Source organism: Leishmania infantum, chromosome 20 (genome assembly GCF_000002875.2).
Source record: "Leishmania infantum JPCM5 genome chromosome 20".
Classification (NCBI taxonomy): Eukaryota; Euglenozoa; class Kinetoplastea; order Trypanosomatida; family Trypanosomatidae; genus Leishmania; species Leishmania infantum.
Genome location: NC_009404.2, coordinates 299,880 through 418,865, shown reverse-complemented (window position 1 = coordinate 418,865; position 118,986 = coordinate 299,880). Strand labels below are relative to the sequence as shown.

The 118,986-nt window shown below is 60.6% G+C and overlaps 27 protein-coding genes and 1 non-coding gene across 28 annotated transcripts; all 28 read right to left on the bottom strand.

The window, feature by feature from the left end:
* Positions 1–1,573: 1,573 nt before the first annotated feature.
* Positions 1,574–2,584, bottom strand: LINJ_20_1040 (conserved hypothetical protein; the record flags this gene model as incomplete). The annotated part of the gene is made up of 1 exon (XM_001465198.1): positions 1,574–2,584. The coding sequence occupies one exon, from the start codon at positions 2,582–2,584 to the stop codon at positions 1,574–1,576; it is 1,011 nt and encodes a 336-aa protein (XP_001465235.1).
* Positions 2,585–9,768: 7,184 nt separating this feature from the next.
* LINJ_20_1030 (hypothetical protein, unknown function) lies at positions 9,769–12,468 on the bottom strand (the record flags this gene model as incomplete). The annotated part of the gene is made up of 1 exon (XM_001465197.1): positions 9,769–12,468. The coding sequence occupies one exon, from the start codon at positions 12,466–12,468 to the stop codon at positions 9,769–9,771; it is 2,700 nt and encodes an 899-aa protein (XP_001465234.1).
* A 1,860-nt stretch (positions 12,469–14,328) lies between these two features.
* On the bottom strand, positions 14,329–14,652 carry LINJ_20_1020 (putative glutaredoxin; the record flags this gene model as incomplete). Its single annotated transcript, XM_001465196.1, has 1 exon — positions 14,329–14,652. One exon carries the CDS (start codon positions 14,650–14,652, stop codon positions 14,329–14,331), a length of 324 nt encoding a protein of 107 aa, XP_001465233.1.
* Positions 14,653–15,616: 964 nt separating this feature from the next.
* On the bottom strand, positions 15,617–17,773 carry LINJ_20_1010 (conserved hypothetical protein; the record flags this gene model as incomplete). Its single annotated transcript, XM_001465195.1, has 1 exon — positions 15,617–17,773. One exon carries the CDS (start codon positions 17,771–17,773, stop codon positions 15,617–15,619), a length of 2,157 nt encoding a protein of 718 aa, XP_001465232.1.
* Positions 17,774–20,184: 2,411 nt separating this feature from the next.
* LINJ_20_1000 (hypothetical protein, unknown function) lies at positions 20,185–21,711 on the bottom strand (the record flags this gene model as incomplete). The annotated part of the gene is made up of 1 exon (XM_003392394.1): positions 20,185–21,711. The coding sequence occupies one exon, from the start codon at positions 21,709–21,711 to the stop codon at positions 20,185–20,187; it is 1,527 nt and encodes a 508-aa protein (XP_003392442.1).
* Positions 21,712–22,774: 1,063 nt separating this feature from the next.
* Positions 22,775–24,853, bottom strand: LINJ_20_0990 (conserved hypothetical protein; the record flags this gene model as incomplete). The annotated part of the gene is made up of 1 exon (XM_001465194.1): positions 22,775–24,853. The coding sequence occupies one exon, from the start codon at positions 24,851–24,853 to the stop codon at positions 22,775–22,777; it is 2,079 nt and encodes a 692-aa protein (XP_001465231.1).
* Positions 24,854–26,192: 1,339 nt separating this feature from the next.
* On the bottom strand, positions 26,193–27,227 carry LINJ_20_0980 (putative 1,2-Dihydroxy-3-keto-5-methylthiopentene dioxygenase; the record flags this gene model as incomplete). The annotated part of the gene is made up of 1 exon (XM_001465193.1): positions 26,193–27,227. The coding sequence occupies one exon, from the start codon at positions 27,225–27,227 to the stop codon at positions 26,193–26,195; it is 1,035 nt and encodes a 344-aa protein (XP_001465230.1).
* Positions 27,228–29,857: 2,630 nt separating this feature from the next.
* LINJ_20_0970 (putative protein kinase) lies at positions 29,858–39,685 on the bottom strand (the record flags this gene model as incomplete). The annotated part of the gene is made up of 1 exon (XM_001465192.1): positions 29,858–39,685. One exon carries the CDS (start codon positions 39,683–39,685, stop codon positions 29,858–29,860), a length of 9,828 nt encoding a protein of 3,275 aa, XP_001465229.1.
* A 6,067-nt stretch (positions 39,686–45,752) lies between these two features.
* On the bottom strand, positions 45,753–47,852 carry LINJ_20_0960 (conserved hypothetical protein; the record flags this gene model as incomplete). Its single annotated transcript, XM_001465191.1, has 1 exon — positions 45,753–47,852. One exon carries the CDS (start codon positions 47,850–47,852, stop codon positions 45,753–45,755), a length of 2,100 nt encoding a protein of 699 aa, XP_001465228.1.
* A 1,296-nt stretch (positions 47,853–49,148) lies between these two features.
* CYP15 (putative cyclophilin 15) lies at positions 49,149–50,534 on the bottom strand (the record flags this gene model as incomplete). The annotated part of the gene is made up of 1 exon (XM_001465190.1): positions 49,149–50,534. The coding sequence occupies one exon, from the start codon at positions 50,532–50,534 to the stop codon at positions 49,149–49,151; it is 1,386 nt and encodes a 461-aa protein (XP_001465227.1).
* A 481-nt stretch (positions 50,535–51,015) lies between these two features.
* LINJ_20_0940 (conserved hypothetical protein) lies at positions 51,016–57,279 on the bottom strand (the record flags this gene model as incomplete). The annotated part of the gene is made up of 1 exon (XM_001465189.1): positions 51,016–57,279. The coding sequence occupies one exon, from the start codon at positions 57,277–57,279 to the stop codon at positions 51,016–51,018; it is 6,264 nt and encodes a 2,087-aa protein (XP_001465226.1).
* A 1,130-nt stretch (positions 57,280–58,409) lies between these two features.
* LINJ_20_0930 (conserved hypothetical protein) lies at positions 58,410–60,515 on the bottom strand (the record flags this gene model as incomplete). The annotated part of the gene is made up of 1 exon (XM_001465188.1): positions 58,410–60,515. One exon carries the CDS (start codon positions 60,513–60,515, stop codon positions 58,410–58,412), a length of 2,106 nt encoding a protein of 701 aa, XP_001465225.1.
* A 688-nt stretch (positions 60,516–61,203) lies between these two features.
* Positions 61,204–62,058, bottom strand: LINJ_20_0920 (conserved hypothetical protein; the record flags this gene model as incomplete). The annotated part of the gene is made up of 1 exon (XM_001465187.1): positions 61,204–62,058. One exon carries the CDS (start codon positions 62,056–62,058, stop codon positions 61,204–61,206), a length of 855 nt encoding a protein of 284 aa, XP_001465224.1.
* Positions 62,059–63,020: 962 nt separating this feature from the next.
* LINJ_20_0910 (putative RNA editing complex protein MP90) lies at positions 63,021–65,693 on the bottom strand (the record flags this gene model as incomplete). The annotated part of the gene is made up of 1 exon (XM_001465186.1): positions 63,021–65,693. The coding sequence occupies one exon, from the start codon at positions 65,691–65,693 to the stop codon at positions 63,021–63,023; it is 2,673 nt and encodes an 890-aa protein (XP_001465223.1).
* Positions 65,694–66,987: 1,294 nt separating this feature from the next.
* Positions 66,988–67,866, bottom strand: LINJ_20_0900 (conserved hypothetical protein; the record flags this gene model as incomplete). Its single annotated transcript, XM_001465185.1, has 1 exon — positions 66,988–67,866. One exon carries the CDS (start codon positions 67,864–67,866, stop codon positions 66,988–66,990), a length of 879 nt encoding a protein of 292 aa, XP_001465222.1.
* Positions 67,867–68,842: 976 nt separating this feature from the next.
* LINJ_20_0890 (conserved hypothetical protein) lies at positions 68,843–69,505 on the bottom strand (the record flags this gene model as incomplete). The annotated part of the gene is made up of 1 exon (XM_001465184.1): positions 68,843–69,505. One exon carries the CDS (start codon positions 69,503–69,505, stop codon positions 68,843–68,845), a length of 663 nt encoding a protein of 220 aa, XP_001465221.1.
* Positions 69,506–70,485: 980 nt separating this feature from the next.
* LINJ_20_0880 (putative ATP-dependent RNA helicase) lies at positions 70,486–72,792 on the bottom strand (the record flags this gene model as incomplete). The annotated part of the gene is made up of 1 exon (XM_001465183.1): positions 70,486–72,792. The coding sequence occupies one exon, from the start codon at positions 72,790–72,792 to the stop codon at positions 70,486–70,488; it is 2,307 nt and encodes a 768-aa protein (XP_001465220.1).
* A 1,032-nt stretch (positions 72,793–73,824) lies between these two features.
* Positions 73,825–74,865, bottom strand: LINJ_20_0870 (conserved hypothetical protein; the record flags this gene model as incomplete). Its single annotated transcript, XM_001465182.1, has 1 exon — positions 73,825–74,865. The coding sequence occupies one exon, from the start codon at positions 74,863–74,865 to the stop codon at positions 73,825–73,827; it is 1,041 nt and encodes a 346-aa protein (XP_001465219.1).
* Positions 74,866–76,171: 1,306 nt separating this feature from the next.
* LINJ_20_0860 (conserved hypothetical protein) lies at positions 76,172–80,896 on the bottom strand (the record flags this gene model as incomplete). The annotated part of the gene is made up of 1 exon (XM_001465181.1): positions 76,172–80,896. The coding sequence occupies one exon, from the start codon at positions 80,894–80,896 to the stop codon at positions 76,172–76,174; it is 4,725 nt and encodes a 1,574-aa protein (XP_001465218.1).
* A 708-nt stretch (positions 80,897–81,604) lies between these two features.
* LINJ_20_0850 (cytochrome c oxidase assembly factor-like protein) lies at positions 81,605–82,300 on the bottom strand (the record flags this gene model as incomplete). The annotated part of the gene is made up of 1 exon (XM_001465180.1): positions 81,605–82,300. The coding sequence occupies one exon, from the start codon at positions 82,298–82,300 to the stop codon at positions 81,605–81,607; it is 696 nt and encodes a 231-aa protein (XP_001465217.1).
* Positions 82,301–82,865: 565 nt separating this feature from the next.
* LINJ_20_0840 (phosphopantetheinyl transferase-like protein) lies at positions 82,866–83,687 on the bottom strand (the record flags this gene model as incomplete). The annotated part of the gene is made up of 1 exon (XM_001465179.1): positions 82,866–83,687. One exon carries the CDS (start codon positions 83,685–83,687, stop codon positions 82,866–82,868), a length of 822 nt encoding a protein of 273 aa, XP_001465216.1.
* Positions 83,688–84,540: 853 nt separating this feature from the next.
* On the bottom strand, positions 84,541–85,542 carry LINJ_20_0830 (conserved hypothetical protein; the record flags this gene model as incomplete). The annotated part of the gene is made up of 1 exon (XM_001465178.1): positions 84,541–85,542. One exon carries the CDS (start codon positions 85,540–85,542, stop codon positions 84,541–84,543), a length of 1,002 nt encoding a protein of 333 aa, XP_001465215.1.
* Positions 85,543–86,711: 1,169 nt separating this feature from the next.
* Positions 86,712–88,928, bottom strand: LINJ_20_0820 (putative N-ethylmaleimide-sensitive factor; the record flags this gene model as incomplete). The annotated part of the gene is made up of 1 exon (XM_001465177.1): positions 86,712–88,928. The coding sequence occupies one exon, from the start codon at positions 88,926–88,928 to the stop codon at positions 86,712–86,714; it is 2,217 nt and encodes a 738-aa protein (XP_001465214.1).
* Positions 88,929–90,370: 1,442 nt separating this feature from the next.
* Positions 90,371–90,400, bottom strand: LINJ_20_snoRNA2. Its single transcript, XR_001203158.1, has one exon. It is a non-coding gene (small nucleolar RNA).
* Positions 90,401–92,235: 1,835 nt separating this feature from the next.
* Positions 92,236–93,312, bottom strand: LINJ_20_0810 (hypothetical protein, unknown function; the record flags this gene model as incomplete). The annotated part of the gene is made up of 1 exon (XM_001465142.1): positions 92,236–93,312. The coding sequence occupies one exon, from the start codon at positions 93,310–93,312 to the stop codon at positions 92,236–92,238; it is 1,077 nt and encodes a 358-aa protein (XP_001465179.1).
* A 572-nt stretch (positions 93,313–93,884) lies between these two features.
* Positions 93,885–96,062, bottom strand: LINJ_20_0800 (putative tubulin-tyrosine ligase; the record flags this gene model as incomplete). The annotated part of the gene is made up of 1 exon (XM_001465143.1): positions 93,885–96,062. The coding sequence occupies one exon, from the start codon at positions 96,060–96,062 to the stop codon at positions 93,885–93,887; it is 2,178 nt and encodes a 725-aa protein (XP_001465180.1).
* A 769-nt stretch (positions 96,063–96,831) lies between these two features.
* On the bottom strand, positions 96,832–98,919 carry LINJ_20_0790 (conserved hypothetical protein; the record flags this gene model as incomplete). Its single annotated transcript, XM_001465144.1, has 1 exon — positions 96,832–98,919. One exon carries the CDS (start codon positions 98,917–98,919, stop codon positions 96,832–96,834), a length of 2,088 nt encoding a protein of 695 aa, XP_001465181.1.
* A 1,341-nt stretch (positions 98,920–100,260) lies between these two features.
* LINJ_20_0780 (putative protein kinase) lies at positions 100,261–112,131 on the bottom strand (the record flags this gene model as incomplete). The annotated part of the gene is made up of 1 exon (XM_001465145.1): positions 100,261–112,131. One exon carries the CDS (start codon positions 112,129–112,131, stop codon positions 100,261–100,263), a length of 11,871 nt encoding a protein of 3,956 aa, XP_001465182.1.
* Between the last annotated feature and the right edge of the window lie 6,855 nt (positions 112,132–118,986).

The following is a 118,986-nucleotide window of genomic DNA, read 5'->3' as shown; positions in this document are numbered from 1 at the left end:
GAAGATCTGTAAATTCCCCTCTCCCTTCAGTGAAAAAACCGACACGCATGAGCACATGCTCGCCCACACACCAACGACTTCTCGCGACGTTGAGAGACACAACGGGAGGGAGTGAGGAGCAGAAGAAAACAAGCGAACCCAAAGCAAGGCCGCATCGAGACTTCAGGGATAAGGGCTACCAGGGAAGAGGTGTACATATATATGTTTGTGTGTGGTAATCAGGAGGGAGAGGGGGAGGACGAGAGGGATGGGAGGAGTCGGGAACAAGCGCGAAACGAATGCGAAGCACAAGCTGAATAAAAAATTGTGGAAAATGAGACGGACAATACAAACACGCACACACACGCAGACCACAAGAATAAAGAAATCAGAGCAGACGGTGATGGGCGCACAGGGAACTTCTTCCCCTTCAAAAACAAAAAACGAAAACAGAGGACGAAGGTATCCGTGTGCACATACTCCGAAAAGAAGAGATAAACCCAAGGGCACCGATACACAGACCAATGAAGAGGGGGAGGGGGAGACGTAGGACGCCGCCATAACGCAGAGAAAGAATAGCAGAGAACATGGATCCCCATCAAGTCAAACAACAGCAGCACACACACATACATACACACATATATATATGCAAATGCGTCTTTTAGTGAGAAGACACGCAGCGAGTGTAAAACAAACAGAGAAGGTACGAGCAGTGCACCCAAGAGAGGGGTGCAGGAGAGACACTGACGCGCCCCTCTCTGTTTCTGTTTGAGTCTATCTGTCTGCGTGCGTGTGCGCCCCCTTCCCCTTCTTCCCCTCCCCTCTCCAGAGGGGACGCGCCTCGGCTTGACTGCACAGGAGCCAACATACAGTGGACCAAAAGAAAGCCTTGAAAAAGACAACAACAATCAAGGCCCGTGTACTTGCAAAAAAAAAACAAAACAAAACAGACGGCCTGCTACAGTGAAGAAAACAAAAAGGGGTGGGGGAGGGGGCACACGCATACGCTCGGTGTACATCAATGAGCCCCATGCGTGCATGCGTGTGTGTGCCGCGCCAGCAGCACGTAGAAGACAAACAGAGATGGCGAGGAAAAGGATTCTGAAATGATGAGGATCAATTTGAGTAAAGGCCGGCAGAGAGCATAAACGGCATGAGCCAGTGACAGAACAACAGGTGAGTAGATGAGAAGCGCGGGCATGGGGAGGGATGAAGGGAGAGGGGGGGGGAGGCGGCGCGCCGGTTCGCGAGAGCAAAGAGCTCTACCAGCGAAAAAAAAAAGGCAGGAAACGAACACCAAAGAGGATGCAGGGATAAACTCCTCCTGCGGCTGTAAGGGGAGGGGGGAAGACGAGAGGCGAAGAGAGACAGATCGATGTACACATAAATACACACACATTGGGGGAGGGGAGGGCTACTATACATGGGCGCTCTACTCGCTTACGTGACTTCCCTCCCGTTCACCTCATTCCCAGAGGATCTGCTTGGTTGCTGTTGTCTTCCATGACCGCCGTTCAGTTTCTCCTCTTTTTTCTCCCTTAACTCTGAGTCTCCCCCTCGCTCTCCCCTCTTCCGCACACATAAACATTCCTTATCATCGGAACAGGTTGCGAAGTGCCTCAAGAAGCAAGCTCGTCTTGCCCATGTTGCTACGAGTCTTGCGTCCCCTATTCTTGTTAGAATTGTTCTTGGTCTTTGGCCGACGCTTATATGGGCCCTCGTGGTCGAGTTTGTGCAACGGTCCTTTCGGTGAGTCTACCCAGGTCGAGTAGGTCAGCCCCTTCATCCACGAGTTGTCGTTGCCTACGGTTGTCTTGATTTCCTTCCCCAAGTTGGCGCCGCGCCTCTGCTGCTGGAGCTGCGCCTTGCGTATCTTCATGGCGCTCTTCGTCGGACCGGTGAAAGCGTAGTGCTCGGGCTTCGCCTCTGCAACCTGCGGCCGCTGTTTATCTGTCTTGATCTTCTTGCCGTTCGCCAATCGTGTCGGCTCTACTGAGCTTGGCTGTGGGCCACGCGCCACGGACATGACACGCTGACTCTGTAGGAGTTGCGAGGACGGAAGGCGCGTGTTTCCGGGCTCTGAGCTGCCACATATGGCGATCTGCTTTACGGGCCCGTTCGTCCGAAGAGATTTTTTGAGGCTCACCGGAGGCTGCGGCCCACAGCTGTGCATGGACGGTGGAGCCGGCCTAGAGCTCGCAGAGCTGTTGAACGCCGGCGGTGGCAAGGGCGGCCTCATTATCGGCGGGCCGCCGTTGCCGCTGCCGTTAAACCCCCCAATCATGTGCGGGGGTGCGTTGTACAAATCGTTGACGCTCATTAGAGGCGTCCTTTGCTCACTGATCATGGGTCGGCCACCGCTGCAGGGGTGCAGGTTCGTATACAGCGATGATGGCATCCCACGCCACTCGCCGTTGGTGGGTGGCTGCAATCTAGGCAGCGGATGGGCATTCGACTTCGACAAGTTTTTTGTGGAGTAGCTTATGTGTTGCTGTGAATCACCGTTGCCATCAAAGCCGGATACAGGGGCGTCGCTGCCTCCGACTCCGCCGGTTCGACGAGCAGCGACGAGCGGTTCCAGGAGAGCTGCCTCAGAGGCGTTCATTGGCACACACTAATAAGGAAGAGAGCTCGAAGACACACTAGGAAAAGGCGGGCGATGACCTCAGTGTGTGTGCATGTGGAGGGCAAACTAGAAGCACAGGCTAGGCGGAAACCAGCACGAGCGAGTCCACAGACACACCCTCCCAGCTCACGCCTACACACGGAAGCGATGACGAAGCGTGGTGGTTGGGGGAGTGATGGGTGGCGTCGCCCTGGGGACTCTGGTGACGGCGGGCGCCTGCAGCTCCACGAGGCAACAACCCCTTTTCTCGCCACCCGCCCACAAAGGCAGGATGATAATGGCACGAGAGAGAGCGGAACAGCGGTGAGAAAGAAAAGACCGAGCTGAAAGGATCGAACCGAGATGAGGACGGGGGGAGGGAGACACACGAAACAACCCGAAAAACAAACAAGCGGAGGTGAAAAGATGGAACAAGGAAGAGGCAGCGGGAGGATGCGCAGCGTACAGAACCGAGGGAGACCGAAGGGCGGACCGTGCACTGCGCCAACGACCTGCCAAGCCACGACGAAACCAAATATCACAGGATATACAAAGTCGAATGAGGGGAGAAAGAGAAGGGTGGTGATGTTGGTAGGGGCAGGGCAGCGAGTAGAGGCGTCAACGATCGCGAACACAAACGACCAAAGAGGAGGAAAACCGCACAGCCACCAACACCAGATAGCACCTATTGTCACGCGCGCGCGCACACACACAGCGGCAGGGTAGCACCGCTCCTTTTTCTTTTTTTTTCCGTTGCAGTTCGACTCCCTGCTCGTTTCGTACGCGCTGTTTTCTGTAAGTGGTGGCGCCAACGTCAGCCGTACATGCGAAGGAGCGGAATCATGCTCGGGAAAAGCTCTTCCAGTTTCACCACAGTTGCCCTGCGCTCTCAGATTGCCTTTGAGCCGCAGTCGGTGACGTGCGCCCTTCGGTGCGCAAAGCAGAAATGTGTTCTCGAGGGAAAACAAAATGCAGCGACCTCTGGAATCCGGCGGAGACGGCGACAGCGAAACGGCAGGGGGAAGACGAGAAAGGAAAGGCGAGACGTTTCTTAACGAGCGAAGTAGTAAAGGGGGCGGAGGGCACCAACAGAGGTTAAGCTACCGAGAGAGGGAGGGTGAGCCAGTGAGATGGTGCGATGATGAGGCACCCAGCAATACAAAAGAAGTGATCACACAAACACACACGAAACCCTACGTCGCCGAAGATGCCACAGCTGCGAAAAAAAAAGAGCCGGGAATCAGGAACAATCAGCGCTTGCTCGGTCTGTGCGTAAATATCTCCTTCTGCTACCCGTGCGCATACAGCGGTGTGCGTGCGTGTGCGTGTGCGTGTGTGGATGTCCTTTTCCCCGTTCTCAGTGTAATTTTGCTGCCCTCCTCTTCAGCAGCAGCTCCTTTTGTTTCTCGAATAAGCCCCTTGTGTAGTGCTGATGCGCGGCGAGGTCCAGCGTGAAGGGCGGTGCTGCTGGTGGTGATCGTAGTGTTGTGTGCGTGTGTTTGTGTGGGGCGGGCGCAAACAGGCGGAGGAGGAGCAAGAGGAGGAAACAAAAACGAGCGGGAGCAAGCGGAGATGTGGGAGGCGAAAACGAAACGAACTGAGAATCCGCAACGGGCGCGTGCGCGAGTCTTAGCAAGTTTTTTTTTTCGTGTTATGATGATGCGCACAAAACGGAGAGAGCAAGGCGACGAAGAAGCGAAAAAAAAAACAAGGAAAGCGATGCAGAAGTGACATGACGAGAGCTGAGTGTCATCCGCCATCGAACTCGCGCGCATGGAAAGTCCATCGTCTTCGGCTTTCTGGGGCCTTGTCACACGAGGGCGAATCACCACCACTACCAGAATAACCAGACGACGGCGTTCGCCTTTCGTCACCCGGGAAGACACCTACCCTCCTTTCAGCAGGCATTTCTTTTCCCTTTTTTGTGTTATTTCCTCAAGCGCGCGCACACGCGTTCAGCACAGCGCCTGAAAAAGGCAGCCAGACAGGCAAACCGAGCGGCAAGAGAATACGAGCAGGCCAAGCGAAGGAAGAGAAGCTTGACGGAGACACCACAGCAAGCAAAGCAAAAAAAAATTACAGTACCAGCGACACCAGTGCACACATACATACACATGCATGCCTTACGTATGAAACCATAAGTGCGCCGACCCAAACCGATCCATACGGAAAATTTAGAGTTGGGGAGAGAGGCAGAGCGTTAAAGAGACATCGCCTCCCCCTGCCCCTTCCCTCCTCCGTCCACATCACTCGTCTGACCAGTACCACCAGCGCATACAAACACTTCTACCCACCCCGCGCATCGGTGAGCACGCATTGAGCTACATCAGGAGTGAAAGCGTAGACAAGCAAGAGAGGGGAGGGAGAGCCTCGGCAACTGTGTGTCGCCTCTGACGGAGCTCAAGAGAGAAATGAGGGAAGAGAACCGCGCCTGCACAAGCTGCGCTGAGATGAAGTCGAGCCGAACTGGTGAGAGCGATGAGAAGATAAGAGTCAAGCACGATTCGGCATTTAAGTGGTGATGAGGGAGGGAAGGGGAAGATCACTTCTCGCTACACGCGGTGCGCTGAGCACGAGCACCGCGCCAAAAAAGCCTCTCGTTCGGGAGGGGAGAAGGGGGGCATGACTGTGGGCTTTCACCCCCCTGCCTCCCGCATGGCCTCTTGTCGCCACTGAGCCAGGCATGCAGTTCCGTCGCCACGCACGACGCACAAGCGATGTGGACGTAAGAGCCTGGTCATGCACGGTTTGGCCGCTGCCCCACAAGTACACTATCGACGGATTGGGGCTCAGGGCCGTTCGCAGCCGAAGGCGCCGTGATTGCTTGCGCCGCCGCCTGCGCTGCATCCATCCGCTCGGCCGTCGATGCCACTAGCAGAATGAGCCGGCACACGCTGTTTCCGCCCTGCGGCGACGTCTTGCGTGCATTCCACAGGCCGAGCACGGAGGAGGGGAGACGTAAGAGCGGCCGCGGATCCTCCTCCGTGGGTGTGTCGGTCCGCGATGGAGCTCCTCAGAGACGGCGTCATCCATATCCTCCCAGACCCGCCGCCACTCGTCCCACTGCCCCACCCGCTTCGTCTCCCGGCAGCGGGCGCGGGCGGCTGTCCATGAATAGGCTGACAGCCGCCTCGAGGCGACGGATGCACTCCTCCGACACCCGCACACCCTCCCGCAGTTCCATGATGATTGAACCATCCGTAACCAGCCCCATCGGAACTCAACGGAAGTGGGGCCCTCCCGGCACCATTAAGACCACAGCCGCATGCAGACTACACTTCTGTCCAGCATAGTTCCTATGTCGTGAGAGAGGGATCGAAGCGGAGTGAGTTGGGTGGGTGGGTGAGGGTCAATGGAATGTGGCCATGAGGGGCTTGTGCGTATCCAAATCTTCCCGCAGGAGTCGGAGCACACTCACCCGCCGGCTTAGGACACAGAGGAGGAGGAGGGGCAGAAGAGAGAAGGGAGAGTGTCAGTCGTCGGAATTCAGGGTCCAAGGCACACCTTCCTCCTTGCATGTGTCGGATTTTTCTGTTTCTTGTTGCTGCTGTGCCATGTCGTGCATGCGCGCCCTCCCCCCTCCCCACGGCTTTGCCGCCGGAAGACGAGTGAGGTGGAAAGAGGGAGGGAGACAAGGGGCCGCGCGTAGGAGGGCAACGGGAAGTGACCGTCACAAGTAGACAAAGCAAAACACAACGGAAAACACAACAGACAAACAAAAAAGACCACAAGCGGGCCAGGCAGCGAAGGGGAATAACAACAATAAAAAGAGGGCGGATGGGTGGCGGATGATAGATGGTGAGACAGAAATAGATGAAGATAGGAGGAAGAGGAGGAGCAGGGAGACGCTCCACGCAAACAAGACGGAGAGGTGCTGTCAAGCATATACACACGAAAAAAAAATGCACACGCACGGAAACGAACACACGCACACACACTCACAAAAAGAAAGCAAAGCATTTGTTGGCTGGTTGGTCTTTTTTTTCGGCGTTCACAACCTTGTCACCACGAAACGAAGCACGTGCTATATATATATATTGTTGTAAGAGGAAGTGAAGGGGGAGGGGGAGGAACGAAGGCAGCCGTGCGTGCGCAGTTCGACCGCCCCCTCCTTCCCTCACCTCATGAAGCGTTGCGCCCCCCTTTTCTTTCCCGACCACCACCATTATTACCACGCCTCTAGTGGTGCTTCCCTTGGGGGCTCCTGTCCCTTGATTTCTATGTGGGAGCCCAAAGACTCATGAAGAGATGAAGGGGCAGATGTGGAGAAGGGCGGTGGAAGGAGAAGCGGTGAGAGAGCTTAGCGTGGGCCTCCCTGTGCTCGCGTGCATGGGGACCGAAAAAGAAAGCAGAAAAGGGTGATGCGCTAGCAACATGACGACGTCTGCGATGGTGGCCATACGACCAAGACATCACACGCACATACCCACAGAGCAAACAAACGGGCAGAGACACTGAATCGTGCAAGACAGAAAGGAAGAAGAGAGCGAGCCGGAATGACGGGGACAGAGCACAAACACACATACATACATGGACAAGAGAGTGAGCCCACATGTCGCTCAGCGAAGTGATAGCGCGAGATGGGTTGGCGAGTGGGTGGAGGGAGTCTGAGAGGCGGCAGAAACAAAAAAGATGGGGGACGGACTTCTCAACGAAAAACAACCCCGAAGGCAGCAAGGGCCATAGCAGCAGCGAATCCAAACATCGGGTGCTCTCCATCGAACAAACGCCAAAAGACTGTCTGCTTGGCAGTTCATCACAACACAACGAGAGAGAGATCAGCAATGAGCTCCATGGTGGAGGGTGCAAGCAGTTGGTTGCTGGGAACCCCCTTTGCCACTGCTCAGGACACGGATCAACTACGGAGCTCTTTCAGTTCCATTTTTTTTGTTTGTTCTAGTTCTTGTCGTTCCCCATCAAGTCTTTGGATCTATTCCAGCGATGTGCGCCTTCGCATCCGCAACGGAGAAGCGTCAAAAACAAAGGAAAACAACAACAAAAGAGCAGAAAAACTACCACAACTGCCCATGCTGAACAAATTGTGTGTGTGTGCACGCGCAGTGTGCGCTCTGTGTCAGCGAGGGGTTTGGCGTGGGTGGCGGCTCGTGCGAGAAAGGGAAAAGGCAGCGGCGGAGGGGAAGCGAGTGTGGGTGTGCGCGTGATCCTTTCACCATACTTCATAGGAGTGCCATCGCCGCTCACCCCCCCCTCTCCCCCGACTGGCAACAGGAAAGAAGAAAAAAAAACAGAAGCGGTCGAAAGATTGCATGGCCTCGTATGGAAAAGGAGAGTGTTTGTATACGTACGTATGTGCGGGTTTTACCTGTGTGTGCATGGGGGTGGGTGGGTGTGATGGGGTACAGAGAGTGCAGCAGCATGAACACCCCAATCACTACCACCAGCACTAGCAGCAGCGGTAGCAACGAAAAGAAAAAGGAAAGGCAGAAAAGCACACACAATCACAATCCACTGCGCTCCTATGACGTCTACAAAGAGAGAGGAAAAGGGCGGCGGCGTGGGGCGAAGAAAGAACGTAGAGCATATGGGAAGAGCTGAACATCACATCACAACACACACACACACATGCATACGCACCCGTATGCATGTGTGTGTCTCAAATAAATATATACATCCAATAAGAAACCCTAGCCCAGCAACAAAAAAGTGAACCAGTGACAATCTTACCCTGGCCACAGACGCCGTCACAGTACATCTGGGAGCCTTGGTGTACCCACCCTTTCCCCACTGCAGAAAAAAAAAGAGAAACCCTCCTCAGCCACATCCATCCATTCATACTCACATGCATGCGCGAGGACATGTGTGGACGATAAACACGCTCGCTGGCCGCTAAAGGCGGTGTTCAGCATCGTAAAAATATGCGAAGGGAACACTTTAGAGAATGGAAAAACAGAAAAAAAAACGAAGAGGAGAGCAATATATGCATTGGGCTACGGTGCGCCACATTCACTAACGAGTAAAGGGCAGCGAACAAATAAGAAATCCACAAGATGGAGACAGACGGACACTCCCTGGACGTACACTCACACAATGCACGTTGCACGGACGGCATCCATTCTCTCTGTGTGTCTGTCTGTGCTGCGATCAGCACACACACACACACACACACGAGGTTTGTATGGAGAAGAGGGTGTACGCTGCCGTGCGCATACAGCGCTTCAAGCGACGGTTCCTCCCCTCTCTCTCAGCATCCCCATTCCACTACGCACCGACTGTTCACCGCGATCAACGGCGCTACGGACAGCTGCTTGAGCTGCCGGAAGGATTCGTGCTGCGTCGATGAAGCTGGCTGGATCGGTGTTCCTGCTGCTGCTGCTGACGTTTCTATGGGCTCGCTGACCGAGCTCAGCGGAAGCAGAGAGCCGTCGAGCCGCAGAATGACCACGGTGCGCTGCTTTGCCGCGGCGCCGGGTCGACAGAGATTGCCTTGCCGCTGGGGCGACTTAGCGCGGAATAACTGCTGCGGCACATCTTGCCAGAAAGCCTTTCTGTCAGAGAGGGGATAGCACCCAGGTCCGCAACGGCGATGCATCGCTGGAGCCGCAACACGCACTTTTTTGTGACTTGCGCCTCTCCGCAGAGTCATGGAGGTACAGCGTCGCCTCGCTGGAGAGCGGCGACGTGACTGCGCTTGTACTCATCGGCAGCGAGGGCCGGCCTCGCGTCCACCCAAAGCCGTGCGCCTTAGCGGCGGCATTGCTCCGCTGATGTCTTGCCGTCCCGGCTGGCTCGGGAGACGCTGCGTTCTCAAAAGCAAATCACAAGATTAAAATGCACGGGGACAGTGTCTGATGCGACGAGCTGCTACTGTTGTTCCGAGCTCTCTCCAGCGGGGGTACCGTGGTCGCGGATTACACTAAGCTGATGCGCAGCTGCGCTCGCGACTGCCCAGTCGACGCCACGGCTTTCGCGCTTCCGCTGACTGTGGCCCCGAGTGCTGCTTCCGAGTTTGCCGCGCTCGCGCCTCATGCATATGCCGGAACAGTTCGGGGAGGCTGAATGCGTTCCTGAAGAGGCGCTTCGATCGTTGGTAGTGTTGCCTAGATAGAAGGATGACTGGTGGTTCTCGAGAAATGAGCGGAAAGAGTCGACCAAAGGTATGCACGCTCCGAAGCACATGCCACTGTTTATGTGACGCATTCTGGCCTCGTGGCCGGGGCGGCGCATCAGGGAGGTGATGGAGTGCGACCTCTAGCCTGCGGTGTTTGTGAAAGAGATGTTGTGCCTAGCGTGGAGGAGCGCGGCAGCTGCAGGCCTGTCCACAGCTCCCCGCGGCTACTGTTACTCGCTAGCACGCTGGCGGCACTGCTTTCCCTTAGAAATCCAGCCACCGACTCCTCGCGGTTTCCACGCTGGCGGGAACGGCTCTTGTGAGCCGCCTTGAGCCTCTCCGCTTTACTGGACACGCTACTGGTCGCCGTCGCACCCGCCGACTGCGGCGGCAGCGTTGCGGAGACGTGTGACTCAGTTCCTTGAGCCCTGCCCTGACCACAAGGACCCCCATCCACCGCCGCTTCTTCCTTCGGCACAGCTGTCCACCCCTCCCCCGTCTCTGCGGAGGAGCCGATCGATGAGTGGGCGGAGAGCAGATGGAAATCGCATCTGCGATCCGCGCCCCTTTGGAGCACGCTGTAGAACCGAAACACCGCCCTCTGCGAGCCCTGCAGCGGCGTCGTCACTGGCAAGGACGTCGGGGACGGCGTTGGGCTGATGCCCGCAGCCGGCACGACGGCCTCCTCGATGACCACCGCATCATCGTCGCTTTGGTGGCCCGGCGCTGCGGCGACCTCGGATTTCGGCGACATCGCAGTGCTCTTGCCGGCATCCCTGGCTTGCCTTTCCCACTTAAGAGAGGAGCGGAACGGCTGCTGAGGTGACCGGCTGGCGGTCGCTGCCACCTTTGGTGGCACACCGGCGACCATCAGCGGGCTTGATACGCCGACGAATGCGACCTTAGCGGTGCCAGCAACATCGCTGATTCGGCAAGCAGCTCTGTCGCGCTCGTCGTCGGTGGTACCGCTGCTTGACTTGGTGTTGCTGCAGAACGGCTGCTGCGGCTTGAATGGCATGGGTGCTAGCTGTGCCGACAGATTGTACAGGGAGGCCGAGCACACCGAGAAGCCCGCATCCAACGTTGCTGCCACTGCCTCGACACCGCCTTTTGGCACCACGGATGTTGACAGAGCGGCATCTGCGGCTTCTTTCGAGCACCCCGGGGCCTCCTTACATCGTCGCTCGTGGGTTCCCGGTGAAGGCGCCGCCGGCGTCGACGCAGCGACGACGGCGGCCTTGACGGCCGCCTGGTCGACAGATGTTCGCGCAACTGGAAGGGCACGGAGCACGTGAAGCTCGGTCGATGCGCGTACATCGGCATACGCACTACCACTGAACAGCGCACACACATTGGCCTCTAGAGGCCGTGCAGAGGTGTTCTCGAGCTGAGCGTCCGTGGCTGGTTCACCAATAGGAGACAGAGCCGGGCCAGCACAACCCGCCGATGCCGCCGATGCGGGCCTGGCTGTCACCCCTACACCGAAGAGCGTTGCTGTCACGCTTGAATTCACACCCTGCGAAGAGTTGCCAGCGGGGCTGCTCGCTGGGTTGTGAAGGTCGCTCACCGGTGGCGGCGATCGCCACCCTTTCGAGAGTGCGCGCAGTGTCGGTGAGAGGAGGCCTTGCGTTAGCGGCTGTGGTGGAGGCAACACCCCCTCCACGGCGCCAGGGACCGCCAGCCCGACAACCGGGGACAAGCTTGTGGTGAAAGCGCTGGTGACATTTAGGCCACTGTTGCGCCTTCCACTGACACACGTGCTGCGTGCAGAGGAGATGGCGACGGCGTCGTGCACCTCCGCCGGATGCGAGGATGACAACATTGGGCTCGATGTCGACGGAGCGTGCGTATTGGTGGCGCACGTGCACGACGAAGGTGGAAACGGTTCTAGGGGAGGCGAGAGGAGTGGCAAGCAGCGGCGACCTATAGAGGCAGCGCTGGAAAGGCGCTGCCCTGCTGAGGCAGGCAGCCCCGGATCGGGTCGCGGCGTCAGCGGTTGCAACTCGCTGGGGACGGCGCGCGTGCCCATACCGCTTGCGAGGGTCGCAGCGCTAGAGGCGGGAGCGACTGCCGCAACGTCACAGCCCTCCAAGGAGCTGGCGCTGTTGTGCTGCAGCAGTCGCTGCGGCTTCTGCTGAAGATGTAAGGGGTTGGTAAAGCGTTGAGAGCTGTGTTTTGGTGCAAGCGACCCGGGGCTGCAGGGGTCGCTCGGCGGTGCAGCCGCTGGAGGGGCTGGAAACACCCGTTCTCGTTCTGCCGCAGCTATGGAGAAGGAAAGGGCAATTTGCGTTGGGCGGAAAGATGGCAGATCGAACAGCTGCCTCGAAAACTGCTGGGAGGCCAGCCCAACGTCGCCGCCTTCCATGCTGGTGCGCTTGCCTCCGAGAGGTGGCGGGCATGGGATGGTGAGCACATCTTCTGTCCTCGGTTCCGGCGGTGACACGCTCCAGCCGGAGGCGTGACACTCAGCGACTGCCGCGGCAGCTTCGACTTCCCCGAGCAACAATGTAGTTGCCGCTGGCGGTGACGCAGTACTCGCTGTTTGCTGCTGAGGTCGCTGTTGCGGTGCGCTGGAGAGCCGTGAAGGATGTGGCGCCGCGGGGATGCGATGGTCAACCGCCTCGCCGCCGCTGCCGCTGTTGCTGCCCTGACGGTGCCAAAATGCACAGCATGAAAAACGGTACTCGCCGCCGCGGCGCAGATTAGTGCGCAGCTTATCGGCTCGGATGACCTCGCCGTAGGCGGTCGTGCTGAGCTCCAGGTCGTCACACTCTTCGTCAATTGTGGCACTCAGCACTGCAGTGGTGGCCGTCATAACAAGCGGTGTCTCTAGCGACTCTGCAACAGAGGCGTAGGACGGAGAACACTGGAAAGCGCTCCTGCGAGTCGATAGCAGAGTCTCTGAGGAGGAGTGCACCTCCAGCACAACGCTGGGGTCTAACCAGGGAAGTGTCGGCTGCCGTGATCGACTCGCACGGGCGGTAATGGTGGAGGTTACAGATGACATCCGCACGCCGGTGCTGTCGCCGTTAAAGGGAGTGTCCATGCTCGTGGAGGGTCGCATGGCCACGCCGGACGGCCGCGCTCGGTGTATGTATCCTTCCTCTGAATGCGCGATCTGCGAGTTTCCGTGCGCGCGTGTACAGCTGAGCACCGTAGCACAGACACTTCCGGCAGCGAAAGAGGGAGTGGAGAGAATTACGCTTTTCCTGTGATAATGGTGAAAATGACGAAAAAGCAAAGTAGCCGCCCCCCTCCCCCCACACACACACAACACTCAACTGCGCAGGCCGAAGACGGCGGAAGGCGCGCCGAGGAGAGAGGGAAGTGCAAACCGTGCACCGACACACTGATCTATACATGAAAAGCGAACAAGGCAACAGCAACAACAACAAAAAAAGACAGAAGAAGAAAGAGAGACAGAAGGGAAAGAGAAGGGTGTGAAGGGGGATGGAGAGGAGCGTCAAACAAACACACACACACACACACAAGCACGCAATCAGTGTAGTACAACAACAGGGATGGAGTCAAAGAAGTACAAAGACGGAAAACCCGAAACAGAGAACAACAACAGGAAAGAAGAAGAGGGGTGAGGGCGGCCAGTGAGCACTTCCGAGAGAGGAGGTCGTGGTGGCAGGGAAGACAAGCGCTAGTCGAAAAGGGATGAGAAATGATTTTGGCAGTTGTGCGAGTGGCAGCGTTCAAGGGGAAGCGTACTTGTCTGCGCGCGCAGGGACCGAAAGCTGACGAAAGCTTCAATAGACACCTTTTATTTACCGGTTTCTGGTAGCTTTCAGAGAAGAGGTGCTGGCGAACACGATCGGTTGTGCTCTTCTTTGGGCTATGTGATTTTTTCTCGTTGCGTTCTCCCTCGCTCTAGACCCCTTCGTGAGCGGCTAGGGTGTGACGAGGCGGCAAGGGTAACAGAGAGAGAGAGGAGCGTAGCAGTAACTAATGGTGGCCGGAGAGTTCGTGCATGCGGAGATGCGGGGCATGAGGGATGCGATATAGACATACATGTACATTGAGGGAAGCAGCCGGAGGAGGTGGCGACGCGTGCACGTAGGCACAGCGAAGCCTCTTCTTAAAGCGAAGCGCTTAGGGGCGGAAACCAGTTCTTAACTTCAGCGGCAAACAGCGCGATATGCCATGGCGCCCGTACGTGCGTTGTGTGGAAGGTTTTGTACCGGTGAAGAGCAACGCAGACAAAACAAACAGTCCAACGGCGACTGACAGACACCCAGACTCGGCCCCTCCTTCTTCCTCAGAGGAATGTAGTGCACATTCATGCCAGCCAACAATGCTCTGGAGAGGCGCACAGCGATGCTGTTCAGCGGAGCTTCGAGCGATCAGCGAGGTCCCGCACGTACGCGCACACACCCAGCGTGCCAATCGAAGCGAAGGGGAGGAACAGACAAAAGAAAGAAAACAGTGCCGGAGAGGGGGAGGAGGCGAAGAGAGAGAGAGAGATGCGGGACAAGACACCCCATCGACCCGTCCTTGAACGCGGGAGGAGCGCTGCGGAGCAGCGGGGCACATCCTCGACAAAAAAAAAGGCAAGCCCGGATCCAAAACCGGCAAGCTGAAGTGGCGGTGTTGCGTTCCTCTCCTGCTCAACTCACCATGCCGCATTATTCTATCACAGCCTCGCACTCTCCCACAGTCTTGCGTTAGCTCACCGCTTCTCCAGAGTCTCGGAGAGCTCTCTCTTGTGGTAGAGCGCGATGAGGTCGTCGTATCCGCCAAGGTACTTACCGTTGAGGAACACCTGCGGCACTGTGTGCACGCCGGTGCGGGCTACCACCTCCTGAAAAACCTCTCGCCCGTTGGGAATGATGTCGATCTCCAGCGAGACAAAGCGGTGCTTCAGCTCAATCAGCAACATCTTCAGCTTGGTGGAGAACTGGCAGTAGGTGGCGGAGATGAGCACGATGCGGTTGCGGCGCAGCATCGAGTCCAGGAACTGCGGCGCACGTGCAGGGTCTAGGGCTTGATTCATGGTTGGAGAGATGTAACGGAGTATGCCCGTGTGTACGTCTGTGTGTGATAGACGTTTTCGGCTTGCCCTCTGCTGTTCGAGAGCCTGCTTCCTCTCAGAAGTAAGTCGGTCAATGAGAGCAGATAGAGAGAGAGAGGAAGGGGTCAAGAAAAGGGGTTGAGGATAGCGATGATTGGCGGTGGATGCGTGAGAGGTAAGACGAGCGTGTGCAAGCGCGGTGCCCCACCCCACTGCTGGGCATACATATCGATACATGTAGATGTATGCATATGATGGAGAAAAGGGGGAAAGAACAGTAACGCGCGGCGAGGCACACACGCGCAAAGTGGAGAGTCGCGTTGCAGTGCGTGGCGGAGGCCAAAAGCCAGCGATCATGCTTTCCATGGTGACGCGCAGGAACCGTTTATGTCGCCCTTTCCCTGCCTCGCGTGGGTCCTACAAGCCCTCCTCAGCACTGTGGCTGTCACGAAGATCGTCGCTGCATCATGCGCGGTGGCAGGAGCGACCGAGGGAGGAATTGGCGACGATACACTCGGTGCCCTTCAGCTGTGTCGTCGCCAAGGTGCGATCGAAACACTGAGTAAGCGCACGCACCCAAAACCCGTCACAAAAACGTTCCGGTACAGATGTGCATCATTATCATGGCCACCTTTAAAAAATGTTTTTTTTTTCTTCGTTTCGCTGCCGTACAAACCAGCTTCTTGTTGCTGGTCGGAAGGCAGACCTCTGCTCGCGATCAACGCGCAGACGGGGAGAATCAGCGACACGAAGGAGGAGGGCGAGCACGCCATGGACTCCACGGGCGATAGGGCAAAGGCATCCATGCGAAAGAAGGCACTGCTAGCCGCTGCAGAAGTGCCCACAGCCACCGCTCTTCTCGACCCCCTCCCCCCAAACAGGCCACACGGTGACGCGCTGCCTCTCTGCCACGGCGCCTGTCCCCTCCTCTTCCCCACCTTCAGTGCTACTCTTCCAAATCGTACAGATACTCCGAGGCCGCCGACGACGACTCTGTCTCTGACACATCCAGGCTGAACTCTTCTGCCAGCGTGCTGTGCACCTGTGTGAAGCCCAGCGCGGGGCTGTCGGATGGAAAGAAGCCGCCGCCGCCGCTGCCTCCGCTCATCATACTCTCATGCAATCCCCTCGATCCGGCAGCGCCACCGCCGATACCACCCCACTGAGACTGGCGCTGCAGCAGCGGAGACAGTAGAGGCCCCAGGAGACTGCTGGTGCTCGCCGATCGATCCGCGCCGACCTGCGATTGGGTTGAAGGAGAGTTGAGCGCTGAGTGGCTGCCGTGCTGCTGCTGTTGCATTATGTCACGGGCAGTGGGAGCCGCGACGTCGCTGCTGCGGTTGCTGTAGAGGATGTTCGGGGTGGTTTCCTGCGGAGCGGAGGCCGGCGATCGCTTCGCAGGGGGGTTTTCTTCTTCCTGTTGCTGCTGCTGCGGCGGCGCCTGCCGTGGAGGAGGATGAGCAAGAGAAGCCGTGTTCGTGCCCGCGTGGTTTGGCGTCTTCTTACCATGTGGACGGGTGATTTGCCGCCCGCCCGGCACAGGGCGATGAGAAAGCGGGGAAAGAGGCGGTGCTGGAATCTTCGATAAAGTGGCCGTGTCGGCTGCATCCGATGCTGCTGCGGCGAACGCTGCTGAGGTGGCAGTGCTGGACTTGCGTGACTTGCATGCAGGTGATGCCGGCATTGGGGCACTTTCGGTGTCGCTGCCGGTGAGTGCCGACGGCAGAGGTAGGGTGGTATCCCTTAGATTGGCAGATGATGCAGGCGCGGAAGCCTCGTCCTCGTCTTGCCTCAGGCCCATCTTCCTCCGCGCCGCCTTGCTCTTTTCCGGCGTCGGAAGCGGCGACGTCTCTGGGAAAGACGACGTCAGAGGCTTGACCTGAGTGCTCGGGTACCGCACGGAGGGTAGTGCCGGCGGATCCTCGGCAGTGACTTCATCGCTGCGGCGCCGCTTTCCACGATGTTGCGGCTGCTTCGGGGGCTGAGATGCATCGGCGACCAGCTGCTCCACAAGAGGCGTGCCGCCTACAACTTCGACATTGAGGTCGTTGCCGCCACCTGTACGGCTGCTGTCGCGTGTCTTTTTTGCGCTCACGCAGCATCCCGCCGCATCAGCCTCGCTGCCTTTGCAGTCCTCGGCGACGGCGTCGACGTGCACACGCGAAGTCTTCTTGCGTCTCTCCCACTGCTTTTCCTGCTGCTGCAGTGAGGGTGGCGTCTCTTCACACGTGACGAGGACGTCGGTTGCCACCTTGGCTGCTTGCCGCGCGGAGAGAGGAGTGCCCAGGAGCTGCTCTCCTAGCGCCTCCTCAACATCGCCGACTACGTCCACAGCATGCATGGACGCCCTCTGCTGCTGCTCTTGCGTTGGTGACGCTTCCGCGAGAGAGCCCGGATCGGAGAATGTGGTGGTGATCAGCGGGAGTTTCTCCATGCCCTCTTCCACAGCCTTCAGGCGTCTCGTGCACTTTCGCTTCGTCGAAACTACCTTCTGCTTTCTTGCCGCACCAGCACGCGCCGCACCATCTGCAGGTGCCAGAGCTGAGGGCGACTCTGCCGTCGCCGCCATCGCACCCGCCGCTTCTGCAGGGGCACTAGCAGCAGTACCTTGGTCTTGTGCTCTCCTCGCCAACACGTCTTCTTCCACCTTCGAGGGCTCCGCTGTCGATGCGGTTGCTGCTAAAGGCATCGGTGACGAGGCCAGGGTGGCTTGCGTGTTCCAAAGTGATGCGGAAGGATGGGTTGGTGCTGCCGCGGTTGAGATGGCTGCCCTGAGTTCCCCCTTCATGTGCATGACCCAGTAGTGTCGATCTGCCTTCACGTAATAGCATCCGTCGGGCAGCCCTTCAGAGGAGCAGACGCGGTAGACACTCTCGCGCTTCTCCTCGGAATCAGCACTCACTTCGACGCCGTTGCTGACTGCCGCGTCTCCCCGGGTGCCATGGCGGCTGCTATGGTGCAGCTTTGCCTTTCGCTTCTCTGCCAGGCAGTACTGCCCGTCGCCACCAAGGAGCACGCGCAGGTTCACGACACCGGTCGTCAGGGCGGGTCGCCCACAAAACAGGATGCGCACCGCTGCGGTTTGGAGAGGATGCAGTTCCATGCGTGCCTCTGGTCGTCTGGCGTGGGCCAGCGGCAATGGGGAGGGGGAGAGAGAAGGCACTTCAGTGCGTTCGTGGGTGGGTGGGATAGGGGGTGGGGGGGCGGTGGTGAAGACTGTCTGGACCGCAACCAGAGGATGTTGGACTGAACTACCGACCAGCCAGGAAGAAAGTAAGTGAAGGGAAAGTAGAAGCGAGGGGCAGCGCTGAGCGTCTGTGCCACGTTGCCGTTTTCTGGAGAGAGGAGTTGCCCTTCTTTGGGGGATGCACTGAAGTTTGCTGATCAGGTTGAATGCACTCGGGATTGCGAGGATGGCAGCTGATCGTGAGCGGGAGGCGGAGAGACGATGGTTGCATACCGCACAAGCGGTGCCGCTACGATCGCAGCGAGCGTGTGCGCGCACATCTTCGCTCGCCTTTGCAATGACCTGGCTCCCTCTCTCTGATGTCAACATGCGCACGCCGCAAAGGGGGATGGGGTTGGGCGGGGACCGGTGAACAGAGAGAGGGAGAACGGTGGCGCTGAGAAGCCCTGGCAAAAAGCGAGAAATGCCAGGCACACAGAGTCACTTGCACATCGGGAGCTCATGTACTCAGGAGATCCCCTGCGTGCGTTGCGGTGGTTCGTCGAGACAGTACATCTGCTTTTCTTTTTTTTTGTGGCTCTTGCTTGGATAAGTCTCCGTCGCCACCCTGTGCGACCTCGAGCGTCTGGCAGCAGGAGACGGAAACAGGGTGTTGTTAGGGAGGACAGGTGCGGACGGGCGGGTGGGGGCCGGGATAGATTGCACCTGCTGCTTTATCCCTTGGTTCCCTCCATGACACACAGGCGCATAATTTTGCACACACACACGCACACACTTGCGAAGGAAGACGTCAGAGCATAGCAGAACCGAAAATATGCATCTCCTTTTCTTCCTCTCTTGAGAAAGAAGAGCGTCTTCAGTCGTTTTGTTAGGAATTCGTATTTTCACGTTGTACGTCATCATGTCGTCCCCACCTCCGCGTGTGTGTGTGTGTGTGCAAACCAGCACTCAGACGCACATCGCCTTCCTTTCTAGTGGCGCCACTGGGCCATTGCGTTGCAACTCGTTCCGCACCGGGGAAGAAGTCCATCGGGAGTGCCGCAGGTTTCTAGGCGAGTCCCACAAGAAAGCACCTGCTTGAGGGTTTTCTTTACTTTCCAACTTTGATCTCCAACGACTCGATTTGCGTCACCTACTCATCCCACCCCACGCATGCAGGTGCACACACACACACACACACGCACATACACTGAGCAATCGATGTAGGACGCGGCCGGCCCACAGCGGGTCGGGGCGAGATTCCAGGGCCAAGGGATATAGAGAAAGTAAAGAAGAGGTGCAGACGTTGGTGGCGGTCGGAATGGGGAGAAAGAGCGTCGAGCAATCTTGCATCCGCATCATCGCCTCAGAACTGCACCGACGACGCGCGAGAGAGAGAGATGTGTGAACGGAAGCCAGTTTTCGCACGTGCCTCGCTCAATGTCGGGCGACGGCGCTGCTCTCGCCGTATCCTTCGCCTTATGAATCATCGAGAGATTGCGGGGCGTTCGAGGGGTATCTGGCTGCCGGCATTTGAGCTGCCGTTTCCGAAGTAATTCGCACTGTGCGCCCGTCCTCCTCCCCCTCTCTTTCTTTCTCTTCCTTCTTTGCTTCGTCCTTTTAATTTTGCCTTCGTGGCCAGCGGTAGAGCGGTGAACTCTCCGTCGTTGTTATCACACACACACACACACACACACACACACATACATACCCGGCACAAGGATGAGAATGGACGTGCTCTCGACGTGTGTGGGTGTGCGCGCGCGCATGCGTCGGCGTGGCTCGCCCTCTCTTGCTGTGTCTGCGTCCGCTTTGCCTCTCACCTCGCCTGCGGTGAGGAGCAGGAGGAGGAGGGGGTGGGCGGGTCAGTGGTGGCGCTGAAGACACACCGACAGACACATACACTTCTACGTCGAGACCGAGACGGGCGCATAGGCACACACAGACACAGAGCACCCGCCGTTGCGGAAGAGCCGGCTTCATTGTTTTGTTAGTGCATGCGTTAATGCTGCTGTATTAGGAGTGAGTCGAGGCTGTGCACTCTGGCGGAACCGCGCTTCCTCTCTCCCGGCTGCACATCAAGACTCAGCCGGCAGCCTCTCTACACACGCGTCCAACCATCGCAAAGAGAAAAGGCAACACACGCGCACAGACACAACCACCTCCACCACATCCCACCGCCTCCCCCAACTCACTGTGCAATGGCAAGCGCCGCTGATGGGGCCCAAAGGGCTGCTCTAATGCGCAACGGGGTCGGAGGGGAGTGCGGCAGAGAGAACACGCTCCCCCCTGCTTACCGTGGAGGTGTGTCCCCGCATCTTTGTACGTTTGCGAGCAGGCTGCTTACGTCAGCTGCGGTGCCGTGGCTCACACGCTGCCATGGCGGAGAGCTTCTTGTATGTTTGCATGACCTCTCTGTCTGCCGCCGGCTCCACCGTGGCGGTGGCCAGTTGAGAAGAGGAGGAGGATGGCGTCGCTGCGGAAAAGAGGTTGCTGCGTGAAGACCCAATGTACAGCATCGCTGCCACACACAACACCAGCAGCGTTGCCCGGTGCATTTTTTCTGAGGATGGGCCCACAGCCGCCGCAGAGCCAGGTGCTTTGGTGGAGACCCCCTTCCTTGGCCGTGGAGAGCCAGTAGATGATGCGCTTGTGCTTATACTGGGGGCCCTTGGGCTAGCGCCAAATCCCTTCTCGGCTGCCGCCGCGGCCTTCGCCGCCGCCGCTCTCTCCGCTGCCGCGCGCTGCTGCTGCTGGAAGACATCCAATATCATCGCGAAGCTCTTCAGTACGTACGGCACCGCCACCGTCAGCGTGTAGTGCAGCGAGCGTCTCATGCCGAACGTGCCGCCTTCCGCGCCATAAACCCTGCGCAGCAGATCGCGGAACATCTGCCCGATAAGCTGCGCATCTGTGAAGTTCGACTGCGCGGAAAGCAGCGCCACGTACAGCACCGACGTTAGTCGCTTCGCCGTGTGCGCCCAGAACTCGCGCTTTGCGGGGGGCAGCGACAATGCCGCTGCCGGTTCTGCGGAAGATGTCGGTGGCGCTTGCAGAGGTTTCGAGATGAGGGCCACGACGTTGCCGATGTAGTGGCAGGTGGACTCGGCGTGCGGCACCATGGCCGCCGCCGTCGCAGCTGTGCCGACTTCCTTCGCTGCCACGGCGGCGAGGTACACCTGCGAGATCTGGTGACCGGCAAGCAGTGCCAGCGTAGCCTCTAGCGTAAGTTCCAGGTCGCGCTCGGCGCTCAGAGTGTCTGCAAGATCGGCCGCCGTCCCACCTGTGACCTGACCCGCGCCATCACGTACAGAGGCGCTGCTAACGCTGCTTTGAAAGGCCTTGTGCGCGAGGTACTGCACAGAGGCTTGCAAGGACTCGGATCGGATGTGGGCGGACTCGACATCGGCATAGAGCACCGCCGCCGCGCTTGGCTTCCCCGGTGCGTTGAAGCGCTTGTAGATGTGCATGGCGAGTGCACCAAGGTAGCGGTGTACAAGTTCTGTAAAGCTGGTGCTGCTCGTCTTGCTGTCTTGTGTCGCCGCTGCGGCTTCATGCAGCTGCAGGGCTGCTACACAGAGCACCAGCGACTTCCCCGAGAGCGCAAGCGTCGATGAGCCTGCGGCGCTGCTGGCCCATGCCTGGAGTTCGGCTTCCGCCTCCGCCGCCGTCGGAAGGCGTCGAGCTGCAGGAGCGGCATATCCAGCGCTAGGTGCCGCTGCCACCGCGTGCCAGCGTCGACTGCACAAGAGAGCGACCACGGCCGTACGGGACGCGACGCTCGGACGCCCCGACAGCGCACGGCGCGGAGAGGCCTCGATGGAGGCGAGCACTAGCCCACAGCTGCGGATCATGGGGAACTGAACGGACCTCATGGTCGCGACGGCGAACGCTTCGAGCACGTTGATGGCTGTCTACGGTCAGGGGTGCGGTTCGCTTTCTTTGCGTTCCAGCGTACACTCATGCACACATGCACACAAGCCACACGTAGTCTATGCACAAGTGAAACACAACAGCGCCCCATGCAAGAGGACGGCGAAGGCGCGGTGATGGAGATGGGGAGAGCCAGGCGGAGGTAGATGCTGCGGCCCCTTTTCCAGGGCACTCTCTGATTTAGTGTGTCTCTCACACGTTGCGCTGGCGCACACCTACTACATGCATGTGCGCGTGTGCGTAGGGAAGGACATGGAAGAGAAAGGAAGTGGGGTGGGGCAGCGAGAGAGGAAGTACCGCGAGCGTAAGAGCGGACAGGAACATCATCGCAATGCCGCTGCCGCAAGCGCAAAAAAAAAATCACGGACATGTCGCGAGCAACTGCGGTGCTGTGCGACGATGGACGCCCATTCTCACGGTGACGCTTCGTGACTCTAAAGCCTCCTTCACCCCGCTCCTTATCCACCACCTCCTCTGCACTGCCAAGCGGCGCACCGCCTGAGGCGAGCGAGGCATAGGGCTGCAGGAGACGTCGAATCCACTGCACCTCACCCTTTTCAGGACCGCTTTGACTTGACCTTCTCGCTGATGCCCCGGTTGGGGCTGCACATCCTTTCAAGAGAGACACCTCCCCGGACACAAGCAGCGAAAAGAAAAGCGGCAGAACATAGGCCAGGCGCATCTGGATGTGGCTAACGCGCTGCATGGCTGTTAACCGACTTCCCTTCGCGCATGGATTGCTTTTGTTAGGTTTTGCTCTGTTAGGGAGTCAGTGGCACGTGTGTGTTCCTTCCGGGCTCTCGCGATTTAGAACTCGAGCAGCGCGCACAGACAGATATGCAGGCTCACACAAGCGAGGCAAAACACCAATGTGCGAGGATGTGATGGGTAAGACACCACAAGGAGATGCAGAAGACGACGGATGATTCCATCAGAGGCGTGCGGCTTCCGGGGGTGGGGTGACGGCAGCTTTGGGGCTTGCTACTTTCGCCAGCCCCACACACCTTACCGTGGCACGTAGGCGGGCGATATCCACGCATTCGCTGCCTGCCGGTGGAGCCGTGCCTCCTCTTCTTCCCGCTGCAGCTGCTGCAGCGACCATGCAGACAGGCTTGACGGTATCCCCATCGCTTCCAGAGACACATAAAGATCGCGAAGCCGATCCTCCTCTGGCGCTGCAGGCGTCGCCAAGGATGCAGTTCGCGACGACTCGTTTAGCGTTGTCTTTGCGTCACCACTCCCCCTTCTTGTTGCCGGTGCTGCTACCACGCTTTCGCGATCCAGCGCCATCACGGCAGCCAAGAGATCGCGCGCTATTTCCGCCGGCGGCGATGGCATCTCTTCCTCGCGCAGCTGCTCCATCATGGCTCCCGAGAGAGAGGTCAGGCTGCACCGCTCGTCGTCAACGGCTGCGCTATCCCCCGCTGCCGGTGCACATCGTTCTCCCGTGCCGCGATACGGCGCACCCACAGCCGCTGCTGGAGAGATGGAGAGGTTTGAGGACCCGGCGTAGGCGTCGTAGTCCGCCACTGATGAGGCGAGTTTCTGCAGGTGCCGCATGGCACGGTTGACAGCCTCGTCGCTGCCGCTTCCGTCATCCCCTGCCGCTGCGCCACTGAACCCATCCGCTGCAAGCAGCTCACGCAGCAGCGGTCCCGCTACCGCGTACGCCGGATCGCGCCGAGTGCGGCGATACGTGACGCGCAGCAGCGCCTCCTGCTCCTCTGCGCTGAAAGCTGTTCTGGGAAGCGCGGCCAGCATCCCTGTGCGCTCGTTGCGTCGGATGCGCATCAGCACAAATAGAACGTCCGCCATAGTGCAGCCGGCCTCCTCGTTGTCCAACATGAAGGCAATCATCTCCTTCGCCGTGCGAGGCCCCCAGCGGACGCCCTTCTCCCTACAGAAGAGCGACATAGCAAGCTGCATGGTGCGGGAGCAGATCACCTCGAGCGGTGACTCCGCGGCGGACGCAGCAGCTGGCGTGGAGGAGGCAGGAGCCACAAGACCGCTTCTGCTCCTCGCTCGCCGTTGCCGCCGATTGAACAGCTCCGCAGCTCCACGCAGCACCTCCCACTTGCGCGTGTGCCGGAGAGTCAGGATGTGGTAAACGAACATGGCGTGCACCGCCACTGACATCGTGCCGTGGTGCTGGCTCATGTCTTGGCAGAGGCGCCGCTGCAGCACGACGCCCTTCGATGTCTGCGGCGCCTGCTGCAGGTGCTGCTGAGCCGGTGTGAGAGATGGGTGCATCAAGCGGGCAAAAACGTCCGCGTCAAACGGGATGCGGTTCGCCTCCATGTAGGCGGCGTAGGCGAGCGCCTCTTCCAGCTTGCCCGCCGCCGTGCAGATATACACCCACGCACTGTGCACGGCCGCACTCATGTGCTGCTCCTGCTCCACCTTGCGAAAGAGTGTGGAGGCGGAGGTGAAGTAGAAGCGATCCAGCGTGCAGTGGTAGGCCGCCCAGCAGAGCAGATCCCGCAACACGGGCTCGGGAAGCGCGAACTGCTCCTCCGGCGGCTGCTGACGCGAGGAGAACGTAAGACACTTCATGAAGTCCTCGTAGATGATGTGTGGCATCGGCGCCTCGGCGTTGCACATGACATCGGCAAAGAGAAAGCGGTAGTCGTGCTCCATGATAATCTTCAACGCGTCGTGGTACGGGGAGTGCAGCACAATCTCACGCAGCGCCTCGTACGGCGGGCTCCGCCAGAAGTCCTCTTTGTTGGGGAGGTAGCGCTCCACCAGGATCGAGCCGGCATTGGGGCCGGCGCTATTGGTGCTGCTGCTGACCTGGCGTGGAAGGTCTTGCAGCCACCGCTTCTGGAGGCCGCCGCTTCGCTCCGCGGCGAAAACGGTGGAGTCTCTCTCCGGGAAGCCGTAGGGGATGTCCGGTAGAGCAGCAGACCACTCCGCTGCCGCGCCAGACGCTGCGCAAGGGAACACCGGCGTCTCCGGGGAGGAGGTGGACGAGGCTCGCCGTACCTTGCTGGCCAATGTGGGCGCGCGCGCCGCAGCGACCGCGCCGCTAAGGCGAGACGCCAACGAGCGGCGGCAGCACAAGACCGGCACCCGGGCGATCATATGTGGAAGACCGTAGTGCCTCTACGCGGAGCACCACACAAGAAGAACGACAGAGAATGCCCCCCCCCCCCCCCACACACACACACACGAGAAGCCAAGACGATGCGCGTGCAGGTTTTCGTAGTGGGCGAGAGAGAGAAAGAGCGAAAAGAAGACATGAAAACCCGATGAGTGAAAGAGTAGCGGTGCGATGCCGATGAGGGAATGGCCTTTACCGTGCTTTAAGCAGTGCACGTGTCTTTGCAGTCCGTCTTTCGTTTTCATTTTGTTGTTGCTCGCTTGCGCCCGCACGCTAGTAGCCTATCATCGAGACATATGGAATGGCGCGGGTGCGCGTTTTCGTTCGCTACGCATTTCCATGCATGCGCCTCCTCATCATCCCCCTTCTTCTCACCATCTCCTTGTCGTTCGCGCTCTCTTTGATCGTTGGACGTGCGCCCTTCGCCTCAGATCCAATATCGAGCCTCGCCCGAGCAGAGCGCCACGTGCAGAGGAGGGTGAGCGGCGAAAACGCTTCCTCTCCGTGTTCACGGTCATTGCCTCCCTAACCACGTCAACTCACGCCACCCACTCCGCGAGCATCGCAATGATGAGGCGCGAGGAAAGACAAGGGAATCAGCGAGGGAGTTTTGTTGCTGTTCTGTGGAGAGGGAGGCGACCAAGGGGGGCTTTGAGGCGCGGGCGGCACACAGACCCCCCCCCCCCCCACACACACACAAACACCACCCCGTGATGGGGAGACGGGTAAAGACGCAGGTGGCGGTGTCACTCGAAGACGGTTACCTCGCCTTCATAGTAACGTGTCATCACTTTGACATACAAAACAAAAAAAGCAAAAGACGCACCCCCCCCCCAACACACACCACACTCGCACAGACAGGAGGGTTTGAGGGGGTGGCGGATGGTGGCGGTCGTGGTGGCAACGTCCACGGCAGAAACGTCGATGATCGGAGCGCAGCAAGCACCCACCCTCTAACACACCCACACACACACACACAGGAGAGGAGATCAAATACTTTTACTCGCAAGGCGCACGGCGCGACGTGCATCCGAGAAGGCAACGGAGACGTGGGGAGAAGGCCGCACGATGGAGGAGTGGAGGGGGCTCGCTAAGAAAACTGCGACACGGTAGAAGGAGAAACAGACAAGATTGCGCCATACAAAGACGTTACAACGGCAAGGGCGCCCCCGCACGGACGGAGCGTGCACGGCCCATGAGGGGCGACGCATGATACACCCACCACCGGTGCGCGGTCTCTGTCTCGCTCTCTAGTATGTAGTCGAGTTGGCCCTCTCTCCCTACTTCATGTTCTTCGCACATCACCCTCTGGCGCCAGTGCTACTCAAGGCTCAGCACATCTGCCTTGTCAGCATCGCAGGTACGCACCTTGACGTCGAGCAGGTCGTGCCACTGCACGTCGCCTTTCTCCTTGGCGTCCTTGGCCGGCGTCAACACGAGCAGCGTCGGCACACTAGCCAGCTGCAGGGTCGGGTGCGTGCGATAGGGGAAATTCGGGTTGCCCAGGTAGCTGGCGCGCTCGACCGGGAGCTGCAGGAAGATGGCGCGCTCCTCACCGTACTTGCCTCGGAGCTCTGCAAAGCGCGTCGCGACGTGCGGCTTCGCCAGAACGCAGTCCGGGCACCAGGACTCGCCGGTGGTTGGGTCGGTGGAGCCGGTCAGATAAATCGCGAGGGCAAGCGGTCGCTTGCTGTGCTGCTCCAGCAGTCGCTTCGTAATGGCGGTGAGCTCCACGTCCAGCTTCAGCGGGTAGCGCAGAGAGAAGATCGTGCGGCCGTTGGCGGCACCGACAGCCGTTTCGGCAGGGGCGTGCAGGCGGGCGAGGTATTCCTTGCGCGCCGGCTTCTCCTCCGCCTCCGGGCCGCGGTTCAGCGCGATCCACCGCGGAGCCTCCTTGAAGATGCGCAGCGTCTTGATGTCCTTGCTCTGATCCGTCGTGAAGCGGTGATACATGCCGGCTGGTACAACGATGCAGTCGCCAGGCTTCGACAGCAATCGAATCCACTTGTCGTTGATATCGCGCACGTCAAAGTAGCCCTGACCTTCGAGAATCAACCGCACCTCATCGTCTTCGTGAATGTGCTCCATGAAATGCTGCTCCGCCAGAGTCTCGAACTTCTCTGCGCCGAGGTTGGCCGGGCTGAGGTTCACGACGTCGTAACTCTGGTAGTTGAGCTTCTTGAGAAGCGGCTGGATGAAACCCTCGATGTCATCGCTTACCTCCTTCGGGTCGAAGTGACGGTAGAAGATCCCTACTTCACCAAGCACCTCGTAGCTGGCGGGCACGTTTGGCGAAAGACGATTCTCATCGCGGCGATCCGCGACCGCCTCTGGTATGTACCAGCAGTCGGTCATAGCTGGGGATGGGGCAGCGTGACTGTGTGGACGGGAGTGAGGGGGCGCGAGTGCGTCGAAGGTGTCGCGGCAGGGCTGGATTTGGGCGAGGTGAGGAGGCAACGATACAGAACAGAATACGTCCAGCGTGTGCAGCACACAGAGCTTACCAGGACACACACACACACACACACAGCAAGGAACGAAAGAAAAGCGAAGAGGCAAGAGAGAGAGTTGTACGAGTGTTTGCTCGGAAGAAGTGCCTGATGATACGTGCTCCTGATGAACATGCACATGGAGGGGAGATGGAGACAGGAGAGACGGGCGCGTGCGCGCGCGCGGGTGTGTGGCCATATATGTATATATATATAGAGAGAGAATGAGGGGCACAGATGCGTTATGAGAAGGGAAAAGCGGTGTGGCAACGAATGAGGGTGCATGCTGTGAGGCCCACGCAAAGAAAGGTGTCGCGGACGTCGAGCACAAATTTGTTGCGCAGTCCATAACTCGATTTTGTGGGCAAGGGCTGCGGGAAAGCGCTCAGCCGGAGGTCAGCGCATCCTAGCACGCATGATTCTAACAAATCTGTACACTGCATCATCAGCCACACACACACACACACACATGGGTACGCGGCGCTTTTTGGGGGGGGGAGCAACGAGAGAGAGACGCCCCCCTCCCAGGCTTCTCCATCAGTGGCAGCGTTTGACTGACCCAGCAGACATCTTCTCGAGGTCGCACTTTCTTTTCATGCTTCATTTTGCGTTATGAAATGGGCAACACTGTCGTGTGCGTAGCATGCTGAATCCAAAGGATGACGCAAGAAGAAAAACAAAGTGAGCACACACGACAAGTGCTGCTTGTGCTGCTCTGGCTGCTGCGAATGTATATGTGTATCCATATAAGACATACGCATATATGTATGTACACCGAGGCAGCGTAAACCAAAGGCACAAAAAGAAACGCTAGACGAGAACAAGCCCAGACAACTCCCCCTCCCCCCCGAAAAAAAAAACGCAAATTCCGACCTCAGTGCGCGTGTGCGTGGGCGTTTGGACCGCGGTCGCCTTGACCCGTATCATAGGTGTGCCTACATCCCTCTGCTTTCGTTTGAGCCCCTTTTCTAGCTCCCAACCTCGGCATCCCACACACACGCACACACACACACACACACACCGGTCGTCTACGTGTGTGGACATATAGATGCCTGTGAGCATATCTGCGTTCACGTATGCGTGTATGTGCCCATGCGTCCGCATAGGCGCGCATGCGTCGTGTGAGATGGCTGCAGGCGGTATAGGCGAGCACCTCACACACACACACGCGGAGAACAACAACAAAAAAACAGGTTGACTACGAAGTAAGTCGACAACAGTCGCAGGCACGCAACAGAAAAGCGTGGAAGAGACGCGCATAAGCGTGTGAGCGGAGAAGAAGGGGGGGGGGAGGGGGCGAGGCTCGCACATGAAAACGGCATACGACAGCATATCTGGGACTTGCATGTGCGCCCCCGCAAGCGGCTATAAATCTGCTTGCCTCTGTGTGTATGAGTCTCGGCCAGGCTCTACCGCGCGAACACGAGACGAGCCGCTGTAGCGAATTGGAAAACAACAAAGAAAAACATAAGCTTACACCATGAAACAGCCTGGAGGCTGTGGCGAGAGAGGGAGGGAGGGAGGGAGAGAGGGAGAGAGGACGGAGCGGATATCATGCGCGTCCCTCGACTGGCACAGTTAGACGGACGAAACCCACGACATCCGCTGATCAGCAGGTACACAAAAACCGCAGCACGTATACCGCGTTTTACCTGAAATAGAGCACGGCCGATGAAAGGAAAGCAGAAAATACGCAGAAGCCTAAAACGAAGAGAGGAAATGTGAGAGGGAGGGGGGATGGGCGCGGCGGCTTGCCTCCATGCAAGCACATAAACGCAGGCATACAGACAACGAAACAGACCCAACAAGAGAGAAGACACCGGGAGGAGGAAAAACGGGGAGGGGGCGCGCGAGAGAGAGAGTATCCATTTAAGAAGGGCCGACCACATGGCACCCACATCCGTACACACACCCACACAGGCACACACCGACAAGAAGGAAGACAACACGGAAAGATGGTATTTGGCGATAATAGGGAGAGAGAAAGGAGAGAGGGAGGGCGAGGATACCGTATGGGTGTCACAACAGCGGCGGCCTACCAGGAACATGATGCGGAGCGTGCGCGCTCCGACCATGAGCAGAGAGACAACGCAAAGAAAAAAGGCATCACTCATACGTGCGTAAAATCGAGGAGGAAGAAGCCCGAGAGAGGGGACACCGACACCGACGCACAACACGGCCCAGGCCACGGGCATGCACATGAAAGGGATCACGGGAAAAGAAAAGGAAGAAAGGCGCTGTGTTTGGGCATGGAGCGGGTGTTCGCTGTACGCGGAGGGGTACACGAGAGAGGGGAAGGACAGGGCGAAGGCCCAGCAACAGCAGCCACGAAAAAGTGGTATAGAGCGAGGGAAAGAGAGGCGAAGCTACAAAGGGAAAGCTCGCGGCACACGCAGACACGCACACACCAACAGAAGACGCCCGCATGCTTTTTCTCTACAGTCGCGGAGGGCGGAATGTACGGAGGAATCCGAGAGCATTGCTCTTCATGCGAGCTCAGTCGTCAGATGCCTCGTCCTTGCTGCCCCTGCCGCCGCTGCCGCTAGAGCTGCTGCTTAGCGACAAGTCGAGTACATAGTTGTTCGCGGCTGACAGAATGTTGGCACCACTGCCTGTCCCGGCCGCGCCGAGAACGCGTTGACCTCCACTGCCGCCGGTCATCCACGCCAGCTCACCGGAGCCGGGTTGGATAGGGAAGTGCGCGAAGTTGCCCGCCGTCATTGACGGTGTAGCGACGCCCGTTCCAGCACCTTCCTCCCCACGCGGCAGTCGCCCTCCACCTGCCTGCCCTGCTAAATGGAACCGGCTCGCCCCTCCTGCTGCGCCTTGCGCACCCGCGCTTCTCTGCTCAATGAGGCACGAAACCTCGTAGATCTCCTGCATCATGCGCGCCATCCATTCCACATCCCATGAGACTTGATGGTCCAACACCTCGGCCGCTGTCATGCGCTTCGCAGGATCGCGGTGAAACAGTCGATTAAAAAGGTCCACGAGCGAGGCGGGCAGCAGCACGAAGAATTCGCCCAGCACGACGATATCGGATGTCGTGATGCACAAGATACTGCGGCGACTGTTTTGAGTGTCGGCTTCGGAGGTGGCAGTCCCGGTGCCATCTGGCTCCGTGGCGTGCCGCGATTCCCGCTCGCTCGTCATTGATGCCGTGTCTGTGCAGAGCGACGCGTCACTGCCGATGGAGGTAGTCTGCTGGCTGCTGCTCTGCATCTCTTTGTCTTCGACGGTGCTATTCGCGTCCACAGAGTTGTGCGAGTTCGGCGAAGCAGCAAGCTGACGCTCCGCCATGTCAATCTCGATGGCATGCTTGAGCGCCTTCAGCACGCGGCTCGTCGTCTCTTCCGTGAAGTGATGCCCAAAGCGCGAGGACAGGCGGTTGGTAAAGGTGAGCGGCAGCGATCCGGTCTTGGGGATGGCGCGGTACAGCTCGTTGAGCGCCGGCATGTGGAGCCCGTTCAGGTGGCCCAGATTGATGCCCATGATACGTGCGATGAGGCACCCAAAGGACCACAGGTCGCAGGACTCGGTGTACGGCTCGCCAAGCACCATCTCGGGTGCCATGTAGCTCACCGTCCCCTTCATGTTGCGCAGCTGCCGAGACTCCGTCATCTTCACGGCCGACCCGAAGTCGCCGAGTTTTGCCATGCCGTTCGCGAAGAGCACGTTGGCTGGCTTGATGTCCCGGTGGATGATGCCGCGGCGATGCAGGTAGATCAGCGCGCTGGCGATGTCGTGCACGATCATGACGGCGTCCTGTGGACGTTTGAGCTCCGGCGTCATTATCGAGGCCCCGTGGGCGCCGGGAAATTCGGTTCTGCCGCCCTCGCGCGCTGCTGCTTGCAGCATACCCGCCACGTCGACGCCGTTGCCGCTGACGGAGTTGCTGCTGTTGTTCATGGCGTTATCTGGGTATCCGGCCATCAGGCCGGCGCTGCGGTATTGCTGCCGCTGGGCTGCGCCCGGAATTGCCACGGACGGCTCCAGCAGATGATTCGCCAGCGTCGCGTCGCAGAGTTCCATGAATATGGCGTACGCGTTGTCCTCCAGCCGTGTGTGCGAGAAAGACACGATATTAGGGTGCTCAAGAGAGCGCATGATGCTGACCTCGCGGTTGATGATCTCCAGCTGTCGCAGCTTCATGCTCTTCAAAAAGATGCGCTTCATCGCCAGTCTGCCCCGAGACACGTACATCATTACCTCGAAGACGTCGCCAAAGGCGCCGCTCCCGATGTGGCTCACAATCTGGTACGACTGCTCCTTCCTCACACCTACCATCGAGCGCAGAAGCCGGCGGCGACGGATCAGCTGCTGCACCTCCTCCAGTACATTCCGCGAGAGCAGCCCTTCCAGCAGGTTGTCGGCGTACATGACCACCGTCGCGTCCGTCATGATGTTATCGACGTTCATCGTCGGTGTGCGCACGCCAGGCCTTGTCGAGATGAAGAAGGCCACGACCGTCTCCTCGACGGCATGTTTGGCGAGCGTGTCGTGCATTTCCCCGCTAATAAGAGACTCCACCCACTCCACGATCACGACGTCGAAGAGCTGCAGCCCTGAGCGGGCGTACCGTAGCATCTTCGTCGCACTCGTGACGAAGGTTGTGCAGTGCCCGTAGATGCCTAGGACCTCTTCTACTTCTGCGTAGGCGCGGGTCGTGTAGACAAGCACATGCAGGTTGTTGCGCGTTGTTTGATCAGCCGCGTCCTCCGCAACGGCACGCATGGCGGCGTTTTCGTAGGGAGTGGCACCCTTCTCTGCTGTTGCGGCGATGTTGCTGAGGCCTGCGATACGCCTCAGCTTACTGCTCTCGCTGCTGCGCACACCTTCATCGACGCGGCTCTCGCTGGGTGAGGAGACGAAGGCGGTTAATGGCCGAATAGGCTGCGCGGCAACCGCGGCACCCCAACCGCGATTCCCCGTAGAGGAGCTTGACGTGTTCCCCTGCACTGCCGCCGCTGCTGCCACCGCATTGGTGGTGGCGCCAGAGGACATGGAGCTGCTGCCAGTCGACAAGAAACCATGATCGCAAACGCTTCGTACATGCATGCTGACGCAGCGTCGCAGATCTGCCAGCTGCTGTGGGCGGTTGACGAGACCGAAAATATCCATGAAGCTATCGGCAAACGAGTCGTTCGCCTCGTCGGGCATGTTGGCGTTGCCGCCGCCCGCAGGAGCACGCCGATCATCCGACGCCCCCGCCCCTCCGTTCCCCGTAGCCACGGGTGCGACGAGATTGCCCAGATTGCCGCTGCTTTTGTGCTCTCCATTGTCAGCGGACACCCCGGACAGCTTCACCTCCATCGTCGATGTCATCGCATCGCCTTCCTCAGCCGTCGTCGACTGCGCCGCAGCCGTGCCAGTGAGAGTAGCGAATGAGATGCTCGGCAAGGCGGCGTGCGCCGATATGTCAGCGACAATCACCGACTCGGGTGCTTGCCCCGAGAGCGACGCCGGATTCGCGTACTGCTGAGTGTGGCGCTTGGTCTCGGGAGCCCCGACGGCGAGGGGCTCCAGCAATGCCGTTGCGTTCACGGTCGCCTTCTTTGCCTCTTCCTTGTTTTCAGTGCTGCTTGCCCTCGCGCTGCTCCCAGCATGCTCATTATCTTCCTTCTTCAGTGCGGTGCTGAGGTCGCCGAAGGCAGCGGCCGCACTGTTGGACAGCGCATAGCCGAGCAGCTCGGTTCCGCCAGATTTCTGCGTGCAGACGCTGACGAGGCCCTGCGTCTTGCTGCTCTGCGTGCTGGCCGGCTCCGTTGGGTTGTTGTTGCCAGCAGCGAAGGGTGCCGTACAAGAGACAATGGGGTGCGGCAGAGACGACGGGTACGGAACGGAGGGCCGACTCTGCGTTGATGGGGTGCCGCTGCGGCTGCTGCGCGTGGTTCTGTCTGCCGAACTGTCTGCAGTGATCGACGCGCCTGACACCCCGGCTGCGCAAGAGGCACTGAGGATATTGCTGCCCTGGCTCACTGGCGGCGACTGCAACCCCGCGCTCCAGCTTTCCGCGAATGGAAGCGCCACATGGAGCGGTGTCTGTAACGTCCCGCTCTGGGCAGACAGTTCAACGGCGTGGTGGCAGGAATGCGGAGTAAGGTTTCTCTGAGGCCCGTGCCGCTGCGGTGGTGAGCGCATGACCGCTGTCGACACAGTCACCGCCGTATTGGCCGTGCTTCGGGTCTCGCCTACCGGCGCCGCGTCTCTGCTGCCCCGTCGCAGCGGCGACGTTATCTCCATCGACGCCCTCTGCGTGGTCGTGCGCGCGTGTGCCGTGAGCTGCTCTTTTTCAGTCTTCGCGACAGCCGTGCTCCGGCTCTTGCCCTCTGCAGCGGCGATGGTGCCGTCAAGCAGCACTGCGGGCAGCTGCAAGCCTGTGCCTTTCCTTGGTAGACTTCCGCTACTCACGGTTAATACACTGAAGGACGCCGCAGCCCGGAGTGTTCTGCCTTCATGCAGCTGCTTCGCACATCTCCCAACGTTGTCGGAGATCCGCTTCTTACCGTCTTCCATGCCCTTTGCCGCTTCTGCATGCGCTGCGGTTGCTGCTACGACGGACGCAGAGAAATGCCCATCCTCGCCGTCGTCCTTGGACTTCATCGACAGTGTTAACAACCCTCTGTAGGTGCCGTGATGTGTCCCGCCAGTGGGCGAAGAGTCCATCGGCAGTTGAAAGGGGTCGGCGTGGCGCTGCGTCGGCGTCGCTTCTCCCGATGCGGTCGCCCCGCTGCCACGCCGCAGTGTGTCATCATCAACGCCCTCCGGAGAGGTGCCTTCACTGCCGCTGGCGCTTCCATGCTGTGTGGTGGAGAAGCCGGATGGATTTGCGGCCTCGAGTGGCGCGACTTTCTGTCCAGCCGCACCTGAGCTGAACGCGGAGCTTTCGCCGCGCGAGCGGGCACTGAGTGAGGACATCGTCGCGCTGGTGACCGCACTCACAACTGGGACGGCGATGCCGGGTGCGCCGGCGGCAGAGCTGGCCAGCGCCTGGAGGGGAGGCGGACGTAGCCGCAACGCCATCGACACCGCCGCTCCAGCTGCCGGTGCTGCGGCCTCAGACAAAGTGTCCGCGCTCGACATCTTCGCCGCCGCCGTATTTGCCACTGCTGATTCTGCCTCCGTTGGCTCCGCCTTGGCCTCCTTGACGTCGGCGCTGGCGCGCGCTGATTTGCTCGGAAACGATGGCGCCGCGGTGGTGGGCGACATCAAGGGCGAAAAGATGACACTCTTGCCGCGCACGCCCTCCAAATACGTGCGCGCCGCTATGTCGTACCGCAGGGGAATGATCGGCGGCGACGGCTGCGCTGCCTCGGCGGCGGCTTCCTCGGTCACCAGGTTCACGAGGTTGACACCAAAGACGGAGAGCCCGCGATACTTGGAGAGCTGCACGTTGCCCAGGCGACTCAGCAGCTCCAGCCGCTGCGGCGTGGTAAAAGGGATTAGGACTCGCGCCTCGTACGTGTCAGCGCGGATGCGGGTGGCCGCATCGCACATGGCCAAGCTCTCCCGCATGTCTCGGGATAGGTAGGAGGAGCTTGACACATAGCGTGGAGGGAGGCGACGGTGCTGCGGCTGTGGGGCTTGCGAAGCCGATCCAGCCCCTGGATAGGCCCACAGCAGCGATTGCTTGACACTGCCGGTGCGGCGGCTGGGCAGAGACGTGGGCGAGCTCTCGGCGGCAGTCTCGATGACCTCGTCGCTGCTTTCCCCATTTTCCATGCGGGTGCGTTGCCGCGACAGCGTGTCGTCGCCCTCCTCACCGGTGTTCTGCTGCATCCCAAGCGCGCGCACCTCGGAGAACGCCGGATCGAACGTGTGACTCGCCGCGGTGGTATTGCTCGTGAGGATGCTCGAGTTGCCACCCTCTCGTGCTGCGTCTGCGGTGCCGCTGGCCGTCGTCGAAGCAGGGTTGCTCGCACGAGAAAGAACCACGGATGCCGCCCGACTGCCGTCTGCAGCGTGAGCTGCGGCCCCGCTAAGCATCGCGAATGATCCTTTGCGCTGCACCGAGTCGGCTGCGCGCACAGCTGCCGCCGCCGCTGCCGCCGCCGCTGCCGCCGTCGCCGCCGTCGCCGCCGTTGTCCGTGTCATGAACGACGATCGCCGCGATAACGCGCCATTCGAGACGCTGTCGCCACTACTTCTCATGGCGCTGCTCCGCTTTGATAGCCTGTCGGTGCCGCTGCAGGTGCCCAGATTGCCGCTGGTGCTGCGACGTCTGCTGTCGCGGCGATCGCCGCCGCTCGACGCCGCATTCGAGACGAGCGCGACTTTTTGAACGGCAGTGACGGAAGGGGTGGTGGATGCATTACGGTCGTGCGCCTGCTGCTGTAGGTGAGGACTGCAAGACCAGGCCCTGGAGCACCGGAGGGGGTCGCGGTGTGGGTGGCGCGGTACAGCGTTAGTGGCGAGAAGCGACTGCACGCTGCGCTGCGGCGTCGCCGTCCGGCTTTCCTTGCTGCCGCCTGAGGGCGAGTGCAGCGGAGACGCTTGAGTCGAGTAATGCTGCATCGAGCCCCACGGCGGCGACGACGCAACAATACCGGTGCCAAGCGAGGACGCGGTCGCGGTTGGCGGTGCACAGCTGCTATTGGAGTTTGTGAAGGGGCCACTGCCGCTGCTGCTGTGGCTGGGTATGAAGCCTCTGACACTGCTGTCTAGCGCGGGGGCCGCGGGAGAGAAGGCTTCCATCAACTCCTCGTAGCCGTAGAGGACGTCGAGGTCCTCCAGTCTTGCTCTCAGTAGCTCCACGATCATCCGCTGCTGCTGCTGTGAGGACGTGGCAGGTGCCGATGAAGGCAGCGAGCCTAGAAGGTGGTGCCCCGCGGGGTTCGCCTCGTGCGGGCTCGGCAACGTTGCGTTTAGCTTCGACAATGCCCAGACAGCCTCTGTGACTGTGCTGCTGTTTCCGTCGGCGCCCTCAGCATTGCCATTATTTGCCTTCCAGCTCACGCTCACCCTGCGGCTGGCGGGACTGGCGCTGTTGGTGCTGGGGCTACCGTTGTCAGCGCCGGTGCGCTTGACGCAGCCGCTGGCGCCCGGCAGTACCTCCACAGGGATCATGTGAATGACCAGCTGCATCTTACGGCACACGTTCAGGATGCACGCCACCTGCGTGGCGCCGTTGCGGCGCTGGAACCGCAGAACGTGCTGCACGAACATCATAAACGCAACCGAGTTAAAAATGATGGTGTGCGGCAGGCGTGCCGACACGAGAACGGCCACGACGCCGCGCTGAGATCGCACCCGGTCCGCAAGCTTGTGTGGCGTGATTTGATCCACCTCGTTGCTCCGCTGCCACGACATTCCCGCCACATTGCCGAGCATCTGCGCAGCGCTGGTCTCCATAGGGGACGCCCAGCCTGAAGGCTGCGGCTGCTGCAGTAGGCATCCTGTCACGGCACTGGGGAAGGTGTGGTGGGGCAGACTGTATTCGCTGAGGCCTGCGGCGTCGCCGCCACTTACGAGGCTGTGATGACCACCACTGTGCGGGGAGCGGTGCACCAGGGAGGCATGCGAGTGAAAAAGGCTCAAAGACAACGGCGATAACGGCTGCGAGTCTCTGTGAGCCCACGCCGACGGCGGAGAGCCCCTCGCAAACGCCACGAGCTGCCCAGCTTTGTTCTTGCGATAAGGCTGCTGTTCCGCGCGCACCTGCTGGGCCAGCTGGACGACGCTCTCCACGTCGCGCGCCTCCTGCATCGCACGCCTCGGTGCTGGCGGAGTCACTGCAGGGGCGAGGGCTGCCGTGGAAGCCGCTGGTGACTGCAGGCGTGCCGACCCCGACGACGAAACACGTCCGCTGCTAGGCGGGGGCAGCTGCTGATAGAGAGGAGAGAGCATGCGGGATCGCGCACAGCTTAGGAGGGCAATGGTTGTGCTTGTCGCCGACAGTGGCGCGGAGCTGAGGCTGCGTTGGCGAGAAGCCGGCCCAGACGCTGGTTGGAGGGCTGGAGAGATGGGCAGCGAATTGTTCATGGAGCTGCGCTTGAACCGAGTCACCGCGCGCGCCTCATCCTCGTCGTCGACAAGGCCAGCTAGTGGCCTGTGCTGGCGTTGGCGGCTCAGCAGGTGACGTTGCTCCGGCTGCGGTTGGCGGGCATTCGATGCTGTCTTCTGCAACGGTGTAGAGCTGCTGTTGGGGCTGCTGTAGTTGTGGTGCGGGTCTTCGCCTGGCTTGTGCAGTGGTGTGAGCGGCAGCCCTCGTGATCCTCCCGCTACGGCGGCCGCCAGAGGTGCCGCACCAGCGGGTTCGTTGGCGCCGTACAGGCAGTCCGTGGAGGTGATCGTCGGCTGCGCAAGATTCACATGGAAGGCCGGGTAGCTCAGATCGTACAGACTGTTTTGGTTTGTGTGCTGCGAGGAACTCCGCATCGCCGAGGCGGCGTCGCTGTTGGCAGAGGGCGTCTCAGGACTGCCAAAGGTGACTTGCACGCCGGGCGCCGGGGATCCGGGATGCCCACTCGTGCGTGACGCGGCCCAGTTAGAAGAGCGTTCCGTGCTGCTGCTCGGAAGCCGGCGCTGGCTCTGCACCATCGGGTGTAGGGAGGCGTGCTGGCTGCGGTTCGCATACTGCTCCCGCAGCGGACGCGGCGCGTCGACGTCGAGAGAGTCGACACTGCCCGTTTCGGTGACTGCGGCTGCAGTGGCAGAGTTGGACAACGCCGAGCGCGGTGGCCGATGCGGTGGCGGCGGCAGCTGCTGTGGACTGCGCAGGTGCGGTGCCTCTGCGGGTGGCGGCGTAAAGACGGCCGTGGACCGATGATCGCCGGGGGATGTCGCGGTCCGAGCGCCCGGCCCGCGCGCATCAGCAGCGCCACTGCCAAGCGTTACCAGCGTTGGCGGGGGGCCGGCGGCCACCGCGCGTGCGGTCGGCATCCTTGCAATGCCAGCTGGTCTATGACTACTCTCCAGCCGCTGAAGGATGTAAATCTCCACGTACCGGCTGCAACGCTGCTGCTGCATCGGCGGCGGCGGCGACGCTCCATCACTCAGGTCGGGCTCGAACGGGGAGGAGGTGTTTGCTGCTGCTAATATAGTCGAGGTTCGTCGCCCGCACTGCGCCATCCCGGTGGCCTCCTCGCTGCCTGTCAGCCTCGACGATGGGACGTCTGCGCTGGGGTGTGATGGATTCCTCGGCACTGGTGGGTAGCATTCAGCTTGTTGGATGGTGGGACACAGCGACTGGTTCCGCATCGTCGATGGCGAGCCCATCCGAGGCGTACTCTCGCCGTCCACGCTGGTTCGCTGTGACATCTTCGGCTGGTGCGACGGCACTGCAAGTGCCGCGTAGTACGCGGAGGTGCGCTTGCTGTACAGGATGACGTAGTTGTGGTTGGGCAGAGCGAAAAGCTCGCCTGGGTTTTGCACCTCCCGCCATCCCGGCTGCTGCACTGCGTTGGAAGACGGCTGCTGATGCTTCTGGCGTCCCTTGTCGTCGTTTTCGTCATTGCTGGCCATCTCTTTCTCCCCGAAGCATGCGGCCTGCGGTGATGACGAGGACGCCGTAGCGGGTAGCGAGGCGAGCGCGAATGGCACCGATGCCCCATCCGTTGCCGCTGCGGCGGTGACCAGGGGCATGCTACTGCGGACGCTGCCGGCGGAGGCGCTCGGGGGAAGGGTCAGCGCGAAGCAGCAGAGCAGGTTATCAAATGCCGCCGTCGTCACTTCATCCACGCTGCTGCAGCCCAGCATGCTCGCGGCAGCGTCGTTGGCGTACACGAGCGACCAGGCGCATGGTGGCGGCGGCGTCGGGCTATCGCTGTTCAGCTTCTCCAGCGGGAGCGCGCTGTGGTTAGGGGTGAAGGTTCCGGTCGCCGTTGCAGCGGTGGAGGTGGCCATGGTGACGGCGTTGGTGGTCGTGTTGTGCGACGACGAAGACGCACGGCCCATCAAGGTCTTGGATATCGACTTCAGTATCCTCGATGCGGGCGCCGAGTTCGTCTCGGGGCCGCCTTCGTCATCGACACCGGCGTCGCTCGCGTCCCCGTTCGCCGCCGCAGCGGCGGCTTGGTGGTAAGTGCCGCGACTGTCCTCGGCCATGTCGTCCTCTTTGCGGTCAAGGACGGTGGCGTTGCTAGCCAGAGGCTGCGGGGAGTCGAGGTGACGGAGCGAGCTCGACGAGGACCCAGAGTGGGGCGGCCGGCCCAGTGTGAGAGGCAGACCCTGCCTCTGTGTGTCGGGGTCTACGGTCATTGCCGAGGAGCTTGCTGGGTCTGGGTTTCTTATCGCGGCCGCGGCGATGCGCGCTCTCGAGCTCTCCATCACGAGGACGGGGCACATGACCTCCGCGAAAGGACAGCCGCACAATGTCTGCGCCATGAGGAGCAGCGAGGGGTTCAGTCGCGCGACGACGTCTGCAGGGGGCTGCTGCTGCTGCTGCTGCTGCGGTGGAGCAGACGCCTGCGGAGAGGGTGCGGGGTCTGGCAATGGCAACGGCGGCTCTGAAGGGCTTGACGGAGGTGTGAGAGGTGCATCCGCCTCTCCGACGGACAGCACAGAAGCGAGTGTCTGACTGTTCAGCAGCGAAGGCGGATGCTGCCCCGAGCAACGCCGCGATAGGAGCGTAGACAGCGGCGACACAGCAGTAGCTGCGGCGGCGCTGTCGTCACTGCAGCTGCTACTGTCGCCAAGCGACGTCGCCGGAGGGGGTGGAATGCTCCGCAGAAGAGGGACCGACGAGGCAGACGAGACACCGAGACTGCTGTTCAGTCGCCGATAGAAGTCGTGACAGGAGGCGATGGGGTCACAACTGGGAGGGGACAGCGTCGACACAGTCGCGTTGTCCGTCGAGAGCACCGAGATTCTCCCCAGCATCTCCAGAGTCGGCGCAGTGTTCATCTCGGCCGCGGCACTTGACCCACTCGCCGGCGTGACGACGCTAATAATGAAGGGCAAGGCGGACACTGGCAGGAGAGGAGGCACCATAGTAGAAGGTGTGAGAGGGTTCTCAGGGGATGCAATAAGCGGCGCCGATGCAGCGGCGGCGGTCGGCGGCGGCGAGGAGGGGGCGTTCGCCGCGGCGCCACACAGCGAAACCACAGGAACCAATCCCCACTGCGGCCAATCCATGTCGCCCGCGAACACCCCCGTGCTTGCTGGTGCGCTTTTCGAGGTGCCCGTCACCAGGGATAAAGAGCGTGACTGCATTGGCACCACCGACTCCGCTGCTGTTGCTGTTGCTTCCACGGCTGCCACGTGTGCCAAGTTCTTGCGCACCAGGTGAGGAAAGTTGCCGGCTTGAGTTGTGCTGCAGTTGCTGCTTATCACTGCTTGCCCAACTGTCGGCGATGTGAGCGTCTCCGCTGCGGCCCCAGCCGCGCTGCCCTCTGGCGACTGCGATGAAGAGCCCACCTTCACTGAGTAGCTCTCCATGACTGAGATGGGAACACGGCACGTGCAGAGGGGAGATCGCAAATGTGAGAAGGGTTATTACCGCGAGAACGACTTCTCTTTTCCTCTGGATGCAAACACTTCGCTCCTATAGGCCGATGCGTGACTGTGCAGCGTATGCGAGAGAGGCTGCGGGAAGGGGAGGGGAGGGGGGAGAAGGAGGAGTACCTGGGGGGCTTCCTTGTGCACGCGTGATTCCGTCTGCTGGCGAAGACCCACGTGGCCTTTCAGTGTATACGACAACAGGAACGACAAAAAAAAGAGGGCCGCGCTGCACTCTTACTTTTTATAGGACGAGGAAGAACGAACACCCCCCAAAAAAAAAACAAAAATCAACCGCAACAACAAGAGGAAGACGCCCCCACCTACCCAGCCAGCTACCCAGCCACACACCCACACAGCAGCGCAGAGGGTCTGCTCCAAAAAAGACGGAGAGAGGCGAGGGTGCGCGTATGCTCTACAGCGCAAGGAAGCGCCCTTTCTCACCCTCTTTTTTCCCCTTCGTTACGCTCTGCTTGCGCTCCAAGACGGACGCGGTGTTGGGTCGAGACTTCCCTCCCCCTTCACGAGCTGTACGCTTGTGCGTTTGTGTATGAAGAAATGGTGCGTCGTGTACGTGCGCGAAAAGGTGATGCCAACGCTGCTTCCTTCTTATTGCTGTGGAGACGACCTCGCTCTCTCGCACAGCGTCTAGACGTCAAGGCGGTTTTCTCTCCGCAGTCGATGACCGATGAGCTGACGGATGCTCGTAACCACACACGCGCGCGCGCAGAAAGAGAAATGAACAGCCGGCGGTCCCGTATTGCCTGCACCTGGGTAACCCTACTTTGTTGCCCCGATTATGCGTGGGTATGCGCCGGACACAGCACAAGGGGAGGAGAAGAGGAGGGAGACGGCGCGACACTTGCGCCGGCGCAGATGGTCGCTAGAGGTGCGCCCCTCAAAGGCGGATGATACGAGCAAGGCCGATGACGGCGAGGAAAACCAAAAAAGCAAGAAAGAAGAATCCAAGTCACGAGAGAGCGAAGCACAGAGCGCCCACAAGAAACGTATGCAGGGTTCACCGCGGAAGCAACAGAGGGAAACACACAACGCAGCGAGGACGAGAGGGCGGAGAGGGCGGTGTGTGTGTGTGTGGGGGGTGCGGCATCGGCGAGGGGGGGGGTGATGAGACAAGTAGTGCGACAGACAAACAAACCCGAAGAACGAGAAAAAAAGGGGAGCTGCGGTGACGGTGTGCTCAAGTCACTTTGATTTAGGTGGTGTGTGTGCCGGCAACGATAAAGAGAATACATAGCGTGCGACCGCGCCTCCAACACACACACACGCACGCGGAGGGAAAGAGAGGGACACTGGTAAAGACACAAGGAGAGGGAGCAGGGATAGAAGCCGAAAATGAAGGGAGGTGATACACGACAGTGAGCCAAAGAGCGAAGCAACGAGAAGGATTCAGAAAAAAAAACACCAGCACGCACACGCGCGCGGAGGGAAAGAGAGGGACGAGGGGGAGGACCGGGATGGTATGTGAGCCAAGTGCGTAAGGCTACGAATCAATCAACCACACAAAGAAAAAGTAGCCCTATCTATGTGTATACAACAGGGCGAAGGCCTGCCTGTGTCGCTGCGTGTGTGCGTGTGTGGGTGGGTGCTCAGGGACGGGAAGGGAGCGTGATCAGGTCGTACGACAGACAGACAGACGCAACAGCATACAGACAAAGACGGACAGACACACCAACGCGAGGTTTTGAGTGGTAGTGGTGGTGGAGTCAGTAGAGTATTGGCCCTCACACAAGAGGGAGAAAGCAGCACAGGAAGGAAGGAGAGGAAGGGAGGGATGAAGAGAGCGCGCATGCGGGGTGAGTCCAAAAAAAAAAATAAAACAAAACAACGCAAGGGAAAGGCACTGGCGAAGGTCACGAACAGACTGGAAGGGAGCGTGGTGATGATGCACGGTCGGCTAGCCGTGAAGAGGGAAGAGGGGCGCGGGGGTGGTGGTGGGTGGGTGGGGCGAGCACGACCAGGGCGACGCGAGCAAGGCAACACAAAACAAAACACGAAAAGGATGACGACAAGACACACACACGAGGGAGGGAGGGAGGGGGGCGAAGGGAACGGATAGAAAGGAGGCGTAGGGGGGATGGCGAGCGGAGCAGTAAACCAAAAAGGAAAGAGAGTGCGACTTTTCGACGCTTGTCGCAGCTCGAAAGTGGCGGTGCTTAAGAGGGACAGAAACAGAGGGATAGCAAGCCAGCGAACAATGGCTAGTGGTGGTGGTAGGCAGGGGACTGCTTTGCCTCGACACTCACACGACGAGAGGCCGCTAACAGCCACACCCACCAAACACGCGCGCACGAACACACAGGGAAAGTGCCACCCTTCTTTCTCTCGCTTTCTCGGCTGCCCCACCCCCGCCACCACTTTCCGTTGCGGCCTCACCGGTATTTCTCAACAGAATGCAAGCCGCCGCTCCTTCTTCCGTGAGCCTCCTCCTATGCTCCGGTGCAAAAGGGTATAGACGAGAAATACGGCGAGGGATGGCGGCGGCGAGCCTCGCAGTGATGGCGCAGCGGGCAAAGGTAGACAAACTGGACTGCCGATGCCGGTGTGTGTGTGTGTGTGTGTGTGTATGCGTGCGTGCGTATGCATCTGTATGCGTACGCGTTAGGAAGACAGCCCCACCCTCGCCAAGGCGGCCAAGTATTCGGCTTTGGGTAGAGGCGGATGTCCGTGTGTGCAGATTGCTTGCTTTCTTCTTTGTGGAGCGTGCTCAACGCCGAATTGTCTGCGCGGTAAAGCGTTTTCGCTTTTTCCTTCGGAGATTCATGCCAGTTCGCAGGCCGGTGTGTGTGCGCGCGCGTTTGATAGTGGCGTGAGAAGCACCCGCAAGCGTGCGTCCGTGATGGGGTGCGCAAGCACAGGGGGTTAAGGTCGAGGGTGGGGAGAGTGCACACACAGGTGGTCGAGCACCGAAAGAAAGGTCGTCGTGGTCGTCGTCGGAGAGCGGGGGTGAGGTGTGAGAGAGATGATGGAAAAAGGTGTCGCGTTGGCGAGAGCTGCAGGAAGCGAGAGGGCACATAAAGGACGTGGGACGTCTGTCATCTTCGGTCCCTTGTTCGATGGGTGTCGACAACACAGAGGCGTACTGCTGGGCGTAGATGAAGGGAGCGGGTATGAGGAGAAAAGATGGCTGAGCGAATCGCCGGGGACAGCCCAGCAATGCATGGAGGCAATATACACACACACGGGGTTGCCCCGTTTCCCCTCCTCTTCCCTGCCTTTCTCACCGTCACTTCCTGTGTCCTCTGCTGAGAAGCTGCACCACACTCTAGTGCGTCAGGGCCGTCTAGCCCCGTCGTGTCCCCCCACTTCCCTCGACTTCTCATCGCGTCCTCCGTACACAACACCATCGCGTGCTTGCTTTGCGCATTCGCAGACATGCCTGTGCGTTGGGGAGGAAGGGGGNGGGGGCGACAGAGCTTGCGTTACGAGTAGCAGGAATGACTGTGACAATGAGTCCAAGCCGCGAACAGGCGAAAAAAAGAGGGGAGAAGATGCAGAGAGCCATAGAGGGCCGCACTCGCGCCGCGCCTTCTCTCGTTCTGCCTGCCCTCGTGTTTTGAACGGAATCGGCAGAAGACTCGAGTCCTGCTCCGCCGCCTGATCGCCTTTCTCTTCGCATTGGACTCCCACCCGATTCGATTCGCTGCTTGCAGCTCTGAGCGCATAACAGCTCGCTCTTGATCTGCAAAAAGACAGAGAGACAGACAATCCCCCTCCCCTTGTTTTCCGTTGTGGTGGTCGTCGCACTCCAGCTGCGAGTAGACAGCAGAGCGCAGACACACACGCACACAAATGATTGCGCGCATCTATGAACCTGCTCGTGCGTGCTTGCACGCTCGGTTGTTGTGCGCTTTTACATTCGTGGGTGTCGGTGCTTCGTGGCGATGACGGGTGATGATGGTGGCTAGTGGTAGGCGATGCATTAGAGTGTGGGAGAGGTGGAGGCACACACACACACACACAGTGAGGGTGCAGATAGGTATACAGATGGATGAAGAGTTGTAGAGCACTTCCTGGAGAAGACGAGAGGGCACTCGCGTCACCGACAAAGGCATATTTTGTTGCGATTCGGCACATCACACAGGCGCTGCATCATTCGACGAAGGCTCCTCCGTCTCTTTCGTTTTCGCATCGCCTCGTGAACCGGCGATTTCCCTGCGCCTGTGAGCTTCCCGCGACGGGAGCAAGCGGACCACACCGCGTCGCGATGGCGCACCCTCGGGGAAAACGTGCACCGCTATGAACGCCGGGTATACGAAGTCAGGAGGGAGGAAGGGAAAGGGGTAACGCGGCAGGGATGCGGGAGTGAGCGCTTGTCGGCTTTTTCGCTTAGGAGGAGAGCAATCGACAGACACCAGAAGAGAAGGGAGGCAGCCCACCGACCCCCCAAACCCCCCGCACACACGCACACACACACACACACACACACACACACACGAAGAAGTTCTGTAATCAGCGTCACGTACAGGACAAAACCAAGCGAAACACGAACGCGGCGACCAGAACAGAGCATGCACACATGCGCAACGACGTAAAACAGACTGCGGCAACGCCGGGCTATCGACTGGCAGTGCTGTCGTACAGAGCAGTCTGCCTGCTACCCGCTTCCTCGCGCATCTCTGCCGCGCCTCTTACATCACCCAACACGCGCCAAACTTGCCTCCACCTTCACCACCACCACCTCTGACGCTGCTCTTCTGCGCCGACGGCTGCACCGCGTGCGTGACAGGGGTGGGCACCACCAAAAGAACAAGGAAGGAAAAGGAGTGCGTGTAGAAGGGGCGGCGGCCGCAGCAGCATCACTGCCAGAGGCGCGAGACAGGCGTGAGGTAAGTCGACGATGGGGCGGATGTGGGCGCGCCCCCTTTTTCGTGTGGTCTCCTCTTCAACAGGGTAACACGCGCCATCGCACACAGACACACGCAGCCCCTGCTCATCATTGGGCCGCCGCACTTGAGGCCTCTTTGTTGGCTCGACGTGGTCGCGCCACCTTGCGCGGCGTGTGCGGCGCTTCAAAGTGTGCCGGCCGCACAGCACTGCTGCCGTCTGCGGCGATCAACTCGACCGCCACGTTCCGCTGCCTCGTCTGTGGCGCCTCGTGAGGTAGCGAGAGGCGAAAGCGGCGAGGACGTGTACCAGTGCGCCGTGCAGAATCGCCGCTCGACGCCATTAACTCATCACTCAGCGCCGCCGTACGATGCGCTTCACGATGGTAGAGTCGGCTGCTGCTGTCCGCCTCTCCCACGGAGAAGGCCTCACCGAGGGCAGCAATAGCAGAGCCGATGAGGGAGGCCGCCGTTGCAGCTTCGCCGCTGCGCCTGCTCGCCCCACGCAGCTCTGTGGCGAACGAGGCCGCGTTGTCTGTCGTGCGGGCACGTCTGCTGTCCATGCCGCTGCCGCTATCATCATCATCGACGTCGTACTCGGCTGCCAGCTTCGCCGCATTTTCCTCCGCCACCGTGGTGGTGTGCCCAAACGGCATGTGAACGTGATGCCTCAGTTGGTGGCGCTTGACCTGGTGAATCGCGGAGACGTCGCTGGAACCGTTCTCGGCTCTGGCGTCCATCATCGGCGGCGTTGCCTGCATCACGTCGTCCTCACGCAGACGAGGCGACGGAGGACGGCGAGGGTACATGGTAAGAACAGTGTCGCTGATCTGGGGTGCCGTCAGCCGCAGCGAGTCTACCTTCGTCGCCTCTGATACCGCTGTCACCTCCGCACCGGATGCCGCCACTTCCGCGGCGTCCGGGAAGTAAAGGGCCGCGTTCGGGTCGATATACCCCTTCGGCAGCGCGGAGTCTCTCGTCAACGCAAAAAAGTCGGTCCATGACTGGGACGTGCCCTCGGCCGCAGTCGATGCAGCAGCGGCAGCAATGGAAATCGACTGTGCGAGGCTTGCCAGTACAGGCGTCAATCTCGTTCGCTCTTTGCTGCTGCCGCCGCCTCTCCGCTGGCGGCGCACAAACTCGAAATACTGACCCAGCAAGGCCACCCGCACTGTTGACGCGGCCGCCGCCTCGGCTGACATTGCAGCCCTGCGCGCTGTAGTCGGCGAATGCGCAAACAGTTCGCGTGGAAAGACGCCGCCGAGGCGCGATGCCGAACTTTGCGGAAACCTGCCGTCTTCCGCATTTTCCGGCGTTGCCAGTCCCGACATGCGGTCCTTCCACATACGCGCAACCACGCGCACGTCTGCGGCCGCCATGGTGGCCACAGACGGTCGAGAGGCGGCGACTGCCGCGTCGCCAGAGCCGGCCAGCCATGCAGCAGCGTGTGTTGCTCCGAACTTGTCGCTGCGCACTGTCACCGGGATGACACCCGCCTTCTCTGCATCTTCAATATGCGCGACACGACGTATTTCGTGGAGTAGCCGCCATTCCATCGCCGCCGTCGCGGCTGCCTGCTCCTCAGGGCTCGCGGAGTCGTGCACGAACGCAAATACCGGGCGGAGAAAGCTTCGCTGTGCAGCAGAAGACAGCGATGCCGTGTTCGTGGCAGGAAGCCACCACACTTGCCGTGTGCTTGACGCCGTCACATGAGAGGGCAGCAGCGCACCGTTGCGGGCGACATCCCAGCGGGCAGCGAGATCAGGATGTGTCTTGTCAAGCGTCTCTCCGACCTCCACTCGAGGCGCTGCCACACCTTGCGGTTTGTGGGTTACCGAAACTGCTGCCGAGTTGCTGGCAGAGGCGTCGCCAGCTGCGCTGATGCCGCCGCCACAATGCGGGCACGCTGTCCGCCCGCGAGCCACGCGGGTTTGCACAGTGCACTGGTACCGCTGTTGACAACAAGAGCACCTCCACCACACCAGTGTCGTGGCCTCGTCGCACGATATCTGATGTGCAACGACGTCGTTCAGCTCTGGGACCCAATCATCAAGGATGTCCGGACGCACGACCGCCAGACGAAGTTGACGCACGGGGCGCGTGGCCGTCGATGGCGCCGCGGCACCGCCAGCCGCTGCATTCGCGGCCGTTGTCGAGCAACAGCGCGCAGCGCCGGTAATGTCTGACTGCGCGCCCGCCTTTCCCGCCATTCGCAGCTGCGTCAAGGTGCGCGCGGCTGCCGACAGTCCGGCCTCGACCGACCGTCGCGTGCGTCGCATAAGTCCAGCTGTGCTTTCCCCGCGTAGGATGTCGGCCGCGTCTGCTCTGTCAAGTGGCGCCACGCATGCGCTGCGCTTCGCTACGGACGGCTTCTTTCGGTGTGTGCGCTAAAGGGGCACAACAGCGTACCCAGTAAGATGCAGAGTCTGCGCGACGCCCTCTGAGAGTCTCCCTATATTCGGTTCTCTACTTCGGCGTATGCGTGCGTGGTTGTGTTTGTGTGTATGCGTCCGACGGATATCCGTGCCCGAGGGCAGCCCCATGGTTGCCAAATAAGGTAGAGCGAGAGAGAGGTTGAGACGAGAGCGGGCAGGCGGCTATGAACGCGCATGCCACAGGTGTGTGCGACGCTAAAACACCGGAGATAGAAAGAGACCGTCGAAGCGCATTTCTTGCGCGTGCGTGGCGGACAAGACACCAAGCCCCTGCACTGTCATTGACGAGCACGCAGAGAGAGATTACAATGATCCGTCTTTTTTTTTTCGTGCTGCCACTGCTGCTGCTCTGCCGGAGCTGGTGCTTCCTGCCTCTCTTCCGCACTAGCTGGTCTGCAACGGCCCAGGGAAGCCCCTCGCGGAAGGGAAGAAGCATGCGCATTTGACGCAGGCACCCGTTCGCCAGTGAAGCACTCTTCCGCAACCAAACACTCGCGCGAGTGCCACCACGTACTTGTGCCACTCAGCAGACGTCATTTTACTTTGCTGCTTTCCGCTGATCTGTGGAGCGTTGCAAGCGTATTACGTTGATGATGTTAACAGGGCCACAGTGCGACATGGCCACCCGCACCCGCTCACAGGTGTCTTACGTGGACGCACGGCCGGTAAGCGTGTGGGGTGGGGTGAGGAGGATCAGCATCGACACAACTTTCCCATAGGTATCAGCAGAGAGGCGAGAGACGAGCAAGAGCAAACAAAACACCTGCCATGATAGCGTGCTCCTCGACATCCTCTCCTTCCGCGCTTAGGCGTCTCTGCTTGTATATGTGCCCTTGTGTTGGTGCGTGGTGTATTCGCCGCATCGCCTCGTGCTGCGGCGTCTCCATGCATGCTTTCTCTCTTTCTCTGGCTGTAGTACCCACCGCCTCACGGAGGGGAGAGTAGTGGTGGTGATGGTTGATTGGGTACAGAGACGCGGACAGAGAAGCAGGCACTGCGGGAATGGCGCTGCCGTCCGCCGATGCACAGAGTTTGCCAACATCAAATCATGCACATGCCCCCCTCAAGAGCTCAGTACCGCTTGGGCCTCGTCTTTTTCGGGCCAGTCTTTGAGAAGGCGCCTGATCCTGTGGCATGTGTGCCGCTGCTGCTGTGCTGCTGCGAGCTGGCGTGCCGCACACTTGAGCTGCTCGATGCCCATGCCCGGCGGGATTTCATGATCTTTCCGGCTTTACGATTAAATCGCTGCAGCTGCGCATCCTTGATGCCTTCAATGTCATTCATGAAGGCGTCTTGTTGGGCCTTGAAGAACTCGAACGGTTCAGCGGTGCCGTCGCCGCCGACCTGCTCGCCAGGTGAAATCGCCGTCGTGCGGAGAGTCGGCAGGCCGTCATCACCGACTACGAATGCTTCTGCACGGCGCCGCTTCAGGGAGGGACCCGCGCCGGAGGCCGCCACCGCCTTCGGGAAGCGCGCCGATATCTTGAAAAAGCCGGAGCTGTGCAACGGCGCTGCGCCAGGGTCGGCGGTGTTGCCGTCATCGTGCAACGCACTGCATGGGCTAGCTTGCTCGGCCTCGTGACCGTCGTCATCGCGGCGGCGCACACGGCCAGCGATACGCTCGTGCGACTCTGTGGGCCTTTGCTTTCCAGCGCCTTGACCGGTGCTGTCGCAGAGCCCGCCAAGCGGCGCAGACGCACCGGCTGCCGTAAAGGATGACAGGTGCGTGTAGTCGAGCTGCATCCGGCACCTCGACACGACCACCTTCTTCTTGGGCACAAGCGTGCGTGGCTGCACCGCCGTCTGCGATGCCGCCCTCTTCAGCTCCGCCAAGCCACTCGTCACCATCCCAAGCGGTGCGAAGCCGGCGAACTCGTGCTGCTGCTCCGGCGTTGTGACAGGCTCGAGAAGAATGTAGTAGCGGCTGGCTTGCGTGTTCGGCATGCCGAGGTTGCCGTACAGGAGTGTCCCCGCCTTCAGCGAGGACATGGTAGCTGCAAGGCTCTGCCCACGCGCGGCTGTGCCAGCCGACAGCGTCACCCTTTCATCAGGGATGAAGCCACCAAAGATCGACTTGGTGGTGCTGCTGCCGATCTCCATCACAGACGCCTTGTCGATGCGAACGACCGCCGAGTCGCTCAGCGGCAACAGGCCAGCCGCCTTGGCAGCATCAGGCGTTGCGTAGGCGACCTCGGCCTCCGTCAGGCGCAGAGCAGAAAGCAGCTCCGCTGGCAAGGGCAGCTGCCCTGAGCACATGAAGAACAGATTCGCCGCGGTGCGCGGACGCTGGGAGGAGAGGGGAACAAAGAAGCTCACAGGCAGCTCCTTGAGCGCGTGTGGAAAGATAAACGAGAGCTCGACCTGCATCGCCGGTGGAAGGATCACGCAGAGTGAAGAGGGATGCGGGTGTTGTGTGTGTGTGTGTGGGGGGGGGGACGGTGTCTGTAACATGTGCATGCATGCGTGCGTGTGGCAGAATGCAGGCTGTGGATGCGCACGCGGAAGGGGCAGATGACGAAGCATGGCGAGGGAGAGAGGTGAGGCATGAAGGACAGAGAGGGAGAAAGAAACATCAAGAGACAGCGCCCGAAGGGAGGGCAGGGGAGGGCGGGGGGCACCGTGGCGACCCAAGACGGCACTCCCATGCATGCATCGACACAGGCATTGCCATGTGCTCTCTGCCCTTTGCACTATCACTGCCGTCCCACCACCTCCTCGCGCTGCCACTGCTCTTTGTGCGCGTGCTGGGATCAGGACGGATGACGGTGCCTACGGCAGCACCGACATGCTCGAAAAAAAAAACCTGCGCTGCTGATGCTATCCTTGCTGCCGCCGTGCATCGCTTTAGTTAGTCCCGCGTGCCGTTTTCAAGATTCCATACACCGTATGTCAACAACGAGACGAGCCCGCACACGTACACACACGCGCGCACACCTTATCATTCCTCAAGGCGACGTTTGCGCGCTGCCGGCGACGCATCATCGCCGTCGCCACTGCCAGCAGACTCGTCTTCATCGCTCCCGTCGTCGCGCTCTTCTTCATCATCTTCGGAGCCTGAGCCCGACGCGTCCTCGCCGCCTCCGCTGTCGTCGATCTCCTCATCCTCTTCCCCACTATCTTGTGCAGTGGTTGCAGCAGACAAATCGTCACACACTCCCTCTTCATTATCGCCTTGCCCATCGCCGCTCGAACAACTTATGCCGTCGGCGACGTCGTTCTCCGCCTCGTTGTCGTCGGTGCCTTCCTCGTATTCTTCGTCCTCGCCACTGCCGTCGTCGACCCGATGACGTACCTGTGCATCTTCGAGCAGTGCCGCCACCTCGTTCTGCAGCAGCTGCCTCATGTAGTGCTCGTCGAGACGCCACCGCCCGTGACAGGCCGTGGCGGCTGCACGCACCTGCGGCAGCGCACTACCGTCTTCACCCCGCGCCGCCTGCAAAGCAGCGGGGGCAACACCTTCGTCTCCGTGACGGAGTGCCGCGATGGCGTGCTGAAGCTCGCGGCGGTGGCGGCGATTTGCACGCAGCAGCTTCAGCACCGCCGAGGCCAAGGCGTAGTACGACTTCGTCTTCGACGCGTGCGGCTCGACGGCGCGGGTGAGCAAGTCCACGGCGCACAAGGTCGCAGGGAAGGTGCTCTTGTCAAGATGCTCAAGGACGAGAAAGAGGTTGCGGTGGGCGTAGGCGGGCACGTCCTGCTCGTGAGTGAGCAGCTGGATCATCGCCCTGCTGAGGTACGCCTCTAGCTGCAACGGGACGGCAGAGAGGGTGCCAGCCGCAGCATCGGCAGCAGTGGAGGCTGCTGGCTGCAACTCATTCGATTGCGCCGGCGACGCCACGATTCCCCGCGCCATTGCCAAGTTCAGCAGGGACGCGGGACCGGCGCGCTCGCTGCTGCTTGCGTCATTGCCGTTAATGAGACTAGCGTGCGCAGAGTGAAGGAAACCTTCAAATACGGCGGTACTCACAGTGCGGATGCCGCCGCTGCTCACAGCAGGTCTGCCCCCGAGCGCTGCAGCCCCAGCCTCGCATGTGGGGCTTGTGCCGGCTACTGCTGCTGCTGCGACGTCCTTGTCGCTGAGCACTCGGGCCCCTTCCCCGGCAGCTGCAGGCGCACCACCACTAGGCTTCGTGCGAGGTGACAGCGCTTGAATACACTTCAGCAGGGATGGCCACAGGCGCGCCGCTGCGTCCAGCTGCTGACCATGGGCACTGAGAGCGGGTATCTGCAGGAGGCTCTGCAGTACGCACCCGAGGCGCTTGCACTCGCCATCCGTAAAGCCCACAAAGTAGGTAAAGGCCGCCGTCACAAATGTCAAGGCAAGGTCGACGGCGCGACAGTGCAGCGACCACGGCCTCTGCTCAGCTTCGCCGCGCCCCGCCGTCGCCGCAGACCCGGTCGTCGGAGTTGCTTCCTGGAAGAGCCACGTGAAGAAGGCGGCAACCGTCGCTGCCTCACGGAGGTTCAACACAGCGCGGGGCAGGAGGTACGACGCAGCCAGCTCCACGAGACGGTCATCCGCTTCAGAGGCGAGCGGCTCCGTGGGAGGAGCGAGCTCGCGCCGAATCAGTTCCAGAAGCGCTGCGCGGGCGGCGGCGGAGGAGCTGTAGAGGTGCATGTGCATGGACTCCTCCGCATCTATGCGCTTCGCCTCGCCGTCCAACCACGTCACGATGGACGCGGCGCGACGTGCACTCACGGCTCCGGCAGACCTGTTGCCTTTCAAGTACTGATTCGTCAGGCTTCGGGCCTGCTCCATGCACTGCTGCCACTCGTATCGGGCGGTGTCGTAGGGATCTGGCTTGTACTCGAAGTGCGCGGCGGTAAAGTACTGCAGGAGCTGCGCAATCGGAGGCAGCTCAGGTGTATCTACAGCCGCCACGGCCACCCTCGAGGAGGTGGGAGCCGGTACACTGTACACCGCATCTGACGGCACGGCGCCGCCGTTGCTGGAAAAAGCCGACGCCCACTCGAACTTGCGGCGTTGCTGTGTTTCGATGAGCGACGCTACGTGAGGGAGGGCTACTTGCCGCACGCAGGCGCACAGGTACTCTAGGACCTGGCTCTCCGTCGGCGGAGGCGACACCTCCTCAATCGCTACCAGCATGTCATTGATCGTGTTGTACCGTCCCGCCGAGGACAGGAGGATCACCTCTGCGCCGCCGTCGAGGTCGCGCTGCAGCTCGTAGATGCGGCTTTGAAGGCGGCACAGGTGCAGGAGTATCTGTTGCCCGAGGTGGAGACGGACCTCCGAGCGGGCAGCAGTGACAGACTGCCTCGCGTGCTCTTCCTCAGTGTCCTCGCTGTCTTCGTCGCCCTGAATGGGCACCAGACACGGTTGCTGCAGGGCAGTCAGCAGCGCCTGGCGAGCCCTGACAAACACGTCCTCCGGCGACAGCAGCAGCTGCGCACTGCTGGCCGTATCCTTCCAGTAGCGAACTCGGAAGGACGTCATGGAACCTCTGCCGAACAAGGAGGTCGTGGAAGGCGTGTAGGCCAGCGCCTGCAGCTGCGCGGGGTTGTACTTCTCCTCGTGCTCCAGCGCGCGATGCGCCATCACGGCGAGGAGGGCTTTGCACAGCTCTGTGCCGAGAAGTATGTCGTCGCCACTGTTGCTGCGCAGGGCGAGCTCGACGCGCCGCGCCAACAACACACCATCCACCGCGTCGAGGTTGTCGCGCCACAGCGTCGCGACAAAGGTCGCCAGGATTGTCACGCGACACTCCCCGTTGGCACCTGTGACCTTCTCTTCCGCCGCGTAGCGAGCCATCAGCACGAGGCCTTGCTGCACGACAAGCATCAGCACCGCCCCGGGCAACCCGCGCAGGAGACGTGTGTGGATATCGAGGAAGCTGTTGTTGTAGCCGACGGCTTGTGTGAACAGGCGATGCGCGACGAGCAGCGGCTCGGCATACAAGATGGGGCGCAGCAGCGCGCGGTACTCATCGAGGTTCTCAGCGTTTAGACGCTTTAGCGAGTGCGACAGTAGCGCTTCCCGTTCCCTGCGCAGCAGCGCATCGTGCGGGTGCACCAGCGGCGACGGAGGCCACCCTTGCCTCCCCTCGAGCTGCAGCAGCTGCTGCTTTGTCCGGTACACGGCCACAAACTTCACCGACGGCAGCAGCTCCTGGAGCCAGTCGAACATGTGCAGCGGCATGGCCGCGTTCTCGCCGTACGGTACCGCTCCATGTGCCTGTGCGTCGGGGATACTGGAGCGGGCAAAGAGTCGAAGCACATCCTCCATCACGTCGTAAACCATCGGTGCAGGCGGCAACACGCGAATGCATGGCATGACGAAGGCTAAAAGCAGCCGCTCTGCCAGGGCGAAGACTGCGTTCGGAGCCGGTGGTGCAACGCCGCTGTTCGAAGAGGTGGTGGCCGCCTCCGACGCCGGTGTTGCTGCTGCTGTTGCGGCGGCGGCGACAGCTGTAGTTCGACACATCCATGATAGTCGTGTCAAGAGACGCACGAGCAGCGACTGGTTCGCCATGTAGCTCTGCACCACCGACAAGACCGGCAGAAAAGAGGAGAGGACGCGGAAGGACTCATCCCGCAGCTGCATCAATGCCGCAGCTTCGGCTTGACCAGCCTGCTGCTCCTGTTCGGCGACTTCCCACCGCTGTAGCCACCGACGCAGCAGGATGGACACGTAGTAAGCAACACTGATGTGCTGCGGGTACGCGCGGCGCGGGAGCAAGAGCACGTTCACACTCTGCACGCCAGTGCTGACGTCCCCTGCGCTGGCCACAGGAGGCGTTGGCGGCTTGGCGAGGTAGCGCATACCATCTGCCGCCAGCGCGTACTGCCCTGAAACAATGATATCGCGCATCAAACAGCACGGCGACAGAAGTAGGTCTGGGACAGCGCTACCCGAGTTCGCATTCCCAGCAGCCGAGTTGGTGCTCGACGCAGCAGCGGCAATGCTGCTGCTTCCTCCGCCAAAGGCAGCTGCGGAGGCGCCGTTCGGCACCGCTGTGGTGGCCACCAGCGCCTCCGTTGCGGTGAGGTGAAGGCGCCAGTTGAGCAGCAGCGGGTCGGGGTGCACAATGCGCAGAAATCGACGTGTGTGTAGCTCGCCGCGCGAGGGAATCGCTGATGCCGATGAATGCGGCAGCGATCCCTGCTTCGGTGGCTGGCCGTAGACGCCCCCGCCGCAACGCATGCCGCGAAAACGCGAACCACTACTCCTGCCGCCGCGCCCGTCAACGTGGCCATTGTGCACGCACAGCTCTGTAAAAGGCATGTCCATAATAAGTTCTGCGCGGGTGTGCTCGACGTACTGCTGCACCGCAGCGGTGTACCGCGCCAGCGCCGAGATCGGCAGTGCTGGCGGCGGCGTCTCGGGGCCGCTGAATGGGTTTAGTGGGCACTCTGCGAAGTGGTACATCAATACTGTCAAGTCCCACCCAGCCACGCCACAGTATAGCGCGGCCAGCGCCAGCATCCGCGTGTGCTCGACCTGCTGCGCCACGCTACGACCGACGCGCAGCTGCCCCGTGGCAACGGCGAAGAGGTGAACCTTCTGCAGCCCAAGAATACGTGTGGAGGCGAGGAGCTGGCCTAGCGGCGCGTAGTGCCGCAGCCGCCACTCGACCTCGCTCATAAGTGACTCGCCAACAACCGACGGTGCTGCGGCTGCCCCGGCGGTGCTGAACGTCGACAGGCGGCGTGGCTGCCGGTGCGCGGTCTCCATTTCCAGCACAGCTGCCTCCTCATCACGTTTTCCACGCGCGCCGACTGCGGCGCCGGCGACTACGGCGCCCGCCTCCCCCGCGCTCGAGAAGGGGGAGCTGCCACGAGTGTGCGGCAGCACGTAAAGCGCTGAGAGAACAGCACACAGCGTGGTTGCGACCAAGTGACCATGCGGGGTGCCTGTCCCCAGAATCCGTGTCAGACGGTCACTGTAGACGCGGAGCAAGTCAACGCACTGCTGCCACTGCTGGGATGGCCTGGCGGGACCGTCATCGTGGAGCATGCCACGGGTATCATAGCGAGCTAGTCGACGCGCCATATCGTCCGCCATGCATCCAGCTGGAATGCGCGAAATGAAGGCCGTCCAACTGCGCACAAACTCGTTAAGGACGTCCGCGAGCAGGAACGTCACCGTTGGGGCCTGTGTTAGCATGTGGGGCACAAACGACTTGAAGAGAAGCGCGGCTCGGCGAAACCGCGTTCGAGCGATTGTGTCACGGAGCAACTCGATCGAGACGTGCGACCACGCCTGCAGCGCGGCTGTTTCATTTGCAGCGGTAGACTGGCGCATTACCGCGCCCACGGCAACAGCTCCATCGTCGCCGCTGTCGTCGTCATCGGACAGCACCGGGGCTGTTGCGAGGCGCTTGCGGCACTCGTCACCGCAGCCGGCAAAGAAACGCGCGTACGCAGTTGTGTCCTTTGGCGTGTGAGACGACAGCTGTTGCAGGTACACGCAGAGAAATGTGAACCAGAGGTGCTGCACATTCAGCTGCAGCTGCTGCTGTGATGTCGTGGTTGCCATCGGAGAGGGGGGCGGCCCCAGCACACTGGGAGTCAGGCATAGTACCATCGGCGACGGCAGGGATGTGGACGAAGAGTTGACGTAGGACGATAGCGCGAAGATGCCGGCGACCACTGACTTGGAAGCCTGCGCGACGCCCCATGGCAGCTGCGGCGCCGCCGCTGTGTTTGCTGTCGTTTCACTGGCGGCGCCGGTTGCAGCCGTTGGAGCAATCTTCGCCGCCGCTAGCTGGGGGACATTCACCTGTGCACTCAGCTGTATCGCTGCACACACCAAAAGGTAGAGGCGCTCCACCTCGACGGCAGCCGCTGCAGCGGCAGGCGAGGCTGTCGCAGAGTCCAACACCCCCATCTGCGCCTCCGGCACGATTTGCGGAGCGGTGGTTTGTTCAGTGCCATGGGGGTGAAGAAGGAGATGCGACACGACTTCCTGCATCACACCCGACGGAACGCCCTTCATCGAGGATGTGGCGGCGTCTACGCAGGCTGTACGGAGGAGCTGGACAAGTGCCTGCGTGATAGCCCTCTGCAAGCCACGGGCACAGAGCACGTGCTCGGCAGCCCCACCGCCGGCTTTTTCACCGACATTAGCGGGATTCGACGGCGGCGACGTGAGCTGCAGAACCTTCCAAAGGGCGGGCCAGACGACGTCGCGGTAGAGCAACTCTGCCGTCACACCGGAAGACTGCGACGCGCGAGCTGCCATGTTGGATGACACCAAAACAGGGCGAAGACAGCGGTGCGGATATGCACACGCGACGGAAAAGCGAAAGAGCAGGCACGAGAGCGCACTCCTTCAATCACAACAACCGTGAACCAGCCGCTCCCACGCTTGTCTCTATGTGGCCGCCGCCGCCGCCGCTGCTGCTGCTGCTGTTGCTGGAGTTAGAGGACAATGCAACTGCGGCGTACTGCTGCAGCGCGACGGGCGAAGAAGCAGAGGCAAACTTGAGTGAGTGCGCGCCGTATATGCGCCCACTCGTCCTCAAGGTTCGCCCGCGCCCTGCTTTACACGGGAGTAACTCGCCTGCCTTTCGATACGCTCTGTGGCGCTAGCGAGAGTTGGCGTGGATCCGCGGCTCTGCTCTCTAGGCTAGAGGTAGACTCCCGCTTGCACACTACGCGACGCACGTGTGTGTGTGTGTGTGTGAAGTGGACGGTATCACGGACGAGATGCGCCACCGCTCCTCCCTGCTGAAGGGACTTGAGTTGCAAGATGGAGCTCGCGCTCATGGGAGGGATGAGGAAGGGGAATGGGATGGAAGGAGCATGTGGCCATGAATGCCGACAAGACAGCGGCCCGACGGGAACTGCAGCGGTGATGGTGGGAGGGGAGGCTGGGGTGATGGCCGTGCGAGGAGACCAGGAGTGGACTCACAGCACAGCTCAAGCACGAAAAACGACCACCACCATTACCACCAACCCACCCACTCCCCTTCTTTGACACCCGCCCCCGTACGCAAGGACACCTATGAGTGATGGCGCACAACTCTGCTCGCTTAGTTTCACCGCTGTTTTCTTTCGTTTTCTTCAAGGCTATCCGTTACGGCGCTAGTAGAATGCGCGCGCATGCGCGCGAACACGCACACGCACACGCACACACCTAAACACACACATATGCGGTTATGGTATTACACGAAATCCAACAAAGGGAGGGGTGGCGAGTTGAAGAGATGCGACGCACGCGCGTACACAGAGCGAATCGACACAACGGAAAAGTGCCCTGTCGACGCGCTTGAATGCCACCGGCACCTCTCCTCCCGAGGGAGCCGCGTGCACTGTCGGCTGGCCGTTTCACGCGACGCTGGCTTGCGGGTGCGCGCGTCAAAGCCGGCTTTACTGAAATAGATTCTTCACCACGACATCGCTGCGCTGTGCGTTGTCAAGGGGCTCGGGCACCATAAAGGCGACCAGCTTTGGCCGTGGCTCGTAGTTGACGGCCTTGCCCTTCGTCATCCGGTGAAAGCCTTTGCGCGCACCCTCGCGGGACGGCAGCAGCGCCCGTTGCATCTCCCTCACCTTCTTCTCCAGCTGACTCGCCACCGCACCGCCGCGGCGTACCAGCTCCCGCAGAAAGTCAGCGTCATCGTAGATCTCGTCGTCGACGTCACCCTCGGCGATGTGCAGCGCACGCTGAGCCTTGATGTCCGCCGACGTTTCTGCCCGCACGTGCTCGGGGTGGGCCATGATGGCCATGTGCGAGCGGTTCTTCTGTAGCTTGGTGCGCAAGCGCGACTTGGCAGACAGGATGGCGGCGATCTGCTGCGGCAGTGGCTGCGCGATCGTTTTGAGCTTCGCGCTGTTCGCCTGCACCAGCTTCCTGCCCCAGTAGTCGAGGCACGTGTCAGCGTGCCGCAGCACCCGCTCATGATAGCGCTCCACCTCGCGATACGACGGCACCGACAGGTCGCCTTCCGTCTTCGCCTTCTTCGGCTTACTTGCCGAGGAGGACACGTGCACGTTGCTGCTGCGGTCATCGCGTCCGCTGCCCGTCGCGGCGGCGTACAGGGTAGCGAGAACTTGCTCCACGTCATCCTGTAGCTCCGAGTAGTGCTTAGACACGCCCTCACGCATCTCCTGCACCTCAGCTGCACCGTCGCCGTTGGAGGCCGCCGCCGCTGCGTCATCGACTTCGGCATCGCCATCCACAAAAAGAGAGCGGGCGTAGTACTGCGGCATGCTGATGGCTTTGGTGACCGCCGGTTGGAGCAGCACGCGCAGACGCAACAGCTGGCCGTAGACCATGATGAGGTGCTGCACCACGTCGCGGGTCTGCTTCGCATCGGTTTGCGTGGAGGCCGTCTCGGCGGCGGCGCTAGAGGTACCGGCGCTCGCCGCGTTACCAGCGGGCACGAGACTCATCTGCGTCTGTCGGAGCTCGCTGAGCTGGCGGAGGATATCAGCCTCCTCGCTGTCCAGCACAGCTTCGCCGACGCCACTATTGCCCCCGCCAAGCGAGATTGACCGCCGCAGCTGCCCCGCCTTCTTCTGCTTGCTGCTCTTGTTCTCCAGCCACGCTGTGTACTCCTTCTCCGTCAGGTCCTTCGCACGGCGGCGCTTGCGACCGACAGCGTCGTTCTTCGACGCCACACCGCGTCCGCCGCGTTCCTTGCGGTCGCCATCCTCGCCGTATCCCTGCTCCTGCTCCTCCTCCTCCTCGGCATCCATATCGTCGCCGTCATAAAACTCTTCACCTTCGGCATCCAAGTCTCCCATGTCGAGTGTGCCGAAGATGTCGTCCATGGCGGCCTCGACGTTCACTGGCGTCGCGGCGTACTTTCCCTCGCTGAGGCTAGCGTCGAGTGGGCCACGGTGACGCAGCCGCGACGAAGACGCAGAGGACGGCAGCTTCTTTGCGGCATCTTTCGTCGGCTTCTCGGCCGCAGATGCTGCGGTCTGCCGACGACTGCCCCGTTCCGCGTCATCGTCGCCGTTGAATCCATTCGAGTCGACATCGTCAAACTCGTAGTCCTCCGCGAAACCGCCGTCCGCATATTCGTCGTCGTCGCGGTACGCACCTCCTGCACCACCACCGCCGAAGGCGGAGCGAGCCAGCTGCTCATTGACCGTCTCCGCCAGAGACCTTTTCCTTTGCTTCAGCGAGACGATGCTCCCTCGTCCACTGGACCCGTTAAAGCGCGGCATGCGTGTAGGCGCGCGTGTGCCGGTGGTCCCCCGCCTATCTGTCACACGCAATGCAATGCTCGATCCGGTTTCCGCTCTCTCTGTGTGTGTGTTCCTAAGGGAGCCCCCCCCCCCCCCCCCCACACACACACACACAGACAGACAGACAGACACATCCCCAATAGCACGGGGCAAGCAAGAGAGGAGAGAAGAAAGGAGGGAGGTAGGAGAAGGAGGAGGTATGAGGGGGCAGCGAGCGCGCATTAGCGTGTGTGATGTCATGTGATGTGTGCGTGTGCCGATAAGTCCGCAGCGCATCGAGCCGAGTTGATGGGGAGGAGAGGCCAGGGTAAGAACAAGCCTCCACCCCACCCCCCAAAAAAACACGAAAACGACCAACAATAAAAGGGTCACGAAACGACAGCGGAAAGCTGAGAGGTCAGAGGAGATGAGATGGGAATGAAGGCCTGCACTCGCCACGCATGCTCCACCCACGACATGATCTCCTCGTCTTTCTCTCCCATGCGCGGGCGCTGCGTTCACCTTAAAGTTCTGTCCGTACTCCTCACCTCAAGACAACGCCGACTCACGTGCGTGACGGTTGAGCTCGATGGAGCGATGCCCCCTCTTTCCCCCCTCTCTCACGCCCACTCGTCGAGCAGTGTCAACTAGAAGGTCAACACGAAGATGTTAGCTCCGCCTCACAGGAAGTTCCGCACCGCCTTTGCGGATGTAGCAAGCTGCGCGGCCTTTCTGCGCCTCTCCACGTCCGTTTTCCAACGAAGACCCGAAAAGGAGAAGGACAGCGAGAGCCCCCTGTTATCTGTTGACGTGTGAAAGGTGTGCCATGTGCGAGCGCAGATGAAAACAAGGGAAAAGCCAAAAGACAAGAACAGCGCCACGTAACTGCGGCGGTAATCCACAGAACAACAACCCATACCTTCACGCTCGCATGAGAGAGAGGGGTGGATGAAAAGGGGCGGGGAAGGAAGACGGGCCCACTTGATTACGTGTGCAGGCCAAGTTTGCGCAGCTCTGCTTCCAAGGCACTCGTGCCACCGTTACCACCGCCGTCGCTGCTACTGGTACTCGGCGATCGAGCTGCGGCGGCACCCTTGCTTTTTCCTGGACGCTGTGACGCCGTTTCGCTGCAGTTGGCGTTCGACGACTGCTGTGACAGAGCGAGGCCGTGCTGCGGCTGCGGCTGCTTCTTCTGATTCCTCCTTGTCGGGGCTTTGCGTGTGTCTCCGCTCCCCACCGCCTCCCTTTCAAGGCCGGAGCCCGTCGCACAGGATGCCGGGCGTGGCGGAGAGCTGGACGAGGGAGCTGAGCGGTTGCCGCGGCGGAACTCGTCGTCACCCGCGCCGGGCTCCCCAACCGCAGCCAAGGACGTGCAGGCGTCATGGTCGTCGTGACTACCCTCGATATCGGACGCGTCGCTGCTGTCCGCCGCTGTCGCACTCGCGTCTCTGAGGCCATCCCTGTTCGCTGTGTCTCGCATAAGCGTTGCATTCAGAGCGCAGGTCTGCGGTGAGTACTTGCTACGCATCCGCTTCGTCTGCGGCAGAGGGCGCAGCCGCACCGGCAGCATGTCGAGCAAGCCTTCGCGCTTCAGCTGCTTGTACACGTACAGCCGTCGGTTGTTTTGACTGTAGTAGTGTGCGCCATCTGTCAGCACGGAGAGGAGGGGGAGGTCGCGCGGGTGCAGCTCGCCGTCACGAAATTGCTTCAGCGTGCTCTCGATTGTGCGCCCGCAAGAGAAGCGAGGCCGGATGCGGGAGAAGGTGAAGTACACGAGGAGCGGGTCCATGTCGACCACCTGCTGCGCTGCTGATGAGCCCACCTTTCCAGACGGCGGCATCGGCGTGCCTGCGTGCCGTGAAGCCCGTTGCTCTTGCGTGTTGCTGCGCGCGCTGTTGGGGGTTCAGCGAGCAAACCCTGCCCACGCCCGTCGGAGGGCGCGTTCCTTACACGGGCGTTGGGATGGAAGGCGTTGCAGGGAAGAGGGGCAGGGAAAGGCGGAGATGATGAGAGGCAGAGGGACGAGATGGGCGGCGGCGTACGTGCCGGTGAGGCGCCTCTCCTGCGTTGCCTACATCACGGACGGGAGAGGCTAAGACGGGTGCTGGTGGTGGAGAGGAAGGGAGTTCACCACAGAGTCGTCAGGGAGTTTAGCGGAGGGGGCGATGGCGGAAGGAAGGGTCGGCTGCACATTGTGGCCCTTTTCCATCCGTTTCGTTTCGTCTCATGCTCGCGCGGAGTAGAACGAAAAGGAACAAGACACACATGCACAGGCGTACACAACGCTACACAATCAAAGCAGGAGAGCGCACCCAGCCTGTGCTGTAGCTCTAAGCAACATGGAAAACACACGCACACACACACACACACACATACCACCACCACTACAGTTGTGGTGCGCTGAAGGATCACCGCACCCCACCGCACCCCACCGCCTCCCCGGGGGCCAACAGCCAACACACCAGTCTTACAAGAATGAGAAGAAACGGTGTGGTGGCGAGGGGGAAGCACCAGGGGGGGGTGCGCGCGGGTGGGTGGGTACATGTAGATAGTGGTGGTGTAGAGCGGTGATGGAGGTATAGTGAGAGGGCGGCGCCCCTAAAACAAAACGACGGAAAGCTCTGCGACAGCCGACAGCAACCAAACAGCGCCTAGGCGACGACGGAGACCGAACGAACTCAGTCTCTCTCTCCGGCAACATCGATTTCAAAGGCACACACACACACTTTCTCACAGGGTTCCCCCTTCTTACTACCAGTTGAGTTGGAGACTCGAACGAAAGAAAACAAACGGGCAACGAAACTAGCGAGGCAGTGACGCCTCACCGGATCCGGCCGAGAAGTTCTGGAGGGAGGTCTGCGAGCGGCGCCGCCAGTAGTCCGTTGCCGCCTTCATCCGCTGCGCGCACACAGTCGCCGACGCTTTAGGCGAGTTGTCTTCTGCGGAGTGCTGCGCCGGGCCCTCACCAGAGGACCGCGCCCCTGTGGTGGGGCCCGCCGGGGTAGCGGCACTGACCGACACCGCGTCCGTGCGCGTGAGTTGCTCAGCCTCTGCCACGGCGTCAGCCACACCGACAGCCAGAAAGGCAAAGACGCCGCGGCAGAGGTTACGGTCTGTCACCACGCCAGCCGGCGGCGCTCGAATACCGGGCGGCACGTAGCGGGAGGGAGCGAAGGTGCACCCGCTGCGCCCGTTTTCGCCCGAGGAAGCGTCGTCGTCGTCTTCTCTTGTCTTGCTCGGTGTGACAGAGAGGGAGGGCAAGCCGGCATTCTGCAGTGTCCACGCAGTGCTCATCGGCGACGGTGCTGCGTGGGGTGACGAGGCGGCAGCCGGCGAGGACGGCGACACTGCGAGATTGTAGAGGGCATCCCGACAGTACAGGCCGCCCTCATCCATGGGCACCAAAAGCCGACGCGCTTCGGCCGATGCACCTTTTATGTCACCGATCGGCTTGACAGGCAGCGGCACGAATCCCACGAGCTGCGGCACGAGTGTGCCGATCAGCACCGCCCACGCCGGCGGAATAGGGCTTACCACATAGTGCATGCGGCTCGAACCTTCGTGAAGCAGACCAAGGCGCTCGTAACTCACCTTCATCCTCGCAAAAACGTCTGAGCGCGTGTGGTGACAGTAGGTCATGCTTGGGATGGCCGAGAGCGGCAGGAGGCGCAGCGGGTTGGGCACGCGTTCGGGGTACACGTGTGGAGTGGTAAAGAGACGCGGCAACGCCGGCAGGACACGTGTGCTACCTAAACCAATGGAGGCCGACAGCGTGAGGGATAAGGGGGTGGAGAATAAAGGAGAGATCGGCATCACGCCGGCTCGCCCCCTCGCCACCGCAGCCGCTTCTTCGGCCCGCTCTTTCGTGTGATGCCTGCTACCTTTACCGCTGTCGCTTACCACGGCTACCTCCGTGCGCCCGTCAGCGCGCGACTCGATGGTGCCACTGGCCGCTCCGCATGCGGACATATCGTGCTGCTGCTGCTGCTGCAAGGACGAAGGCGACACATCGAAGAGGTCCTCCAGCGTAGTCACAGACGCATTTGCTGTCGCCGCTCCGGTGCGTGTCGCCGGAAAGGACCCTGTGCGCGCGGCGGTGGCAGCGCGTCCGACCGTCGGAGCAGCAGATGGAAAGGCTGACGCATGCGGCGCCCCGTTGCTCATCGCGGTCTTGCTTCGAGCCCGGCCAGTGTTGGGACGCTTCTGCGGCAGCACAAAAGGGCGCGTTCGCGCCCATATTCGCTTCGCCGCCAATTCCTTCGCGAGAGGTATGGCCGATGTGACGAGGTCGCGCGCGTGCTTCAGCACGATGAGGTCGTACAGCTCTGTCAGGCAGTGCTCCACGACTGCGACCAGCTGCACCTCTCTAGCGCCGTTCGTCTCCACGTACTCCACATCATCCTGCAGCTTAGGCACCATACCGTAGAGGTGCAGGTGTAGCTCCCCAAAGATACCTTCCACAAGGTCGGCCTTCACCTTTCCACTCCCTAGTCGCGAATGCGCCGTGGTCGACAAGAGGTGCCACAGCTCCAGTGTGTCGAAGACAAAGTCGAGATTGACGTTCATCTCGCACGCATCACGCACCAGCGTGAACGTGCTGCAGCGCTCGCTATACAGCCACTGCTGATCAGGGTACAACAACAAGATCCGATTAGAAATGTTGTTGCCCCAGCAGTTGTCGCCGATGTACTCCAGTCGTTCAAAGGCGACGCGGCGTCGCCGGTAGCGCGAGTTGAGCGAGCCCACCACGTCCGTCGGCTCTGCCGTCGCAAGGGCGACATCAAGCACTCCAACCTGCTTTAAAGCCCGCAGGATAGTGCCGATTCGAGCAGCCCGCTTCTCGATCGACCACCGCGGGTCTGTCATGCTGCGAATGCGCGGAAACAGTGGACAGTTGAACAGGATGTCGGCCCACACCGTCATTATATTGTCGATGGGGTATCCGCGCACGGCCAACAGTGTCAGCGTTTCAAGCGCCACCTCGCGCACCGGGTGAGAGACGTGCCGCGCCCGGTCTGCGACTGTAATGTGTGACCTTAGTGTTCCGTCGTTATCGAAGCTTTCGCGACACAGACGGCAGAACGCCGTGGATGTGTCGCCAGTGACACTGCCAGCGCCCGCAGCGGAGAGTCCTTCCGTACCGTGCGCCGCGCGGTCGAGCCTCGAGGTGTGCTGCTGATGCTCACTGCCGGCACCGTTGCCGGCTTCTTCGTAGCGCACGTCAAGGTCAATGTTTGCAGACCCCCCATTGCTGTGGGCCCTACTGCTGCTGCTGGAGGCGTTGGCTGCTTGCGGGCTGTCGTTAGGGCCTGCACCAGGAAAGAAGAAGTCGAGGGCTAGAGATGCCGGCAGCGAGCGCATGGGAAGGTGGAAGCCGATTTTGGTGCGCGGTGGCCCGTTATGGTCATGGGGCTCGTAGATGGGTAGACTGTCCAGCGGGAAGTCCGGTGGTGGAGTGGGGCTTCGCCGCGTCATCTCTACCTCTGTGCAGCCTTGCATTTGCAAAAAAACGCCCTGAAACGGATCCTTCACCCTGCCGAGCCTTCTACCCTTCACACGGGAGGCCGTTTCGGTGGAGCTGCGCCACCACGTCCCAGCCGCTGCTCTGTTGGCGTTCCGAAAGGAGCCGAACGTGTCGGAGTGGGCCACGGTGACTGGTGTAAGAGCCCGTAGTGCTCGCGTTGGGTGGAAGAGCGTACCGCCGCCTGAACCCCAGTCGCGGCTGCCGCTGGTCAGCTGCGCGTGGTGGTCTGACACGTTCGCTGCCTGTGACGAGTGCACGACTGGGCGGCTGGGTATCGCGCACGTTGTGGGGAGGTGGTTTACGGCATGTGGGGAGCAGAGGAGCGTGGCGGTCGATGCCCTTGTCGCTGCGAGTCTGTGAGTCGCGGAGGAGTGCAACGCCTGCGTGGAGCTGAGATGCAACAATGACGTGGACATTGTTGCTTACGCCTATTCTCGGATGCCGTTTCAAGTGCGGTGCTTTTCGATTGTTCGCCCGAGGCGCGGCTATCGCACCGCACGGACATGCGCGCACGCGCACCTACACAGAGTCAGCAAGCACTGCACCCCTTCCGCGTGTACAAATGCCCGCCTGTGCGCTTATGTACCTGTATATATGTGTGTGCGCGTGTGTCTCGTTCTCTCGCACCGCTGGGCCGCCTCTCACTGCTTCTGCCACACAAAGTGCACGTGAGGAACGCGAAGAGACGATCAAAACGTCAGGACAAGCGGCACGGGAATAGTCGTGGGGGCAGACAGACAGAGAGAGAGAGAGGTGGGCGGCAAGAAAGGAGCGGGGGGGGGTTGGGGAGATGTAAGCGGTGTGAGCCCTCACAACGAACAGAAAACCCCGCGGCTGCTGTCGACGACGGGAGACTCGCCGACATGCTTCTGCCTCTCCTTGTTTCCCTTTTGTGTGTGTGTATGTGTGTGTGTGCGTGGCGCGCAGCTGCAAGAGGACGTCCGCCACAGCTACACCGCACATCATCCACCTTCCATCTCTGTTCCTAACTTCGTTTGCTCGCCCGTGTCCCTTTGGGCGTTCGTCGCCGTCGTTCTCAGCGAACAGATACACCTTGTGAAAGACAGCCGTGACACGCGCAACGCGATCGAGGCGCACCACCACACCCACACCCAAAGATACAGACAGACAGCCATGTGCGTGTGTGTGAGGGAGAGAGGGGAATCGGAGAGGAAGAGACGCACGTGCAAAACTGCCGCCGACAACCATCACATCGCCATTAACCTCCTCGACCCCTCCGCTCCATCAATCGGAATCGGCAAAGAACGCAGCGACATCCACCTCCTCCGCGTCCGCCTCTCCTATTCCGTTCACGTCATCAGTCGCGTGCGCGGCGAACGCCTCATCTACTCCCGTGATCACGGCAACGTTCATGAAGTTGCTCTCCGGCATGTCGGCACCATCCGGCCGCGGTGGTGACGGCGTCGAAACCCCTTTCGGATTCACCGGGTCGGCGTCCGCCACGGTGTTGCCGCCGCCATCGTCATCGCTGCCGAACATGGCCGGCGCGCCCGTTACGTGCTGGTCCACTGCGTTGTCGAGCAAGCCGGTGTCCATGCGAAGCGCACAATCGCCGAACAACCCATCCTCGTCCATGCTCTCTCCTCTCGGCGCGCGCGTGCGTCCGCCGCTTTCGCCGTCGTCCTTGTTAGCACGCTTGCGCGTGTTATCGACAGTCGCCAAACACGAGGAAAGGCCAGCGGATTCCCCGACTCGCTCATTCTCGTGTTGCCGCAGCAGTGCGGCGTACTGCTCGTTGAAGCGAAAGAATACGTCTGCCTTGTTCTCCAGCGACGGAACAAAGTTCTGAACGCTGGGGTACGGCAGATCGGGTGGTGCGGGCCGCAGTGAGCAGCAGTAGGTGCAGCAAACCGTTCCTTGACCGAGCCGCGGGTTGAGAGTGACGCGGATCGTGTTCCTGGAGTCACAGACAGGGCAGTCGAACGTGCGCAGTGCGTGAATGCCGTGCGTGTTGGCGTTCTGGTGATAGCGGCGGGCATCGTAGCTGTGCTCCTTGCTCTTGCTACTGCTGCTGCTGCTCTTGCTGCCCCCCGTCTCGCCGCGTGCTTTTCGACTGGCAAAGTTGCCACGCCGCGGCTGGGCCGCGTCTCTTGTGTCTGACATGTTAGCAGTCGCCCGGTGCCGGCGTCGGTGGGTGGGACAGCAGACTTCAATCAGCACTTGTATCTACACAGGCGCGCGTTTGGAGAGGGGAGAGGGATAGAGCGGCAAAGGAGTCCAGAGGACGAGAGGGAGGGGGGAGACGCTGAAGTGACGGGCGGAGAACCCAAGACTGAGTCCTTTGTCCTGAACTGCGTCTTCGAAGCAGCGGGCGTGCGCTGGCGGGGGAGAAGGGAGGCAGACAGGCGTCTCCACATTTCAAGCGCCCCTCTTCCGCTGCGCCCCCCCTCAAGACTCTCAAGGACGAGCCCATAAGACGCGTAGGATGTTTGATACAGGTGGTGCCGCGGAGTGACGGGCCATGACTCAAGGGACAAGGCAGTCTTGCAGATGCGCACCGTACCCCATTCCCCTCCGTGTGCACGTTCGATCACTGGGTTACGCCAACGGACGACTGGGAAACAATGAACACACATCCACACACACACACACACACACACACGCACACACACACGCACACACACACACGAGACTGAGAGGGAGATGCATGCAGTATCGTACAACCGAAGGAAAAAGGCGACGTGTTCAGCGGCGACCATAAACGTACCACAGGAGGAGGTCGTAGGGACAGCAAAGGAAGTAGCGCAGAGACGTGCACACACACACCGAGGCGCGCGCACAAATGTGGGCGCACAGCTTCACTCCACCGTCTCCCACGTTCCTGGTTTCGCCCACTCGACTTTGCATTGCCTCAAACTGATGGATCACACCGTACACACACGCACACACACAGCGAGGCACCGCAACAGCAGCAGCTGAGAAGCAGCGGTAAGCAACCACGCCCAAACACAACGGGATCGTCTCCCCTTCAAGGATGCGAAGCATACAAAAACCAAACAAACGGAGGGTCCACACGAGGGCGCCCTGTACCTTACACACGCAGCATCGGCATCAATAACCGTAGCAGCAGCGAGCCTTCTCACTGAAACAGCTGGTCGTACTCGTCATCCTCATCCTCGGCGCTGTGTACCTCTTGACGAGGAGCAAAGTAGTGGGCTGCTGCTCCTTCCGCCTCGCCCTCGTAGTCGTCGCGGAGGTCGACGGCACACGAGGCGGTCGGCGCCGTGGCGAAACCCGGCCACGTTGGCATAGTCAGCTTGCGCTGCAGCTCACCTAGAGACCTCACGTGCTGCGAATGCGAGCTCCCTGACGCGGTTGCAGCGGCGGCAGCAGAGGAGCCGAGCCGAGCCCAGCCCGCCACGGCTGCGTCCCCTGGAGAGTACGCCCCCTTTTCCATGCTGCTCTGACTTCCACCAAGGTCGGCGTTGGGCGCGCCAACGCTCAGCTTCGCCTCGCGACCCATCTCTACCTGCTGCAGGTCGGCGTGATCGCGCTGAATGAGCGCCTCGTGGAAGCGGAAAAACACGTCCACTGGCTTCTCGAGGCGCAGCACATTCCACCGTTTCGTCCCGCCCGTTCCGCACACGCGGCACCGCACCGTGGCATCGCTAGTCGCGCGAAAAATTCTGACGACAATGGAAGCCTTCGTATCACACAGCGGGCAGTCAAAGCGGGTGGGGATCTTGTACTTGCTCTCCTTCTTGACTGGCCCGTTGTTGGACTTCTTGCGCTTGCCACCCATTGCTTAACGAGGGATGTGGGCGCGTGCGCGTGTGGGCGTGGAAGTGTGGAGAGAAAGAGGAAAGGGCGGGAGAGACAGCGCGGCGTGCTCGTCTTGTAAGGTGCCGTGATGAAACAGACACGCGCACGCGCTGTAGAATCCGGCACTGACACACACCGACAAGAGCAACGGCAGCAACCTTGACTGCTCGGCGGAAGCGGACGGAGAGGTGAGAGCCCCCTGAGCCAATGAAAGACGAATGTGCGTTTATGCAAGGGTGGGGAGGTGGAGAAGCAGGGGGGGGGGAAGACCGGCACAGCATCTTTGCAGGTCCCTATACATGAACGTCAGACGACCCCTCATGAGCGGTGAACGTATCTACTCAGCGCCTGCTCTGAACAACTGCAGTTATCGGCGCTGGCTCACGGCATGCGTTTTCCTCTTTTTTTTTTCTCTCTGCTCACTGTACAGCCGTTTTACGACGGTGAGCACGCGCATCGGCGTTGCGATCAGCCCTCTTTGTTCGTGGCTTGCTTGCGTGCCATCCGCGGCGTACATACTCCCTATTTCTCTTCCTCGTCTCTTTGTCCGTGGATTACGCTGGACTCTTCGGATTAGCATGCACACTTAAAAGGCTCAGAGACCGCTCAAGCAGGCGCTCCGTTACAGATCGGCTCGCGAACACGTCCTTCGATCGATGTCGTCCTCGAAGCTCGAAGGAAAGAAACACACAAAGTCTGCCGTTACTTCGGTTCCAGGGCTGCGATGTGTGTGCGTGCGTGCGTGAGAGGGGACGAGAAGACAGAAAGTCTCGGGGAAGCTGACGTGCTTATCAGCATGTATGTATATGTACGCATGTGTGTGTGTGTGTGTGTTTGCCGGTTGGGTGGAGACCGGGCGAAGATCACAACTGTCTCCTCCGCTTCACCACCCTTTCCCTCCTCTCTCTTCAGCTTCTCAAGAGCACCGTCCTTCGCGCCAGAGGAAACGGCTGCACCCTCTCACCGGAGCCATCGCGCCCTCAAGCCACTGCCCACCGCCGCTGGCATCGCCCTGGCTGTGCTAGAGACAACGCTGCGGTCTCGCTTCCTCCCTGGGGATGCCTCCATCTGGCTTGAATCCGCGCCCCTACTGGGGGTCATGATGGCCGCTGCTGTGGAGCGGCCTTTGCTCGCGGCAGCAGTAGCTTTCGCCTTTGCTGCGGCCGCTGTGGCGGCAGACTCCAGAACTGAGGCCCACCGACGCTGTAGCTGATGCTGGGATTGTACGAGAAACTGACCGGCTTGAGCCACCCACCACTCGGCAGAGCCAACCTCCTCAGCGGCTGCTGTGGCATCGGCACTGGTTGCTGAGGTTGCCGCGCCGGCGGACGGCGCTTCCGCAAATCGGAAGAAGCCTCGCTCATACGACACCGGAAGCGTTCGCAAAAGTGACCGAGACAGCCGCTTGTACAGCGCCATCTCGCCGTCCTCCTGCTTGCCGCTCGACCCTGTCTTGCTCAGCAGCAGGTGCACGTGGCCGGGCCGCATCGCGCGCGCCGTGCGCCCGGCGCGATGCACGTACTGCGACACAGCTTCAGGCGGGTGGTACATAATGACATGGCCCACGTTCGGGATGTCGATGCCGCGCATAAGAGCGTCTGAGGCTACGACGCAGGAGGCTTCGGCGCCAGATTCCGTGTCGTCCGCGCCAGCCGTCCGCTCCAGCAGCGCGCGGCGTCGCTCTGCCTCGCTGGAAAGAGTCGTGAACTCGACGACAGACGAGACTCCGGCAGCGGCGAGGAAGTGACTCATGACACGCGCCTCCTCTGCGGTGGCGCAGAAGATGAGGATGCCGGTGCCTGCCCTGTCCTCCACGTTCGGGTACGACGATGATGCAGAGGCGATGGTGGCGTCCTGCGCTGCAACTATACGAGGAAGGTCCGCCTCTCTGTGAGCACGATCGTCACCATTATCGACAGCCATTCCGGCCGCAAGCCGTCGCGCGGCAGCCGAAGCACGCTTCCGTGCAGCTGTGGCCGCAATGCGGCTCCGCAAGGCGTGCACCAACTTGAGCAGGACTGCTGGCCGGTATGTGTCCTCCACAAAGATAATGTGCTCCTGCAGCGTGGGCGGGAGTGCGAACTGGGTGCGCAGCACCGCGCCACCATCTGCTGCCGCGCCTGCCCCCGAATTTGCCTGCTGCGACGACGCCATCCCTTCCTCCTTGCGTTCCTCGCCGTTGCTGTCGAGGACGTAGTAGCTGCAGTTGCGCAGTTTCACGTTGGAGATGCGTGCGATGCGTGACGAGAGCGTTGCAGAGCAGAGAACCTTGTGTAAGATGGGGCCACCGCGAGCCAAGAAGGCATTCGCAGAGGCGCCACCGAGGCTGCCCAACCGCTGGAGCGGGGCTGGCGATATCATGGCTGCTGCCACGGAAGACTCACTAGAAGAAGCGAAGTTCGAAGACATGACGCATGCAAGAAGCGCACACATGCGCTCTTGCTGCCTTAGCTGGCGTCGTTGCTGCTGCTGCACCTCAAACTCGTACCGCGCGTTCACCTTCTGCACATGCGAGGCGAAGCTACCGACCAACACCTGGTCCGCCTCGTCAATCACCAACAAGCGCAGACTTGCCAGGCGCAGGCCACGCGTGTGGTCAAGGTGATGAAGAAGTCGCTGCGGCGTGGAAACAATCACGTCGACGTTGGAGAAGTACCGTACGGTGGTGTTCCTCGTACGGTGTTGCTGACGCGTGGCGAAGCAGTGACCGTCGTCACCGCCGTCCGCTTCGTCGCCGTCTACCATGTCGGCGTCTTCCTCACTTTCGCCAGCACTATCGCATCCATCCGCGGAATGCTGCTCGGAGCCGCCAAAACGAGGCAGCACGACTCGCCGTACCAGCTCGCGGGCCTCTGCTGCCTCCACATCTGTCGATGTGCCCCTTGCTGCATCCACGGCCTCGGCACAGATGCACGCAACTTTGATCGAGCTTGGACGCGTCAGGCGCTGCAGCTCGCGGTACACTTGCTGCCCCAGCGCTTGCGTTGGCACGAGAATCAAGCAGCGCAGCGCGTTATCATCAACGCCTTTCTTCAACTCCGTGAGGAGGCGTACTAATGGGATTAAGTAGCAAAGTGTTTTACCGCTCCCGGTGGGGGCGGTGAGGCTGACATCGTTCGGCACACCGCTCATGAGTGCTCGCATGATGGTCGGGATGACGGCCTGCTGAACCGGCAAAGGCTTCGGGTAGCTCAGAACGCGCTGCAGCGGCTCGCTGAGCCACTTGGCAGGCCCGATGCAGTCATCCCACGTCGCGAGAGAGGACATTGCAGTCGCCGGCGATCTGTGCCCCCGTGTCCCCCCTCCCTCGCCGAAGGGACTCTTCGTTCACTTCTAGCGTTTGCTTTATGTGAGCAACCGACGGGCGCGCTACGCCTTCGTCACCGGGTTGCGTATGATGTGCCACGCTCCTGTGGGCACACGAAGGGAAAGAAGGAGCGCTGCCCGGTGGAATGTGTGTGTGCGTGTGCTCTGCGTATGTGTGGGTGATTGTGCGTGTCGAATGTGAGCGGAGACACCCACGTGTGTTCGTATGTCCCGTGTGCGGCTGATGAAGCCCCATACAGAGAGAGAGAGAAAAGGGTAGAGAAGGACCTTTGAGTTACAAGTGGACGAGCCGCACGGCCACCCCACTTCTCGCACGACTTCCCGTGATGGTCGACACCAACGCGCATGTGTCCGTCTTCTCTAGCAACCTCGAACACACAACGACAGACACATGCACACGTACGAACACACACACACACACACAGACGGAACACAAAAGAAAAGAGCGCCGATGCACCACAGAGAGGCGGCGGAGGGCGGGAGAGCCGCAGAGAGTGGCAGCAGTACCTTTTCGGTTCGCCCGCACTTCTGGTAAGTGTGTCGGCGACTCCGTCTTCCCTGGTGTTTCGTCTTTAGGCAGCGCATGCGCACAAGAGTGCCAGATCGCATGAATGCCTCTGTGAAGTACGTGGTGAAGGAGAAGAAAACAAGCCAAGCAACAACAAGACACACACAGAGCTGAGCATAAGAGGCACGCCCGCTCATGCGTATCCTTGATGGTGGAGGAGGGCCAAGGACGGTGTACATGAGCATACGTGCGTGCGCCCCCGTGCGTGAGCTTGTGAGCGAGGACAGGGGCGGGGGAAGGTACGTATAGCGGACGGAGAAGCACGGGGTGTCCACATTTGGACTGTTGTGCTAAGAGACAGCGGAGGAGGCGAGGGAGGGGGGAGGTGCCTTATCGCGCTACAGCGAGCTTTCGGAGGTCCCTTGCCACTGTTCACCCCGCTTCGCTGCATCCTTTGCTTCGTGTCACGTTGCGGCGTAGGCGTATTCGCCTTCGCTGATCTTTTCGTACACATGTAAGTTCTGCTTCCTTGCGAGTTCGAGGAGGTGCGCACGAGTTCGCACATTCTCTGCCGTGTTCGTCCGCCCCGCGCACAACCGCTTTACGGCCATGAAGTGCATTCGTTCATCCACCGAGCGCACCTTCGCGGCGATCGCCGACGCCGTTCCGAATTGGTTGTACAAATCGGATTCGAAGAACTTCGCCATGAGGGCCCGTTGGGTGATGACAGCTTCGCTGAGTACGTCATGGGTGGTGAGGAGGGCCGCGATGGATGCCTTGACTCGTTTCTTGTAGGAGGTTTGCAGACCTCCATTGAGGCCCCCATCCGTGCTTCCCGCAACGACTGCCCCGTCGTCGATTGGGCCGGCGGCTCCCGACGGCTTTCTTCCGCTGTCGCCAGTGCTTGTCGAGGACGACGCCGCTGCCGCTTCTGCGGTTGCAGCCGGTGTGAGAGCCCTTGTATGCGACGTTGTCGCCACACACCCATCGCGCAGCATGAGCCCCTGGAAGAAGATTCCCTGGATCGGCAAAGCACGCGTCGCGGAGGGCATCCGCAGCTCCTCTTGAGTTGTGTAGTCCTTGAAGAACTCGCAGATCTTGTCACGACCAGCGCACAATTTGGACAACCGGTAGTTAAGCAGCTGCGATTCGAGGCGGTCCTCAATCGTAAATGGCGATCCCGGGCTGGCACAGATTGCCTGCATCGCTGCAAAGGCCTCCACGTCCGAGCTCAGCAGAGGCAGGAGTCGGTACATGAAGTGCGGCTGGTGAATCTGCAAGAACGTTTTGTAGTTGGGAACGATGATGTCCTTCGGCAGTCGAGGAAGTCTTGGGTCTTGGCCGGGTGTGTGCGTCATGAGCGCCAAGCGGCGGTTGCGATATCCAATGAAGAAGTCCTCAATAAGATTTTCGTGGAACACGGCGCCGTTCATCTGCAACACCCGCACCGGGAACTTGCGCCGGTTGGGGTATCGCACAATCGTCGCGTAGGAGTCTCTCTGCATCCGTGTGTGCGTGCTTATGGGAGTATGGACAGCCACGGTGTGTGAGAGAGGCGTGTGTCGGGGAGAGACACAAAACACACAGAGGTTCCCTTGTCCGTCGAATATGTTTGTGTGCACACCTTTCCCAATCCGAGTCAAGCCCTCTTGCCTGTCGTGTCGGACGTGAGGCAGTTAAAGCAGTGATGCTTGGCACACACACACGCACACACACACACACACACACACACACACACATTCACATGCTTGTGTGAGCGCAGGCGCTGACGAGCCACACAGCACACACGTGCGATGGGGCGGTGACGGTAGGAGGAGGGGGGATGGGAAGGGGAAGAGGAAGGGGTGGCGAGCTGAGCTTCGTTGAAGCGGTCGTACTGATAGTGGCACACAAAGAAAGCCAGCTGCAACACGAGAGGAGTAGAGCCAAGCGAAGCAAAGGAGCGAGTAGGTGTCTGTGCGGGCCGTGCGCATCGCACTCGTATCAGCGCGTGCACCGATAGCGCGCCTCTGCATGCGCTTCACATGAACAAGAGAGGCTGAGGGGGCGGGGCAAGGAAACCAGCAAAGCAAAGGCGAATGCAGCGTATCGACTTGCTCGTCGAGCGCTCGACTTCTCATCGCTTCACAGTACACATCCACACACACAGACAGACAGCGCCCTCGCATGCTCCTTGCGTGAGAGGGTGCTGATAGTGGTGGTCGACATACAGGGGCTCTACACATACACATCGCTGACGACTGCCGGGCCAGGGGAAGGCTGTGCAGATCAGCAGCCGCTGCGGGTGCGAGAGAGGTCATGGCTGCAACGCCAGCTCCACATGGCCATGCACCTAAGCAGAAGCAGTAAGCGAGCGAGCAAAACAGTGGCAGCGAAAGCGTGTGCCCACCCGTCACCATGAGCTCTCTGTGTCTCTCAACACTGGCCGCATTCGCCACTCGCGTTCTCTGTGTACATGTACGTGTATGTATGTATGTGTGTGTGTGTGAATGGATGGATGGATGCGCATGCGTGCACCGTAAAACGTGGCGAGGGCCACGGGCAGGGTTGGCTGCGCCTGCTTGCATTGTTTCTTTAGTCTCGTTGGTGCATTCCTTGCCGTGATGGGGATACCACAAGAACACGATCAGCCGTCGAGACGGACACGACGAAACTCTATTGAACGAGGGGGTGAGGTGAAGAAGAGCGAGGAGGGAGAGAGAGACACCTTCATCGGCCGGCGGGTGCGTCTCGCTCTCGCTCTGTGTGTGTGCGTTTGTGTGGAGATACATTGCTGAACAGCAAGAATAACTGCGTCTACTTCGTCGTGCATTACTTTGACACGCTATCGTAGCTGCGCAGCGTTGGAAGCAAGCTCTGCCGGATACCACTGCTACGGAAGATCTGTTGGTGCAGCAAGGCGAGGCTGATTGCGCGCGGCTGCTGCAGGAACCGTCGCTGCTGACGACGCTTCGCGATCCACTTCTGATAGGTGGCCTTCTGGTCTGCGGTAAGATCCTGCCACGACTGTGCGCGGCGGTCGGTGCGCAAGGACGACGACGCAGCTCTGTCGAGGTCAACAACATCCGGCGTATTCACGTCCATCTTGAGGAGCTCTCTCACAAGCATGCCCGGATACACGCCGCATGGGAGACGCAGACGTAGCTGCAGCACACTGCCGTGGTGCCGCGGTAGCCACGATGGCGCCGGTGGCGCTCGACGGCGGAGAGCCAGCTGGTGCTTCGTCTCTGATCTAGACGTCAACGAGTTCCCGGCGGACGACGGCGCTTGCAGCAGCTGCGAGGTGCCGGTCCAGCGCCGCTGATGGCGGTACCCGGCGGCCGTCCTGGCCGCTGCTGTTATCAAAGGGTCGGTATCTCTAGTCCGGCTGCCTCTCTGCGAGGCCTCGATGCCGGCTGGCGCCGCTTGAGGCACGCTCGCTTGTGTCGCCGTGTCACCTTGGGATCCGTCCTCCACCTCCTCTTTCTCCAACGACACGCCTGACTCCACATTTAGCAGCTGCGGCACACCACGCCCGTTCACCGAGGTGAGCGCGTCAGAAGGCGACGGAAATATCCACGCCGGCTCCGCGTCGGCGGCGAAGCTTGCGCTCGCCAGCTGCACAGCATCGAGTGCTCGAACTTGTGCTTGGGTAGTCATTCCCCATCTCTGGTACGGGTCACCAACTACTCCCTTCAGGAATCGCCACTGCATCGTGTCGGCGGTTGGCCGCACTAGCACATGGCGATACGAGGCGCCGATGGTGAGGCCGAGCGGGTTGCCGCCGCCAGCGCGTAAGTCGGGCCTCAGATCCACTGCATTCAATCCGACATCCGCCTGCAGGCTGGCATCACTGGCCCCAAAGCGGCCCCCTTGACCTTCACCATACAATGGGAGCGCGTCCGTGCTCAGCGTGCGAGAGCCCAGCTCTTCCTCCATCAGCGCAAAGGTGGAGGTGAGATTGTAGTACGGAGACAGAGGCGCGCCGCTGAGGGGCCCGCCTTCCGCCGCCACCCTGGCCCTCGCTGGTTCCCCTCCGTCGCGCGCGAGCGGTGACGGCTTGAAGCAGCGCCACTGTCGCGACTCGGGATCGAACGGAAGCCCGTATCGCTGCAACGCCACCACATACAAGTCCTCCGTGTGGTTCTGTGGAAGGCGGATGCCGGCGCCAGGCAGCGGCAGAACCAAATCCCACACCGAAAACGCTCCGCGCTCGATCTCGCCGCGGGAGGCGTGGACCAACGGCGAGATCATCGCTGCATCTCCTTCACTACTGTCGTGCAAGGCCGCGGCCGTGACCCCGCCGGCCCTCACGAGGTCGCCGGGAAGAAGCGTGAACGTGCCGTAGCGTTGAAACCTCTGGTTGACAATGTCGTTCCACACGAAGCTCAAAAATTCTTGAATGAGCATCGCACACGCGCGCGGACCAATTACACGCAGAAATGCCTCTGCGCAGGGATCATCGTCACCACCAGCACCAGCAACACCGGCAGAGGTATCCCTATTCAGACGGGCCGCTCTGCCGGATGCGCGTGGTTGGCCTCGCTCACAGCGTTGCCCAGACGCTGTTGCCAAGGCGCCCCATCCAGGGTCGCTGCTGCCGAGGCCCTGGCCACACAGGCCATCGTCACCGTCGAGGCCTTCATCGCCCCCGAGCAAGGCGGACGCCTGAAGCGCGTTGTAGAGCACGCGTTGCATGGGCGTTCCGTTTTCGGCGACGGAGCGGCGCGTACCGTAACGCGGGAAATCTGGCAGGCGAAGCCCACCGTATCCGTGCAGAGCCTGCACGCGGGGGAACGCTTGCCCAGTGCGCTGCCGCTCCGCCTCCATTGCGGCATCGAGGTAGAACTGCTGCACCAGAATGTGTGCCGCCGCCTTGTACTCACCCTTCAGCAAGTGGAGCCCAGGGTGCATGTTCATGCGAGTGTAGGTGGCGAAGCGCTGTGGCCCGTAGTAGTTGATGAAACCCTTGGATGCGACGGACGCTACGGCAGGGGCAACCAGAGGAAGGTGCTTGTCTGGAATGCGCCGCAAGTTGAGAAGGTAGTCGTACCCCATGCAGTCACCGGCACGCAGGTCGTGCCGCGCGCTCTCTGCCTCCATGTCGGTGCAGAGGTACTCGAAGAGCTTCTCCGGCGCCAGCCCTAGTGCTGCGGTGGCCGCCGCCTCCTTCTTTTCGGCCGTCTTCCGTTTCGTCTTCTTGCCACCCTTTTTCCGCTTCCGCTTTCCTGACGCAGTGGTGCCACCATCTTCATCATGATCCTGGTTAGCCGCGGAATCGCCTGGCGCGAGGCGGCGGTTCAGTAAGGCGAGGTGCTCGTGGACACGTGGAGGCAGAGACTGCCACGACTGACCGAGTGCGTCTGCCGCGTCGACGCGATCGTGGTAAATAACCTTCGTCTCAGAGAGCCGGTAATAGTTCTCTTTCCAAAACTGGCGCTCATCGTCTGTGACGAGCGTGGAGCTGTCAGCGGCAAACGTGAGCGTCTGCGAGCGCGAATGACGGCTGCACGATGTGGGATCGCCGAGCTTGTCTCCTACAGCAGAGGTGCAAGGGGCGCTGTGACCGGTGAGTCGCTGCTGAGCACTTGGCGCACGCACGGCGCGAAACGACAGGTTTTTTGGAAGCGACGACCCTCCCACCTGGTTATTCTGGTCCCCGCTGCTACCTGTTGTCGCAAGAGTAGCAGAAGCCGTGGAGAAGGGCAGCGACCTGTCGGTGAAGTAGCTTCCAGACTCGTCTTGCAGCGCTGCCGCCAGCGCCTCAACGTGAGCGAGACAGCTGCCGCGAATGCGAATTCGCTGAAACGAGTGTGTACCGTTTTCCAGCGTTCCGGCGTGGGAGACAACGATTTTCGGCTCGTAGAGCACCGGAACAATCTTATCTCGAGTTTGCACTGCACAACTGCTGGAGCTGGGTTTGGTCTCGCTCTCCTCCACCTGAATCGCCATGGCGTCGAGAACACACAGCCGCTGCATCTCCATCTGCTCTTGCTGCATCTCCGTCAAGGTGGAGACAATGTCCTCGACGACCATGTTGTGTGGTAGGCCTTTGCGCTCCAGCGTGCACTCTACAACCACAAAATCGGCCGAGATCGGCAGGTACATTTTGCGCGCTTTCCTTGCGACGTCCGCTGCCGCGAAAGTTGCGGCATTGCCGAGACTCAGAGTACGGGATACGTTCGCAGTCTCTACGACGGGTCCGGCAGACTCCTCGGCGTCCCTGGCAGCCTCCAGCTTCTTCAGCTCCGAGATGTACGCTTCGTTGCCCTCCCACTCCTGCTGACGGCTGATGGAGACATAGAGGTAGTCGAGGTCACCATGAACGTGGAGGTCCTTGACGAGGTGGCCCCACGCTCGCCAGACGGAGCGTACAGAGGCACGCATGCGATCGACAGAGGGATTCTCATCTGAGTCCTCCGCGCTAAACACCACGCCAGTTACCGTGGATACCTTGGTCACCACTTTTCGTATCCACGGAATTCGAACTTCACCATTATCGCGCGATGAATCGTAAATGTTGTAAAGATCGCGCTCTTTCTCTCCTGATGCGGCCAGAAGCAGTGTGGTGGATGTTGGTGTGGGCTCGTGCTGCTTCATCATGGCCTTGCCGATAAACGAGCGCAGCGCACGGACGCCGTTTGGCCCGATTGTCTTCTCAAGCTGGAATAGCTCAGAGGAGAAGTAGATTTCCACCTCCACATGTGGCAGCCGATGCGACGGCGACGACGCCTGAGAAGGGGCCACAAACTTGGCGAGGTGAAACGGGAAATCCGCCATGAGCTCCTCGCTCGCGACAATCCCACCGGCGACCCATAAGGAGTAGGAGATGTCTCCTTCAGCCGCTGGGACAGTGAAGGCGCCGCTATTGAATGCCTGCACTTCGGCTGTGTCTCTGCGACCAAACAGTGTCACTGCCATTTCAACTGGCTCAAGCAGATGCGATGATGATGACAGACTCTTGTAGCTCCGCGCGCTGGACTCGGCCACTTCGCTCATTAGTCGATTCACAACTGACCCCTGGTGCTCCTTTGACAGTAGTGTCCCACTTTGACGCCGGCCCTTGAGCTCCGAGAGCACACTCTCCATGATGAGTTGCAGAGCCGAGGCCAGAGTTCTCAGGATCAGCGCTTTTGTCGTCCTGAAAGCGTCTTGCTCTTGCGTTATTTTTGGAGACACAGCTCGTGCGCTGCTGATGGCGCTGCTGTGACTAAGAGCCACTTCGTTCTTCGCCCTCACCGCACCACTTTCAAGGTCGACATTGTCATCTTCATCCCAAACTTCACGGATCACATAGTCATCTGGGGAGCCTTTCAGATACGCTTGAAAGCCTGGCACACTTGGTTTCGTAAAGCGACTGATGTGACATTTGCGCTCCGGGGCGAGACCATTGCGCTGCCGCTGTGCGATGTGAAGCTCGTGATAAATGCCCTGATTATACCGCTCGTGCGCTACGCGAAGAATGCTACGAGACTCTGGCGTGTCGAACTTGCTCTGCGCATCCTCAACGCTGAGACCCAGAATAAGACGCCGCAATGTCCATTTCGAGCGATTCATGTTATATATGTGCTTACCATGTATGTGGGAAATGACAAGCAGAAATGCTGCTGTTTCTACTACAGTTCTATGCTGCGCATACACCAGTTTATCTCAAAAGGCAAGAAGCGCTGCGCGTAGCTTTCTGGGGCTGGTCAGAAAGACAGTGTATTGCTGATGCCCTTCGCCGTTGAGATTAGAAACAAAACAAAGAAAAACAGAGATGCGAGACAGGCTCGGCGGGAGTTGCGCGCCGAACACCTCACTTCCTCTGTTAACCGAGGGAAAAAAGAAGTACTGCGTTGACAAGAGAAAGGCAGGGAAGAGCGTGAGGTCAGAGTGAAGGAAAATCAGTAGATATTGGATTGGCTTCCGCCGGAGCGCCATTTGTCGTCGCACAGGCTGCCAGGGCTTCGCATCATGTAGATGGAATGACAGCAAACCAGCAGGCGGTGGAGCTGCATACTGAACTCGTTCAGAGACGGAAGGAGCACCAACGAACTTTTCTCTTGACAGTCTCGTGGCATTTTCATGTGATGCAGGCGGTTCTGTAGTTCCAAGTGATGGGCTGCATACAGATGGGCGCTTTTGAGTGTGACAACACGGTAAACCGTGCATAAGAATCAAGATAAGCAAACGAAAAGAAACAACAGCAACAGTTGTGGTTGATGGTAAAGGGCTAGAGAGCACGGCAAAGGGCATGTTGCATTTTTTTTTCGTGTGACAGAATCACGGCCTCGTAGCCTGGCGGGTATCACTGAAGCCGTAGACGTCACTGTAATGAACTCCGATTCGGCTTACAGTATCGTTGAGCCCCATTTCCTTAAAGAAAAAGTCCTTCATTTTGCCGTCTGGCCCCACCAGATAAATGGCGCTGCTGTGATCGAACTGATAAGTGTCGTCAATTCGTGGTGCCGCAACACCGGCCGCCTCGCGAGCGTCGCGCTCCTCATCAGTTTCATCCACAGACGAGTAGTAAACTCTCCAAGCGCGTGCAGCTGCCTCTACCTCCTCCCGTGTCCCACAAAGTCCGCGAACGCGCGGATCGTATTTGCGCACAAACTGCTCGACGACATCTGGCTTGTCGCGAATAAAATCAATACTAAGGAAAACGGCCTGGAGATTCTTTTCTTCTGCAGCCAGCTTTGAGTCGGAGCCGTATTCCGCATCGCAGGCTTTCATCACTTCGGAGATAAACCTTAGCGTGTTGGGGCAAATCTCAGAACACTTGGAAAAGCCAAAATACAGCAGTGTCCACTTGTTCTGGAAGAGTTCGTCATTGGTTATGTACTTCCCGGTTCGGCTCTCCCGCAATCGAAACGGCCCACCAAGCTGTGTTTTTGGCTTTAGGGATACAGACTGCATTGACTGAAAGTCCGGGGCGAGCTCTGGCTTATCCAGTTTACGGTTTTCATACCAGTTCATGACACAGACGGAAATCGGAAAGACAGAGGCACCGAGCACAAGCCCCCAAAACTCTGCCTTGGATCGTGGCTGATACTTCCATCGCGTGGAGAGCGGCCCTTCTGTGGATAGTGAGCGCAGAAACAAGCGGTGTGATACCTTTCCAAGTGATCGCATTTTTTTTCGGTTCAGCGAAGCTTGGTTTAATCGCTTGGTGTTGGTACAAACGCCAGCGAACTTGACGCGGGAGCCTTCGCGCGGAAAAAAAAGGCAATGCGAAATGAGGGAATGATGAAATACGCTGAGCAATATGTAGAGGGTGAACGGATGACGATCATTAGCGCCGGAGGCCTGACCTTCACAAGCAGCAAAGAGGAACCACACTTCATGGAGAAGGAAGGAGCTTGCATCCACACATTCCCTCTTTCGGATGATGCTTCTGAGTGAGCGTCATAGGAGCGTTGCAGACGTTAGTGCCGTTTGGAAAGCGGTAAGTGACTGCTCCCGCTCACAGTTTCAAAAGTGCATATGCATTCTGATTGCTTATACACAGAACAGCGGCTACTAGGGCAGGCCCCTCGACAATCTATTTCCGGAGCGCAGTTTGAGGAGACACAAACATTACCTCAATGACACCGTCCATCACCTCTTCCCGAAGCACTACTGACAAAATATGAGGAGGGTCTCCGGGGAGCATGAAACACGAGCAAGCCCACGCCTGCTTAGTGTTACCCTGCAGCGAGACCATCAGACGGTACTTTGGTGCAGTGTAAACGGACGCCGGTTCCACGTTTGGCAAGAGCGATAGGTTTTCTAGCTTGACGCTGTCAAGGCAGATGTCGCACATCTGCAGCCTTGTCGAGAGCCCCAAGCCGAGGGCCTTCAACACAGCTTCCTTTAAGGTCCAGAAAAGCGCAAAGAGAGACGGCCGCTGCTTGCGCTGTACCGCTTCTACTCGTGCAAGCTCTTGCTTTGACAAGCATAGCGAAAATGGTGCGCTGTCTTGAGGATGTACAGCGGCCACGTCAACTCCGAGAGGAGCGGCCATTGAGTGGGCACAGCACACCCACTCGGCCACGTGTGTGACACTGTAATTTCCGTCTCGGTACGGTGCCGTGAGTGGCTTTCCGTATGCTGAGGTGAGAAGACGTACGTCTCTCTTGCAAAACTGACGCTTGGCTTGCGTGTTTCCACAATCGGTTAGCTCGCAGAGGAGGAGATGCCTGGCCAGGAGGCGTGCTTTGTTTTCTGGACTCGGATGCATTGAACCTTGGCGCGTGGCGGAAACCCGCGCCGACTCGATCGCGCGGCGAACAGAATCTTCTCTGTGCAGCTGCTCGACCGCGCTGCTGAATTGTTCCGGTGATGGTTGCCAGGTGCCGGCGTTTGCGACGAGGAGTTTCGTCATGTTTTCTTGCAGGCTTGGTGCGTGGGGTGGGTTTGTGGCCAGGTGATGGTTGGGCTTAGGTGGGGCGTGCAGTGGTTTGGCCGGGGGGGGGTTCGGGGTTCGCGGGCCCGCCCCCTTTTGGGGCTTGGCGGGCCCGGCCACACCCCCGTCGGCGCAGGAGGCGGGCGCGCGCCCTCGCCGGCCAGGGGAGGGGCAGGCATACAGAAGCAGGTGGTTTTCGTTTTGGGCGTGCCCATTCTTGCGCGAGTTGAAATTCACTGTGCTCGGCTTTCCGAAGGCCCAGCCGCGTGGTAGCCGCGGACGCATCCACCACAGCAATCCGCCGACCCGGTCATCTGAGGGCGCGGCCCCCGCCTCAAACCCCACTCGCCCCCCCCCCTGCGTCGCCAGCCGCCCCGCAGTCGCTCCTATGATCCCGGCTGTCGCCCGCCGCATCCCCCTTCAGGGGGGCATTTGGGCTTCACGAAGGTAGAAATGGGTGCCCGGGAGTTGGATTCGTTTGGGCCACGGTGGCACTCCGCCTATGATGTGAACTGTAAAAGCGCGTTCATTCTTGCTATTCGCACCGACGAAACGCCGTCCAGGACCTGGTAGCCGACATCGGCTACGATACATCGCTCTGACCTCCCCCCATATCGCGGGTATCTGACCCCGCGATGCCACACTCTGACGTGTCCCCTGTCATCGAGAAGGGGGGGGGGCTGCGAGGTCACGTTGAACGCAGCGGGTTTCTAGTTTGCTAGGCCGAAACGTGCTGGGCTATACCAAATAAAAAACACAGCAGAAAGGAAGCATTCACGAAAGAAACACAATAACGCGTGGGCACCCAGCACTCAAGGGCGCCGAGGTGCTCTCAGTGCGGCTCCGCGTAGTGGACGGCGGGGTGCTCGAGTGGGCGGCCAAGGTCGTGGAGGCGCTGAGCCCACAGGCGCCACAACAGCGCGCAAAACTTGAGCGTGTCGAGGCTGGGGGGTAACTCGCAGACGAGGTTGAACTCGTGCTTTTGCACAACGTCAATGCAGGGCGCTTCTTGCACTGCGCCGGCGCCGCCCTTCTCGGCCTCCGCGGCTGACCTTTTTGGCCTCTTCACGCCGACGTTGTGAAGGTGTAAGAATTGCAGCACCGTGCTGAGCTGCACCGTGAACACCTGCAGGGCCGTCGGGGCCACAACGCCGTTTGGGATGCCCTGTATGAAGGGCGTGGCCGTTCCATTCTGCTCCAGAAAGATGGAGGGTAGAAGGGATGCCACGTCCGTGAAGAGAATACGCTCTTTTATGTACTCAACCTCATCCTCGGCACCTCTACGGCCTGCGGAGCTGGTTGCGCCGGCATCCGATTCCGCGGCCGCGGCGGCCGCCGGCGCGGCCTCTGGTGCGCAGGAGCAAAAATACAAGCCGCAGTTTGTGGCAAAAAGGGAGCCGAAACGCAGCTTGCCGCCGCTAACTATAAAACACTGACAGCTTACCATCACGGTGCTCGACTCCTCCGCCGGGTTCACCTCAAGCTGGCGGGAGAAGGCGTTGAGGAAGTCTGCCTGACGCATCTTCAGGAGGTTGTTGGTGGCATAGTCCACCACGTGTCTCCACGCACGCCCGAACCAGCTACCCTTCTTGGAGTGAGACGCACCGCTACTGCTGTTCTCTTTCATCGCCTCACCATTGGGGTTCAACCGGTCAGCTGCCAGCATGAGTAGCGCCTCGAAGACGCCGTCGGTCGAGTCGCTCGGGTGCGGCGCCGTGCGGTACGTCAGTGCGGCGGCACGGCTAAAGCCACTCGGGCCCTGCGGCGCATCCTTGGCCGCCGAAGTTGGTGTAGGTGGCATCACCGGCGTGTTCCCACTTGAGAAGAGAGGCATGGTGCGGAAAGCACCTCTTTTAGCATATATATATATATATGTATTACACGTATGCGTTCACACTTGCCGCATCGGCGGGTTGACACTTGCAAGCAGCGGAAAAGCGAAAAGCGGCAACCACTTAAGCGCCGGCAGGTTCCAGAGACGCTAGTGCAAAGCAGAAGGGAAGCCCCGAAGCAGGGGTACGAGCGAAAAGTAGCGAGCGCTGGAAGAAAAGAGGGTTTGTGGGAGAGGCTGGCACGTTACGATGCTAACGTTTCTTCCACGCAGCAGACGGGCACTACGATGTGCGCAGCGGACACCTGCTTATTGAACCACGTGTGCTCATTGCGTTTCTGTGTCCATGCAACAGGGAGGCCACCAGTGAGGAGGGAGGGGGGGGCGCGACCAGAGAGTCGGCTTTCATCATGACGCCTACCTTTCTCCAGATGCGTAGCGGGGCTTCTCTTCCCTTGCTCTCCTTTACAGGAGCAATGTAGATCCATCATCTACATCGACAGCACCAACGTTCGCAGCGACCTTGAATAGCACGCAAAAACACTCCTTGAAAGCAACCAAGGGTCTCGACATCGAGGGATGCAGCGGCCGAAACGAAAACTCGGAGAGCTTCGACTCTTCCGCAGCACTCCTCCACCAGCAACGCAAGAACATGATGCTTGAGGAATAAGTCTTTTTCGTTTATCTTTGCGTAGCACATCCGTACGGATGCACAGGGAGGGAGAGGGGGGGGGGTGGAACAGCCCTCCGCAAGCAAGAAAGCCTGACGAGATACGAAACCGAAACCAAAACCAAAACACCTGCGGGAGACACCTCTTGCGCTGCCTCACGCTCTCCCTACCGGCTCCTCACACTTGTCATCACGCTGATGGACCCCCCCCTCTCCTCCCGCTCTACACCCACGTGCGCTGGCGGCGTATACAGGGATGCGTGAGCCGACACGACCGGCCCCCCCCCCACCGTGTGGGAGGGGGGAGGGGAAGAGCGAGAGGGAAAAGACAAGAAACCCAACGACGCGACAGTGTTGCCGATTCGTTTCGACAGTCGACGCAGGCGGCAGGCACACGCAGCTGAACAGAGCAGAAGAAAGTGGTGTGTGGGAGGGGGGGGGGAGAGATCTGCAAGTGCGCCTTAACAAAACGCCCACAATCGCTGGGGGCTCGTTCGCATTTCTAGTACCCACCGACAGACTCCTTGGCCCGCGACATGGAGTGGTATGTGATGAGTGGCCGCCCGCTGCCCTTCTGCTCCGACGCCATCTCCAGCAACAGCATTAGCTGTTTCATCGGAATGTCGTGCGACATGAGGCTCAAGCAGCTGTCCATGTCCTGTTGAGAAGCGAAGGCGAGGCCGAGCCCCTCGCACACCTTCGGGATCGCTGACACAGGAACGCTAGGCAGGTGCAGCTTCACCGAGAAGCATGCCCCCAGCTCCAGGCTGTCCATGATGTCGTATTGCGCCGTGGTACCCACCACCAGGAGTTTCTTCCCCTCCGGCGGCGGGCGCTTGGTGAGCACGAGGAGTGCCTGTAGAAGCGTATTGCTGTAGCGTCCACCAAGCTGCGAGAAGTCGATGAGACGCTCAAGGTCGTCAAGGATGATACAGCTCGCCGGCGACTTGTACGCGTCCTCGAAGGCCTTCCGCAGGATGTTCACTCGCTGCATCTCGCCGTAGCCGACCATGTCCTCGGCCGACACCACCTTGACGTAGGGAAAGTCAGCTACCTCCGCGAGGTACGCGCTGACCGCAGACTTGCCGCTGCCAGGGGCGCCGTCGATAAGAACGGCGAGGGAGTCGATGCGCTTGCCAGCAGCGTTGAGCTGATCGGTGTAGCGCTTGCAACGCGACTTGACCACTTCCCACGAGTCACCGTAGTCTATGATGCCACCACGGCGCAGGTTGGCGCACTCTTCCTTGGCCTGGCCGAACGCCGGGGTCACCTCCTCCACCGCCTTCATGAAGTCCTCGCGCGTAACATGCACGTTCGCGTCATCAACCATCTTGTCAGGATGATCGAGGTCAATGTGGCGGTTGAACGCGTTCGACGTAGCGTCGCGCACGACGCCCTCAATCTCGGCGCCAGAGTAGTTCTTCGTCATCTTCCCCAGCTCCTCCAGGCTGACGTCGCTGGACATGATATTGTTCTCCCGCATGCCGCGCGTGTGGATGCGGAAGATCTCCACGCGGCCCGGCTCATCCGGCAAGCCGATCTCGACGTGCACCTCAAAGCGGCCCGGACGCAAGATCGCCTCATCGATCAAGTCGAGCCGGTTCGTCATGCCGACCAGCAGCACGTTGTTCAATGAGTTCACGCCGTCGATCTTCGACAGCAGCTGGTTGACGACGTTGTCATTCACGCCCGTCGAGTCTCGGACGGCGCCACGCTGCTTGCAGATGGCATCGAACTCGTCAAAGATGATGAGGTGCAGCCGCGATTGGTCGCCCTTCTCAGCCTGTTCCTTTTCTGCGTCGGCGAAGAGCTTGCGGATGTTCTCCTCGGTACCGCCGACGAACTTGTTGAACACCTCCGGACCGTTCACAATCTTGGGCTCGTGGCAGTTCAGGATCTCCCCGATCTTACGCGCGATGAGGGTTTTACCAGTGCCAGGAGGGCCATACAGCAGCACACCCTTGACGTGCTTCAGGGCAAGCTTTTTAATGAAGGATGGCTTCAACATGCGACTCGCGAATGCGCGACGGAATACCTGACCGAACTCGGCCCGCAGGCCACCAATGCCGAGGTTCTCTAGGTTGAAGTTGCGCACCAGCTGTGGCTGCTGCGCATCCATCTGTGCCTCCGACACGTTCATGAGGTTAATGCCGCTGGCCTCGCTGGCGGTAATGATCACCTGAGTTACACCGCGGGAGAAGCGGCCGATATCCAAGCTTGCAGCCGACACCTCCTTCGACTCCACCAGCTCCGTTGTCATCACAGTGGCGCGCATGCGCTCACCAGAGTCCATGACGATGGCCAGCTGCTGTGTGACGCGAAAGTACTGCCCGCTGTACATTTTCTCCATGTAGGCGATGCAGGCCTGGCAGTCCAGCATGATCGCCTGTCGCGCCGAAATCGGTTCTACTTGAATCTGAAGGATGCGCATGTTGGGTACCCTTGACAGAAACGGCTCCAGCACCACCGTGCTGCGCGCACCAGTGGACAAGCCAAGCAGGCGACGCTGGATGCTGTTCATCGCCACCGCACCACGCTCCACGACATCGCTGCGGCACACCGTGAATGGGAAGCCCTGCACCAGCACCGCGAAGGAGTTTCCAGTGGCGGCTGCCTGAGGGCCTGCCACCTCGGCGAAGTCCACCGTGTTCAGAAAGATGCAGTTTGTTTTCGTGTCATTGTCTGTTGGGACGGAGCACACGCTATAATAGCGGCTCATGGCTCCGTACTCACCAGGCAAGAAGGCGAAGGGATGTGTATGTGACTTTGTGTCGTGCTCGCACACAGACAGAGAGAGAGACGGAGGTGGCGCTCCAACAACGACAGAAGGCAATATGGAAGTAATGGAAGCCCCCCCAAAAGAAACCTGTGAGCGTGACTCTGGGTGATGGAGAGGGAAGAAACAGCGACGATAGAATGACAGCAGTGAGACGCAAGGTGCTGTGTGCGTGTGCGGCATGGCAGGAGTACTTGACTGAGCGAAGGGGTCGCGAAGTCAAGTGATTTAGGGTAGGCCAGGAGGTGGAGCCGCGACTTCTCGTTCTTCGGAGTGACCCACGAAGAGTCCAGCGGATGAGCCGATCGATGAGGCTAAGTTGCTTGGCGACTGCCCTCTAGAGCCTCCTCGATTTCCTCTTCTCTGCGCTCTCTCGCTGGGGTGTGTCGGCGTGTACTGATGTCTCGTGCTCTCCTCGCGTTTTGGTCTCCTACCATCCCTTCTCTTGCGCTGGCAGAGCCACAGACCCCTTCCCCTACTAACATGGAGGTGAAGCACATCGAAGTGGCGTACCCTGAAGACGTGGTGGGGGTGGAGGGGCCACTCCAAAAGACTCGTGCGGAGGCGGCCTGCTCGAGGAGCTTTTCCCTGAGGGGCGGCACCATCGCCAACAAGGCGCGGGCGCACGGAACCGCCAGCAGAACGGCATGCTACCGGTGGGGGTACTGTACCTCTCGCGCCGCAGTTTGGAGGGGGCGGTGATCTACATGCAGGCAAGACCTCCCACCTGGAATTCGACACACTCTCTCGTCGCTACCTCCCGCGCCATGCGACGCTTCGCTGCGATGCAATATGCCGTGTTCGGCGGCGCTAACGGGCTCGTGCTCTCCGTCAGTAGGCTAGCAGGTCGTGGGCGTGCTGTACCTTCCACATGTTCTGCGGCCGCATCGGATCGCGGGAGTCGTGGAGGAGGCGTCGGACAGTATGCCCGTTGTCTTGACCGCGGGCGATTCTGCGCCCTCAGCCAGCGTACCGTAGGCGCCACGTCGCAAGCTCCGCGCGGTCGGGCCGGGCTTATCAGTCTCTCGCAGCGCATGCGCGCGACAGCAGTAATACAGCGAGGATTGTGGCCTGCACGTGACCGTCCACTACTTTGCACATCACCTGCCTGTACGAGTAGCAGATGGGCCGGCAGCGGCCGCTCGCCTACGGCATTGCCTACACGAGGCATCCGCTTCACGATAGAACACCCTCGCCCCTTATAACCCCGAACAGGAAAAGGAGGGCGTAGAAAACGCTGGGCGGCCCATGACGACGCCGTCTTCCTGACTACGCGGCGCAGCAAGGGTGCTCGCATCGGCGACCCGCACTCGATGCCGCCAACGCTGCCATGGCAACATCCAGTCGTCCTCACTCAATGCTTGCGCGAGTGACCACGCGCGCCGCGCCTCTTCAGAGAGCAGCAGCGGCACTCTGCGGAGGACAAGTTCATCCAAGTGTCGAATCATGTGCCGCCGATAGAGAGCGAGAGCCGACAACTGCGGAAACGACCGGAGGCGCATCTGCGCAGCGCGCATCGCCAGAGCGGCGCAGCAGCAGCAGCAGGGAGGCGAGAAGGGGGCTGAGGAAGTGCGAAGACGGCAACGCACACAGCATCTCCATGCGCGCACGTGCTCCACACCGCCTTGCCCCGCGCTCCGTCGTCCACGCGCGCAAGCACACAGCGGCCGCGACTGCCAGTCAGTGAGGAAGCAAAAGGTGTGTGGGGTCATCAACAAGGGTGATCAGACGAGTTGTTCGTCGTAGACCTATAGCTCATCACGCAGTCGCACACGTCCGGGCACTCTTCAGCTGCACACCCACACCCACGCCCGCATCGGCCCTGGTATTAGGTTCGAAGGCAACAGTGATGTCACGCACCGCAGTGCGAATGCGGTGTCCGTGGAGAGATGCCACATTCGTCATTTGGGGGGGGTGGGAGCACACGCATGCGTCCGACACGCACACACACACGCACGGGTCAGGCAATTCAATGAATGGATTCGGTTACTCAAAGTGTGTCATGTCACCACGCCGGCGACGCGCGCCGGCGCTCGACAAGAGATTCCCTGCTTTGGTGTATCATCACACGCGCACACATGCGTCGAGGGGTGCCTGCATGCGCACCACTTCGGCCCACACAGCACAGACGCACACGCCCACAGCGCCCACCACGCAGCGCCTCATTGCACAGTTGACAGCGTTATCGACTCGTCGCCGCGGAAGGGCTCGGACTCATTACATCAGAAACTCGTTGGTGTGGTAATCCTGCGGCGGCATGCGAAGGCGGAGGGGGAGAGGGCGGCAGGGGTGTGCTTGTGTGTCGGAAGAAGCTCACCGTGACGGTAAGCTGTCGAGTTTGGCTGGCAGGCACGTGATTGTGCGTGTGCGTACGTGGGACATCATCACGTGTATCAGGAAGGCAGGGAGGGAAAGGAGAGTACGTTTAGGTGAGCGGTGTGTATGCAGGCGCCTGTCTGAGACAATCGTGGGAGTGTGCGCCTATTCGGAGGTGTCTGTGAAGCACAAGCACATCAACTCGCATCCAGCGTGATCAGCGTGTGTGCCCCGAAAACGGAGGGCGCACTGCCGAGCTGCTGAGACAGTCTGGTACGCCTCCGGGAGAAAGGGGGGTTTCCGCTAGCGTGACGGGGCGTGCGGTGACAGGGCCAGGTTTCGCTGTACACCTCCGCACCAAATGTTGTGCCTTGTCTCGGTGCCGCTGGGCAATGAAGCTCACGTAGAGAAGGATACCGAAGTAAAAAAAAAAGGGTGTGGGGGAATCAGCCACCCAACTGGTAAGCAATGAGGCTGCAGAAGAGGACACGCAGAAGTCGCAGGAAAAGGTGTGTGCGCGTGCCCTACAGCATGGGCAGTAACACACACCACACTTACACACGCGCACATGCAGATGCAGAGATATACAGGCATACAAACGCCGTTGAATATACCAGCACATCGTCGACGTGAAGAAAAGGAGCTGAGACAAGGGCAGCGAGCGACACGCACGCCGGGGAAACGCGAAAGGGAGAGGGAGAGGGAGAGTGGTGAGCAAGCGCAAAGTCACGTGAGGCAACACCGTCCAACAAGACCCAAGAATAGATGCAAGAGAGCCAGAAAGACACATAACCGTGACGTAAGGGGTAACGCGCGTGAACATCTGCACGCTTCACGCACATGCACCGATAACCGGGTAAACAAACACAGGATTATACGCCAGGTGTGAGTGTGCGCGTATAAAGGGGTGGGCGGACGTCAGTCGCGGTCGTCTTCATTCCTCACCCTTGCTACGGAGTTGCTTCTCTTTTTCTTTCTTGAGTGCAGCCAACGTTGCTTTCGCCTCCTCCAGTTGACTCTCGAATCCCCTCGCCTCCTTCAACAGCGTGAGCGCCGTGGGCTTGTCTCCGCCGCGCAGAGTGGCCACAGACTGCTGCTTGCGCGTCGCGACAAGATTCTCCAGCTCGACGATCTTCGTCTGTTGTTCCTCTATTTGCACCCTGAGCGGGGTCGCGTGCTCGTCCAGCAGCTGCTTGATTTGAGCCTCGATCTGCTTCGCCTTTTGAAGCTCTTGCAACGCCGCCGCCTTATCGTTGTGCTCGCGCAGGTAGGCGAGGGACTGTTGCTTGTGCTCGGCAACCTGTTGCTGCAGGACATCGATGCGATTCAGGAACTCCTGTTCGAGCTCCTCGTCGAGGTCATCGAGGCCCTGCATCAGCTCCTCATCTGCGTAATCGGAGCTGTGCACGGAGACGTTCGCAATCGCCTCATCATCGTCTCTGTCTCCAAGGCCGCCGCTGCCACCAGTGCAACCACCGTGCTGTGCAACCTTGAGTGCCGCTGCGGGCATGGCTTCACGGTCAAACATGCTGGCCGGGTCGGCGTCAGCACTGTCAAGGCCCTCCTCGAGATCAGGATTGTTCTGCATGAAGGCTTGAAAGGCCGCAAGCTGTGCGTTGATGCGCGCCTGAGCCAGCATCGCCTCTTCTTCAGCGTTCTGGAGACATCCATCATCGCCGTCGCTGCCGCCACCGGCTAAGTCGGCATCGTCGTCCACGTCATCGACATTTTCCTGCTCGTCTTCAGCCTGCTTCTGCTGAGCCATCAGCTCAGCATGAAGGGCTTCCTTCTTTCGCTTGCGCTCCATCGCTTTCGCCTCGCGGGCGGCGGCGTTTGCCTCTCGCTGCGCCTGCCACTGCTCCTTCAGCGTCGGCTGGCGGCGTCGCACCTGCTCTACAGCCCGCAGCGGCTTCTGCATCTCCTGCTGCTTGAGCTGTTGCCGCCGTTGCTGCGGTGTCAGGCGCGCGGGCCGCTGCGTGCGCGGGGTCGGCGTTGGTGCACTTTGGCCCATGTCTGCTGCGCGTCAGGGAAACTCTGGGGCTGCTTTCCGGTGTGCGTGTGCGGGAGAAGGCACACGCTACAGAAACAAAACAACAACAGGGGCACTCGAGAAGACGGGTGGGTGGGGGGAGGGGAGGGGTGGTGTGAAACGTTGAGCTGTCTTGATCAAGCGGCGATCTACGCCGCTTAGGGGTGATGGGGTGTGGGCGTCCCCCAACAGGGTGTAGCCGAGTCACCTGAGAGAGAAAGAGAGAGAGACGGAGGGGCAGCGAGACACTAAGAGATTGACGCGGGAGAGAAGGGTGCAAGGCCGTCGGTGACTCTGCGCACGTGACCCGCGCTGCGGAGATGCCCCTTTTCCTCACGAGAACAAAGAAGCGGCATCTATGGCGTTGTGTGCGATCAGATCGGCTATGCATCGCGCTGACGCTCAAGTGCGACGCTTCTTGGACGGCTGAGCGAGCGAGAACGGAGGGAGTTCGTCGCAGGGGGCTGAGGGAAATGCTATTGTCTATGTGCACACTTTCGCAGGTCCATCGTTCCTTACCAAGACACATCCGAGACGCCGCTTCAGCGTTGTCATCACGACGAAGACGCCAGCCAAGCGCTCAGCACTGCATCGAGGCTGGACAGCGTCGATGTTGACGTTCCGTCCCCCCCTGACACCTCCATTAAGGCCCTGTACTTGCTGGCAGAGTCGCGTGTTGGCAGGAGGCGTGTGAAGTTGTCGGCACGCCGGCGCTCCTCTTCCGTGGCGAGACACACGTTCAGGACTTCGCTGTCGCTCAATCCATCGAGGAAGGCGTCGTTGTAACCGCTCCGTGGACCCCCTGCCGTTTCCTGGACGCCTGCGGCGGAGGAAGCCACCTTTGACGGCGGTGGCATCAGACCCACCAACGTCAGCGCGTCGGCGATAAAGTTCGCCTTGATGCGCTGATCGAAGAGCGAGTAGTGCGTGCTGAGAGAGGGCATAATGTTTACCTCGAGAAGCACGGGCCGCAACGTGCTGGCGCTTGCCGACGCGGCTAACGAGCCATGGGGGGAGCTGGCCTCGCTGCCGTCATTGACGAGGAGCACGTCCACGCCAAAGATCTCAAAGAAAGGCGATGCGCCATTGACGGTAGGGTGCGACGACACTGCAGGCGACGACGGCAGCGACCGCACTGCTTTGCTGTCAGCGCTGTTTCGCCGGCACGCCGACGACGCGCGCAACGCTGCTCGGACTTCGGGTGTGACGGAGAGAAAGACAAGCCGCAGCAGTTCGTGAATGCGCTGTAACGTACCGGACCAGTCATAGCCCATCGAGGCAACATAAGCTTCCAGGCTGCTCAGCGGCCATTTCGTGTCCTGTCCGCTGGTGGCAGCGCCAGACGCGGCCGCGCCTGCGTCACCCGCCGCCGCCGGCACCGGCGACGCCCCTTTGCTCACGGTGAAGTTCGTCAAGTGCGCTTTCAAGTCGGACACATCGGCAAGTGTCGTCAGCGCCGTCGAAGCGGTTGCAACGGTGCGGGTGTACGGCGAGGATGCGATGCGCACGAGCCCTTCCCGGTAGAGGTACAACCGCACAGGATCGTAGGAGGTCGCGACGACGTACAGCCGCAGGTCAAACTTGCGGCCTTCCAGCAAAAAGGGGTTTGCTATGTATCGCTGCACAACGTACTTGCTCCTCTCCGTTTCCACGGCAGGGGCGTCTATCACGGCGGCACGAACCGCGCTACCACCGGAGAATGGCTCAGTGAGTGTTCTCCGGCGACGAGCGGAGCCCGGCGATGACTTTGAGAGCACGGCGGAGGAAACAGTAATGTTCTCCTCGCGGGAGGTGCTGCCGTGGCCGCCGCCAAGCTCGCCGACAGCAGCTGTCAGCGACGCCACCCCTGCCTCACTCCCGCCACATATTAGGAAGATGCCCTGGCCACCCGCCTGGTTCGTCGGCTTCACGATAAAGAGTGGCGCGGCTACCGCGGAAGGGCACGGCTGCCGGATCGCACGCACGCACGCCTCCGCTTCTTGCGGAAGAAGCCAGCTCTCTGGGGTCAGGGACGCCCACGCCGCCGCGCGCGCCGCTGCTGTGTTCGTTGTGCACGCCCCGCTAAGCGCGCTTGACACCTCGCCACTCGCTTGCCAACGCTGTCCAGCACGTCTCAGCAGCATGCAAAGTTTGTCCTTTCGCCCGAGTGCGTGGGTGCCGGGGAAGTGGTTCACCTTTCGATACGCGCCTGGCTGAGGCTGCCGTAGCTGGTCCACCATGCTCGGCAGTAGGTGCTTCACCCAGAGAAGCGAATGGGTTTTGTGAAGGAGCGCCGCGCGGCCCGAGACACGGGTGAAGCCGGCCGCGCGAAGGGTAGCGAGCAGTGCCGTGAAGGGTGTGCAGCTCTCGTCCATGATGTAGCTCAGCCTGCTGTAGGGACCCGCGGAGGCACGGGCGACGACGCGACGCTGCGAACGCCCATCACCCAGCAAGGAGGCCGCCGGGTCGCTTCCTCCGCTCCCACCAAGCACGCCATCCGCGGCGCCGAGTGGAAGCCTGTGCGGTTGAACCAGGACATCGGCGTTCATTACTGTGGTGCCGCCCCCGGTTTCCTCGCCGCTGTGATGGCGCTGATCGCCTGCAGCCGGCTTGTCGTACGGAACAAACGCGATGGTAGGGCGACGCCGCTTGTACGGGGAGTCGACGAGGTACACATCCGTCGAGGTGAGGCCGGCGTTCTCGTCCGTTGATGTGGTTGTGGACGAGGGGTCTAGCACGACACTTGGCGGCATCAGAAACGGCTCCAGCGCACGTCGCGCGCGCCAGGAAGCTGCTACGACGCCGCCGTCGTCGCCGTTGCGCGTCAGGGAGGAAATGGGTGCTACTAAGCTCCATGCCACTTGCTGACCGACTCCTGAAGCCATTTATGTGTAGGTGTCCCGTGTGGCGAGGGGGTCTCTGCAAGTGCAGTCGATTGAGAAGGGAGAGGCGCCGGTGAGAGGGCGAAAAGTTGGAGAGCGAGGTTGCGGAAGGCGCCCTCCACGAGCGATCGTGCCACCGAGATACGCATACATGCAGAGTTGGTCATCGCTGCCACACAACGGGGACAGCATTCGCAGGCTGTCGAGTTTGGCGGCGCATCTACCCTGCCCTCTGTCTGTCTCCTCGACGGCGAAAAGCAGGCGCACCGAGATCTGAGACTCGCCGGAGCATCACGTGAGCACGGAACGCGCAGTCGATGCTCTTCTGAACTTCTTGGTTTACCACACGGGCACAGAGGCGACGCAAGGCGGGAGGCGGTGGACAGACATACAGACAGAGAGAGGGAGAGCGACCGAGCCTCCCTCTTCTGCCCTCATCCCTTTCACGCCTCGACTTCCCCTCCTTCCTTCTCCCAGCCTTTCCTTACTTAGTTAAAGGATCGCCTTCCTCGCCTATTTCATCAAGGACGCACGAATAACAAGGCGTGCACACACGCACACACACCAAGGCATGCCGACACAGGGTGAACCCACAACGGTGTCCCCCTTCGCCTTGTCTACGCGTCTGCGCTCCTCAAGCCTAGTAGTCATCCCCGTCGCTGCCGCCGCCGTCTTCGGCGTTCGACAGGGGGGCGTGGTTGTAGTCGTCGAAGAGCGCCAGCCCCTCCTCCAGCGCCTCACGCCAGTCGTCTTTTTCCATCACGTACGCGTCGCAGTAACGGTCCATCTTGTTGCGCAGTGCCGCCTGCGCCTTGGTGTTGATGTCGCGCAACATCGGCGCCGTGGCATACGTGCTCAGCACATGGGCCCCGACATCCACGCTCTGCAGGGCACAGCGCAGCGACGTGATGCCCGCACTGCCGCCGCTCCAGGGCGCACCACCCGGCACCTTCGCCATCGCAGCGGGATCGGCAAACAGGAGCTCCGTCGGGAAGGTGTCGGAGATGGGGTAGCTTACCTCCGTCAGGAGCGGCAGGTAGGTGGAGGTGCGAAGAGGGAGGGCGTAGCGCAGCATCGCCTCACGCGCCGGGTACACTGTCGCAGGTAGGCATCCGGCACCGCGCAGGCTAACCGCGTGACCAAGCACTTGACCGGCCGTGTGGGCAGTCGAGTAGGTCGACATGCTGTGCGTCAGCGAAAAGAACTTGGCCTGCAGCTGCGCCTGTCCGGAGCTGGTGTCGTCCTCGGCGCTATCGTTTGCACGAGCCATGCGCTCGTCGAGCTGTGGCGCGTCGGGCAAGAGCGGGTTTGCCTGCAAGAACTCCCACAGCTCCGACGAGGCCGACACGGACTGCGGCAGAGCGCCCATAGCAGCCGCCACCCGCAGTGACGGCGCTGGTCGCACCACCCGGCACCACTCATCCATGTACCACTGCGGACCCTGCGACGAGACCCCACTCGCACGGCTACCGTCGCGGAGTCCGTACAAAGCCGTGTCCATGACAGCCGCCAGCAGCTGCGCCGTCGCCCGCTCGTCTTCCAGCCACGGCGGCACCTCTGTGGGCGACGCGGCGGCCGCGGCGCCCTTGAACAAGACGTCCCAGTCCGACAGAGGCACCGGGATGTACACGGCGGACGTGTGACGTGAGAGGTGCAGCGTGGCGAGCAGCTGGTTCAGCGCAACTTCGTCCATGCGGCGCTCGCGGAACGCGATCTCGGCGCGATAGGCTGGGTCGGCCACAGGTGCCGGCAGGCGGGCAAATGAACATGCCTGCACGACCGGCGTATTGGGGCCTGCCTCCTCCCACAGCTGCTCGAGCACGTTCGCGGCCGCTCCACCAAAGAGACCGTCGCCGTCGGTGAAGCACTGGACACCTTGCAGCTGATCAGCTGCCTCAAGGTTGTGGCGCAGAGCTTCGTTGAAGTCTACCACCTCGCTTGATCTGCCACCGTCGCGGAGGTAAGCCAGGCCGTAGCCGAAGCTGTGCAGCGCCGGCAGATCGCCAGCTGCATCCACGTGCTGAAGTGGCTTGACGGAGGTGACACTGTTCGGCCCGAGGCCGGTGGTAATGTACTGCCACCACGGGATCGTAGTGTTGCGCTCATCGAAGAGCTTCCGCTTTAAGCGCGCTTGACGTTGCGCTCGAGAGTGGGGTATGGTAGCACTGCCGCGTCGGTCAGCATTCTTGTTCACTTCGTCTTTCTTGTCTTCGTCGAGCAAGTGCGCATCCGCGTCTTCTCCGTCGTCGTTCTGCGCGTCGTCTGCACCCCCAACATCATCGTTGCCACCGCGGCTGCCATCGTCGTCGTCGTCGTCGAGGCCATGCTGTTCAAAGACGTGACGCTGCACGGCTTTGGCCACGCTCGCGAGGAGATGGTCCTCTTCCTCAGCGGCATTGCCCCGGTGCACAGGCGACGGTGAGGCTGCGGAGGGGTTGTACGCAGCGTCGCCCTCTTCGCCGCTTTTGGCATCATCCTTGTATTTGCGCGCCCAGACGTCGATGTCGTCGAAGGCGCTCGCGTAAGGGGCGTCCAGCAACAGAAGACGTGGCACCCGCACACGCCTATTGCCGCTGCTGCCTCCGCCTAACACGTCCGCGCTGCGGCACTCGGAGTAGAGGGTGTTGTGATGGGCATCGTAGCGCGACGTGCCGTTGGCCCACTGTGCCGCCACGAGAGAGCTGTAGTTGCCAAAGGCCAGCGTTATCACCTCCCGCTCTACAAGCATTCTCTCTGTCGATGCGTGCCGCACGAAGGCTGCTTGGGCGTATGTGTTCGTGTAACGGCGAAGATGGTGCGCAATGGAAACGGCCGGTAAGAGCCGCTGACCGGCAGCCTCGAAGGCGATACGAGTAAAGAAGCGGGAAGGAGGAGAGGGACAGAGAGGCGGACGTTGTACGCAGGCGCACACGCGAGGGGGCGGCGAGAGGAGGGGGCGAGGCCTGGGGGGGGGGGGCTGAAGAGTCGCGTGGCGGCGCGGATGTGCGAGCATGCGCGTAGCGAAGAGCCAAACAACACAAGAAGAGGGCGGAGGTGGAGGAGCACACCAACACACATGTACACACATACACACACACATAGAATACACACAACGTGGAGGCTGTGAGGGGCAGACACTTGCGTGTTGGGATCTGGGGGAGGAGGAAAGGCGAAAAGACGGCTGTTCTGGGAGAGCACTAGTGTGAGCTCACATTTGTGCTTGTGTGTGCGTGTGTGCGCCTCTCGCTCACCGGCTCTCGCACAGGCATTACGGAGTTTGGTGATCAAGGCATAGATGCTGCTGCCAATCGCTCGCCTTCTTTCTTCGTGGGTTACACCCATTTGTGGTCACGAGAGGGAGGGAGAGAAATACGAACAAGGAGTCTGCGCCGCGACCGCCCTTCTGGCTGCGCTTACATCACGTGCGGCCAGCTTTTCCCTTCCTCCGTCACGATCGGCGATGCTTTCCATGCGTTACATTTATATATGCCTTGCTTACGCAGACAGCGCAGTTATGTACGAAAAACGGCACAGCGTATCATCCGTGCATGCGCTCCCTAGCCCTCCCAACACCCCCGAGCATTTACGTACCAACAACTACTATAGAAGCAACCCCCAAAGGAGCGGCATGACGGACGCCCTCATCCGCAACCGCGCCAAGCCCATGCAGAGCCGCTGTGCATACGTGTGGGCCTCTCCCCTTCCTCCCTCTCTCATTCTGTTCTCCGCATCGGTGCATGGGGCGGTGCTGACACAGGGGAGGCTTCACAGACCCACCATAGCAAGAAGCCGTGAAGGGAGACGCCGTGGGCGAGAGAGCGGGGCAGGGGACAGATCGGTGGAGGGGGTGGGCGGAGGCGGCGCGCCCGATAACATGGAACAGACACGAAAATTGTACTGGTATGATCTAGCACTCGCTCCTGTTACCTGCCGCTAATGTACATCGACAACCCACGGTGGGAAAGCAAGACACGCCAGGCGCCAGCGTAGCGCTTCAGCCCCCGTCTCCCTCCAACACGCTCACACTCACACACACACACACACAAGCGCACGCATTTTCGTCGATCCTTCCGTCTTCTCTCATCATTCGCTATTTCGCTCCTTCAGGCATGAAAGCCGGGGAGGACGATGTAGGAGGGGAGTGCTGCCGGTCGCGCTTCTCTCTTGGGACACTGTCGTTCTCCATCACATCCTCGGCGCTGTCGTGCTCGCTCAGCTCGTCGTTCTCGTCATAATCGTCTTCGTCGTCGTACTCCTCCTCGTAAGCGGTGCTGTCGCTGCTGGAGAAGAGAACCCCACTGTCGTAGAGGCTGCTGTGGTTGCCATCGTCACCCTCCGCCTCTTCGCTGTCCTCTGAGCCGTCATGGCCTCCGCCCCGTGCGGCGCCACCCCGGCCACCGCCGCTGCCACTGGTGTTCCTCCCCGTCCCGCCACCGCCGCCGTCGGCGCGCATCGCGGCGTATTTGTTTAGTTTGTAGAGCATCTCCGCACGCCGCACGAGCCGTTCCGCTCGCTGACTCGCCACGGCGCCTTCCAAGATGTCAAAGTGCAGCAGTTCCTGCGCCGTCGGGCGGTTTTGGGGGTCGACATCGAGACAGCTTTTCACGAACTCGTACACGAGCGGGTTGCCGGAGAACAGCGGCGACAGGTCAGGAGTGTCCGTCAGCTCGGTGAGGTACTTGATGATACCCATCCCCTGCGCGCACTCCATGTGTGCGAAGGGCGGGCTGCCTGTGGCCATCTCCAGCACGATGCAGCCCAGCGACCAAATGTCGGCCTTGAAGTCGTAGCCGAGTCTCTGCTCCACATCCGCGGTAAGCACCTCCGGCGCCATATACTGCGGGGTGCCGACCATCGTGTAGAGCAGCTGATGCGGCGCCAAGTGCTTCGCGGTACCAAAGTCACCAATCTTGGTGCGGTTGCGCGTGCCAAGCAGAAGGTTTGCCGTCTTGAGATCCCCGTGCACGTAGCTCTTCTCGTGCACGTACGCGAGGCCGTGACAGATGCACGAGAGGTGGTGCACAATCTCCTCGAAGGGCAGCGGCACTCCGGGCGTCTCCCGAATCTTGTCACGCAGCGTGCCGCCAGGCGCCAGCTCCATGTACAGGCGCAGCAGCGTGTCGCTTTCCTTTTCACAGTAGAAGTACTGAATGATATTCTCATGCGTCAGCGTCGTCATGGCTAAGATTTCCTGCACCACCTCGTCCGCCAGCAGTCCGTCGTGCAGGCGCATGCGCTTCATCGCCATCTTGCCGCCCGTCAGCGTGTCCTCCACCTCGAACACGTCTCCAAAGGCACCTTTGCCGATGCGTTTGCCGATCTTGTGGCGCTCGGTTGAGCTGTTCGTGAAGGTGCGGCGAATCAGATCCAGCCGCTCCTCCTCGTCCCGCATTTCCGTGACGAGCTGCTCGGCCTCCTGCATCGCAATGTGGACCAGGGCGCCGGAGCCGACTTTGGGCAGTTCCACAACGGCGTGCCGGTTCAGCAGCTTCTGCACGCGCCAGTCACTGAAGTCAGATGCCATCACTACAAGCGCCAGCCGTGCGGACAGAACGCGAATGTCGTCGAAAGGGTCGTCGCCCAACAGCGACTCGTAGTCCTCGGATGCGATGTCGATATGGAGTGGGTCAATGAGCAGAATATCGGCGGTGTTCATCTCCAGCTTGCGCCCCAGGTCTCGAAAGCTTGTGACGGGGACGACTGCGTGCTGCCGCGCCCAAAGAACGCGGCAGAGCTGCTGCTGATGCAGGCGGTTGCTGTCGGCGACAATCACCGTGAAGGTGCGCGTAGCACTGGACGGCGGCGCCGCTGTGCCGCCTCCGCCTCCACCGCCGCCGTTCTCTTCATCCCGCCCGTCATCGGTCGAGCCCGGCACGACGAGCAGCGGCAGCTCAACCCGTACCACGTTCCCGGGTACCTCCGGCCGCGTGAAGCCGTACACGACACCGCCGAGGTTGGCCAGTATCTTCTCCACCTGCTCGAGCTCTGCGCCACGACGCGCGCTGGCTGCTGCAAAAGTGAAGCTCCTGCTGGCTTCGAGACCGGCGCTGAGCCCGCCTCCGTCACCGGCGCCATCACCAGCGACTCGCTCGCTGGTGCACGAGGCCGACTTTGGCGAGGTCGAGTTGAGGGCTGCAGAATCATCGACAGAAGCGCTCTCTGGTGACGCGTGGTCGTGCGTGCGCTCGCTCGCCACTGCCTCGTGGCCGCGGAGGCTCGGTATTGTTGGGCCGTCGTCACGAAGCTCGAAGCGAATGCGCCGCAGCGTGGAGGTGAGGGCGTTGGAGATGGGTGCGCTTGGGAGACCACGCATTCCGGCGCCGCTCGACGTCGTAGAGCCAGGCGTAGGCCACACCGCGGCAGAGTTTGGGGAACCGTCCGCCCCACCTTGGGCGTTGCCGCCGCTGCCGGGGGCCTTTTCGCTTACCAGGGCTACGAGAGGAGAGTCGTGGCTATGGTTGGGCAGCACCGTATCGCTTCCGTGGTGTTGATAGGACTTCTGCGCGTGCAGCGGCGGTGAATGCCCGCGTGGCAGCGGCCGGTGCGGCAGGCTGACACCCGACGGGATAAGGGGGGCGGCTTCACTGCTCGACTGCACCGCGGAGACTGGGGTGTGGATCACCGGATAGCTGGGCTTGGCCGACCCGGACGGCGAGGCCACCACGTTACGCAGTCCATGGGCGGCGGCGGCGCTGCTGCTGCTGCTGTGGTTCTCTGGCGGCGCTATCGACGACATGTTCGGCGGAGCGAAAAGACCGGCAAAACCACCCGCGCTACTGCCGCCACCGCTCACGCGGCCGACAGGACTTCCGATGCTCAGCGGCACTTGGTTCGTGTCTTGCGGCTCCACCACGGTCACCCGCAGCTCCGCGTGTACGACGATCGCGTTCCCGTCGTCGCCCATATTGGGGCACTGAAGCGCGTCGCCCAGCAGAAGCCGCAGTATAGCGAGCACCTGCGGGGAGTCAAGAAACACCTCTGCCTTGGGCTCTACCAAGTCGATGTTGCAGTAATACTCGTGCTGCTGCTGCCGGGCAAACGCCATCGCCTCCACCGCGAAGCGGCGCAGTAGCGCTGAAACTCGCACCGGCCGCCACGACTGACTCACCACATCCATGTTGAGCAGCGAAAACTTTGTGAACTGCTCCACCATGGACATGCACGCATCGAGGTTTCCGCGCACCTGCAGCGCGTCCTCGGCTGTCAGTTGCCATCCGTGCGACTCGATCTGCACCATGCGGCGCTGAAACTGGCGCAGCTGCGGTTTTAGGGACCCCTCCAACCACTTGGCCACATCCGCCGCGTACGTGCTGGCCGCCCGATACTTGCCCTCCCGGCCAATCAACAGGAGCACCTCCGCCGTCTTGGCGTAGTTGGACGGGATGACCGAGAGCGCTAGACCGACTTGGTAGAGTCCGGCGTTTTGGCGAAACGGGAAGACGCGCTGCTCCTGCAGTCCTCGCATGTTGTACTGCTCCCACCTGCCGGCAAAGCGCGCGGCGACGGCGAGGGTGTCACGCATGTGCTGCCGCCCGTCCTCGGAGACGATGAAGTCGAAAACGCTCTTGCCGATCGCCTCAAACGGCGCATAGCCGGTGACGCTCTGCGCGACGGAGTTCCATCGGATGATCGTGCCGTCCACGACGACGGCGATGACGATGCTCTCATTCATGCTCATCGCCTCCGCTGTAAAGCGGTAAAGGTTGCGGCTACCCGAGAAGACAATCTCTCCACGCGTGCTGACACGGCGCCGGATACTCGTGGTGGTGGAGGAGTGCTTCGTGAAGCTGGTGCGCCGCCCCGCCGTGGTAAGACGGGCTGTGGCGCGCGAATAGCGGTTGTGATCACCATCGCTGCTACTGCCTCTCCCCTTCACGTTGCCCATGCTGCCCATGGTCGCCGCCGGTGCAGGGGTGAACGACACCGAATCCTCTCCAGCACTCGTGGATGAGACGACAGCGGTGCTGGCCACTGCCGGGCTTGCGAAGGGGCCGCCGCACACAGTTGGCGCAGCGAGATAGTGCAATGCGGAAGACTCCATTCCTGCTGCGTCAACGCTGTCGGCGGTTGCCCTTTCCGTCGACAAGCGCGCCATCGTCGGGCTGATCTCCAGCGGCGCAGTGCGGAAGCGACGGTGGCCGGCGTGGTGCCGCTTGCTCCCCACCTGAGAGGTGCTACCATCGTTGCGTTCGCGACCACCGTCCTGCACGCACACGGCGACAAGCGGCGGCGACGTGCTGTGACTGTTACTGCCGCTGCTGCCGGTCGTCCCATTCGGACCGTTGCTAGAACCGCCGGGCCCGCCTGTTATGTTGTCCATGAAGGAGGCGCGGTTATGCTCGCGCTGAGTGCGGCGCGATAACACCATACTCTGCCTGCAATGGCGGCGGCCGGCTTCGCTGTCTCTATTCCCTCCGGCTGTGCCGCCGCGGCTGCGTGAGCCCGATACCGTGCCTTCCACCCCCGTCACCGAATGCCGAAGGCGCTGATGCTGCTGCGCGTGCCGAGTGCGCCGGCGTGCCGCCGGCCCAACATTCAATCGGAATAGCATGCGCCGCATGTCTTCCTTCAACGCCTCGGGCACGGTGAACTCAAAAAAGTAGTAGTCTGGGTTCAACAACATGCTGCGCTTCATCTCCTCGACGACGGCACGAGTCATGATGGCCTCGAAGTGCAGGCGACTGATACGCGCTGCCTGCACAGGTGTCGTGGCAACCGCAGTGAAGAGGCCCTTGCACTTGAACACAAACTCCGTCTCACCGACCAGCTGTCCCTTTGAGCGATCCACCACGACTACGGTTTTGTGGACGCCAGCTGCCCCTGCGAGGGCGGCGGCTGTGTTTGTGAGGGAGGTCGTCACCGTGCTCGCGGCGTTGCTGTGGGGGGTGGTGTCCAGCAACGTGTTCGCCGACTGCCGCACAGAGGCTGAAGTGGACAGCGGCGACGGCGGCTTGGTGTTGTCGGTGTCCAGCGACTCTGCTGCCGATGCGCTAGGCTGCGAAAGGCCTTGCCAGCCACTCACGCTGCGGTCCTGCTGGCTCTGCAGTCGACGGCTGCGAGGGCGCGAACTGTTGGGCCGTGGCGGTCCGTCGTCTGCGCCTTGCTCTGCGAGGTGGTCACCGCTCTTGCCGCGGCTGTTAGCGTGTGCTGCCTTTGCGTTCGGCAAGTGCAGCAGCTGTGGCATGCGTGACGTAGCGGCGTTGGCGCCAGGTGACGGCGACACCATGCTGATCAGAGGGCTTTCTTTGCAAGCCTCAGCCGAGGACGCGGCGCGCTCTGCCAGCATGTCCTGCTGCTGAGCACCTGCGTTCAAGCTCGCCATTGCCGCTTGCGACAACAACAGTGCCGAAGACGGCAGCTGGGAAGCGACGGTCAGCGGCGTGAGCGAGGATGACAGGGAGCCGGTAATGCCGCTGGGTGCGGTGCCGCACCGTGTCGTGGAAGTGCCGGCGGCCGTCGAAGCCGCAGCGGCAGACGCGGCGCTGGACATGTGTGCCTCGCTGAGTGTGGTTGAGCCGGCAAAGTTTGAAAAAGAGTGAGAGGTGGTGACCGTGTGGCGCGCTTCCTCTTCCGGCGCAGCACCGCGCCATGGCAACGGCCAATCGCTCGTCTCTCCCCCAGTACTGGGCGGGGCTTGGTATGTCATGCGCACATTGCCCGACATAAGCAGGTACATCCACTCCACCGACGCGCCCTGCTCTGTCAGCTTGGTGCCTTTGCGCAGCCGGCACACGCGGAACGAGTCGGCCAATCTCATCTTGATGTAGGGGGAGAGCCCTTTGAACAGCACACACTCGTTGACGTACTGTAGAAACATGTACCTTCGAGCATCCTTCTCATGAATGACGAGCTTCTGATAGTCCACCTTCTTCAGTGCGTATAGCACCACGGTGGGTGTGGCGGCTGTCAAGGTGACGCGGCTGCGCTCCACGTGGTACGACATCTCCATTTCGCCGTAAAACTGCCCACGCGCCAGTGTGCGGGTGACGAGTCCTTTGCGCGAGATCGTCAGCTTGCCGGACACGATGAGCAGCAGCTGCCCTAGCGTGCTATCGCCCTCGCGCACAACGGTGGCCCCGCGCTGCAGCTCCATCCTCCCCATTGTGCGCACCAGCGTCTCCAGCTGCGTCTCATCCAAGGAGGCGAAGGCGTCGTAGTGAGCCACGACCTCGCGAACCACCTCCAGCTCCTCCGGTGCGACGTGGTCCTCTCGGGAGAAGAACGAGTTCATTGCGACCACAACCGATGACGTGACCATCGGCAGCTCCGAGCGCGGCGGCGACTGCGTCGAGGGCTCGAGGATGATGGGGGTCATCGCCGCCGTAATAGGCGTGGCGAGAACGGTCCCATCTGCGCTGACCGCCACTGGCGGTATCGCTGGTGGTAATATCGACGCGGTCGCCGCGGACACGTCGCCCCCTTCGGCGACGGAGCTGCTGCACGTGTTCAGCAGCGACACCGTCTGCGAAGACGGCAGAGAGACGCAATCTTCGCCAGCGCCGCTGCCATCCACCATGCGTAGCAGGGGTTTGTGGTTGTTGCCGTGCAACGTAGGGGGGCTCTGGCTTGAGTGGGTCACAAAGAGGTCGTTGACGTATGTTTCGTCTGCTGTGGCAAGACTGCTGAGCCCCTCATTGGCATCCGCGCTGGCGAAAGGATCCGCCGTCACGACATTCGCCCCCGAAACGACGGCCACCCCGGCAGACTGGTTCGGGGTGCTGCTCTTGATGGCAGGCCCGTTCATGCTGTCTTTGCTACTGCTGTGGCTGCCATACACCGTTCGCGCCGACTGAGTGCCTGCGGCGGCGGCGAGAGCCACCGCCATCCGCAAAGTGGCGCCGAGATTGACATCCTCGAACTCCAGCTCTCTTCCGGCGCTGTGCGGATGATGTGCGTGCAGAGGCGGGGATGGAGAGTCGGACACCGTGCCGCCCCAGCCCACCACACCGCTGCTTCCCCCTGCGGACGCAGACGAGGATTTGGCGGCGCTACTGCAGAGCTCTCGACCGCTCTGCGGCCGCTCTTGAGGGGCCTCCGCAGCAGCCGAACCAGAGACTTGGGAGTTGCCAAAGGTCCCAGGCCAGTATCCCGGGGCGTTGCCGGCGCGTCGACCGCCACCGCCATCGGCACCTGAATTGGTGATCGGCGCAGTGCCGCTCGACAGCGACGACACCGATTCCGCTGAATGCGTGTGCAGGCTAATGGGATTCGCCGCCGCGTCGAGCGGCATAAACTGCTCATGGGTGCCGCACTCTGGGGGAAGGGTGCTCTCGTCGCCGTCGCCACGCGCGCCGCGCTGCTCTAGCAGCAATAAAGAACCACCGTTCCCGTTGCTGCACCTCCGTTGTGTGCCCTCCAGCGCCTTCGGCGCGACGGTTGCGCTCGGCTCCGCAGCCTCAGCAGCTGCACCAGTGGTTGCAAATCGATCGACGGTGTTTTGGTCCGTTGCGTGAGCGGCGAGGCTCTGGTCAGAGGAAGAGACGATGCCATGGTGATGCTGCAGTGCTTGGTTTTGACGCTGTTGTGCCGCGTAGCTGCCAAGGTCGCAGCTGTCAGATCCGCCAAACGCCGCGCCCTGGTGGTCCTCATTGCCGCTGTCCGCCCCCCGTGCATCAGCGGCCGTGGCAGTGCGTGCAGTGCTGTGCTCTGGCGTTGTGGCCTCGTCGTGGTCAGCCACGCAGCTTGCTCCCGGTTGCGTCGGCACAGCCACGCCCATAAGCTTCTGCTCGCTAACAGAGATGCCCGTCGTGGCGAGGCTAGAGTTACCTGCGGGGGACAACGGCGGTGGCCCACTGAGCGACTGTGGAAGCATGGTGGCGACAGCGCTGCCGAGACGGTCCTCTGTCGCTTTTCTGGTCACCGGTTGTTGTTGCGACTGCTGCTGCTGCTGGAGCGCCGCGGCAGTGAGCGCATATCCGCCGGGTGACGGTGATGAAGATCGACGACGCAGGTTCGACATATCGGTGCTGGACGGCTGCTTGTAGAAGGACAAGTTGCTGCGCTCTGACTGGGATGGTGGGTGCTGTAAAGTGACGTCATCGCTGCCGCCGCCAGGGACAACCGGGACGGGTGAGCTCCCTCGCGACGTGTTGGCACGTGCGGTGGATGTAGCGGTGCTCGCGAATCGCTCGCCATGCGTGTTTTCCAGCCGTGTGGGAGAGGGCACACGATGCATGCCCATGCTGGTTCCTTCGCCGGCGCCACGCCCTGAGACCTCCAAGCGCAAGGGCAATGAGGGCACGCTGCCAGGCACCTCCTCGTGCGTTGGCGGGAGTGATCGGAGCACGCTTTGGCTGAGTGCGTCCCGCACCAACGCCTCCACCGAGGTGGACCCGCCTTTGGAGCGAGACCTCGAGTGGCCGCCCTCCGGCGCTCGGCTAACCATCGCTAAAGCACCCGCGCCATCCTCGTTGCGGCCGCTCGCTGCCAAGGCAGGCGCCTGGCTACTCCCACCGGCGACAAGGTGTGCAAAGCTCCGCGCCCGGCCCGTCGGACTCCGGCCGGGCCCAAACGTGCCCGACCACGGCCGCCCTGGCGTGATCGACCCGACCAGCGGCGACGACCCGTCACCTGACAAGCCTACGCTCCCCAGTGTTGTGTCGGCTGCTGTGCTCGTAAGGTTCAGAAGACCGCGATTGCGGTTCGACGCATCACCGATGTTTGTCATCATGCTGATCGACTCGCTCTCCGGCGTCGCGGCCGCGTCGCTGCTGCCTCCACTGCTGCTCAACAGACCCTCCAGGAACACAATGGCAGCAGCGTACTTGGCGGCGGGCAGCTGGTCGAGCAGCTTGCCTAGTCGGCGCGCCGACTCTAGCTTCATCGTAGAAGAGACCGGCGAGGATGCGGTCGATAACGCCACCACCGGCCCCAACGTGTCTTTCGTGAGCGACAGGTTCGTGTTTCGTGCGCCGTCGGTGGCGCCGTGCAGCACCGCGGATTGACAGAACGCCGACGGTGCTGCTCTATTGGAATCTGCGACGTCGTCATCCTGCACTGCCTTGCGCTCCCGCACGGAAGCGGCCTCTCCAGCCACAACAACAGAGCCGCTTGTCCGAACCCCAGTAACCGATCCGACAGAGACGGCCGCCAAGTTAGAATTCAGCTTTGGGAAGCCAAGCAACTGCAGATTTTCCAGGGACTCGCCGTCCACGACGCCGTCGCTAACACCAAGTGCAGGCAAATCCATTGGTGCGTGCGGCGTGATGAACGGGGCCGGCGGTGACGAGCTCCCTGTCATGGCGCCAGCGGCTGGGTCGACGTAGCGACCTGCTGCACCGGCCATGGGCGCGGGACGCCGACCAAAGCTGGTGTTCGGCACACCGCGTCGGCCAAAGCTTGTGTTTGTCAGCCCCCCGCCGCCCACCAAGTCGGCGAGCATCGGCGTGGGCAAGACGTTGAAGGTGGAGGAGACGGGTCGCGTCGCGTACGGAGGAAAGCCTGACGATTGTGTGACAGCCGTAGAGGTGTGGGTCTGCGCAAGGTGGCCGCCTCCGACCCCACTTGCGCTGACGGTGGGGTAGGACGGCAGTGCACAAGCGCCACCGCTAGTCGGAGAAAACGCAGGCGCCGATGGCGGTGACACCCCAGCTTCGCGGTAGTCAATCACTTCGTTCGTCGTCGCGTCCACAGCGAGGATGGGAACAAACATGGCGAAGCTGAAGTCGTCGTCGCCGTCCCTTCCGTGGCTCTCTGCTGCCGCTGCTGCTGCGTCTGCTGCGTCCTTCTCACTTCCACGGGTCGTACTGTGCGCAGGCTCAGCTATGTCAGCCGCGACGTAGTTGCTGTGACGCTCTGCCTCTCCACCTTCCTCTGCTTCGTTGTCGCTCCTCGAAAATTCCTCCTTGGCCGCACCGCGCTTCGCCACTGAGGCTTCTGGGCGGATCATCGAGGAAGCAGCAGTAGAAAGCTCGATGGCTCGGCCGCTGGTGTGACCAACTCGGTCATGCGCCAGTGCCGCCAGCCCGTGTGCCCCATCACCAGCACTGCTGCTGCTACTGCTGCTGCAGCTCTTATGGATGCCCTTGCGTTCCACCGTCACCAAAGCCGGAACGTCGTTCACAGCAGTCTCAGCGGCGCGTGAGCTGCTCGAGCTCTGGCGTACCTCGTGCTCGCCGTGGGTGGTCCCATGCGGTGCTGAAAGCCCCTCCGTCGAGGTGCTGGACTCGCTCTCCATTGTCATCCTGCGGTGAGACGACGGAATGTCAACGTCGGCAGAGGCTGAGGAGCCGGCGACTGTTGTTCGGCGCGACTGAAGTTCCACACGTGCCCACTCCACACCATCACTTCCAGGAGATCTGAAGGCGGTGAAGGATGACGATGATGACGAGGGCGAAGAGGATGAGGAAGTCTTGGGTGTGGGAGGGAGACTGCTCGGCGCAGCTGCAGTTGCATTTCGTTCGGCTTCCTCGCTTCTCTGCATCGGACTGCTCGCCTCACACTCCGCCGCTCGCGGCTCCCTGTGCTCGCAGGCCTCTGCAGGCGGCGGTGCTAGCGTGGTCAACAGCGACCCACACCGAGGCGAGCGGCTGTAAGCGTCATCGCTCGTATTGTTCCTCGAGGACGCGGACATTTCGTTTCTGCGTGATTCAGCGCCATTGCTGATGCCGCAGACACCGCGCTGTCGCGACTCCGATGGCGTCGCGACGCTCTGCCGATCCTTCCGCTGCGCGCGCCGCTCAAAAGCCCTGCGCTTGCGCGAGGCGTGCCCCACGGACGCGGGCCGATCGATGACTGTGCCGGTTTTATCCCCGTCGCTGTCGGCCTCCAGCGGTGTCTTTGCTACATCGTCCGCTTCGTCTTCACCTGACGTGTTGGTTCGGCGGCGTTGGCGCGAGTGTTGCCCTGAACGACCTTGGCGGTACGAGACCTCCGTCAAGCATGGCCTTGCGGCGCCGCTGTCACTGGCGAAGTCGCCCATTGTGCTGCCGCTGGCCTGGAATACAAAACTTGTGCTGCTGGGTAGCTCTGTCGAGCGCGTCAGGACGGCTGTGTCGCTCGGCGGCACTTGACTCCCCTGCTCCCGGGCGCCGCTGCCACTGTTGGTGCTGCCGCCACCGTCATCAGCGTTATCGTCGTCTTCATCTTCTTCGCTCACAAGGCGGTCAGCCAGCCAGTCGCGGGTGAACGCACGCGGGTCGATCGGCTTCGCCGCCATCAGCGATAGCGAAAGTTGAGCGATGAGGGCCGGGATGTGGAACATGTCGAGGTAAGCCTCATCGCTTAGCAGCCGGGCGTTGACAGCGCTGGCCGTCGGCGACACCGAGACGGGTGACAATGCGCGCAGAGAGGTGGTGGCAGCACCGCGAGGGTACCGGCGGCGAACGCCGCCTCCGCCACGACCGCCTGTACGCTTGTTGGTGGATGTCGACAGCGTGTTGGACGACGCTCGCACTAGAGTGGCAGCTGCGAGGTCCGCGGTGCTCATGGAGTGCACCGAGGTGCGTCGCTGTCGACTCGACGAGCGGCTGGGCGGCGGGAGCTCCAAGGGAGACCCAGGATCGGAGACGGAGGAGCGGCGTCCTCGCTGCTGTTTCGGCTCGGTAGGGCTACCGAGTGCGCCCTTGATTGCTGGGGGCCGAGTCCCTGCAACACGGCGACGCCGCCGCTGAACAGGCGACCCACCAGGGCTACTCTTGTCCTCAGACCCCGTAGAGGCGCTCTGCAGGGATGTCTGAGTGGTGACCCTCTCCGACAGCACTACTGGTGCGACATCAGGGGGCTGTGAGCGTGCACGACTGGTGGTTGCTCCTGCCGTAGCCGGTGCTTCCACTGCATCGACCGTACAAGGCGGAGCGCTCTCAGATATAATGGCCACTACATCGCGAGTGGCAGACGACCCTAGAGCTGGAACGCTAGATGATGAGGATGCTCCACGCTGCCGCTGCTGAAACTCTACTCGCCGCGTGAATATGCCGTCGTCGCTGCTGCTGTCACTCGAGGAAGAAGAAAAGTCGGACATGTTGACTTCAGCTGCAGCAGCAGCACCCTTACAACTACAGTCAGGCGACGAAGAGAGGGACAGATGTACAGTGTCTCCACGCCTTGCTTCGCTTTCACCTCTCTCCCTCTTTTTTTCGATGCAAGGTGACTTGTTCGACGCCTTTCCGATTTTGTTGCTTGCTGCTGTGTTGTGACGGTGTTTGTGAAGGCCTTGCTCCCTTTTATGCTCCTTGCGGTTGAGTGGAGGGGACACGGTGTGCGCACGTGCGTATGTTGCACGTGTGTGTGTGTGCGACAGGTGTCTACAGCCAGCGTGGAAAAAAAAACGAATAATATTCTTTTCCGCTTGCTGGTGTGATGATAGCGTCGGAGGTCGTACTTCTATTCAGCTCTGATTTTCGGCCTTGCTAGCCGTGCATACACACACACACACGCACACACACACACACACACCAAATCAGCACAGCACGCCCGCTCCCACCACGGCGAACACGCACAGAGTGCGTAAGGGAGGAAAGCTCGAGGGACGACAAGACGACGACGATCACCACCACAACAGCGGAAAAAACAAACGAATCGAGCCGCCACACGAGAGCAGAGCTCACGGCGAAAAAGAAAGAAGACGCCAAGGCACGGAACGAAGACCCTCCCTCCGACAAAGAAAGGATGATGTGCGTGTTTGCCTGTGTGCGGGCACTTGTGCGAGGAGGGTGTTGGTGGTGGTCGAGGTACACACCACAAGAGATGCGCTACGAGCGGACCACAATACGCGAATGAAGAAAAAACAAAAGCCTCCGTCCTCAAGGAGAGGATAGATACTCGTCTGTGTGTTTCGCTTGCTCTTTCTCTGTCTCGCTCGCTGTCTCCCTCTGCCTGTGCTTGCCAGTAAAGTGAGGAGGCGATCAGCAGCGATGACAACGGTTCCACGATACGGTGTATGCCCTCTCTTTATTCCTGCCTCCTTTTCGCTATTTGTGATTGGTGTGCGCAGCTGCAGGGCGGCTCGCTGCTGCCATCGCTGTTTGCGTCTTTTTGCCCTTCTATCGCTTGGTTAGCACAGTGGAGCCGCAGGTTAGCAGAGAGATCAACGAATCGAAAACGAAAGGAAAGCGACCAGCACGTGAAGGGCGGACAGAACACACACACGCGCGCACACACACACACGAATGCAAGATAAAAATCAAAAAACCAAAACAGAAGAGAGACGAGTGCTCGCAAGCAGAGGAGAATGCAGGACGGAGTCGAAAAGGCACGTCTGTCTGTGTTCTTGTTCACGAACAACACGGGCAGGAAGAGCGCGGAAGAGAGACGCAAAACGACGAGGAGCGGAGGGACGCTGCGTGCAACGTGTCTGTGCGCGTTCGCACGTGCGGATAGCGAGGGAGCACGCTGCTGGCGGTGATGAGAGGAGGAGGAGAAGGAGGGACGATCAATATCGCCGAGAGGGCAAAAGAAGCGATGTATATATATATATTTATGTACAAGCAATGCGGCCGCCGGAACGCACACACGCACACACAAACACACACGAAAAAAAAAAGAAGCAAACCCACCAAAACATCCAAACAATCAACGAGACAAGAGAGGGTAGCGGCACGCCCAGCAAGAACAACAACAATGGGAAAAAACCCGAACACCAAAACAAAAAGAAAAGAAGGTGCAGCGACAGCGAAACCTGAGAATACATACGCACACACACACACACACACAAGCAGTGATACTCACGCGCAGACACTCTCCGTTCCGGCGTGTGGGCTTCCTGTCTTCGCCTGCAGAGATCCGGTGATGTATAAAATTTATGGCTGAACAGAAAAAACTGTGAGTGGCAAAGATGGTGAAGGGAGGTGACGGAGGAACCTAGAGCAGAAGGCGAGCGAAAGAGGAAGAGGAGCAGTTGGTGGTGCTGGTGGCGGGACGGCAGATGATGGGCGGTGGTGACTGCAGCGAACAAGTTGAAGAAGAACAAAAACCTACTCTAACACACGGGTGCAGCAGAGAATGCGTATATGCGTGGGCGTCTCTCGCTTTCTCTGTGATGGGGAAACCGGCTGAGCTGTCGCGACCAGATGAGGCAGATGCTCGTAGAGGACAAGGCGGAACAAGAGAGAAAACAAACACCGGCAAACAAAAAGGCTGCAGGGGAGAAACGGCTGAGATGAGGTGACGTGTGTGTATGTGTGTGTGCGTGTAGAGTGCAGATACGCCGATAAGGGAGAAGGGCTGCGCGCGTTGCTGTGCACGGAAGCTAGATAAGAGCCTCGCTACACGGCGAGTCAGGCGTGCGCGTCTCGGCAGCTTTGGCAGTTCTAGTGCGTTCTCCGTCTCTCTGCCAGACTTCGTGCTCTTCTCGCTGCCTGCTTGGTGCGCTTTTCGTTCACTAGCGCTACTTAGGGCCCGGCTAAGGTTCGCACCCTTCGCATGACCTCTGCCGCCTCCAGGTGTTCGCGCTCCCTGCCTCGATGGGTCGCGCGTGCGCACCTTGAGAGGTCTCTGCCACCTGCTTTAGCGCTGCTTGGCACCCTGAGCTTGAGCAAGTGCCGTTAACGTCGACTTTCCGGACAGGCAGACACACACACACACACACAAAAATGAGTGCACCCTACGATGCGAGAAGAGCGGGGGAGACGATGCAGATGGAAAGATAGAAACAGACACACAAGAGATAGAGACGAAGAAGCACCACGACTGGCCTTGTGCCGCCGGCAAAAGTGAGGGAAGCCGCAGAGGCGGGGAGGGAAGTGGGTGGGCGGAGTGGTAAATGGTGTGGGATGGCGAAAAATGGGAGATAAAGGAACGACAAGGTAAAACGATGCGTAATGATTGCGTCTTGCAAGTTCTTGTGTGTGCGTGCAACGTCGCTGGCACTGCTGGTGACTCAGAGCACAGCAGAGCCAACAGGAAGGAGCAAAAAAAAAACGCTCCCCGTGAAATAAGAGAACGCGCACGTATTGCTGTGTGGATGCGTTTAGGAGTTGCTGCCGTTGCGCAGTGACCGTAGATGTCGCATGGGTTGGGATGAATGGATGGATGGGAAAGTTTGGGGAGGGAGAGTGCGAGAGAGGAAGAAAGGAGGAACGACGAATAGATATTCAAGAAGGGTGGCACCTACAACGAAGGAGGAGAGCAGGTGTCCTCCACGTCCATCAACCCAGGCTACTGGGCAGGGAGGGAGCTTGAAAGGATAAAAAGAGAGCTGGCTTGCGCGCGCACGCACACACACGGCGTGGCGCGTTGCCATCCTCTCTCTCTCCGCATGCGCACGGATGCCCGACCAGGCGCAGAGAACGATGAGCCAGCGCGAGGGAGACGGAGAGTGAGGAAGAGAGGACTCTAGTCCAAACCAAGAGAAGTCACGGGCGTCTGCAGGGCTGGCGTCCACGCGGCTTTGCGAATCCTTTCGCTTTTTTCCCGTCTTTTTCTCTGTACAAATCAAAAAAAAAATAAAGAACATTTTGTTGGTTCCTTTATTCTCATGCGTCGTCCCTTGCCCCCTCCCCCTCTCCATACACGTGTGAGTGTGTGTGGGGGGGGGTGGGTGGGTGGGTGGGCTAGTGGGGGGGGGGTGGCCACACATTACCATTGAAGAGTCCTTCCGCCTTCCTTCTTTGCTTGTCTACCGCTCACTCGCTTGGCGTATACGGGCGTTTGTCTTCATCGTCACTAAGAAGGACGCTACGCACCGCTGACATCACACGACAAACAACGAAGAGCAAGGGACAAGAACCTCTCCCTCCCTCCGCCAACAACAAGAAAAGGCCGCAGGGCGTGAGGAGAGAGAAAAAGCCAGCAAACAAAAAACAAAAACAAAACCCGAGAAGCGATAGAAGAGTCAGTCGCAGAGATCATATTACAACGACGACGACGACTCACCACAGCCGTGGGCAGTCACAGTCGTCGTCGTTGTCGAAGAAGTGCTTGCTCATGGAAGGCGACCCACAGGGAAGAGCAGTCGAAACCTTAACAACGGAAAAAAACGGAGATAGACACCGGAAATAACGAAAGCAGAAAGAGACGAGGCGTTGGTGGTGTGTGTGTGTGTGGGTGGGGGGGGGAGGGAAGAGGGTAGTGAACTGAGAACATACACAGAGAGAGAGCGAACACAGATGTGGTGCTGCCGTCGTTCCAGTCACCATAATCTTCGTCAATAATGTCGCTGTTTTCTTTTTGTTTTTGTAGGGGAGGGGTTTCGCCGTTGACGTTATTATCGCTGTGCTTCTCTGCTTCCTTTTTTTCTTTGTCCGCTTCATGTCGTTGACGTACACGATGGAGAGAGAGACCGTGCGGTAAAACAACCACACGAAGAACAGTCGTGCATACGCCGAGGCACTGTAGAGTGCAGCGACTGATCGAGTCGGCGAGTTTGAGTTGGGGATAGAGACAGCTGGTCAGACAACAAACAAAACACCAACAGCGTGATCGTAAGGGAGAAAGAGAGTATTTACAGAAGCGGGAGGGGGAGGGCTGGACGAGGACGACGAAGAAGACAGACAGACAGCACAGCACAAAAAAAACCCACGCACAGAAAACAAAACCCAAATGGCACCCGAGTAGGAGAAGCACAACCACAGCACAGAGCCATCCAGCAAGAGCTAACATGCAAAGAAAGACATGAGCGAAAACCATAAGCAGTACATCCACGCACACACAGGCGAACGCACACACAACATCCTTTTTTTTTGCTCGTTTCACATATCCTCCCACGCGCCCATCCCACCACGTACAAGTCAGCCGATAGATGCAGGCAACCACCGCTCACCTGGCCCTGCTGCACCACGGCACCATCCCCGACCCTCTAGAACGAACCGCCCTGCCGTCGAATCGGGGCCGTGCGTCGTACGGGCTCGCCCTCTCCTCCCTCGGCCCTTCGTCAGGTACGTGCTGCGCGACCGGCGCCAGGCGGCCTTGCGTGAACTGCATGCCTTGACCTGTGCGGGCCGCGTCCAGGGTCCTGCTCGAGGGCGGTGGCGGTGACGTCTGCCGTGCGGGTAGTAGGGGATGGGTCTAGGCGCATGCCCGATGAGCTCCGGGAGGAGGTTGGCCAGCCTCAGGCCAGGGCCCTCGCTGAGGCCCTGCACCCGGCCGGCACGCCGTGCCTCTTCCTAAGTCGCTTCAAGCCGCGGCATTGCATGATAGGGTGTGGGGACTCGCCACACATGTGAGCCTGGAGAGGACTCGCTGGTGCAACTCGCGGTGCTGGCGTGATGCCTCCGGCGTCTGCGCCTCATCAGCCCACCCGGTCACATGGAGAGGATGCCGCATGCTTCGCGCGCATGCACTGTGGGGCTGGTCGGTTTCGAGTCTCTTCGCACCTTTCTCGTCCATCAGTCGCGCTCTGCCAGCCTCGGGATGCTTTGGTCGGATGCGATACGCCATGCCAGCCGTACTTGACAGCTCGTGCGCACAGCGCTCGCACTCTTGCATCCTGGGCTCTGCGTCAGGACGGCGTTGCTGCCTGGGGATGGGGGGGCTCGCTGTTATTACATTCCATTTCCGTCGATGCCATGGGGGCGTGTCTGGACGGCTTGCCCGCATGTGCCGCGGCAGATGGGACGCTGCCGTGAGCCTGTGGCGGCAGGGACACTCCGCCTTCTCCCGAATTCGCACACCTTTCACCGCAGTGGGTGCGCTGAGCGGAATGGGCCCGCGGAGAGGCATGTGCCTGGGCACGAAGGGCTCACAGCCTGCCATTCTGAAGGGGGGCGCAGGGGGCAGCCACAGACACCGAACGGAGGAGGCTCACGCAGCGCAAGGAGCACATGTGCACTCACATCATTGCACGCAAGGCCACAGCGTGAAATGAGGTGTGCTCTGGGCCTCGAGCGATCCGCAAATCTCGCGTAGCGTCTTCGGCGCAGCGCCAGAGCGGACGCTCTCATAGCAGAAGCACGCGGGGGCGGGGGGGGGAGTACCACGACGCTAGCGGAGGAGCAGCCAGCGCAGCATCCGCACTCCATGCGACCCGTATGGAGCTGGGCGACGGTGGACTCCTGCCGCTCGGTGAGCTCAGAATCCTTGCTCATTGGTGTGGAACGGTGGCCGTCGAGTACCTCTCGTTGTGGCGTGCCGCATCCTGCACCGCGATTTTGGGGGGATGCCCGCATGGCGGCTGAGAAGCGGTGATCGGATCGCTGATCCATGCAGTCGGCGTCGGCTCCACTGACATTGCTGATTTCGCAAACTTGCCAACTTCCTCATCGTACTGCAGCGTCCAAGGGGCAAAGACAACCGAAAATGAGAGGCGCTTGCGACGGGATCGTAGCGCCCGCAGTTGTGCCAAGGTACGCCGCCATAGGCCCTCTTCGGCCGTTGCGCGGCCCGTGAGGAGGGAGAGCGGCCCCGCAACAGCAGCCACGCTTGCTCCTCCGTGCCTCGGATGAGAGGCGTGCCCTCGCAGCAGGCCAAGCCCCCGCTCTACTGCTCCACACCCAGCGGGTCCGCCACAAGGATGAAGAGGAGAGGGCCTAGGACTGACCCTTGCGGGTCTCCGCATGCAAGTAATCCATGACCCAGCGAGTACGGTACGGGCCTACAGCTTGACTCTCCTCAGTGCTGTGATCTACACAGCCGAAGACGCGAGCGTAGGGTCTGCAAGCGCCGCTCCGATTTTCGCACCTGCCGAGCACGCTGCATGACTTTGCGGAGGAGCAAGTACAGAGGTCCGCGGTGGAGCGGCGGGGACGGAAGTCAGGACGCTGCGGTCGGGGACGGGGGCTTGCCTGCCAGATGGTCGCGCAGTCGTCGCGAGCTCATTCGTTCGAGCGGCTTGCATAGATTCATGGTCAACGTCGCAGGGCGGTCGGGCGCGGGACCGCCGTCGGGCTTGTGCGGTTTCAGGAGGGGCTCACTGTGCCCCTCTTTCCACGAGCAGGACGCG